General features: G+C 47.9%; 6 protein-coding genes and 1 long non-coding RNA gene across 15 annotated transcripts; 4 read left to right on the top strand and 3 right to left on the bottom strand.

Moving 5' to 3' along the window:
• Window positions 1-29021: 29021 nt before the first annotated feature.
• LOC113883877 lies at window positions 29022-46958 on the top strand. Its single transcript, XR_003508755.1, has 2 exons — window positions 29022-29135; window positions 45858-46958. It is a non-coding gene; the product is annotated as an uncharacterized LOC113883877 (long non-coding RNA).
• Window positions 35788-37666, bottom strand: PVRIG (PVR related immunoglobulin domain containing). The gene is made up of 5 exons (XM_027528011.1): window positions 37327-37666; window positions 36888-37241; window positions 36679-36802; window positions 36520-36580; window positions 35788-36418 (listed from the first exon to the last, which is right to left on the bottom strand). The coding sequence occupies exons 1-5, from the start codon at window positions 37385-37387 to the stop codon at window positions 36086-36088; spliced, it is 933 nt and encodes a 310-aa protein (XP_027383812.1). The 5' UTR covers window positions 37388-37666; the 3' UTR covers window positions 35788-36085.
• Window positions 46959-48802: 1844 nt separating the features above from the next.
• On the bottom strand, window positions 48803-79972 carry STAG3 (stromal antigen 3). Of its 8 annotated transcripts, none has more exons than XM_027527995.1 (36): window positions 79633-79971; window positions 78596-78741; window positions 77989-78163; window positions 76328-76516; window positions 74960-75062; window positions 74466-74579; window positions 71601-71697; window positions 70841-70917; window positions 70357-70561; window positions 69789-69940; window positions 63532-63605; window positions 62486-62609; window positions 61897-61995; window positions 61610-61689; window positions 61180-61287; window positions 60819-60933; window positions 60561-60666; window positions 60275-60378; window positions 59944-60036; window positions 59745-59834; window positions 59288-59488; window positions 59097-59167; window positions 58917-59004; window positions 58378-58458; window positions 58200-58307; window positions 57887-58055; window positions 57642-57778; window positions 56610-56711; window positions 55940-56088; window positions 55567-55695; window positions 55310-55467; window positions 51224-51398; window positions 50872-50973; window positions 50487-50565; window positions 49396-49455; window positions 48803-49185 (listed from the first exon to the last, which is right to left on the bottom strand). In XM_027527995.1, the coding sequence occupies exons 1-36, from the start codon at window positions 79848-79850 to the stop codon at window positions 49177-49179; spliced, it is 4287 nt and encodes a 1428-aa protein (XP_027383796.1). In that variant the 5' UTR covers window positions 79851-79971; the 3' UTR covers window positions 48803-49176. The 8 variants fall into 8 exon arrangements, with proteins under 8 accessions (XP_027383796.1, XP_027383797.1, XP_027383799.1 ...); XM_027527996.1 differs by having other exon boundaries at window positions 57890-58055; XM_027527998.1 differs by having other exon boundaries at window positions 59944-59955.
• GPC2 (glypican 2) lies at window positions 79655-85106 on the top strand. The gene is made up of 9 exons (XM_027528010.1): window positions 79655-79817; window positions 80144-80466; window positions 81241-81321; window positions 82054-82216; window positions 82472-82602; window positions 82836-82988; window positions 83079-83218; window positions 83315-83487; window positions 84233-85106. Exons 2-9 carry the CDS (start codon window positions 80158-80160, stop codon window positions 84478-84480), a joined length of 1398 nt encoding a protein of 465 aa, XP_027383811.1. The 5' UTR covers window positions 79655-79817; window positions 80144-80157; the 3' UTR covers window positions 84481-85106.
• Window positions 85107-85662: 556 nt separating this feature from the next.
• GAL3ST4 (galactose-3-O-sulfotransferase 4) lies at window positions 85663-91386 on the top strand. The gene is made up of 4 exons (XM_027528009.1): window positions 85663-85770; window positions 86948-87260; window positions 87435-87738; window positions 89938-91386. The coding sequence occupies exons 2-4, from the start codon at window positions 87136-87138 to the stop codon at window positions 90958-90960; spliced, it is 1452 nt and encodes a 483-aa protein (XP_027383810.1). The 5' UTR covers window positions 85663-85770; window positions 86948-87135; the 3' UTR covers window positions 90961-91386.
• A 73-nt stretch (window positions 91387-91459) lies between these two features.
• On the top strand, window positions 91460-96012 carry C25H7orf43 (chromosome 25 C7orf43 homolog). The gene is made up of 11 exons (XM_027528004.1): window positions 91460-92220; window positions 92434-92529; window positions 92626-92755; window positions 92921-93007; window positions 93151-93271; window positions 93376-93523; window positions 93670-93752; window positions 93862-94025; window positions 94552-94706; window positions 94918-95111; window positions 95225-96012. The coding sequence occupies exons 1-11, from the start codon at window positions 91810-91812 to the stop codon at window positions 95376-95378; spliced, it is 1743 nt and encodes a 580-aa protein (XP_027383805.1). The 5' UTR covers window positions 91460-91809; the 3' UTR covers window positions 95379-96012.
• Window positions 96013-96226: 214 nt separating this feature from the next.
• On the bottom strand, window positions 96227-99574 carry LAMTOR4 (late endosomal/lysosomal adaptor, MAPK and MTOR activator 4). Of its 2 annotated transcripts, none has more exons than XR_003508754.1 (4): window positions 99280-99457; window positions 98895-98975; window positions 96905-97022; window positions 96227-96556 (listed from the first exon to the last, which is right to left on the bottom strand). XR_003508754.1 is itself a non-coding variant. In XM_027528012.1 (4 exons), the coding sequence occupies exons 1-4, from the start codon at window positions 99467-99469 to the stop codon at window positions 96459-96461; spliced, it is 300 nt and encodes a 99-aa protein (XP_027383813.1). In that variant the 5' UTR covers window positions 99470-99574; the 3' UTR covers window positions 96227-96458. The 2 variants fall into 2 exon arrangements, 1 of the variants encoding a protein (XP_027383813.1); XM_027528012.1 differs by lacking the exon at window positions 99280-99457 and adding an exon at window positions 99467-99574.
• Window positions 99575-104604: the final 5030 nt, after the last annotated feature.

The raw sequence follows: 104604 nt of genomic DNA, 5'->3' as shown, positions 1-104604 counted from the left end.
TCACCACAGGAAGGGACCTCAGTTCTAGAAGTGGGAGTGAGCAGAACGACTTCTTTTCTCCTGTTTAGTTTTTTGCCCAGTCCTAATAGTTTTCTTCCATGCTTCTCCCATGGCCAGCCAAGCAGCCCCTGCCCTCCCTCTATGTCTGCTTTTCTTACCCCTCCTCCCAGGCCTGAGAAGAAAGGTTCTACATTTTCATGGAATCCTCTTATCCAAGTCAGGCCCTGCATCTGTTTTCTCTTTTTCAGCTTTACAACATTCTGTGGTGGATGTATCCTTGTCTCCATCTCACCCAGGGGAAACTGAGGCACAAAATCATATCAGAGTCCTATGGGCTGTGGAAGGTACTTGGGCTGAATTGTAACAGTTGGAAATGTGTGCAGAGGAGGATGGACCTGCTGGCTTCTTGGCAGTGCCTTCAGAGTACCTGTGTGGGGTGATCCCTGGGTCCCATTTTGGCCTCACCCCACTAGCTTGGGACTTGGAATGTCTCTTGCTTGCCTGGCTTTCAGAGGAGGCAGCTGCATCCTACCAGGGGGCTCCACTGCCTACTCTGTTCGACAGCACGGACCTTTTACAAAAGAGGCTCAGGGTAGCTTTGCAGAGCACTGACTGTCAGGTGCCCTTAGGCCCTGTTGCTTCACATCAAGTCTCCCTAGATGAAAGTTGAACATCTTACATCATGTTCGGGCTCTTAGACCCCAGTTGGGCCCCCATGAGTTGAGGATTTGGGATGTGTGGTTTCTGCTTAGTGATGGCGTGTGGTCATCCTCCTTTCCCCTCACAGGAGATCCAGGGCCTGGGATTCTGCCTGGCACTATGGCTCTATTCCCAGAGGAGGAGGAGGAGAAGGGCCTTGTGGGAGGAGAAGGGCCTGGAGCTGTGTGATTTAAACTTGAGCAGGACCTAAATGCAGCCCTTTAGCCCAGCGGGTGGCCCTGAGGGAGAGGCCAGAAGCTGTGTGATCTGCAGCAGGGACAGGGGAGGGCTATGAGCTGTGGACCACAGCGTGAGACCCACTGCCTCAGGTCTTCCTCACTTTCTCCCAAGCTTCTGTCCTCCTTTCCCCATTGACCACATCCATCACTGCCCCACCCCTTCCCCCTCCATGGCACCTCCTGTTTCCCCCCAAGTTAGTGAGTAGGCAAAGCCATCTGTTCTCACTACCTCCATTCATTGTGCTGGAAGGTTCTAGTTCATGCAATAAAGTAAGGAACAAATAAAGTTGTTCTAACCATATTTTTTTAGATTCTCTATTTTTCTGTTTGGCATACATTCATCACAAGGTCAGTTTTGCTAACTGTATTTTATTTTTTGTGTTTTTGATGCTCTTACAGCTGGGGCCTCATGGACCAGGGAATTACTGCTAATTCTTAGAGATACCATAGAGATTCCTGGGAGCTTTTCATTATACAAACTAACCACTCCAAGCTCATACTCTAAACCACCTCCCTTCTCTAACTCTCATACACCAAGCTAGTATTTCCCCTGCCTTAAATCAATTCATGGCCAGGTACCAGGCACCTATAACCCAAAGCCAACCAGAATAATTCCAACTACCTGATCCCAAACTGTTTATCTCTCCTGCATTGCTTTTCCCATAGAAAGCATAATAAAGACTGTGTTTTCTTTATCTTCATTCTTGTTTCTGCCTCTTGAATGACTATGGTACTTCCCCACCTATAATGGGTGGTGTACCTTATAGCATTAACCTCTGTGAATCATCACTCAGTCCTCTCTGTAAATTAAAATCCTGCAGGTACAGTAATTGAGACAACATAGATTGGAAGGGAAGAAGTAAAAACTGTCTTTATTCACAGATGACTTAGTTGTTTATGTAGAAGATTCAGTGGGATCCACAAAAAAGCTACCAGAGCCATTAGTGAATTAAGCAAGGTTGCAGAATACAAGATCAATACAGAAGAATCAAATGCATTTGTATATATTAACAACAAAGAATTAGAAACTGGAATAAGAACAGTGCCATCTATAATATCAGTGGTATAAAATATGTAGGAATAAATATGACAGAAAATGTGCAAGATGTGAACATCAACTATAAAATATTGCTGAAAAAGATGAATAGGTGGATACTTCTTACATGTGAAGACTCAGTACTATTAAGATGTCAGTTCTCCTCCCAATAATAAGTAGATTTAACACAATTTCAATCAAAATCCCAGTAGGTATTTTTTTTTTTGTAGAAATTGACAAGTCATTTCTAAAATTCCTATCGACATTCAAACTACCTAAAAAAGCTACAAAATACCCTTCAATTGAAAAATGTTGGCGGATTTACCCTGACTTTCAGACTTCTTATAAAGCTATTATAATCAAGTCATTTTCACATCAAGGAAGACAAATAAATCCACAGAACAGAACAGAGAGGAAAGAAAGAGACTAGCAATTTATAGTCAATTAATTTTCAACAAAGATGAAACAGCAATTCAGTGAAGAAAAGGTAGTCTTTTAAACAAATGGTACTGGAACAATTTGACTTTTTTTAATATATTTTAAAAACCCTTTAATCCATACCTTGCACTATATAAAAAAATGAACTCAATGGATCATAGGCCTAAATGAGTCCTAAAATTACATAACTCAAGGAAAAACATAGAAAAGCTTCGTGGTCTTGGATTGGGCAAAGATTTCTTAGATTCAACACCAAAAGCATGAAACATAAAAGAAGATATTTAAAAATCGGAGTTCATAAAAATTAACAACTTCTCTTCTTCAAAAGATACTATCAAGGAAATGAAGGACAAGATACAGACAAATACTGCAGGTCACGTAAATGACAATGGACTTGTATCCAGAATGTACGATGAACTCTCAAAATTTAACAGGAAAACAAAATTCCAATTAAAAATATGAGCTAAGGATGTGGTTAGATACTTCATTAAAGAATATATGTAGGTAACAAATAAGCAAATGAGAGGATGTATAACATCATTTGTCACTAGGGAAGTGCAAGTGGAAACCACAGTGAGATATCAACATACATCTATTAAATGGCTAACAGTAATAGACCGACCATAGTAACTGCTGGCAAGGACATGGAGCAACCAGCACATTCATATACAGCTGGTGGGAATGTGAAATGGTATGACTACTTTGGCCATGCCTTAAAAAGTTGAAGAAACATCTACCGTATGACCTAGACATACCCCTCACAGGTACCACAGTGTTGACCGGCAGTGTCAACCCGGTGGGAAATGCCAATTTTCAGGCCGCAGCCTGACCTGCTGAAGTTTGAGAACCACTGCCCCGGGGCAAGGACGCTGGGAACTTGCCTTGTGCGTTACCTCCACTTTTCACAGCAATCCTGTGAGATAAAGGAATCTGATTCCCATCTGACAGGGGAACAGACTGAGGCTCAGAGGGGTCACCTCACAGGCTCTCATTCCCTCCAGGCTGGACTTGGACCACACTCAGGTCTGTCTGCCTTGTGAACTTGGCTCTTACCCAGATTGCCCCTCCCCCACCAAGCACCCCAGTTAACCTCCCTTACTTCCCCTTCCTCCCACAGCCCAGACTAGAGGGGGTCATCATTGTACTCCATTCAGCTGGCCACTTCTCAGGGTCTGGGGAAACAAAGGCAGGAGGGATGTGAGCATGGCCCCTGAGGCGAGGCAGGGCACACGAGGCACAAAAAGATGACGAGGGGTTCTCGTACTCTCTCCCATGGACTGTCCGCAGGCCTCTGCTGACATCAGCACCCTTTAGTTCCTCTTGTTTTCCCTGGGGAAGGGGCCCAGAGAAGGCTTGTCCTGCCCTGGTTGGGTGCAGGCGTGCAGTGAGCCCTCCAGGACCCAGAGTCCAGCTGGGAAGGGAAGACCCACAGCATGAAACAAGCAGAGGGAGACCCAGGCCCCACAAAGTTAACGTTGAAACAGGCAGGAATGGCATCTCCCACTTATGCTGGGAGCCTCATACTCACATTGACTGTGTTTTCTCATTCACTGTGTTCCTGATGCTCTGACATCTGGGGCCTCAGTGACCTTGGAGAGACTGTCCCTGCCAGGGCTGCCAGTTCTTAGAAGAGCAATGGACGTGCCCAGGAGCTCACCTGTCAAATACAAACCAACCAGTCCAGAGCCCGTGCTCCCCACCACCTCCTCCATTTGGCTCTTATGCTCCACGAGGCCCATATTCTTCTGCCTTATTCACTCCAGGGCCAGGTACCAGGTTACCAGTGAGAGCCCCTAATCCCCAGAGCCTGCAGACGTTGTTCAAACCAGCCAATCCTAAATCCCCCTGCTCTCCCTTGCTTGTCTTTCTCAAAGAATCTACAGCAAAGGCTCCTGCCCATGATTCCCCCTTCCTCTCTCTGCTTCCTGACTGATCCTGGTGCTTCCATGCATCGAGTGATGGGCATTTCATTTTTAAGGAGTTGTGAATGTAAACTGCTTCCTTCATAACAGTTATTTGTGTGCTTGTCTTAGCATACCTGATTAAAACAGATCCAGGTTTTATTTTAAAATATAAAAATATTTTATATTAGTATTTTAATAATATCAATGTAAATTCTAAAATTATACAACTGAAGGAAAAAAAACCAGGAGAAAATCTTTGTGACCTTGGGTTAGCCAAAGATTTCTTATATTCAGTGCCAAAAGTATGATCCATAAAAGAAAATATTTGAAAGTTAGAGTTCATCAAAATGAACAACTTCTCTTAACTCTCCCAGCAACCCCAGGAGGTAGGCAGGGTCTATTTTGATCCTCATTTTGTGCGGGAAGAAACTTGGGCCCCAAGTGAGACTATGAGATTCAACCGAAGTCACATTGCATGTGAATGTTGGTGTGGTGTTGGGTCTGAACCCGGAGCCCATGCTCCTGACCACTTCCCCATGCAGTGACAAAGATCAGCAGCCCTCTGGCCGCATTAACAACCAACGCTTCCCTTTTCTGTCTTGTCTTCCTGCTACATACACAGATGCTTGAGGATCTAATGGGACAGTGCCTCAGGGGGCTTTGGGTCCTTGTCACCCAGCACAGGGTGTGGGGTAGTTGGTGCTGACCTAAGGTTTATGGAAAGAAGGAGAGATCTTGAAGGGATGGGTATCGGTGTGATGATCCATGTAGCTGTCCAGGCCGTGTGCAGAGCCCCTGTGTCATCCTGTCCTCACTGGGCCCCTCCAAGGGAGGCGCTGTCACCACCCCCACTTTGCAGATGAGAAACCAGAAGCTCGGAGGAGGGAAGTCCTCTGCCCCACAGTTGGCTCCAGAGCCTGCATCTGCAGTTCCTGCCTCTGCCACATTCACAGGGTTCATCTTTGTGTGACTAGGTTTCCTCACGTCACTAGGATGCGTTTCAGCTCCTGATCCACCTGACAAATGCTGATTGGGCTTCCAGGAGATGAGAACAGAGGGCGAAGAACTGGGGAGTAAAGGCTGACCCCTGACCTGCTGAGCTTCCGGGCTGGGAGAAGTGAAGGACGATCACAAGAGTGGGACCAGGGGATTGTTGTCTGCACTTCCCCTCAGAGCAGTGTGCTGGTGAGTGTTCACCAAACAATTTTCAGAGAAGGTGTCCTGATTGGTAGGCTTTTACAGTTTCCATGTGTAAATACTCCCACAAAGTCAAGTTAACTATTTTGAGCACTGACTGTGTCCCCCCCCCACCCCAAATTCATATGTTGAACCCCTAACCCCTCAGTGTGTATTTGGAGATGAAGGCTCTAACAAAATACTGAAGCTTGAATGAGGTCTTGAGGAGGGGGCCCCAGCCCCATAGGATCAGTGTCCTCATCAGAAGTGAGCCCAGAGCAGCCCCTACACTCAGAGGCCATGTGAACACATGGCAAGAAGGCGGCTGCCTGCACACCAAGGGGAAGAGGCCTCAGAGTGAGACCTGCCTTGTGAGCATTGGAATCTTGGGGTCCCACCCTCCAGAACTGTAGAAATCAATGTCTCGTTTTTAGCCACCCTGTCTGTGGTATTTTGCCCTGGCAGCCTAAGCAGGTAATACAGCCACCAACGGGAAGTCACTGAAGGTGAGTCGGGAAGCAATGTGGGGTGTGTGCCACGTGCAGCCTTCCCACCATGCAGCTACAGTAAGTAGCACAGCAGCCTCGAAAGCACAGAGAGTAGTGGAATACGATGAAGTAAGTAGGCAGGGATGAGCGTCCCTCATTTCTAATATGATTTATTTAATTGTAGGGCTTCCCAGTTGGCGCTAGTGGTAAAGAACCCGCCTGCCAATGCAGGAGACTTAAGAGACACGGGTTTGATCCCTGGGTCGGGAAGATCTCCTGGAGGAGGGCATGGCAACCCACTCCAGTATTCTTGCCTGGAGAATCTCATGGACAGAGGAGCCCGGTGGGCTACAGTCCATGGGGTCACACAGAGTAGGACACGACTGAAGTGACTTAGCTCATGTTCACATTTAAGTTCATATTTTTTTCTTGATTAAGATTTTTAATATGTAAAATATACCTAACATAAAATGTACCATTTTCACCAAGTGGCATTAAGCTATTGTTGTACAGGTACTATTTAATTTTTAATAAGGCTATATTTAACAACTGGCTTGCAACATTCCCCCAAATTTAACAGTCAGCTCCAGCACATCCCTGTCTAGATTGGTGCTGTCTCCCCACCAATCTTCAGGTTGGTTGGCAAATTTAGGATAAAAAGCCATGAAATGTCCTTATTTATGTGCATTTCAAAGAATTCAAATTTATGATGAATTATGATTGACATAAAAATCCTCCTTTTTCTTCCTCTTCCCCCTTTCTTCCTCCGTCTCTCCCACTCTCTCCTTCTTTCTTTATAATATCTTTTTAGTAAACACTCATTCTGAACAGCTGAGTGAGAGTTGCTTAAAAGGACTGAATTGGCAAATGGATCTCAGTCAAGGTCCTGAACCCCAGATACAGTTCATCTCAACCCACAAAATGTCATGTTATAAGAAGTACGTCAAGGCTGTGTATTGTCACCCTGCTTATTTAACTTATATGCAGAGTACATCATGAGAAACACTGGGCTGGAAGAAGCACAAGCTGGAATCAAGATTGCTGGGAGAAATATCAATAACCTCAGATATGCAGATGATACCACCCTTATGGCAAAAAGTGAAGAGGAACTAAAAAGCCTCTTGATGAAAGTGAAAGAGGAGAGTGAAAAAGTTGGCTTAAAGCTCAACATTCAGAAAACGAAGATCATGGCATCTGGTCCCATCACTTCATGGCAAATAGATGGGGAAACAATGGAAACAGTGTCAGACTTTATTTTTCTGGGCTCCAAAATCACTGTAGATGGTGATTGCAGCCATGAAATTAAAAGACGCTTACTCCTTGGAAGGAAAGTTATGACCAACCTAGATAGCATATTCAAAAGCAGAGACATTACTTTGCCAACAAAGGTCCGTCTAGTCAAGGCTATGGTTTTTCCAGTAGTCATGTATGGATGTGAGAGTTGGACTGTGAAGAAAGCTGAGTGCTGAAGAATTGATGCTTTTGAACTGTGGTGTTGGAGAAGACTCTTGAGAGTCCCTTGGACTGCAAGGAGATCCAACCAGTCCATTGTAAAGGAGATGGGTCCTGGGTGCTCTTTGGAAGCAATGATGCTAAAGCTGAAACTCCAGTACTTTGGCCACCTCATGCGAAGAGTTGACTCATTGGAAAAGACTCTGATGCTGGGAGGGATTGGGGGCAGGAGGAGAAGGGGTTGACAGAGGATGAGATGGCTGGATGGCATCACTGACTCGATGGATGTGAGTTTGAGTGAACTCTGGGAGTTAGTGATGGACAGGGAGGCCTGGCGTGCTGCGATTCATGGGGTTGCAAAGAGTCGGACACGACTGAGCAACTGAACTGAACTAAACTGATTGCATGTCACTGGCCCCTCATATTTATCTGTTTTTTGGTTTAAGACAACAGAAATTTGTTCTGTCACAATTCTGGAGGTCAGAATCCACAGTCACAAGGCTAGCAGTGCCATATGCCTCCCAACAGCATATGGGAGGAAGATGCTTCCCAGCCTCTCCCAGCTGCTGGTTCTTCCAGCGTCCTCAGCATTCCTTGGCTTGTAGATGCATCGCTTCAATCTCTACCTCCCACGTCTCTTTTTGAAAGTATTATTATTATTATTTGACTCCTCTGTGTGGGGTGCACAGGCTCTTCCTTGCTGCATGAGGGCTTTTTCTGGTTGCAGCGAGCAGGGGCTGCTCTCTAATTGCAGTGCACAGGCTTCTCATGGCACTGGCTTCTCTGGACTCGAAGGTGCTCGGGTTTCAGTAGTTGCTGCCCTCGGGCTCTAGAGCGCGGGCTAAGTATTTGTGGCACTCAGGCTTAGTTCTCTCACGCCTGGTGGGCTCTTCCCAGACCAGGGATAGAACGCGTGTCCCCTGCACTGGCAGGAGGATTCTTAGCCAATGGACCACCAGGGAAGTCCCCATGTCTACTCCCGAGTGTCACGACTGGGCTTCATTGCATTCCTGGTTCACAAAACTGGATCAATGGCTCTAGCGTGATCCTCTGAAGGGCAAATCGAAATTGTGAGGAAAATAGTTAACACTGAACTGCAGACAACACAGGCGTGTGACAGCTGAGGAGACCAGGGGAGCAGCGAGGGAGTTTGCTTCTGCAGAGACGAGTGAGTGAGGGCAGCAACACCAAGGACCAAGGGAGAGAAAGGCCTCTCCAAAGCCCAGGGATGATGTCCGAATGTTGGGAGAGACCCATGAAGTAGTGCCCCGCCCCACACACAGCTCTCCCTCCTCCCCCTCAGGACTGCAGGTCCTGAGCAGACTTGCTGGACTGGCCGTGGGCCACCACCCTGTCTCTCAGCGTTCGCTGGTGGCTCAGCGGTAAAGAAGCCGCCTGCCTATGCAGGAGATGCAAGTTTGATCCCTGAGTCAGGAAGATCCCCAGGAGAAGGAAATAGCAGCCCACTCCAGTATTCTTGTCTGGGAAATCCCATGGACAGAGGAGCCTGGCAGGCTACTATCCATGGGGTCGCAGAAGAGTCGGACACAACTTAACAACTAAACAATAACACCCTGCCCACCCCTTCTTCTCTAAGCATCCCTTTCTTCAGCTCTCTTTCAACTGCCTTCATCTGAGAGAGCCACCTGGTTCCAGCCAGGACACCCCCACCCCCAACTTCATGACAGAGTCTGAATTCACCGTTGGCCAGTGTGTGGTAGATAGAGAGAGAGGTGCTCACGATTTTTGTCTTATTTATTGCTGAAAACCCCCGCTGCAGGAGACCACAATGTAGACAGGAAAATGCAGGCAGGAAGGAAAGGGCTCTGGAGTCTACTAAAGAATTGGCGGCTGTATTTCTTCATTCTTGGACCTGGAGTGCACGGGGTAAGGTAAACCCACCCTGCTGTGTGACGGACAGCCCAAGATGCGGGTGGCGGAGCACAGCGGGAGCTCTGTCCTGGGTCCTGTAATGTTCCAGTGTGGGGCTCCTGGTCACAGGCTTGCAGGTGTCTCTGCTCCCATCGGTGATTCAGGGAGCCAGGCTCCTTCGGTCTCACCTTCTCTGGTTCCTTCGTGTCCTCTCTGTTCACCTGGCAAATGGGAGACAGAGCTTGGAGGGCTGCTCGAGGGGGTCCGACACCACTTCCTGTGGAGGTTACATACGTCACTTCCTTCCACACTGCATCAGCCAGGGGTCAGTTGCCTGAACTTAATCTGTGTGCAGAGAGGCTGGGAAATGTGTTTACATATGGGAACAGGATTAGGGTGAGGCAGGCGGAGCACTCACCCCAGACTGAGGGTTTCAGGGGATGCCAAAGAACTCAGTAGGTTTTGAGTGTCTTACTGATGCTTGCTTCCATTAAAGCCAGGCCGTCAAATTATAATAAATTCTGGTTTTGGTATAAATAGAATTTTTAAACTTAAAATAGTGTTGTGAGTTTTAATAGACCTTTTCAATTTTTCAATATCTTTGGAACTCTTCAGTATTCTGTTAAAAGTTACCATTAAATATAGATGATGGTCTTCCCTGACTGCTCTGTGGTTAAGACTCCCCGCTTGCACTGCAGGGGGTGCAAGTGTGATCCCTGGTTGGGGAACCAAGATGCCACCTGCCATGTGGTGTGTCCAAGACAATATTTTTTTAAAGCACGTGAAAGCGTGTACCTCGAGGCCCACACTCCTGTGTGTCTGGTAGGAAAGGGAGCTAGACCTTAAGGAACATGTAAGAGTCTCTGCCAAACCCCATACTGTGTTCTCATCCTTTACCTATTTCATCTTTCTCCTTTTTAATTTTTTGGCCTTGACAAACAGCATGTGGGATCTTAGTTCCCTGTCCAGGGATCAAACCCTATGCATTGGAAGCACAAAGTCTTAACCACTGGACTGTCAGGGAAATTCCTCATCTTTCTTGTTTGATCACAAATGCCTTTAACTCAGGCCACTTTCCTCTGCATACACACTCATTGTGTGCAAGATTTTGGTGACATGTTGTCCTTCTTATTGCTTCCTAAGAGGTACGTTATTTCCCTTTTTTTCTTTTTAATCCAAGAGTTATTTAAGAGTGTATCACTTCATTTCCCAGCTTCCCTGGTGGCTCAGCAGTAGAGAATGCTGAGAAGAGAATGTAAGAAGCTCAGTGAACTCCAGACAGGAACAACCCAAAGAAAACCATGTCCAGACACATCATAATCAAACCAGAGAAGACTAAAGATAGAGGGGGAAATCCTGCCAGAGAATCACAAAGCACCACACACAGGGGACAGTGTGTGGCAGGTGAGAAATGCTCACCTGCCAAGGCGGGAGATACAAGAGACATGGGTTTGATCCCTGAGTCGGGAGGATCTCCTGGAGGAGGGCATGGCAACCCACTCCAGTATTCTTGCCTGGAAAATCCCATGGACAAAGGAGCCTGGCGGGCTACAGTCCATGGAGTAGCAAAAGAGTCAGACGTAACTTGGTGACTCAACAACAACTCTTCATTTCCAGTATATGTAGTTAAGAGTTTTTGGTCCCATTAAAAAAAATCAGCCTCGTGTACAGTGTATGGTTCTATGGTGTTGGTGTACTACATTATTAAGTTTTAATACTTGTGGTAAAATATACACAACATAAAATTTTACATTTTAACCCTTTTTTAGTGTACAACTCACTGGCATTCTTACACTCACAATGCTGTACAACCATCACCACTTATGAGTTTTCCATTACGCCCGACAGAAACTTCCTTCTTTTGCATGTAGATATCCAGCTCTCCCAGCACCATTTATCAAAGAAAACTTGTGTAGTACTTTTAGTGGTTGCTCCAGGATGGTAATATGTGTACTTAATTTTTGTGTGTGATAATATGTGTACTTAAGAGAAAACCACCTCTTCTATTCACCTGGATAATTACCATTTCTGTCGCCCGACCTGCAACCCTGAAGCAGTTAAGTTTCCTTGGGGTTTTATTTCTCTTCCCTGTGAAGAACTTCCTTTAGCATCTCTTTTCGAGCAGGTTTGCTGGCCACGAGTCCGCTCAGTTTTTCTCTATTTGAGAACACCTATTTCATCTTCATTACTGAAGGATGTTTTTGCTGGAGGTAGAATCTAGGTTGACAGCGCTTGTCATTCAGCACTTTGAACATGCAGTTCTGCTGTCTTCTGTCCTCCGTGGTTTCTGATGAGAAATCTGCGGGCATTTGAATCACTGTCCCCCGTGTGTGGTGCTTTGTGATTCTCTGGCAAGACTTCCCTCTCTATCTTTAGTCTTCTCTGGTTTGATTATGATGTGTCTGGACATGGTTTTCTTTGGGTTGTTCCTATCTGGAGTTCACTGATCTTCTTACATCTTTAAAATGATCTCTTTCAAACATTTGAGAAGTTTGCAGCCATTGGTTGTTCAAATGGTTTCTTCTGCATTGATCCCTTTCTCCTCTGCTTCCAGAATTCCACATTCCCTCAGACCTTACTTCTTCCTGTTACTTTTATTTTGCCTGGAAATGGCTTTATTTTGCTAGTGTCCTTGAAAACAATTTATCCGGGTACATGATTCTAGGTGGACATTGTTTTTTTCTTAACACCTCAGAGATGACATTGCACTGTCTTTTGGGTTTCACAGGCAGCTGGTTCATTCTGTACATACTGATTTTTCATTTTGCCTGCTATTAACATCTCCTTTGTCTTTAGTATTTTACAGTTAGACTAGAATGTTTCTGGTTGTGGAATTCCTTTTATTTATTTATTATACTTGGAAGTTACTGGCCTTCCTGAAAATTCATTGTCTCATCAAATACTATTTGTTTCCTACTTTCTCTATACTCTCTTTCTGAAGGCGTATTATTGGACACATCAGACTTAAATTTTTTTTACTGGAGTATAGTTGATTTACAATATTGTGTTAGTTTCTCGTATACAGCAAAGTGAATCAGTTATACATAAACATATATCCACTCTTTTTTAGATTCTTTTCCCATATGTAGGCCATTGCAGACTATTGAGTAGAGTTCCCTGCCCTGTCCAGTAGGTAGACACATCACACCTTTTTACTATTTGATGTTCGACTCTTTTCCCTTCATGTTCTCCCTCTCTGTGCATCCAGGCTGCATTCTGACAATGTCTTTGGACCTATCTTAAACCAACCCACTAATTTTTATCTCTGGCTGTAATTAATTTGCTGTTTAACTTATCCATTTACTCTTTTATTTCAATTTTCATATTTTACATTTGCAGAGTTTCTATTTGTGTTTGTCCCCATCCCCCCCAAATCTGCCTGGTCAGTTTTACATTATCTTCTTTCATCATATTTCTAATACTTTTTTATTTCTTTACACCTATTTGATTTACAAACAGTGTCAGATAATACTAATATCAGCAGTCTTTGAAGGCCTAGCTTTACAGTTGTTTTTGCAGGGTTTTTTTTTTCTGCTCATGATCACTTGTTTCGTTGTTTTTGATGGTTTTTACCTTGATATTACATCTTACTTGGAACTTGCTGCTGCTGCTAAGTCGCTTCAGTCGTGACCGACTCTGTGCGACCCCATAGACGGCAGCCCACCAGGCTCTGCTGTCTCTGGGGTTCTCCAGGCAAGAACACTGGAGTGGGTTGCCATTTCCTTCTCTAATGCATGAAAATGAAAAGTGAAAGTGAAGTCGCTCCGTCGTATCCAACTCTTAGCGACCCCAGGGACTGTCGCCCACCAGGCTCCTCCGTCCATGGGATTTTCCAGGCAAGAGTAGTGGAGTGGGGTGCCATTGCCTTCTCCGACTAGACACGTCCAAAACTGGGCATCATTTCCGCTTTGGCCCAGCCACTCCATTCTTTCTGGAGCTATTATTGGTACTTGCCCTCCGCCCTTCCCTAGTAGCACCATGGACACTTTCTGACCAGGGGGGCTCATCTTCCAGTGTCACATCTTTTCGCCTTTTCACACTGTCCATGGGGTTCTTGAGGCAAGAATAATGGAGTGGAACTTAGTTCATGGGAATTCTCTGAGGCCTTGGGGTAAGTGCCTTCGTCCAGAGGTGATCTGTGTTTACATCTGTTGGGTATAGGTGTGCACCCATTTAGGGTCACTTTATTTATTTGTATTAATTTATTTAATGTGTTTATTATTCTTGGTTGTACTGGGTCTCCACTGCTGCACGTGGGCTTTCTTTAGATGCAGTGCGAGGGCTTCTCATTGCAGTGGCTTCACTTGCTACGGAGCACAGGCTCTGGGCTACACAGGCTCAGTTGTTGTGGTGCATGGGCTTCGTTGCTCCACAACATATGGAATCTCCCCAGACCCGGGATCAAACACATGTCCCCTCTATTGGCAGGTGGATTCTTAACCACTGGACCACCAGGGAAGTCCTCCAGAGTCACTTTAAGTGAAAAATTTGGCTTTGTATTTTTCAAGTCTCATAGGTATTGTGGATTCTGGCCTAAACTTTCTAGAGTGTGGGTGAGGATTAGAGATACTCTGGAAGATTTTTTCATTCTTTTCTCTAAAGCTGTTGCTGAAGAATCCATCCCCACTTCCTCCCCTTTCAGGCAGTTCTTTTTCTGCTGCCTCACTGTCTGAGGGTCAGTGATTTAGGGGTCTCAGCTTTATGCAGAGGTCTCGTCTGATCTCCACCCTGCTCTGGCCCGGGCTTTGTCTGTCACCAGGGATTGGGAAATTGGTTAAAGCCCAGGCTTTAAAGATCTTTAGGCCCCTGGGGATTGGATGATTGATGGTATCTTCCAGAATACATTCATTTGCAACTTGCCTTTTACTCTTGCAATATTGTAATTGATAAGAAATATATATTTAGTCATTCAGATGACCAGAACGTATTTCTCATATTTATTTGGTTTTCATTTACAGTTCCCCAAACTCTTTGTTTACAGAGCTCCCCAAACCCTTGGAATTTCCTGAGCCATAAGAGCAATAGGAGAATTTTTTGTTATAAAATTTGGTCTCTTATCCTCAGTTCTTATTGTTTCAGAGCCATAAAGGTGAAATGGGCATCTTGTTATTCACAACAAGCCCCTTTTCACCGTAACTGGGTTTGTGTTGATGAGGTGCCTTTTAGAAAGCACATGAGGATGGGGGCTGGTTGCCAAGGGAACCAATCATGACCACATCCCTTGATTTCTGTGGTGGGCATAGAGGCTGAAGTTTGAATTAATCACCAATAACCAATAACTTATTCAATCATACGTATGTAATGAGGGCCTCCCTGGTGGCTCAGTGGCAGAGACTCTGCCTGCCAATGTACGGGACTCGGTTTCGATCCCTCATCTGGGAAGATCCCATATGCTTCGGAGCAACTAAGCCCGTGAGTCATAACTATGGAAGAACACAAACCTAGACACCACGCTCCCCAACAGAAGCCACTGCAAGGAGAAGCCCACACACCGCAACGGAGAGTAGCCGCTGCTCGCCCCAATTAGAGGACGCCTGCTCGCAGGCTGAAGCCAGCACAGCCATAAAAAATACACATATTTCAGTGTGAATATTTATGGTGATCTACTTATTCATTCTTCATTCTCCTGTTGATGGACACTTAGGTGATTTTCAGTCTTTGGTAAATAATGCTGCAGTAAACATTGTTTACACGTTTCTTTCAGTATATGCAAGCATTTCTCCAGTGTATATACCTAAAAGTGGAATTTCTGGTTCACAGAGTTTGTGCACTTGAACTTTTTGAGATTATATGTCATTGCTCTCCAAACAGTAGCAAGACAGTCTTCCACCACTGTTCACATTGCCTCCAACAGTCCATTAGTCACATTTAAATTTTTAACCAATCTGATGTGTGTGAAAATGGCCATCGACATGTCTTTGATTGCTAGAAAGAAGACCATGTCTCATGTTTTCACCATTTTGGTCTTCTCTTCTGTGAACTGCCTCTTTGTATTGTGTATGTTGGAAACCCAGGGTTATCATTAGTTAGATCCGTTACACCTGCCCTCACTGAGCACGCTCATTTTGTTGCTACAGAAGGTTTGCATGTCCTCCAAGCTTCACGTAGCCTATAGAATAAAGATATTTGCCCAAGTTGGCTTTTTAGTAGCTTGGAGTCAGCTGTGTCCAGTTTGAGCTTGAACCCATTATGATTGTTAAGACCACTGACCCTCTAACTGGGCATGTTCAGTGAGTGACCACTCAGGGAATTTTAGATGACAGAGGCCCAAACCGCACCACCTCCCCCTACCCCAGCATGGTAGCACCATCATTTTCTGCACGTGTGCCCCGCGAAGCAGCCTTGGCTTAGCTATGCCTGCGCAGAAGGACGACTGCCTCACCCCTTTCTCTCCAATCACGTTCCCCATGTTCCCCAGTGCTCAGCTTTATCCCATCAGTCTCCTGAGCCCCTCGCGTTCCCGGAGGCAGATTTGGGGTGTTCTCCGCTCTGCTGGCATGGCTGCCTCGTGAAGATGCTTTTTCTCAGCTCTAAACCTCGGAGTCTCAGTGTTTGGTTTGCTGCCTGTTGGGTGAACAAACCAGGTTCGGTACTGTGTCTACTTTTTTTTTTTAATTTAATTTATTTTTGGCTGTGCTGGGTCTTCGTTGCTGGTCGGGCTTTTCTCTAGCTGTAGCAAGCAGAGTCTATTCTTCGTTGCATTGCTCGGGGCTTCTCCTGGCGGTGGCTTCTCTTGTTGCAGAGCGCAGGCTCTAGGCACGAGGGCTTTCAGCAGCTGTGACACACGGGCTCAGTAGTTGTGGCACACAGGCTTAGTTGCTCCCATGGCCTGTGCCATCTTCGCGGATCAGGGATTGAACCCATTTCTCTTGCATTGGCAGGGCGATTTACCACTGAGCCACTAAGGAAGCCCGTTTTTCTATTTTAAAATAGGTTTGCCAATCATTAGATATTTGGAATTGTCAGTCATATGTGTTACAAATGTCCTCTTTCTGTCCGTTTCACTTATCTGACATTTGAGCTATAGAAATTTAAACCTGATCTCAGGTTCATCCATTTCCTTTTATGTGTCTTTGTAAGAAATCCTGTCCAACTCTTAAGGTCATAAAGACAGTCTCCTGTATTTTGCATTAAAGACCGAAAGTTTGCTTTTCATATTTAAGTTTTTCATCTGGTTAGAACTGGTTTTTGTGTAAGGTGTGAAGTTGTAACTTTTTTTTCCCCAGATGAATAGGTCATCCTTCCCCAGAGAATTGTAATGCCATCTCAAAGTTTCCAAAAGCACAGGGATCTTTTTCCAGGTTCTCTTTTCCCATTGCTCGTGTGTCTGTCTCTATGCAAAGCCACATTTTGTCTTTTTAAAAAATTATTTAAAAAGTTGATTGAAATATAATTGATTTACAATGTTGTGTTAATTTCTTCTGTACAGCACAGTGATTCAGTTGTTGTTTGGTCACTAAGTCACGTCTGACTCTTTGCCACCCCGTGGACTACAGCATGCCAGGCTTCCCTGTCCTTCACCATCTCCTGGAGTTTGTTTAAATTTATGTCCATTGAGTCGGTAATGCCATCCAACCATCTCATCCTCTGTCGCCCCCTTCTTCTCCCGCCCTCAATCTTTCCCCAAATCAGGGTCTTTTCCAGTGAGTCAGTTTTTCCCATCAGGTGGCCAAAGCATTGGAGCGTCAGCTTCAATCCTTCCAATGAATATTCAGTATGTATATTCTTTTTCATATTCGTTTCCATTGTGGTTTATCACAGGATATTGAATATAAGTCTCTGCTATACAACAGACCCTGTTGTTTATCCAGTCTTCATATAATAGTTTGCATGTGTTAATCCAAGAGGGCTTCCCAGGTGGCCCTAGTGGTAAAGAACCCACCTGCCAGTGCAGAAGACATAAGCGATGTGGGTTAAATCCCCGGGTTGGGAAGAGCCCCTGGAGGAGAGCACAGCAACCCACTCCAGTCTTCTTGCCTGGAGAATGCCATGGACAGAGAAGCCTGGCAGGCTATGGCCCACAGGGTCGCAAAGAGTCGGACAGGACTGAAGAGACTCAGCATGCATGCACAATCCCAAACTCCCAATCCTTCCCTCCCCCACCCCTTCAACCCCCCTTGGCAACCACAAGTCTGTTCTCTCTGTCTGCAAGCCTGTTTCTGCTTTGTAAATTTTCATTTGTATCATTTTTTGAGATGCCACGTATTAATGATATCATACAGTATTCATCTGTCTCTGACTTACTTTGTTTTTATTGGTATGTCCTTGACGGCTAGAGAGAAGAACATGTCTCATGTTTTCCCCCATTTTAGTTTTCTGTAAACTGTCTCTTTGTATTTATCTTGTTTATACTGGAAACCCGGAGAAGGCAATGGCACCCCACTCCAGTACTCTTGCCTGGAAAATCCCATGGATGGAGGGGCCTGGTGGGCTGCAGTCCATGGGGTCGCTAGGAGTCGGACACGACTGAGCGACTTCACTTTCACTTTTCATTTTCATGCATTGGAGAAGGAAATGGCAACCCACTCCAGTGTTCTTGCCTGGAGAATCCCAGGGACGGGGGAGCCTGGTGGGCTGCCGTCTATGGGGTCGCACAGAGTCGGACACGACTGAAGCGACTTAGTAGCAACAGCAGCAGCATACTGGAAACCGAGGGTGATCGTTAGTTAGATTCACTACACCTGTAACCTGCCCTCACCGCTCAAGCTCCTTTAATTGTCGATGCAGAAGGCTTGCATGTCTTCCAAGCTTCCCTGTAGCCTAAAGAATAAAGGTGTTTGCGTAAGTTGGTCTTTTAGTAAGCTGGAGTCAGCTGTGTCCATTTCAAGCTTGAGCAGGTTATTAAGACCACTGACCTTCCAGCTGGGCATGTCCAGCAAGTGTTCACTCAGGGACCTTCAGCCACCAGAGGACCCAACCACGCCCCCTGCCCCCGCATGCTAACGCCATCATTTTCTGCAGGTGCCTCCAGTGAAGCAGCCTTGGCTTGACTGCGCCTGCGCAGAAGGACGATCGCCTTACCCATTTCTCTCCAGTCCCCTTCCGTGTGCTCCCCCAGCCTCAGCTTGGTCGCATCAGAATCCTGAGCCGCTCCGCTTCCCTTTCCGGAGGCAGATTTGGGATGTTCTCCCCTCTGCTGGCATGGCTACCTCATGAATACACAAACCTCGGAGTCTCATTCTTCTGCCAGTTACCTGTCCAGCAAACAAACCAGGTTCAGTAACATATTTCCCTATTTCTAAATTGGGTTTGCCGTTCACTAGATATTTGGAATTTTAATTCTTTGTTAATCTTATATGTTACAAATGTCCTCTTCGGTCGGTGGCTTGTTGTTTGACTTTACGTTTTTATTTGGCTGGGCTGCGTCATTGCTGTCACGGGTTTTCTCTAGTTGTGGGGAGCCGAGGCTACTCTCTAGCTGGGGTGGGCTAGAGTCTCATTGTGGTGGCTTCTTTGTTGCAGAGCACAGGCTCTAGGGCAGCGATTGTGGCCCATGGGCCTAGTTGCCCCGAGGCATATGGGATCTTCCCAGACCAGGGATTGAACCCGTGTCTCCTGCATTGGCGGACAGACTCTTAACCACCGGACCAGGAGTAAAGCCCTTCACTTTACTTTTGAACTATAGAAATTTAAATCAGATCTCAGACTCATCCGTCTCTCTTTGTGTGTCTTGTAAGAAATTTTGACCGCTCTTAAGGTCATAAACACAACCTCCTGTACTTTGTGTTAAAGATGAAAGGTTTGCTTTTCATATTTAAGTTTTTCATCCAGTTAACTTGGTTCTTGTGTATGGTGTGAAGTCGGAATTTGACTTTTTCCAGATGGAGAGCTAGTTGTCCTGGCTATTTTCCCCATTGAATTATAGTGCCATCTCTCTAATACATGAAGTTTCCGTTTCTGGGCTCTCTTCTCATTGCTCTGTTTGTACCAAAGCCACACTGTCTTAATTTCAGTAACTTTACGTCATATCAGGACGTGAGACCTGGTATTTGAGACCCTCATCTAATTTTGGTTCTTCAAAATCTCATTTAGTCTAGGTGTTTTGTTCTTCTGTTTGCATTTTAGAATCTGTTGATTTCCATGACAAGACTCATTGGGATTTTTATTGGAACAGTGTGCATTCATGGACTGATTTGAGAAGGATTGACGTATTTATGATATTGTCTCTATCCATGACCACGGTGTAAAATTAAATTTCAGTAGTTTCATACATTTTTCAAAAAGGTCTTACATATCTTTTGATTTATTCATTTTATTCCTATTAGCATTTTTTTAGATAATTGTATTTTATTAATTCAGGTCTGTCGTGTAATTTACATAGAGTAAAATGTATCTTTTTTAGGTGTTGCAATTCATTGAACTTTTAAAAGGTATAAGGTTCTGTAGCCACCATCACAGTCAAGACATGGAGAACCCCACTACCCGAGGTCCTTCCTGCCCCTGTGTAGTCAGTACTCTCCGCCCATTTCTAGCTGTTGGCAATCACTGCTCTGAATTCTGTGTCTGCTTTTGCTTTTTCCAGAATGTCACATAAATGGAGTCATGCAGTATGCAGCCTCTTGAGTTTGGCTTTTTTTCACTTAGCAAAATACTTCTGAGATTTGCCCACATCTTTGCGTATTGGTAGTTGATGTCTTTTTACTTCTGACTTGTATTCACTGGATGTGCCATGACTTACTGACCCACTCACCAGTTGATCAGTTGAGGGACAGTCTTCCCTACATTGTGAATAATTATAAGTAAAGTTGCTATGAATATTGGTGTACAGATTTGCACGAGAACATCTTTTCATTTCCTGGGCTAAATACCTAGCAGTGTGGTTGTTGGGTCGTATGATGACACGTATTTACATTTATAAGAAATTGTCAAAATGGTTTTCAAACTGGTTGTGCCATTTTTCATCCCCATCAGTAAAGTATGAGAATTCTAGTTGCTTTGCATTCTCACCAATTCTTGGTACTATGGTCTTGCCTCATGGTGGTTTTATTCTGCATTTTCCTAATGACTTATAATTTTGAACTTCCTTTTATGTGATTGTCATCTGTATCTCTTCTTCGATAAAATAGCTGTTCAGGTATTTTTCCAGTTTTTAAAACTTGGGATTTTTGTTATTGAGTATTGAAGTCTACATGTGTTACAATTCTTTATCAGATGTGTGTTTTATAAGTATTTTCTCCAGTTTGTAGGTGGTTTTTTAATTTTCTTAATAGCATCTTTTGTAAAGCGGAAGTTATTAATTTTGAAAAAGTTCAGTTTATCAATGTTTTTCTTTTATGGACGGTGGTTTTGGTATTGAATCTAAGGAATCTTTGCCTAATTCAAGGTCACAAAGATTTTCTATTTTTCCCTCTAAAAGTTTAATAGCCTTTTTTTTTTTTTTTTTAACTAGAACCTAAAATTTTATTTCTAGTTTTGATTAAAATCTAAACAAAACTCACTCCCACACACAGTCCCAGGGCTTCTCAAACCCATCAACAGTTCTTTGGCAACATTAGAGAAATGTGACTGTCATGCTAATTGGTATACTTTAAAATAAATCTAATCAAAGTCTAATGAAATAGGAAAATAACCAGAAATGTGTGAGAGAAATTCACTAGGAAATAACCGTCACACATTAAGCCTTGTAAATCTGAAAACCATAAACAAATGATTTTCTCTTATGATACGTGGAAGTTACGTAGCATTTTCTTCCAGTTACAGAAAGGCAACCACCACAAGAAATGTATAGGCCGTAAAAAGTAAGAGAGTATTACACGAGAAGGTACTAAAGTAATTTCAGTGTAAGTTATGAGAACAGATTAATAGTCAGATGTAGACTGCATTTGACTATTAGTATAGTGGGTTGCCATTATACTACACAAAAGTAAAAAGAAAACTGTCAATTTTGATAATTCGGGCAGAAAACTGAATACACGGGAACTAGAGTTACATAGCAACCCACTCCAGTACTCTTGCCTGGAAAATCCCATGGATGGAGGAGCCTGGTAGGCTGCAGTCCATGGCGTCGGACTGCTTCCGAGAGTCTACGGCTGCGGTCAAGGAGGAAGCCGGAGGAAGCCAAGTTTAATAGTCTTAAGTGTTTACATTGTCTATAGTCTGTTTTTACATTGTCTATAATCTATCTTAAATTTTTTTAAATATAAAATGGAAAGTATGGGTCAAGGTTCAGTTTTATTTCTTTGCACCTGGACATCCAGTTGTTATAGCACCACTGGTTAAAAATACTATTCTTAACTTAATTACCTTGGCACCTTTGTTGAAAATCAATTGAATATACAGTCCTTTGGTATCTGTGGGCTTTCCTCATAGCTAAGTTGGTAAAGAATCTGCCTGCAATGCAGGAGACCCTGGTTTGATTCCTGGGTCGGGAAGATCCGCTGGAGAAGGGATAGGCTACCCACTCCAGTGTTCTTGGGCTTCCTTTGTGGCTCAACTGGTAAAGAATCTGCCTGCAATGCGAGAGACCCAGGTTCAATCCCTGGGTTCAATCCCTGGGTTGAGAAGATCCCCTGGAGAAGGGAAAGGCTAACCCACTCCAGTATTCTGGCCTGGAGAATTCCATGGACTGCATAGACCATGGGGTTGCAAGGAGTCAGACACGACTCTGCGTATCTGTGGAGGTGATTGGTTCTGGGACCCACCCTGTGAATACAAAAATCTCAGGATGTTCAAGTCCCTTATATAAAATAGCATAGTATTTGCATATAACCTACACAATCTTCTCATACAGCTTAATCTTAATTATTTTATACTTAAATACAACTGACATACAATTTGTTTCAGGTGTACTACATAATGATTTGACATTTGCATACATTATGAAATAATAACCTCAAGTCTAGTAACCATCTGTCTCCATACAAAAGTTTTACAATATTATTGAAAGTGAAGTTAGCCATTTAGTCACATCCAGTTCTTTGCGACCCTATGGACTGTAGCCTGCTAGACTCCCCTTTCCATGGAATTCTCCAGGCAAGAATACTGGAGTGTGGGTAGCCATTCCCTTCTCCGGGGGATCTTCCTGACCCAGGCATGGAACCTAGGTCTCCTACATTGCAGGCAGATTCTTTACTGTCTGAGTCATCAGAGAAGCATGCCCATGATTTATAGCTGAAAGTATGTGCCTCTTAATCTCCTTCCCCTATTTTGTCCCTGCCCTCAACCTTCTCTTCTCTGGTAACCATCAATATGTTGTTTGTATCAATTTGTCGTTCATTTTCTCTTGTTTTTTAGATTCCATATATAAGTGAGGTCATGTGCTATTAGTTTTTCTCTGATTTATTTCCCTTAGCGTAATTCCCTCTCCATGCATCCATGTTGCTGCAAATGGCAAGATGTCATTTTGTTATGGCTGGGTCATACTCCATTGTTTAAATATACCACATCTTCCTTATTCCTCTATTGATGGACACTTAGGCTGCTTCCACATCTTGGCTACTGTAGTGCTGCAGTGAACATAGGCATGCAAATACTATTTCCAATCAGTGTTTTCATTCAGATAAATATCCAGAAGTGAAATTGCTGTATCATATCCAGTTCTGTTTTTTAGTATTTTGAGGAACCTCCACCCTGTTTTTTATAGAGGTTACACTCTTACATTCTCACCAGCAGTGCACAAAAGTTTCCTTTTCTACATTTTCACCAACACTTCATTTTCATCTTCTTGATGACAGCCATTGTGGCAGATATGCAGTTTTTTTGTCATTTCATTGTGGTTTTGATTTTCATTTCTCTTATTAGTCATATTAAGCAGTTTTCCATGTGTCTGGAGGCCATCTGTAGGTTTTTCTTTGGAAAAATGTCTATTCAGGTCTCCTGCCCACTAAAATTTTTTCAATTGGATTGTTTGATTTTTGATGTTGAGTTGTGTGAGTTCTTTGTATATTTGGATATTAACCCCTTATCAGATGTACCATTTGCAATGATCATTTCCTGATCAGTAGGAGATCTTTATGTTTTGTTGATAGTTTCCTTCTCTGTAAAAAAGCTTTTCAATTCAGGCTGGCCCCATTTGTCTGCTTTTGCTTTTGTTTCCTTTGCCTAAGGAGACAGAGTCAAAAAAAAAAAAATTGCCAAGACTGATGTCAAAGAGTCTACTGACTATATTTTCTACTAGAAGTTTTATGGTTTCAGGTCTTGCATTTAAGTCTCTAATCCACTTTGTGTTTATTTTCATACATGGTGTGAGAAAGTAATCCGGTTTGTTTCCTTAGCATGTTACTTTGCTGCCGAGTTTTCCCAATGCCATTTATTGAAGATTCGACTTTTTCCCCATTGTATAGTCTTGCCTCCTTTTTGATATATTTATTGCCCATATAAAACCCCATGGACAGAGGAGCCTGGTGGGCTACCATCCATGGGGTCACAAAAGAGACCCGACTTAGAGACTAAACAGCAACTGTTCATAGTATTCACGTGTGATTTTTTTTGTGAGTCTCTGTAATACTAGTTGTTATTTCTCCTTTCATTTCTTATTTTGTTTATTAGGTCTCTTTTGTTATATTCGTTTTCTGGTCTCTATTCTGTTCCATTGATCTAGGTATCTGTTTCTATGCCAGTACCATACTGTTTTGGTTACTGCAGCTTTGTAGTATGGTTTAAAATCAGGGCATGTGACACCTTCAACTTTGTTCTTACTCAGGATTGCTTGGGCTATTGGGGTCTTTTGTGTTTCACTGAAGATTTTAGAATTATTTGTTTTGGTTCTGTGAAAAAAGTCATGGGTATTTTGATAGAGATTGCACTGAATCTGTAGATTTAGTCTGGTCATTTTAACAATATTAATTCTTTCATTCCATGAGCACAGTGTATCTTTACATTTGTGTCACCTTAAATGTCTTTTATCAGTGTCTTACAGTTTTCAGAGTACAAGTCTTTTAGCACTCTGGTTAGATTTATTCATAAGTGCTTTATTCTTTTTAATGCAGTTGTAAATAGGATTGTTTTAATGTATTTTTCTCATAGTTCATTTTTAGTTTATAGAAATGCTGCATATTTTGTTCTGTTTTGTATATTGCACTTCACTGAATTCACTTATTTTAGGAAGGTTATTTTTTTGCTATCATCTTTAGGATTTTCTGTATATAGTATCATATCATATGAAAACAGTGACAGAGTTACTATTTCCTTTCCAATCTGGATTTTTGTTTTCTTTACTGACTTCTGCAGCTAGGATTTACAATATACTATGTTGAAAAAAAGTGGTACAAGTGGGCATACTTGTCTTGTTTCTGACTTAGAGGAAGTGCTTTTAGTCTTTCACCATTGAGTATAAAGTTGGCTGTGGGTTTGTCATATATGGCCTTTATTATACAGAAGTAAGTTCCCTCTGTACCAACTCTGTGGAGACTTTTTATTGTAAATTAATGTTGAATTTTGTCAAAAGATTTTCCTGCATCTATTGAGGTTATCATGTTGTTTTTATCTCTCAATTTGTTAATGTGATGTAACACATTGATTTAATGACATTGAATCATCCTTACGTCCCTGGAATCAGGGATTTGGGGGTTTGATTTTGGGGTTTGATGCTTTTAGTGTATTGTGTTTGGTTTGCTAATATTTTGAAGACTTTGCACCTATGTTCATCAGGGATATTGCCCTGGAATTCTCTTCTTTGTGGTTCATTTATCTGGTTTGTGTATCAGCGTGATTCTGGGCTTCCAGAATGATTTCAGAAGCATTTTTCAATATTTTGGGATAGTTTGAGGAAGATAGGTTCCTAAATGTTTGGTAGACTCCACCTATGAAGCCATCTGACTCTGAACTTGTGTTTGTTGGGAGGGTTTCTTTGTTTTTATTACTTAATTTCATTACTGGTAATCTGTTCATGTTTTTTATTTCTTCCTGATTCAGTCTTAGGAGACTATACTTTCTAGGAATTGGTCCGTTTCCTCTAGATAGTCCATTTTATTGATGTAACTTGTTCATGGTAATCTCTTTTATGATCTTTTATATTACGTATTATATCCTTTTTGCTCATTTATTTTCTGCACGATAGTTTGTATCTTTTAATCTCTTGCTTCTGTCTTGCACTACCCCCCCCCCCCCACTTCCTACTGGTAACTAACAACATCTGTGAGTCTGTTTCTGTTTTGTTATATTCATTTATTTTATTTTTTTAGATTCCTCATACAAGTGTTAACACACAGTACTTGTCTTTCTCTGACTTATTTCACTGGACATAATACCCTCTGTTTCTATCCACGTGGTTGCAAATGGCAGAATTTCATTCTTTTTTATTGCTGAGTAATACACTGTGATGTGCATGTGTGGGTGGGCTTCCCAGGTGGCTCAGTGGTGAAGAATCTGCCTGCTAATGTGGGAGATGCAGGTTTGATCCCTGGCTCAGGAAGATTCCTCTGGAGAAGGAAATGACAACCCGCTTCAGTATTCTTGCCTGGGAAACCCCATGGACAGAGGAGCCTGGTGGGCTACCGTCCATGGGGTCACAAAAGAGACCCGACTTCGAGACTAAACAGCAACTGTTCGTACTATTCACGTATGATTTTTTTTTGTGAGTCTCTGTAATACTAGTTGTTATTTCTCCTTTCATTTCTTGTTTTGTTCATTGGGTCCTTTTTCTTGATGAGCCTGTGTAAAGGCTTATCAATTTTGTCTTTCAAAAAAACAGTCTTTTGTTTCATTGATTTTTTTTTTTCTTTTGGTCTCTATTTTATTTCCTCTCTGGTCTTTCTTTCTGCCAAATTTGGGCTATGGTTATTATTATAATTCCTTTGGATGGTAAGTAAGGTGGTTTGAGAGTTTGCTTGTTTCTTGAGGTAGGCCTATATAGCTATAAACTTCCCTCTTAGAATTGCTGTTCTGTATGCCATGGGAGAAGGCAATGGCACCCCACTCCAGTACTCTTGCGTGGAAAATCCCATGGATGGAGGAGCCTGGTGGGCTGCAGTCCATGGGGTCTCGAGGAGTTGGACACGACTGAGTGACTTCACTTTCACTTTCCACTTTCATGCACTGGAGAAGGAAATGGCAACCCACTCAGTGTTCTTGCCTGGAGAATCCCAGGGACGGGGGAGCCTGGTGGGCTGCAGTCCATGGGGTCGCACAAAGTCGGACACGACTGAAGTGACTTAGTAGTAGTAGTAGTAGTAGTAGTAGTAGTAGTAGTAGTAGTAGTATCCCATAGATTATGGAAAGTTGTTCCCTCTTCATTTGTCTGGAGGTATTTTCTGATTTCCCCTTTGATTTCTTCAACCCCCCCTTTTTTTTAGTAGCATGTTGTTTAGTCTCCATGTGTTTGTGATATTCCCATTTTTCTTCCTGTTATTGTTTTCTGGTTTCATACCATTGTGGTTAGAAAAAATGCTGATATAATTTCTTTACTCTTCAATTTGGACACTTTTATGGCCTAGTATGTGATCTGTCTTGGAGAATGTTTCATGTGCACTTAAATGTTGGGTAGTCTATTCTTTTTGGATGTAATGTCCTATAGATAGCTATGAAGTCTAACTGGTATAAGGTGTCATTTAAGACCATTCAGTTCAGTTCAGTCACTCAGTCGTGTCCGAATCTTTGCGACCCCATGAATCACAGCACGCCAGGCCTCCCTGTCCATCACCAACTCCCGGAGTTCACTCAAACTCACGTCCATCGAATTGGTGATGCCATCCAGCCATCTCATCCTCTGTCGTCCCCTTCTCCTTCTGCCCCCAATCCCTCCCAGCATCAGAGTCTTTTCCAATGAGTCAACTCTTTGCATGAAGTGGCCAAAGTACTGGACTTTCAGCTTTAGCATCATTGCTTCCAGAGAACACCCAGTACTGATCTCCTTTAGAATGGACTGGTTGGATCTCCTTGAAGTCTAAGGGACTCTCAAGAGTCTTCTCCAACACCACAGTTCAAAAGCATCAGTTCTTCGGTGCTCAGCCTTCTTCACAGTCTATCTCTCACATCCATACATGACCACTGGAAAAACCATAGCCTTGACTAGACGGACCTTTGTTGGCAAAGTAATGTCTCTGCTTTGGAATATGCTATCTAGGTTGGTCATAACTTTCCTTCCAAGGAGTAAGCGTCTTTTAATTTCATGGCTGCAATCACCATCTGCAGTGATTTTGGAGCCCAGAAAAATAAAGTCTGACACTGTTTCCCCATCTATTTGCCATGAAGTGATGGGACCAGATGCCATGATCTTCATTTTCTGAATGTTGAGCTTTAAGCCAACTTTTTCACTCTCCTCTTCCACTTTCATCAAGAGGCTTTTTAGTTCCTCTTCACTTTCTGCCATAAGAGTGGTTTCATCTACATATCTGAGGTTATTGAAGACCATTATTTCCTTATTATTATTATGTTCGAACAGAATGTCCATTGTGACGTGTTAAAAGTTTCCTACTGTTATTATATTGTCAGTTTCTACTCTTAAGTTTGTTGACATTTGCTGTGTATAACTGGTGCTCTTATATTAGATGAATATATGTTAATGAATGTTATAGTTTCTTGTATTCATCCCTTTATCATTATATAATGCCCTTCTTTGTCTTTTGTTATAGACTTTGTTTTAAAATTTATTGTCTGATGTGAGTATTGCTACTTTTTTGTCATTTCCATTTGCTTGAAATATCTTTTTCCATTACTTCACTCTCAATTTGAATGTTTTCAGCTCTGAAGCAAATCTCTTATAAAGAGCATATAGATGAGTCTTTTAAATCCAATCAGCCCCTCTTTGATTGGAGTATTTAGTTCAATGACATTTAAAGCGATTTTTTTTTTTTTTAGTTCTACCAGTTTACTGCTACCAGCCCATCTCCCTCCACTGTCATGCAAACGTGCTCAGTCATGTAACCCCATGGACTGCAGCCCGCCAGGCTCCTCTGGCCATGGACTCTTCCAGGCAAGAATACTGGAGTGGGTTGCCATTTCCTTTTCCATAAAGTGGTTATTGATCTGTATTACTTACTGCCGTTTGTTCCTTGTTTTCTGGTTGTTTTTGTAGTTCTTCTTTTAGTTTCTTCCCCTTTGGCTGCTTTTCTTTAGTGGCATGGCTGTATTCCTTTCTCTCTAGTTTTTGTGTATGTGTTGTAGATTTTTGACTTGTGGTTACCACGGAGTTCATATATGTTGACCTATAACTAGACTCACTTGTTTTAAACTGGTAGTCATTTAAGTTCACATGAATCCTAAAAGATCTACATTTTAAAAATTCCCGTATGTGGGAGATGTTCAGTGGGGCCCAGCAGCAGGCTCCCCTCTGGTCACCAGACCTGTGTGTTCTGGGATGGCCCCTACGCACACTGCCCGGGCCCTTCCACTGCAGCTGTGCTAGTCGCGCGCATCCCGGCCCAGCGGCTACCAGGCCCACTGGCGGGTGGGGGAGCCGTACACTGTGGTTGGCCTGTCGGCCTGGGGTGGGGCCTGAGACCACCGCTGGCCTGTTGGCGGACAGGGCCTCGGCCCCGGTGCTCGTAGGCTAGAGGGAGGATTCCGACATGGTGCCCGCCAGTGCGGGTGTTACCCTGATGGAGTGAACTCCAGAAAAGGCGGCTGCCAGCATCTCTGTCCTTAGGGGGAGAGGCCTTTGGCCTCTCTAGGAGGCTCGCCAAGATCAGCGCGTGGGACTGACCCAGGCTCCTTTCGAGCTGGGTCAGTTGTTTTCTGGTTGTTCCTTGTTTTCTGGTTGTTTTTGTGGTTCTTCTTTTAGTTTCTTCCCCATTGGCTGATTTTCTTTAGTGGTGCGGTTGTATTCCTTTCTAGTTTTTGTGTGTCTGTTGTAGATTTTTGTGTATCTGCCTCTCTACTGGGACTCTGTGTGAGATTTTGCACTTGCCCTTTAAGAATGGAGTCTGTTTCCTACAGCCTTCATGCTCTCCTGAACGTAAGTCCACTGGTTTTCAAAGCCAGCTGTTCGGGGGGACTCATCTTCCCAGTGTAGGACCTCTGGGACTGGGGAGCCTGATGTGGGGCTTGGACCTCTCACTCCCTGGGGAGGACCTCTAGGATTGTGGTATTCCCTCCATAGGTGGGTTGTAAACCTGGGGTGTGGGTCCTGACTGCACTGCATGTCTGCCCCTCCTAGCCATCTGTGTGGTTCCTTCTTTGTCTTTAGTTGTGGGGAATCTTTTCTGCTCATTTTCAGGTCATTCTCATAGATAGTGGCTCTGTAGGTAATTTTAATTTTGGTGTATTCATGGGTGGAGGTGAGTTCAGGGTCTTCCTTCTCCACCATCTTGGTCACCTCTCTCCTGTATAGTTTATTTTAAAAAATTTTTATTGTGATAATTTCAGATGTATAGCAAAGTGAGTGATTCAATTATATGTGTAAATAAATACCTATATTCTTCTTTTACAGTCTCTTCCATCAGAGATTAGTCTAAGATGTTTCACATAGTTCCCTGTGTTACACAGCAGGTTCTTGTTGATTATCTGTTTTATATATATAATGTGTATCTGTTAACCCCAAACTCCTAATGTATCTTTCTCTACCCTTCCCCTGTGGTAACCATAAGCTTATCTTCTGAGTCTGTTTTATAAATGAGTCCATTTATATCATTTTTTTTGATTCCACATACAAGCAGTATCGTATGATATTTGTCTTTCTCTGTTTGACTTCACATAGTGTGATAATCTCTAGGTCTATCAAGGTTGCTGCAAATGGCATTATTTCATTCTTTTTATGGCTGAGTAATATTCCATTGTATACATGTATGCATCTTTATCCATTCGTCGTTGATGGGCATTTACTTCGGTTGCCTCCGTGTCTTGGCTATTGTGAATAGTGTTGCAGTGAACACGGGTGCACGTGTCTTTAAAAGCGTGGTTTTCTCCAGATGTATGCCCAGGAGTAGGATTGAAGGATCATATGGTAGCTCTATTTTTAGTTTTTTAAGGAAGCTTCATAATGTTCTCGAATTTACACTCCCACCAACAGTGTAGGAGGGTTCTTTTTCTCCACATCCTTTCCAGCATTTATTATTTGTAGACTCTTTGCTGTTCTATACTTTCTTCTCAACCATCTTGGCCACCTCCCTCCTGCACACTTTAAATTACCTCTGGATTACTTATAATACCTTACACAATATAAATGTTATGTAAAGAGTTGCGAACATGTGGCTAATTCAACTTTTGCTTTGTGGAAATTTCTGAAAAATTTTTGCTAAATACCTTTGATCCACAGTTAGTTGAATCTGCAGATGTGGAGGGCTGACTGTAAATATACACGTGCGGGGGTCTATTTAAGACTATTCTGTTCCATTAATCTACATCTATTCTTCCCCCAATACTCCTCACTGGCTTGATTACTTTAGCTTTACATAAGTTTTGAATTCAATAATATGAGTCTCCAACTTCGTTTTTTTCAGAATTGTTTTACTTTTCCAAATAAAGATATAATTGCCATATGATATAGGAATTTTACTTCTATATTTCCAAATACATTTTAAGTTTTAAAATCAGCTGGGCAGTTTCTACAATGCAGCCTGCTGGAGTATCAATTCAGAATGCTTTGACTCTGTAGATACATTGCATGCTATGCTCAGTCACTTCAGTCGTGTCCGACTCTGTGCGACCCCATGGACAGCAGCCCACCAGGCTCCTCTGTCCACGGGACTCTCCAGGCAAGAACACTGGAGTGGGTTGCCATTTCCTGCTCTGGTAGATACATTAGGTAGAAATAATCTTTAAACAATGAGTCTTCTGATCTATAAACATAGTATATCTTACCATTTACTTAGAACTTTTATTTCTTTCCAATATTTTGCATATAATTCTTGTCCCTTCCAAAGATGCTGCCTGGGCTGTTAGGAGGCACTGACATCGCTGCACGTCATTCGAGCTCAGGCATCTCAGCTCTCTCAACTCAAGCGTTTATTGGCCCCTTATCGCCCTTTCCCTGGGATGTGCTGCTGTTAGTCTTCCATCTCAGTGAATGGCATCTCCCCCTACCTAGTTGTTCAAGCTGGAAAACTGGGCTTTACCCATAACACCATCCTGATCCCTTTCCACAGCCGGGAACAACCCTCTGCTTCCAAAAAACATTTTTAATCCATCCACTTCTTTCCATCTACTTTTCACCATCCTTGACTCAGACACTCCATCTCCTGCCTGGATTATGAGGTAGCTTCCTAACTGTTCTCTATTCTCCCTCTCATGCAAGTGTTCTCTACCCAGCACCAGAATGATATTTGTATAATGTAACTCTGATCATCTCACTGTTCTGCTTAAAACCCAGCAAGAGTGACTCCTGCCCTAACAATAAAATCCAGATCCCTTTTTTGGGCTTTGCTTACTGCTCTCTTTTTCGCCTTGTTTCCTGACCTTCCTTGGGCCATGCTAGTGCCAAGCTCTTCTTAACCATGGCGCCTTTGTACATACTTTTTCCTGCCTGGAACGATCTCGCCACAATCTTTGCATAGAGAACTACCACTCATGTTCAGGTTTAATTTTAATTTGGGGGGCAGGTGCTGCACCGTGTGACATGTGGGATTCTAGTTCCCTAACCAAGGATCGGGCTTCCCTGGTGGCTCAGAGGGTAAAGCATCTGCCTGTGATGTGGAAGACCCAGGTTCGATCCCTGGGTCGGGAAGATCCCCTGGAGAAGGGCATGGCAACCCACTCCAGTATTCTTGCCTGGAGAATCCCATGGACAGAGGAGCCTGGTGGGCTATAGTCCATGGGGTCGAAAAGAGTCGGGCACAACTGAGCAACTACACTTACTTACACTTAACCAGGGATCGAACCTGTGCCCTCTTCCTGGGAATTGTGGAGTCCCAACCAGGGACCAGGGAAGTCCCTCAGGTTTTATTTTAAATGTCATCTTGCAAAGGAAAATGACTATGAGATACCACCTTAATGCCTGTCAGAATGACTGTCACCAAAAGGACGGAAAATAGCAAATGTTGGCAAGGATGTGGAGAGAAGGGAACACTTGGGCACTGTTGGTAGGAATGTAAATTGGTGCAACCACTGTGCAAACCAGTATGGAGGATCCTCAAAAAATTAAAGATATAATTGCCATATGCCCTCAATCTTTCCCAGCATCAGGGTCTTTTCAAATGAGTCAGCTCTTCGCATCAGGTGGCCAAAGTATTGGAGTTTCAGCCTCAACATCAGTCCTTCCAATGAACACCCAGGACTGATCTCCTTTAGGATGGACTGGTTGGATATCCTTGCAGTCCAAGGGACTCTCAAAAGTCTTCTCCAACACCACAGTTCAAAGTATCAATTAGTACACCTGGAATTACCATAATATTGTTCCTCAACTGCATTTCAACTTTTCCCTTAAAAATGACTCATGTGGTAAGTTTTGTATATTTTGCTACAAGAAAAAAAATTGGGGAAAAAAGGTCATCCCAGAGGAGCCCTACTCCTCCTCCTCAGAGCACCCTAATCTTTTGTAATGTCTGTTTATTTTATCCAAATAGCTTTCTGACCCATTTCATGGATGCTGAAATGAAGCTGTTGAGGGGTCACTAATGGAAATTCCAGACGTCATGCCCACCCTCAGCAGGGTTTGAGTGGAACCTGAGGTTGGAGGGCCTTCCCACCCCTGGCTTTGCCAGCAGACATAGTGTCCTGTGCTTTCGGGCATCCCCGTGTTGGGGATGGGGCACAGCCTGTGCTTTCTCTCTGGAGAGTCGCTCCCCGGGGGCCTGGGAGAGGCCCAGAGACCAGCAGGGAGGCCAGAGGCTCCCCTGGCTCCGCAACTCTGGCCCCTTCCAGCCCCCGGCTCATCCAGGCCAGCCCTTCTCTCTGGAGGTGCTGGGGCTGGCTAAGCCCTCAGACACCACATCTGATTTCTGCTCCCTAGGTCCCAGACCCTTCCCTTCCTTTGCTAAGGTCAACCCCAGGTGGTGGGCTCCTGGACTGGACTGGGGGTGAGGCCACGACGTTGCCCAGCCCCTACAGCTAACCAGCAAGGGTGTGAGGCTCCCCGGACCCACAGGAAGCCCGAGGTCACACCAGCAGGTGGTGGTGATGCCCAGGGTCCAGTGCTCAGTCTGGGCGGGCAGCAGCACTGGCACTGGCAGCCGAGAGTCGGAAGCCTAGAAAAGCCGTGGGCTCCCCAGAGGGAGGGTGGGAGCTGCGGCCCACCGGGACAGGTGGCAGACCGGGTGGGGAGGAGGGCTCCTGAGCGCTGGGGACTGGGGGTGGTCTCAGGGCGGGGCCGCAGGGCGAGCCCGAGGGTGGGTGGGGGCTGAACTGCAGAAGGGGAGCTTGTGGGTCGCCGAGGGGGGAGCAGGTTGGGGTGCGTCTTCAGGGGCCCCCTGGCCTCGCTGCGGTGGGATGGGAGAGGGAGGAGGAGCAGGTGGCCGGGGGTGGCAGGCAGTCACGGGGAGGAAGGGTCCCCAGGGCTGTCTGAGGGTTGGGCTGGGGTCGCAGGCTCTGGGGCGGGCTCCTGGGCCAGGTGAGGGGGGCGGGGATGCGGGGCTGGTTAGAGAGGATGGGGGTCCCGGATGGGGGCTGGGCCCACAGCTCTGTCGCGCCTTGAGTTCGTTCTTCGCTCCCGCTGGCTGGGCGGGCGGCTTCTGCGGACGGGCCTCCGGACCGCCTCGCGGGGCCGCACAGTCGTGTCGGTGGCGCCACCTGGTGGCCCCCGCACGCCCGGCCGGCGTCTCCGCCGCGGTCTCTTTCTGCCACTCTCCGAGCCCAGCGGCGAGCGTCTCCCCTCCTTCCCACTAAGAACGCCTCTGCCTCCCAGCTGTGGGACCTGGGGCTCTGGCTCCACATCTCTTAAGTGGGCTGTTAAACACCCCGAGTGGCAGGTGTTTTCAAAGTAGTAAATAGGATGCTCCGGGCGGAGTTGCTTAGTGCCTGGGCCTGGTTCACCATCTCCTCATGCCCCTCGGGCCTTACCTCCCTCCCGTGAGGCGCAAAGTGAGCCTCTTGGAGTTGAAGTGAGCCCCCCGGGGTCTCCCAGGCGGGGCGCGGCGCCTGGGATCAGAACCCAAGCCTTATGCCGCCGGATCGGCTGAGGGCATGTCCCTGATGCCCAGGGGAAGTTCTGGGGCTGGCTAAGTCCTGTCGCTTGGCGCCAGTCCTCGCCCCTTTGGGCCTCAGGGACCCCAACTGTTGAACGAAGGCTGGGTTTTGAGGGGACTGTGCGCAGCCACACCTCGGCTCTCAGCCGGGCCCCTCACCACCCCTGGCTCTGACTTGGGGCCGGCTAGGAACAGGCCCGTGGCGGAAGGCCGGCTCAGGCCGCGGGTGGCGGGCTCTCCCGACTCTGATGGGCCGGTGGCCTGGCTGGGGGCCCAGGAGCCCTCAGAGCGGTCCCCTCCTCCCATGAACAGTCTCTTCTAGGCAAGTGAACCTTCCTTCAAGGCCTTCCCTCAGCCCCACTGCCCACCCCTCTGTCCTTGGTCTTGACGTGGTCCCACGGCTGCCCGGCCCCAGGCTATTCCCTTGCTTACATCTCTATCTTGGTTTACCATCAGGGCCCTCCTCAGCACCCCCACCTCTTTCCCATGAGCCCCCAATCCTACATGGACCACTGAGCTGACAAGCCAGTGCTGAGGGCTCCTCAGAGGATGCCAATGACCCTCAACCACCCCCTCGCCCTATCTGGTTCACCCTCTCCCCTGTGTGGTGTAGAGCTGCTGGCTGGTGGGGCTCCCATGGGTTCATTGAACAATGCCTGCAGGAGTAAGTGAGGTTTCTGGAAGATTCTGTGGTTGGGCGTAGTCTCTGAGCAGACCCTCCCTGAGCCAGGCAGAGGAGGCAGTTCCTGGGATAGAGGTGGCACTCCTGGGGTTTCCCACAGGCAGGACCCAGGAAGGGGCCAAGAGCAGCAGGTGCCCCCGCCTGGCTGGGTGCTGTCCGAGCCCGGCTCCAGGCCCATTCTGCGGCCCCCACCCCACCACCCAGAATCCTTCACGGCCCGTGGGTCCTTGCAGTTACAGGGTTCTCACCATGTCTCCTGTGGCAAAGGTGTGAGGAGGCCCGGGCCCAGCTGAGGGTCGCTGGGCCTGTTTACAGGAGGAAAACTGCTCCCGGGGGGTGGGGGGCGATCGTGGGTTCAGGCCGGGTCTGAGCGGCCTCTGCCTGCCCCCACCACCCTTCAAGGTGGCCAGTGGGGAGCAATCCTGGTGCCCAGGTAACAGAGAGGAGCCGGAGGAAGCCGGTGTGGGCAGAGCTGAGGTGGGTCCCCTGCCTCCGAATGTCAGCTCTGGAGGGAGGGCATCAGGGCCCCACCCCCAGGCCATCTCGGGGAGCCCCTGACCTGGGCACTTTTCTGAGGTTGAAGCCCCATAAGCCTTTGCTGCGGTCCCAGGACATAGTGGGATTTGCGGTTGGGCCACCAGACCCCCAACCTGTCTTTGCACCTGGCGTTCCTCAGCCAGACCTGCAGGGCCAGGACATCCCCACCCCCTACCTCCGCCAGGGGTGGGGCAGAGGACAGGTCCCCATGCTGACGCCCCCTCCCCTCCGGTCCTAACCTGGCCCCTCCCAGGGGTTGAAACGCCGCTAAGCTCTTACAAACCTGCCCCCCGCCCCCCACCGCCTGCACCCCCAAAGAAGAAAAGGCCAGGTCAGAGAAACCATTTTTGTTGACAGTTATCGCCCTCACCTGGGGAGCTGAGGACTTGAAAACAGGAAACCACCTGGGATGGGGTTTTGTCGCCTCACACATACACCCGGGTGCCCACGCTTGCACACGTGCTGCCCACATCCGCAGCCCGCGGGGTCTGTGTGGAGACGCTCGCTGGAAGCCTAAGGATAAAACAAGCTGTGCAAAGACTGTGGCCCCCAGAACGCGGACATCCAACAGAGGGGGGGGGGTTCCCAGAGGCCCGGAGAGGAGAAAGGCAGAGTGACCCGGGGTCCCTCTCATCGCACTCCTGAAGGCCCCAAAGCGGCTTTGCGCCCCAGACGGTCCGGGAGCGAGATGTGGTCGGCGCCGGCGTGGAGCGGCCGCTTTTCTGTCTGAGCGTAGAGTCGGTTCTCCACCGAGACGAAGCTGCTGCGTGCGGAGGCCGGCGGGGGCGCCCAGGGGCCGGGGCTCTGGGGTCGGCGCGCGGCGTGGGTGAGGGGCGGCACCCACCCGGGCAGTGGCTGGGGTGGGGGGACCGGGTGCAGGGTTGCCGGGCTGAAGTAGTTGGAGGTCGTGGCGGCGGTGGCGTAGGGAACGTGGAAGGAGGTCAGGGAGGCTTGGCCGGCTGCCTGCAGGGATGATGGGGACGGAGGCCCGAGTGAGGCTCCATCTCCTGGCCCCCCAGCTGCAGTTCCCTCCGTTCCCCTCCGAAACCAGCCCCCATCCTCACACTGGTTCTCCCGTCTGTCTGGGGACTGCCGTGTCTCGGCGGCTGAAGCTTCATGACGGACCTGGGGGAGTGAGGATGGTCAGAGGCAAAGCGTGTGGCCGGCCTGGGATGGGGGGAGATGGGGGCGGTGGACTGGGCTCAGCGGGGGCTGCATCTCACCAGTGCCTCTGCCGACGCAGGAGGTAGAGAAGGTAGATGCAGCCAGAGAGGAGGACCCCCGAGACCCCCAGGATCCCGGCCAGGTCGGCCCGCAGCACGGAGGCTGGACTGGGAGCAGGGAGCTCTGTGCACAGAGAGACATACCAGTCAGGTGGCTGGCGTCCCAAGTCCCTCCCTGTCCCCCCAGCCCCCCTCCTCATCCGCCCCACCTTGGTCTGTGCTGGCGGACAGTTTCCCACAGGCCTCCTGGGAGCCCTCAGGGAAGGACGTGAACTTGCAGCAGAAGGTGGTGTTGGGACTGGAGTCCCTTGCTGCGGTGGGAGCCCTTTCCAAGGTGAGGGAGATGCTGGTACTGGTTTCCCAGCGGGCCCGGCAGGCAGCTGTCCAGTTCTTGGTGCCGAGTGTGGGGTGCAGCACAGCCAGCGTGGTCCCCCCAGCACTGTCGGGGCCCCCATAGCTCACAGTCACCAGGGAGATGGAGCCCGAGCCCAGGAATCCACAGCGGACGGTGAAGGAGGCCTCAGTGGCCTCCCTCTGAACCTGCAGCCACACCTCCGGAGTCCCTGCGGGAGAAGGTGCAGGGACGAGGTCCGGGCCTGGGTCTCCACCCGCACCCAGGGCCTCTGCTCCTCTGCGGCCCCCACTCACCAGTAGTGAGGCAGAGAGTCAGCAGCACCCAGAGCAGGCCCAGGGCCCGGGGCCTGTCCATGGCTCCCCTCTGGCCCGGGCTCCAGGGGGCTGTGGTCGTGGGGACAGCACTTGTATTTCCGGTGTCATCGCAGGAAGTTTTACGTATGAGGATGAGCGGTCCTGGGAGCAGCTGCTGGGTACTCTCAGCAAATCTGCCCCACTTCCTTCTCTGAATCTGGGGTCGAGAAACAACGCCCCCCAAGAAATTTAAAGTGATAGTGACAAGGTTTTCCCTGTTCCCACGCTGCGCTCCAGTGTGAGCGGGACGGTGGCTCAGGTTCCCAGCCCTGCCCTGCCTGTGCGTACCAGCCCTGGGGTGGGGGGCGGCTCTGAGGGGAGATATGCTGCAGGGGGACCTGAGACGATGTCCTTCCCTGGAGAGGGACAGACCCCCTGGTTTGTCTTTAGGAAGAAGGCTGAGACACACACAACCCCCCCAACCTCCCTGAAGGGAATGTGGCAGAACCTGGGGAGAGGAAGCGGAGCCTGCCAGGCACAGCTGGGCTGTGACCTGCCTGCAGAGCTCTGCTCCATCTGCACCTTCCTCCCCACAGCTGAGGGCAACTGGCTTCCAGCTGCTAAGGCCAAAGGCACAGTCATCTAAACTCTTCACTCATCTCAGCCCGTCAGGAAATTCTGAAGGCTTCCCATCCTGGCCACCTGGCCTCTCTTTAACCACCCCACCCCCACCTCTCGGGCTCAAGCTGTCTCTCCCCCTAAGAATCGCTCTAAATCGCTTTCCTGTGTACCTTCGTTTACAGACCACACACTGACCAGAGTGCTGCTGTCAGCAGTGACAAGTGCTCAGGATGCTTTGCGTCCTGTCTTGTCTTCCGCTGAACTTGCATCTGGGCTGAGAGTGGCTTGTTGAGCTTAGGGGATAGAGCAACGGGTCTGTGTGGAGGACTCCTGTCTGGGGTGTGGTGAGAACTCAGAGGGCAGTGCTGCCGAGGCCTGCCCTGGCCACATGCCCCTGATTCAGCATCTCTTCAGACTCCGTGGTGCCAGCCATCAGCCTGTCAGTCTCAAGTGAACCATCCACACCCAAGAGCCAGAATAAGCAGGGCCTCCGGGCCAGTCACTTCACGGCGCCCAGCCCAGGTGGCGTGCATTCTCTTACTCCTCGACCTTCTCTCAGGCTGGGTGCTGGTCTCCAAACCTGACTCAGACCTGCTCTCACCCGCCTTCTCCCCTCCTGTTCCCCTGAGGTGAGGGAGACCTGTGCAGAGCTCGGCCACTCCACGGAGGCCCAGCCCAGCGCGGGTGCCGAGCGCCAGGGCGCACGGGGCCACTGATTTCAGCCTCTCTAGCTGGGAGGACCCTTTTCTTCTCCCCGCTTTGCGAGGCCCAGGTCAGACCCCACCCACTCTAGGAAGCTGTCTCTCCAGAGTGCTTTTCCTTCATGGATAACCTCCCGCCCAGATGGCGGGCCCTGGTGGTGGCTCTTTTATTAACCTCCACACGGTCCAAGTACATAGAGGAGCTCAACACTGGGTGACCGGTGAATGAAAAGCCACGGCACAAAGTTAACTATTCAGCATTTTGGGTTTTTTTCAGTCTTGTAAGTCACGTCGTCCCAGTAAGTTCTCATCGTATGAGATTCAGACGCCAGTGTGGTGTTTGTTGTTGTGTTGGAAGAGCAGAAAACATTACTGTTCTCAGCCGCCCGCTCCCTTTCCCTCTGCATTTTAATCTTCAGTAAGGTTAAGAATGTCCATCTTCTATTGATTCTGGATTTTGTGTGTTGCTTAGGAGGGCCAAAGTATAACTTCATAGCTTTGTTTTTATGCTTAACTCTTATGAGGCTTTACGTTTGATCCATGAAGAATTTTGATTCGGAGCTGGTGTTATTTTACAATTTAGGATGCCAGCCAAGGTCTCCAAACCCCCGTTGAATAGTCACTTGCCATCTTTTGAAATTATTATTGGTAGTTGAGTTATAACATTAGTTTCAGGTATACAGCATAGTGATTTACATTTTTTATAGATTTTACTCCAGAGGGATGGTACGGGGAGGGAGGAGGGTTCAGGATGGGGAACACGTGTATACCTGTGGCGGATTCATGTTGATATATGGCAAAACGATACAATATTGTAAAGTTAAAAAAATAAAATAGTAAAAAAAATAATATTGTGAGCTAAAAAAATAAATAAAGTTACAAAACATTGGCTATATTCCCTGTGCTGTACAAACCTTGGAGCCTTATTTTTTAAATTGAGGTATAGTTTATGTACAATATTATATGTTTCAGGTGACAACATAGTGATTCACAATTTTAAAGGTTCTATTCCATTTATAATTATAAACTATCGGCTATATTCCCTGTATTACACACTAATATCATTCTGGCTTATTTAATTCATAGTAGTTTGTACCCCTTAATCACCCGCCCCTATCTTGCCCCTCTACCATCCCTCTCCCCACTGGTCACCACTAATTTTTTCTCCATGAGTGCTTTTTTGGTATATTCAGTAGTCTGTTGTATTTTTTAAATTCCATTTGTAAGTGATGTACAGTGTTTGACTTTCTCTGACTTATTTCACTAAGCATCAATACCCTCCAGATTCATCTATTGTGTTGCTGTCAACTTCCCCCTTTATGTCGGTTAATATTCAGTTCAGTTCAGTTCAGTCGCTCAGTCGTGTCTGACTCTTTGCAACCCCATGAATCACAGCACGCCAGGCCTCCCCGTCCATCACCAACTCCTGGAGTTCACTCAGACTCATGTCCATCGAGTCAGTGATGCCATCCAGCCATCTCATCCTCTGTCGTCCCCTTCTCCTCTTGCCCCCAATCCCTCCCAGCATCAGAGTCTTTTCCAATGAGTCAACTCTTCGCATGAGGTGGCCAAAGTACTGGAGTTTCAGCTTTAGCATCATTCCTTCCAAAGAAATCCTAGGGCTGATCTCCTTTAGAATGGACTGGTTGGATCTCCTTGCAGTCCAAGAGTCTTCTCCAACACCACAGTTCAAAAGCATCAATTCTTCGGCGCTCAGCCTTCTTCACAGTCCAACTCTCACACCCATACATGACCACTGGCAAAACCATAGCCTTGACTAGACGGACCTTAGTTGGCAAAGTAATGTCTCTGCTTTTGAATATGCTATCTAGGTTGGTCATAACTTTTCTTCCAAGGAGTAAGCGTCTTTTAATTTCATGGCTGCACTCACCATCTGCAGTGATTTTGGAGCCCAAAAAAATAAAGTCTGACACTGTTTCCACTGTTTCCCCATCTATTTGCCATAAAGTGATGGGACCAAATGCCATGATCTTTGTTTTCTGAATGTTGAGCTTTAAGCCCTTTTTCACTCTCCTCTTTCATCAAGAGGCTTAGTTTATGTATTGAGGTGTTCTATGTTGGGTGCATATATATCTTTAATTATTGTTCTTGGAGTGATCCCTTGATCGTTACATAATGTCCTCCTTTGTCTCCTATTCTCTTTGTTGTAAAGTTGGTTTTGTCTGATATTAAGTATTGGTGCCTCAGCTTTCTTTTGATTTCCATTTGCATGGATGCCTTTTTCCATCCCCTCTCTTGGTCTCTGTCTCTTCAGATTAGAAGTGAGTCTCTGGTAGGCAGCACCTATATGAGTCTTGTATCCATTTAGCCACTCTGTGTCTTTTGATTCAAACATTTAGTCTATTGACATTAAAGTAATTACTGATAGGTATGCACTTATTGCTGTTTTATTAACACATTACTGACTGGGGAATTTCTGCAGAAACTAACACCCATGGTGTTAATGTTGACTGGGGGATTTTTGCAGAAACTAACACCTGTGGCATTAATGTGTCTCCAGTCCAAGTGTTGTTTTCTGCTTGTTTTTGTAGTTCTTTTGTTCTTTTTTTGCCTTATTCCCTTGTGAACTGATGACTATCTTTAGTATTTGAATTTCTGTGTGTATGTGTTATAGATTTTTGGTTTGTTGTTACCATGAGGTTTACACATAGCAGTCTATATATATATATGTGATTAACTTGCTGATCTCTTGATTTCAAACACATTTTAATATCTTTTTGTTGTATATCTCTTAACTACTTATTATGAGTATAGATGATTTTTACTACTTTTGTCTTTTAATCTTACTAGTAGCTTTGTATGTGGCTAACTTCCTACTTTTCCTGTATATCTGCCTTTACTAATGAGGTTTTTCCTTTTGTAATATTCATGTTTCTAGTGTTACCTTTTTCTCGCTTGGGTAAATCCCTTTAAGGTTTCTTGGTTTGGTAGTGCTGAACTCTTCCAGCTTTTGCTTGTCTATAAAACTTTTGATCTCTCCATCAAATCTGAACAAAAACCTCGCCGGGTAAAGCATTCTTAGTTGTAGGTTTTCTCTTTTATCACCATTTCACGCATCTCCCTTCTGGCCCGCAAAACTTCTGAAAACTCAGCTGATAGCCTTACGAGAGTTCCCTTGTATGAATCTGGTTCCTTTTCCCTTACTGCTTTCAATATTCTCCAGTTTTGCCATTTTAATTACAGTGTATCCTGGTTGATCCTGTTTGGGACTCTGTGTTTCTTGAACCTGAATGTCTGTTGCTATCCCCAGATTATGGATGTTTTCAGCTCTTATGTCTTCAAATATGTTTCCTGCCCCTTTCTCTCTCTCTCCCCACCTTCTGGGACCTCTGTAACGTGCATGGTAGCGTGCTCAGTGTTCCCCTGGAGGTCTCTTAAAACTGTCCTCATTTTTTATTTTCTGTTCAGCTGTAGCAGTTTCCACTGCTGTCTTCCAGCTCACTGATCCATTCCTCTGTATCATTTAATCTGTTGATTTTTTTCTAGTGTATTTTTCTCTTTATTATTCAGTTCCAGTTTATATTTTCTAACTCTTCCTTAAAACTTCTAACTTCTTACTCTGTTTTTCTATTTTTCTCTGAAGTTCTTTTTTATGACCATTACCTTCAACTTTTTATCGAGTAGATTGACTGTCTCCACTTCACGTAGTTCTGCAACTTTGTCTTTTTCCTTCTTTTGTAACGTTTCTCTGTCACCTCACTCTGCTTAATTTGCTGTTTTTATTTCTATGTAGGGCCAGACTCTTTTTTATGAATGTATTGGAATTCCTGGGCTTCCCTGGTGGCTCAGACAGTAAACAATATGCCTGCACTGCAGGAGACCTGGGTTAGATCCCTAAGTTGGGAGGATCCCTTGGAGAAGGGAATAGCAACCCACTCCAGTATTTTTGCCTGGAGAAGTCCATGGACAGAGGAACCCGGTGGGCTACAGCCCATGGAGTCGCGGAGTTGGACATGACTTGAGTGACCAGCACACTATCTGTTAGATTGGTTACATTTCCTGGTCTTGGAGAAATGGCCTTTTGTAGGAGACGTCCTATGTATCCCAGCAGTGCACTCCCCTCTGGTCACCAGGGATACACGCTCTAGGGGTGGCCCTGTGTGGGTTATGGTGGCAGGCTAATCACTGTGGGCAGTCTGGTGAGCATAGCTGGCCCCTCGTTGGGCTGGCTTCTAGGCCCTGTCTTGTGCAAAGCCTACCAGCTTCTAGTTGGGGCCTGATCACAAGGCTGCTAGCTGACTGCAGAACCCCAGGGGTCCTGGGCCAGTGCTGGTTTACTGGTGAGCGGAGATGGGTCCTAGGGTCTCCGGTTACTGGGCCCTGTGGATCCTGACATTGGTGTCAGCCTGCTTGCTGGGTGGTGCTAAATCCCAAGTTCTCTGGCCAAGGGCCCAAGGTGTCCTAGAACTGGTGAGCAGGGCTCAGGGGGACGCCAGGGCTGTGCCTATCTGCCTGCTGATGGGTGGGCTGGGTCCCACTATGGCAGGCTATGGGGCTGCAATGGTCTGGAGCTAATATCTACCTGTTGGCAGGTGGGGCTAGGGCCTGCCAGCTCGCTACTAGCTGGACCCAGAGCCCAGGGGTATTGGGGCTGGTACTTGCCGACTGATGGGCGGAGTTGCATCCCAGAGTTGGAGTGTGAGGTGAAGTCGGGTCCTGCGCCCTTCAGTGGACAGTGACTGTGGGCTCTGGGGGTCTTAAGGCAGCCTGCCAGGTGCTGGGGGTGGGGTGCCCTGGACCCCCGTCCAGCCCACCAGTGGGCAGACACCAGTTCCAGGACCACAACCCTGCAGCTTGCTATGCCAGGACCCCATGAGCCCTGGCAGTTGCCTGGCCTGAGGCTCCCAGCGCTGGTGCCTGCAGGCTGTCGGGGGTGGGGGCAGTGGTGGGGCCAAGTCCCAAGGCTGATGAACTAGAGGGAGGAGTCCACGTGGAACTTGCCAGCGCCAGTGTCCTTGTGGTAGAACAAGCTCTTCTGCCAGCACTTATGTCCCCAAGGTGGATGCCGGTTGCCACCTGCCTCTCTGGGAGGCTCTCCGAGGTGGCTCTGCCTCAGACTCTTCCGCCCAGAGTCCCCCACCATGTGTCTGTATGTGCCCTTTAAGAGTGGAGTCCATTTCCCACAGCCCTCTGGCTCTCCCTCAAGCAAGCCCCATTAGCCTTCAAGGCCATTCTGCAGGCCCATCTTCCCAATGGCTTTGGCGCCTGATGTGGGCTGCCAATCCCACCCTCCATGGGGAGAACCTCTGCAACTATAATTACTTTTGTATTTGAGGGTTGCTTACTCTGGGTCGACTCTGTCCTAACTCTGCCCCTCTTATCCATTTTGGGGTTCCTTCTTTATATCTTTAGTTGTAGAAGATCTTTTCTGGTAGATTCTGATCTTTCTCATTAATTCTTCTGTAAATAGTGGTAATTTTGGTGTGCCCATGAGAAGAGGTAAACTGAGGGTCTTTCTACTCCATCTTGGCCAAGTCCCCTCAGTCTCTTGGTGTCCTAATTATTAATTCTCACAAAGGGGCCTACTTCTAGATTCTTTCCTAATCTATCCATTGATTTATTTGGTTATTCCAGTGTCAATATCACATGGTCCTAAGTAGAATGCTTTTATGTTCTGATGTATGTGAAGGTGCTCATCCTTTCTCAGAACTTTCTTGGCTATTCCTGAACAGTCTCCAGAATTTTGAGCTCTGGAGACACAAAGGTCATTAAAATCTTTTAAGTACAGTGAGCCATGTATTCACCACTGTTGGCCTTTGCCCTCTGGCCTGGAGGTACAGGTTAGATAACACAGGTCTGGTACTGGCCACCTCCTGCTCTGACACCTCTTGGTGAAAGCCCTGTGGCCACAGCCCTAGTCCTCCTGCAGAGCAAGCAGCACCTATGGTCAGTCTCTGGAAACCTCGAGGGTTTGAACTGGGGCTAGGATTTCCCAGGTCTTCATGATCAGGCAAAGCAGCGGGAAAGCTGCTGGAGTGTGACTGGAGGACCAGGTAAATGGCGCGGGGGCAGCACTCTGCCCACGACAGCCTCCAGACCTCTCAGTGGATCCTCATTTTGAGTTGGTAGAGACAGACTCATTTTTACATCTGTTTTAAATGTGTGTAATAGGCCACTTAAGTTCTTACATCAAAATAATGTAAAAGATTATATCTGAGTGTATACTATGTACTAAATTTGTAACTATGAAACTAACGTATGTGAATTGCTCACCACTACCTGAAGAGCAAATACTTTATCCAGCGTCACAAAGCTAGCAGTACACAGCGAACAGAAGTTGTAGCTCCCAAATTCACTCTACTAACCACTATGCTCAGCAGCTTGTCCCAGTGAAAAATTTAAGTGGAATTATAAAGTTTTCGTCACAAAAGCCACAGCATCTGCCACCTCAGCAGACAACCTGTGCTGAGTTCCTGCCTCAGGCACCCTCGCCATCCTGATGGGGGGGCCAACACACGATCCTGTTTTTCCGCTTCTACCACCCCACTCAGCCCATGACCGGGTCTAATCTACTCAAGTAAATGGACTGTCCTTTGGGTCTCCCCCAGCATTCTGAGCCCTGCCCTCTAGTTTCCTGAGGTTCCTGGGTTCATCTCTGGTGAGTTTGCTGGCTTTCCATTTCTCCCCTCCTGCCTGAGCACTCTTCAGGGCCTATTTCTCAGCAATCCCACTCAACACACAGGGTTTTCAGGGAATCTGTGCTAGAGAGTGAATTGCTTTGTGGCTTCTTCTCAGGATCCTGATGTTCCCTTCCTTTTCCCTGGGAAGGAACTACAGAGAAGGCCTTAAAATGTATTTATGAAAATACCACCCCATTCTCTCACGTCATCCAAGCACAAATTCTTTCATCCTGTAACCCCCAGGGTCAGTGCTGCCTGGAGTTCAAAGGACAAAGTGAAAATTTTAAATGTTTCTTAGCAGAAGGCTTTTCTCAACAAACTGGAAAAACCCTCTTCACTTTAGGAGAGAACACCAACTCCTCCAGGGCTTCCCTGGTGGCTCAGATAGTAAAGAATTTGCCCGCAGTTTAGGAGACCTGGGTTCGATCCCTGGGTTGGGAAGATCCCCTGGAGGGAGGGCATGGCAACCCACTCCAGTATTCTTGCCTGGAGAATCCCATGGACAGAGGAGCCTGTACAGTGGGGTCGCAAAGAGCCAGACATGACTAATACTTTACTTTTTTTTCAGCAACTCACCTTCTGACAGAGTTCATGGTTGCAAGGGAAGAAAAAGTCTTACTGAAAAATATTTAAAATGATTTAAGCAGTGATTCAGCAGCCAGGACAGGCACAGCAACGCCAGTCCCCTGCAAACATTCCTATCAACACGGGAAGGTTCAGCCGTGCAGAGGCCTCCACCTCTCCTGCCGGGACTGGCCTCAGCTGTGGTTCCATCCTGACCTGGGCCTGACTGACCGGAGCTGCTGCTTAGGAAGCCCCAGCCCTGCCTCTGCCAGCTCGGGGCTTACTGGCACAGAACCCTCCAGAGCTGCAGCTGTCAAGGGCGGTACCTGCAACTCAGGTGGTACAAAATACCCACTGGTGTCATGCAGGAAAAATGAAGATTTCTAAAGATAACTAATAAAAAGTTAAGTTCACTGTATTTTCAAGTGACCCTGGTGCCCTCACTTGGTTACACATGCCATGGTTCACGGCTAACAAGGTCAGTGTCATAAGGTCAGAGAAGTAAACTCAGCTTGCGTGACCAACTGCAACTTAACGTGCTGCAGGATGTAGTGGGTTTTTTGTCCCAAACAGTGTGTTTCTCCCTCTAAGAATGCTGTTATTTCAACTTGGAAATCACTTTCTCACCTGTTGACAAGTCTTCCAAATGAAGAATCTCAGTGCGTTCTGACTCATCAAATGCAGCCGAAGAAGCACTTGTTCCATTCGGATTTAAATGTTTGAAAGATAATCTTTTCAGTTAAGAAGTTCAGTTTATTTTGATAGTTTTAAACACACTTTTAACTAGAACTTCAGAAAATAAGCGGATTTTAAAAATGTTTCTCAAAATAGGGGCGGAGATAAGATGGTGAAGGACATGAGCTGACTTCCTCTCATAAAAACGCCAAAATCACAGTGAACTGCTGAACAACCACTGGCAAATGCCGGGACCTGCCGAGGAAAGATGCCCTGCGTCCAAAGGCCAAGTGACCGCAGGAGCCGGCAGGAGCGGCACAAGCACAACAATGTTCTCTCATGTTTCTCACTTTGCTCTCAGTATAATGTTTCTTTTAGAGCAAAAAAGGGGTTTTTGTACTGTTAACCAATAAAATATTTTAAAACATTCCCTCATAAATTCATCCATTACGTGTGAATGCATAGAAGAGATGGTAAATTTTCATTTAATATGTAAGTAATTTTTAAACTGACAAATATGCCCAAAGCATCTTATGACTAAGGTTCTGTTTCAGTTACTGATGCTACATAATGAACCCCCAAAGTGGTGTAAACACCATCGTTCAGTTATGCTCTTGGATTCTGTGGGTCAGGAACTCTGGAAAAGGTACTGGGAAGATGGCTCGTCTCTGTTCCCCGATGGCTGGGACCTTAACTAGAAGACTCAAAAGCTGAGCATTAGAATCACCTGATTCACATCTGAACCACGCCTGGCAGTTGGTGCTCAGTACAGGCCAGGACCTCGGCTAGGGCTGCTGGAGGGACACCTCCATGTGACCTCGCCACATGGCTGCTGGGGCACCAAGAGTGAGTGTCTCAAGAAACAGGATGTGGAAGCTGCCAGTTTCTTCAAGGTCTGGGCTCAGAAATTGGCCCAGCATCACCCCACCGTATCGTGTTTACCTAGCACTCACAGAACCCGTGTTCAAAGGCAAAGGACTTAGACCCAAAGTCTCAATATATGAGGAGTGGCAAAGACTTTGGGGATCATGGTGTAAAACACGCATAGATTCTAAGGTTGGGACTCAACCTCCTCCACTGGTCTGTCGGCTGCATAAAGATCTCCACATTTCCAGAGCTTCCGACTTTCTTTTGATCTCATGAAGTACCAGCTTAATGGGTATTTAAGTAACTTGGGATTCTTTCTCCTCCTAGACCCCTAGTGACCTCTGTCTTCACCTTGGTCTTCCCACTCTGCTCCCAGACCCACAGAAAAGGCTCCTCTCTGGAACTGCTCCACTGATTACAGGTGAAGGTGCCCGGGGCACTGGCACTCTGCCTCTCTAAAATGGGACCCACAAACCCAACTTCTAGCTTTTATCTGGAGGGAGGGAGGAGGAGGAAGAAATGAGTTTGGTTGAGTGACCTCATCACAGGAAACCATGCATCCTTCTGCAGAAACCACTAGACCGGCTGGGCAGCCTGGGACACCACACAGCGAGAACTTGAGATTACAGCAGATGCCCAGGACAGGGAAGAACTGAAGTTGTATCTAAAAGGAGAGGCTGAAGAGTTCCTTAAACCACACAAGGAAGCAGTCACAGCAGAAAGGTGACAACAGTTTCAGGTATTTGATTACTTGTTAGAGGGAACAGAGAACAGTGTTTCAAGAAGCAAAATGAGAACAAGTCAGTTTCAAGAAGTCCAGTAGCCAGAGGCTATTCTATGGAGTCTGGGTGTGAGATGACGGCAGCACTGACAGGAAAGAGATCAGAGAAATTTTGGAGAATGACTTGCCAGGGCTTGGTGAGGAACTAGCTGGGGAATGAAAGGACGAGGAGAGGGCGGTGGTGAAGGTTTGGGGTTGGACATTCAGAATATCTTCTGAGTTTCTTCCCAACTCTCAGATACTGAGATTCTGTAATGAAGTTCAAGTTACAACAGCTGTCTCTGGGATGAGAGCGTGAAATTATCCCTAGAAAGCAGCACATGGGTGAAGCCTGCCAAGACACGGGAACTGGCCTGGTCTCAGTGGAGGCACGTGGTCCGCCCTTCGGGACGCTTCCCCTACCTTCCCTCTTCGACCTAAACTCGTTCCACCAGACAAACTATTCGGGGGCAGCCAGTATCCCATTGACTAAGCAACACATCCCCGAGAGCCAGTGCACAAAGCACCTGCCGGGGGTGGGGGCAATGCCAGCACCTGTACATGGGACCACAGGGCTGGGCAGAGCTGCTTAAGGCTCCAGCAAAGAACCTGACCTCCCATCAGTTTAACAGTCTCAAGCCACATCCTGCAACTGACTCATACGTGTTTATTGAGCTAAATCAATAGGGCACAAAAGCAGCTCAGAAACTTTCCTACAATACAGAAAAAATTATGGGCTCCTTATTTTCAACACAGGTGTGCGGTGCCCCTCTCCACAACTGAGGTGATGCCCCCCCCAACTCCAAACAGCAGAAAATAGGCACTCTGCTCAAACAGAGGGATGGAGCCCCAAGGACAGGGGCTTCTGACTGCCCCAGCCTAGCATCGTCAGAGAAGGCCAGGGAGCAAGGCACAGCCCAGCTCTTCCCCCTCAGAGACCAGGGGTGGGGAAGCAACGATTCCTTTCATTCCATCTTCTGCTGGGTCATGTCGTGGAGATGGGGAAGGACCTAGGGTTACATCAGAAATCCTGTAATGAGAAAGATTAAAGTAAAATACAGAGACCTAACAATGGACCAGGGGTCAAAGAGATGACTGCAGTGTCCTCCAGGTGACACTCTCCTCCTCTTCCCGTACCGCCCCTCCCCCAGGACACGCTAAAGCCCCAGGTGACTGAGACGGCAGCCCGGGGCTGAGGCCTCTTAACCTGCCTTCTGCAGTCTGTTCTGGGGACACTCACCTCAGTGTTCAGCTCTGTAGAATCTAAAAGGTCCAGCCTGTGCTCACTGGAGGAGGAGGACTAGAGAGAACGGGGTCAAATGTCAGAACAGTCCTCCCCACTCCCATCACCTGCAGACAACAGAGGGCCCCTTCCCTCTCACGTGGCAAATTTGAGGCCGAGTGGGTCCCTGAAGCAGCCAGGAAGGGCAGAGGAGCAAAGTGAGAGTCATCAGGGCAGTGCCCCCTCTCCTGGCCTGCCGACGGAGACCTCCATTTGCTCAGCGCTGGAACCAGAGGTCGGGTCTTCCTGGGGGAACTTTAGCACTAAACACCTAACAGAGGTCCTGCTGTCTAGGCTCTGGGTGAACATTTTGTCTGGTTTTGCCTTCAAGCACAAGACCCCCCAAGCCCCACCCCGCTCCGCTGTGCCCGTTTCTCCTCAAAGAGCAGAGGAGGGAGCGAACAGCCGCAGAAACACAATACTCTTCTGTTTATACGGTTCCTTTTCTCTGTATCTTGCGTAAAAGGTCCATTTTAAAGATGAGGCCGAGAGGGGTTATGGAGTTAACTTGATAAAGTAGGGGAACCTAGGACTCCTATGAGACATCTCATTTGAATTCAATGTGTTTCCTACTGAACTGGCAGCATTTCCTCCTGTGGAAGCAGGCAGGCAAGGGCAGAGGAGTGAGTGGAGGAGGGGCTCGGGCAGCCCTCTCAGGAGAGGAGGTCAATTGAGCCTGCGCTGGGACAGGAGAGACTTGCTGCCAGGCTCTAAGCACTGGGTAACTGCCCATCTCTCTCTAGCTTGAGGGCTCTCTTTAGTTCTGGGGCAATTAACAAACAAAATACTTACATGGGGATTGGGAATGGGAGTGTGGTTCCAGTCCTTTTTGGTACTTTACTTTTTTAAGAGGATAGGGGAGAAAAATTTTAAGTCCAAGCAAAGTGAATAGAAACTTACAAACCGTTACTCTTTTATGACTCTTTGAAAATGTCTGGGGCAGCTTCCAGGGACAAGGCATCATCAAGACAAAGGAGAATCACTCTAGGTTCTTTCCCTTGCATCTGCTTCCAGTTCTAAAGGGAGAAGGGACTGTTGGGTCCACTCACCTTGCCTGAACCTTGCCAATCTTCACTCAAGTCGTCGTGAATTTCTAATTCTTCCTCATCCTCTTCCATCAAGCTGAGCCTGGAAGCAGTGGCCAAGAGTAGAGGTTTTCAAGGACCCAAGAGTTTCTTGGCACCCCAGGGGAATGGGGAAGCGGGGGCAGGGCAGTAAGCAGACCAGGGGTCCAGATTCGCACCCCTGCTCCCATCAGAGCAGCTCTACTTCCATCCGTTTTATACACTAGGGCTCCACATTACACTGGAAGGAAGTGCTGTGTGGTTAAAAACAGTCTAGAAAGCACCAGCACAGCAGCACTGATCAGGGAGAATCCCCTCATAATGGGGGACAGACTTGAAGTGAAGACAGAAGATGATAAGAAAAGCTCACCGGGTCAGCTGCTTGCCCAGACCAGGATCTGAAGGGTTGAGCGGAGTCTGGAAATGCTGTGGACTCAAGGACCTTGACCTTGGGTTGCCTAAAAGGTACAGGCTGTTGGGAATGAAGTTGGATCAGTGACAAGGGATAAAAATGTAGGGTAAAAAGAGGAGGTAAAGTGGCCAGCATTAAAGCCAGCAGAAAGTTCAGAATGGAGGGAAAAAGAGAAAATGAAAAGCTGAAAAAAGGGGAAAGGACCTGAGAAGAACCAAGAATGAGGGGATCCTGTGGCAGGGAACAACACAACAGAAATGGGGAGACACCAGACTGGGAAATCAGAGCCAGGTTTCCCCGGGGGACGCACCCTTGGGGAAATGCCAGTTCTGAGCTGCCGCCTTCTTCCATCTCCTCTGATGCCCCAAGGGGCTGCCCACTCTTCACAGCTGTGGAGGTGAGCATAGGTGTGGCTGGGATGCTGTTCGGCTGTAGGCTTTCCTCCTGGGATGCAGAGATGTCTTCTCTGTGCTGCCTGGAGGGCCCTGCAAAGCAGCAGAGGCACATGCTTACTGGCGACCAGGTACCACCAGACACTTCAGTTTTTCAAGATCTGCTCAGTCAGGATTTGGTAACAAAAAGTTAAATAAGAAGGCAATAAAAAAAAAAGGCAGTGGAAAATCTAGATGGTCTCATTACGACATGACTAAAACTGAGCACAGCCCTACGTACTAAAAAGTAGGGTTTATAGAATTGTATCAAGGGCTTGTCCAGGAGAAATTCATACATAGCTTAGAAAACAAGATGGAAAGAGACATACGTTCCACAGATAAACGTAATATACAAATGTGAGAGAAGGCTGGAGTCGCTGAGACTGAGAGGTCTCAGTTAATCAATGGAGAAATCTGAGATTCCATTCATTCAAGGTTTCTGTAGTGAGAAAAAGTTTAGAATGGCCTGAAATGAGGCAGGAAGCATGAGAGTTAAGGAGAAACAGGAAAGTGAAAGACTGGGTTTTCTAAAAGCCAGAAAAAAAATGAAATGACCGTAATGTCAGCATAGTTCTAATACGAAGGGTAAGAGGAAAACCTGGGGCTCAAAATATTAAGGACTGTCTATAAGAGATTGAGGAAGACAAAGGAGAAAGAAGCCAAAATGTTAAAAAAAAAAAACCCAGGTAAAGCTATTTTAAAACATAAGTCAAATTGATATTAGTATTTATCAACTGGAAACACTCATACACCCATTGTCTCCCTCCCCACAGCCTTGTTTGCACTCTGAAACCAGTAACTGGAGAGTGAGCTGCTTCTGGTGTAAGCATTAGAACATTCCCTAAACAGGGAAGAGCCACACCTGTGAGCTTGTCTTCCCAGAGAATAAACCTGAGCCCCCAGGTGACTCCTAATCTTCCAGCCTATTTAACTGGTGTCATGTCCAAGGATTCAGCCCTAGGACCTCTCCCCATCTCCATCCTCAGTGGCTTTCTTAGCCCTTCAGGTTCATGACTTTAAGTACCAACTCGAACATCTATCTCAAGCTTCTCCCTCCCCCCACCCTACACTCCAGACTCCTGTCTCCAGCATCTCCACCTGTAACATACCAAAGTCCCGGTCTCACTTCTTACAGACTTCCCCATCTCAGCTGCTATCAACTCCAGTCTTCCAAGTGTCAGGCCAAAACCCATGGAGTCATCCGCAACTCCTCTCTCTCTCATATTTTACTTTCTCTCTTATTATGAGGCCCTATTAGTGACAGCTTGGAAGTATGTCCAGAGTCTGGTCACTTCTCACATCTGCCTCTCCCCACTTCACCCGCTCCCGCCTGTCTGGGCCCCTATAGCAGCCTCCTCAGCAGTTCTTTGCCTTCAAGCCCTGCCTCTCCGTCAGCCAGTTCTACACACAGCACCCAGGAACCCCTTAAAATGTGAGGCGGATCCTGTCACTCCTCTGCTCAAATCCCTCAGTGTTTACCCATTTCACTCTGAGTAGAAGCCAGAGTTTTTATTCTGACTTATGCTTGGGACCCCGACAACCTCTTTGGTCCTGTATCCTACACAATCTCCACTCAGCAATACTGGCCTTCTTAGCTATTCCTTGAACAAGCCAGAGACACCCTGCCATGGCCTCTGGACCACTCGCACCCGCCTGTCTGCTGTTCCCTTAGCTGCCCCTTTTTTAAGGTTTTGGCTGTGTTGTATGTGGGATCTTAGTTCTTCGACCAGGGATTGAACCCACAGCCCCTGCATTGAAAGCACAGAGCCTTAACCACTGGACCTCCAGGTTAAGTCCTCATCTGCTATTCTGATATACACCAGGCACCCCCTCTTTCTCCAGTTTTTGCCCTGCATTCATACTCTCTATGGCTTTCCCTGATCACTTTTTGTAAGACTTTCCCCACCCTCTTCCACAGCACATCGCTATCTGACACTATTCCAAAGAAAGCTCACTCCTGCATTCCAAGCACAACTGAAGGCAAGGAGCTCAGTAAGTATGATGAACAATGGAACCAATTTTTTCAGTTTTATCCTAACTTTACAAACCCTCTGTTTTAGGCAAACCAATCTATGTATTCATGTGCTTTGGCAAACACTGACCTGTTTTGCTTGTGCTGTTCTGCTTGTCCGTGGTACTTATTCTTCTTCTGTTCAGCTTATATAAATCTTACCCATTTCTCAAGATCTAGCTTAAATACCATCTTCTTGATAAAGCCTTCATAAGATCAACGGAACATAAAAGGATACCTTTCTTCTCTGAATTCTGTAGCAGTCATCTGTCCAACCCCGGGGAAGTTATCACTTACTGGTGACTTCACAGCTCAGATTTTCTATAAATGTATTTTCTTTCTTTTCTATTAGATGGTAAGCTGCTTGAGAATCTATCATGGCCTCTAAAACACCTAATACAGTATCTTGCATATGGTAGGTCCTTAACAAGTATTACTTTACTGGTTAAAAGCAGAGTTTCCTGGTGGTATGAAAGATAACTTTAGGTGGCATACAGAAGACCTTAAAAATAATTCACACCACACACAAAAATTAACTCAAAATGGATCATAGACCTAAATGTATTAGCTAAAATTAGAGAACTCTCAGAAGAAAACACAGGAATAGATTTTTGTGACTTTAGATGAGGAAAGTTTAAGATATGACATCAAAAGCACAAACAACAAAAAAACAGGTAAGGTGAATTTCATCAAAATTAAGAACTTTTGTATTTCAAGGACACCATCAAGAAAATGAAAAGACAACAAAAAATGGGAGGAAATTTTTTCTGTATATCTGGTAAGAGACAACTCAACAATAAAAAGACAACCCTATTTTTAAATGAGCAAAGAATTTGAATAGATATTTCTCTAAAGAAGATATACAAATAGCAAATAAGCATGTGCAAAGATGCTCAACAGTATTAGTACTTAAAGAAATACAAATTTAAGCTATAATAGATGAGATACCAATTTAGTCACTAAGAGATGGATAAAATAAAAGATAGACAATAACAAGTTTGAACGTGTAGAGAAACTGGGGCCCTTGTCAACTGCCGTAGGAACTGCACAACAATGCAGGCACTTTGGAAACTAGTTTGGTAGTTCCTCATAAAGTTACACATAGTCACCATACAATACAGCAATTTCATTCCTACATGTATCTAAAGAGAAGTGAAATCCTACATCCATGTGAAAACTTACACATGAATGTTCACAGGAGCATCAGGTGTTAACAGTCAGAAAGTTGAAACAATCTAAATGTCAAGTAACTGATGAATGGATAAAATGACATATCCATACAAATGGATTATTCAGCCATGAAAAGTTATGAGGTACTGACAGATGCTAAGAATGGATGAGCCCTAAAAACATGCTCATTAAAAGAAGACACAGGCCACAGACTATGATTCCAGTTACATAAAATGTCTAAAATAAGCAAATCCGGAGACAAGAAATAGGTCAGTCTACTACCTAGACCTGGGGGATGCGGTGTGACTACTAGTATTTTAAAATGTACACCAGAAAACTAACTTACACCTCAAGTTTGTGATTTCTGGGGTATTATCACAAAACGAGACTATATTTTTTAAAAATCACTTTAAAGAAAAAACATATGTAAATGTGACAGGTATGATCTGAAGACTATAAAAATCATGAAGACCGTATAAAATTTTTAAAAATTGCAAAATAATATGTCAACAAGAGGCATCATAAATGTACAGATTCTTTAGTTCAATCTTTGGTTTTATCATTAGTTTCTATTTAATTTTTCATAGAAGTTGGCTATTTTTACTTGGCTAGATAAACCTTGGAAGAAAATGAGTAGCCTTAATGATAGTAGGGGCTACATGAATATTTATTTGACCAAATGCAAGACTCTGAAAGGGGCAAAGGCCACATGCTGCTTCCCTAAGCAGTGGCTATCAAGGCAGTAGCGCTGAGCACCCCGATACCCACACTCATTGCACTTTACCTTCAACTCGCCTCTTCTTGGAGCGGGGGTAGCCCTGAGGGCTGACCTCGGCCGTGTTCTCTCCGGGGCTGAGGGAGTGGCAGTAGGTGGTGACTGGACCCCAGGGACGACCAGGTGCCTGGGAGACACGCTGCAGACACTTTTCCAGGTAGGACAGTCTGAGAGAGAGGCGGGATGGAGCCTGTCTGAAGTGGTCACAGCCCTCACCAGACCCTTCCTCTCTCACCCACGTCTTTATCCACCCACCCCTAACTTACAGCAGCTGCTTGTCCTGATGGAAGAGTCGGGGGGAGAACTCCGCGAGGAGCTCCAGGAATGCCAGATTTGGGGGCTGACTGGAGGAGCCAGCTGGAGGAAGCTCAGACAAGGAGAACTTGATGCCTTCCCTTGGTTGAGCAGAATCATTTTAGGAAGACAGGCCCCTCCCAACTATCTCCCAGGGCTGAGGCATCCTGTCCCAGTGCTTCTTCCTCCCCCTGGACCCAGCCTGTCGCCCAGGGATACCCGCTCACCCACGTGACCGCTACTCCTGGACCTGATGACCCTCCCTCTGAGACCTCACTCCCAGCTGGTCCTGTACACAGAGTCTGGAAGAGGCAAGTACCTTGCCTTCTACCAATACTTCCTTACTTGTGTAGCATGACCACAAGGTCACGGTTCTGTAGCTGCTGGGGTCCAAAGCTCAAGGCAAATCTCCTGGCCAGGTCCCTCATCTCGATGAAAGCTGGAAGCTCATTCAGGCCCTGGGGCCCTTGTTCCTGCAGCAGTTCTGTGTATAACTGTCCAGGAGACATGGCACACAGGAAAGGGAGGAACAAGATAGAACAAGCAAGTACAGCATTCCTTTCTCTGTCCTTTAGAAATTCTAAAGGGCTTGGGAAACCATCTGCTGTTTTTACTTTCTTTCCTCTGAGGACACTGACCCTATTCCTGACTGCCTTGCACCAGAGAAGGCTTCACTGTGCTCTGTAAAAATAAATTAAAATGCCTGTAGTAACTGAAGAATCTGAGAGACGACAGCCAGAAGAAAATTAGGAATTCCCTGTCACTTTATTGTGGTGCTCCCATGTGCTAATTAATTCACACAGGAGATCTATGGGATTGGGGTAGAAACTGCCCTGACGGTTAAAATAAATTACTTTTTATGGATCTACTAGTTACGAAGGAGACTGTCATGTGAAATAAAAGTCAAAATAAGTTAGAAACGTCCTGCTCTGAAAGAGCTCACGTTCTGAACAGCTGGGGGTGGGCTGCAGTGGGGGACACAGAAGGCCTGAGGCCCCCCAGGCAGAAGGGGTACCTGCTTGAGGCTCAGCAGCAGGATTCGGGAACAGTGGCTTCGGTCAATCTGCCTTGCTCTTGTTAATGTTTCCTTGATAATATCACCATAGTCATTGTAGAACTGATGGGAAGGAAGTAGACAAAATGATGTTGACCACAGAAAGGGACTGTTTCTGTTTTGATTTTTTCTTCACTTTTTTTTCTTTTCTGGGTGAGCTGGTATCCCTGGGCGACAGGCTGGGTCCAGCAGGAGGAAGAAGCACTGGGACAGGATGCCTCAGCCCTGGGAGATAGTTGGGAGGGGCCTGTCTTCCTAAAATGATTCTGCTCAACCAAGGGAAGGCATCAAGATTTTTTCTTTCCTTTTCCTTCCAAAAGGACCTGAGGTAGGGAATATGAATCTACGCATGAAACAACTCATACTAGACCACATCTCCGGCCAGCAGAGACAAAGCCCCAGAGAAATCACGGTTTAGGCAAATAACGAAGGGAAGAAACCCTGCCTGGAGTCCATTTCTCAGAGAAGAGTAGGAACCTGCCAGAACACACTGCCACTGCACTGAAACCTTCGCTGTTTGTCTCCCCCAGAACAGAAGCTCCAAGGAGCAGGAACAGTTGACTGTTGTTCACTGAGGAGCCCTTCGTGCCTGGGATACTAGGTACTCAATAAATAGAAATCAACACGATGGGGGTTGAGGAGACCAAGGTAGGTATCTAGGTACCTTGGAAGGACTGAACCCTCTTCTGTTCTTTTTATTCCCCTTCTTACATTACCCCATTCCACAGACTAGGCTCACAGAAAGAAAAAAAAAAAAAAAAAATTCTGGACAGGAAGATTAAGGCATTTTCCCTCCAATGAATTTCTTCCTAACAGCTTTTCCTCCACAATTGTTTTCTAAGGCTCTTTTCTTTGTCCCTTTATTCCGAACCACAGGCCTTCCCCTGACTTTTCCTTTAAGCTTGGTACTATCATTTCCCCCACCCTTTCTGTAGCGCTACAGGGTCTGAGGTCATGAGTCAGAGCTATACTCAGCCTGGCGCCCCGCTGTACCTTGCTGTAGTGCTTGAAAACATCCGAGGCCGCGTCCATCTCCAGCACCCCATAGAGCAACAGCTTGCAGAACCCAGCCAGGAGGCGGCGCCGCTGGTGCAGCTGCTCAATCTGTAAGTGATCCTCCTGGGAATGACCTGGCTCCCCCCAAGCACAGAGTGGAAGTGTCAGAATCACAATTCAGGCCCCCTGCCCTCCAAGCCCAAAGCAGGCCTGAGCCCCAAACCCTTCCCGAGCCCTGGTACCACCGCTCAGCTCCCCAGGCTGGATGAAGACATGGTCCATGAGGAAGCTGGCCAGCTCAGACTGCAGAGTGGCTTCAGGAATAAAGACAAGGGGCCTGAGGAACTCTCGTCCCCCTATAATCATCTGAGGGCTGAAGATGAGAAGCAGATCACTTAACAAGACAAAAGCCTGTTGGGGGAAAAAAGAGAATGCTTAAAAAGGACAGAAAAGTGACCATGACAGAAATTATATTGCTAAGTTCCCCTCAGAATGGGTTTCCCCAGACCATGGGAGCCGGGCTACAGACGATGTGCGTCCTTGACGAACGCTCACCTGCTCCTGGATCTCAGAATCCACATCTGAGAGGCAGCTCTGGCAGAGTTCGCAGAAGGCTACCATCCTGCCCTTCAAATCCAACAGCTGCTTCTGTGGAGACAACGACTTCAGGGGAAGGAATGAAGGAAGACACTGGTACTCCATTCCTGTTCCCCCTCCTCAGGCCCATATTCACCTGGGAAGCATCTGATCCAGAAATGTGGGTTAGTGTCCAAAGAATGGAAAAATAGACAAGAGTCAAGGCTGGCAGGGTCACCTGTAAGAACCACATGTTAAAAAGCAAAGATCAGTAGAGTAACGGGCAGGCGGGGAGACACAGACAGGCAGATACACATGAAGGAAAGAAGAAAAAAGCAGACCAGAAGAGAGAGAATGAGATGAGGAGACACCTACTTCCTTTTCTGGTGAGGAAAAAAGTGATTCTCGACAGTCTTCAGAGAATTCTGCCCTGAGCAGGAATGCCATCTCTTCCTGATTTAAAGTCTCCTATAATCCCTCAATATTATCCTTGACTCCCCAGAAGCCAGAGAGAATGACTGTTTTCAGGTGCTGGGAAAGTACATTCACTTCCGAGAGTGGGACAGAAGGAACGACACGCACGCTGGAGCTCTCATCCACTCCACACCCCTGGGACTGGAACCACCTGCAAGGCGGCCACCTGGGACACGGGGCCCCTAAGATTCCTGCTTCCACGTTTCCAACTTGTCTACTTGCCTGGTGAGGAACTTCTCCTGTGTCCACAGCCTTTCGGAGGAGTTGGTAGCAGGGCTCATAAAGCTCCCAGCGGGTTAGGTCGTGGGCACTTTGTGGGGGGTGGGGGGCGGAAGAGGGAAATGTTACACTGGAACGGACACCGGCAGGAATAGAAGAGGGAGCAGGCAGGGAGTTGCTCACTTGTAGAAGGCAGAGAGGCGCTTCAGAGTGGCTGCCAGACTGTACACCTCATCTTCATCTAGGAAGGACGACTGAGGAAAAAAGGAAGTCCATGTGGCATTTCCCCGAGAACTCGCGGATCCACACCCCCGTATCTCATGGCCTCTCCCACACAGGTCTGGGGAGTCCTGTCACATAGCCCTACTTCCAACCTGAAGCAGTTCTTCAAGCTCCTGCTGGAAGCGGTCGGTCAGGAGATCCACCAACTGGCTGCGGGCAAAGTCCACGCGGGTGAAAAATGTGAACTCAGGATTACACAGCAGATAGAGGGCGTGAGCGCCTGCCTCAAGCACCGCAGGCTCCGCATGCTTCACCACCACCTCCTGGAGCTGCTGCAGGAGCAGCTCCAGGTGCTGAGAAAGAAAGGTGGGAGAAGACAGTGTCGTGGGGGAGCTGGGGAAGAGAACTCCTCCTGAGGGGACTAGACACGGGGAGAAAGAAACAGCATTGACAACATTAAACTTCAAGGATAAGATGCCTAGGAGAAGGAAGGCTTATTGGTTTTTCTAGAATCCATGTCCTTAAGAAAAAGCAGGTACTGGCAGTAGAATCTTTGGCTCTGGGACAAAAGCAGCAAGCAAGAGGGAATGTGTCGTCCTCTCCCCTCACTTTCTCCAAGCGCCTGGTACAGTAGATGTTGAGGTCGAAGTAGTTGAGAAGCCGCAGCAGGGGAGCCACCTTCTCTGCATCAGCTGAGAACTGCGGTGATTCAGAGGGAAGCCTACTTACAACCTGCCACACTGCTAATTTGGAGGCCACTTCCTTCCACCCGCTCTTTCCCAGAGGCTGAGCGATGAGGCACCTCTACCTTGGCCAGGAGCTGGGGGAGCAGGGGGATGAGGTGCTCAGTCAGCTTCACCTTGTCATCGGCTTGGATCTTACGTTCTTTTGGGGTTAAGCCCTGAAATTAATCATTTGGGGATGGGGGAAAGGTGTATGTATGTGTATTCCTCTGCCTGATACTCTTATCTTCCTAGGAAGATAAGCAGCTGCCTTCAGATTTCTTTTGCTAGAAATGGAATTCTTCGAGAGGCTGAGGAAGGAGCACCCTAACCTAAGACTTGAGGGTAAGGACAGACAGTACCTGCCTGGATTTAACATTGCCAACAACCCTCACCCCCGCACCCCTCACGCTGTACCTTCTTCCCTGTGACCCGTCCCACAGGTGGGTGGCCCTCTGAAGCTTGCCGGACACTGGATACAAGAATTTCTATCAGCGTACTCTCTTGTACATCGCCCAGGTCTGGGTTGGCAGGCGGATGGAAAACACAGATTCATAGATTATCCACACCTGATCCCTAAGAACCCCCTCCATCACCCCCATCACCCATTACCTATGCCTTCTACAAGTCAGGAGAGAAATCTCTCCTGGTTTCCTACAAGGAGGGGAGAGGGCCCCTTCCCTGGCTACCAGCTGGCACATACTCTGGTCCTTCTCCAGCAGCAGGCTTGTCAGACTCTCCCAGTCCTTCAGCAGAGGCCCTGCACAGTCCCACAGGCTGTCAACTAAGTACGCGGCGTGGTCATGGAGCTGTGGGAGGAGGCAGGTGTTAAGTCACCGAAGCCGTATGTTAACACGCTAGAAGTGGCTCCCGATGAATCATTTCTCCACCGCGTGTAGAGCCAGCTCCCATCCTTCTCTACCTGCACATCTTAGCACAACAGCTCCTTTCCATACGTCACCTCACTCTCCACGAAAAAGGACAGCAGAAGGTAGAAGAAAGTCCTCTGGGGGCGTGGACTTCGGCGACGCTCTCTCCCGCCCACTGCTCTTGTCTCACACTCAGGGTAGAAGAGCCTGGTCGAAGGGGCAGAGGGAAAGGGCACAGCACAGGAGAAAGGAAGGAGTACAAGTTACCTTGGAGGGAGAGGATTAAAGGAGAAAGAGACAGAGCTAAGGAAAGTCTCCAGGGATTGAGGTGGGAAGGAGACACCAAGGGAGACTAATGGGTTGGGGAGGGGAGCTTAGAACAGCAGCAGAGGATGGAGAGAAACCAAGAGAAGACGGCGTTATAAAGAAACAAACAAAAGGAGCCCCACTCACTTCCAGTACAGAAACTCCCCTGCAGCAGAGGCCAGGGCTCTGTTAGAGGCGTACACGACAGGGTAGATGCTCTCGCAATCTGCATCCGTCAGCACCCCGTCCATGCTCCTGCCGGGAGAAAAGCAGAACGAGCAGGTGGATGTGGATGTCGTCCTCTGGCACAACCAAGGTTAGAAACATGGCAAAGCCAACAAGGATTAACTCACAAAGAACTTGCAAATAGAAGATTGGGAGACAGAGGGATATGGAGTTAGAGAAGATGGGAAATTTCCCCCCGGAGCTCTTGCAACTTGGGAATGATCTCGGTCTTTCAACCTGTACAGACAAGAGTCAACCTACAATGCGTGAAGGGAGAGAGACTCTGGAAGGGCCTGTCTGATACTGAAAAGATAACCCTGAGATCCCTGTCTCTCCACTGCCCAGGACTCACTTGAGTATAACTATCAGCAACCTAACGGCCTCCACTGCCACATCATACTCTCGGTCCATGACCATGGAAACCATCCGGTCCTGTAAGAAGGAGAACATCACTTAGTACCTCCTTGCATCCATCCCCAAACACCAACCTCTTAGAATCTGAGAGATTCCTAAAGAGGGGGTGTAGAAGCAGATACTGGGATAGCCACAGATACATAAAAGCAATACAAGTGGGAAAATGAGGTGCGGAAATGGGAACCACAGACAGGGCCAAGCACAGGAGCACGGTCCTGATTCTACCTTAAAGCGGCTGGTAAAGAGCTCCAGGCGCGAAGTCAAGTCTTGGTTGCCATACAGCCCTTTCAGAGCCTTCAAGCACTTCAGACGCACATCTCGATGCTACTGAGGAGAATGGAAATATGAATGACTCCTCCTCTACTTACCCCTACTGGATCTCCATACTTCCCTCTCAGGTTGCTCATCCTGGGCCTGGGTATCCTCTATATTGAAGACTCTGAGATGTCTCAAAAAGAATGAATGACTGTCTTCTCACTTAAAATCCCAAATTCTCCTTTTCAACAGAATTAAGCAATCCTGCTAAGAGGATCTTCTGGCTACCACCCCAGCACTTGTATCACCACCCTATCAGTAACTGTCTTGCCTTTTCATAGGCAAAGTCTTTCTTCCCTCAACTCTGTTTTAAGGCATTTACTCCCCTAAATATATCCTTCTCTCCCCTAACTTCTCTTACCCTCCCCAGGACTAGGGGAGTTTTGAGGTTCAGTGCCTTGATGAGTTCATCACTGATCACTAGTGAAACACCTAAGTGGCAAGACCAGGAAAAGCTGAAGCACCCTGGGGCAGGGAAGAGGACTGAGTCAACTCTCACCTTATCATGCAGGGTCCAGCCAATGTATTTTAAGTAGCTGTCAGTGAGGAAAGAGGTGCTGTAGCTCTGCATCCAAGACCCAATCTCCTCGATGCAGATAGCACGGATCTCAGGAAGGACATCCCTAGGCACAGAGAGAAAGCTGACCCTTTTCACCTTCTCTCCAAACTGACTTTCTATCCTAGCAGATATGTTTGTCACAGAAGAGTCTATTTTCTTGACTAAACATCAAGTACTAGCCCTTTCACTTCCTCGTCCCAATGTAAATAAAATACATTAAAAAGTGAACAGTTCCCTTCCGTAACCAATCGTTAAAACTTATCCTCTATGCCCCTTTTAAAAACTGATTTTGGAATCTTAACTATTGACCAAACTGTGTGTGGTGAACTGAGATACAGCTGATGTACAACATAAGTTTCAGGTGTACAACAGTGATTCATAATTCTTAAAGATTATGTTTTATTTATCGTAAGACGATCGGTTATATTCCCTATGTTATACAACATATCCACGTGTATGTGTTGATTCCACTTCAAGAAAAGATTAAATCAGCTGAAGGGTTCTGAAAAGGCAGAGGCTGAAATCTAGGTAAGAGTGAGACACAAACATGGACACTCTTTAACTTAATTCTACCAGCTATTTACCCAGTATAAAACTCCCCTGCCTTTAGCACAGTGAAAGGCAGGGTGAAGTGGGCTGGGGAAAGGCCGGAAGAACTGTAAACCCTCAGAAAGGCCCTGCTTTTGGCTCTCTCCTCTTGTCCTCTCAAGGCTCAAGCCCCATGAAGATGGGGGAGGGGAGGTCTTGGGCAAAGTTGGAGCAGAATAATACTCATCAATGCCTGATGCTCTTATCTTCCCTCCCAGAAGAGTTTATGCAATCCTTTGTAGGCAGGAATAAATTAAACCCAATTTGGAACATTTGTTAAAGAGTTTTTTCTGAGCTGTGGGACTACAGATAACAGGGTTAGGAGGGGACCTTGTTATTTCTATAGACTCCGTAACTGAGGACCCAGCTGCTTCAATGAAAGGAGCCCAGTAACTCACCTGTACCGATGTACAAAGACACCCCTGAAAAGGGCATTCATCATCCCTTCAATCTCCTCTTGATGCTCTTGAAGCTGGAGGATGGGGAGGAACAGGTCAATCTCTCATGTCCCCCAGCAGTATAAGGCCACAAAAATATTAGAAAAATATGACATTCACCTGTTTCCTATTAATTACAGGGCACAGTCTGAACCTCCTGTATCCTATGTTCCCTTTTAAACCTTTTTTTATTTTCAGGTCATGTGGCTTTATTTCCCACATGTTCACAATACTTCTATCTCCCCAAATCACTTTTTTCTCCATGTGAAAAATACACATCTATAAATAAGGTATGAAAGCTACAAGCCACTCTCCCTCTTTCCTTTGAGGGTATGGATTAGATACCTTAGAAAAGAATACCACCTACTCATCCACATGTGATACTGGATAGCCTGGTGAAGTTAGGCAGTCAGTAAGATACCTCTAAAATACAAAGCTGATGAGAAAGCTGGAGTTGGCAAATGAAAGTAATTAAGCTAATCAGTCTAAAGCAGAGAAAAAGAAAATGAAGCCAATAAGTTATCAGAATAGAAAAAGGTTAAACCTTCTAATTCTAAAAGAAGCTGTATAGTCAACTAATACTTCTGAGATTTGTTTTGAAAAAATATCCCTTCTGTGTCTTGTTATTTTGACCATCTTTGGCTATTCAGAGGTCCTAGCTGGTAGTTATACAAGTTTTTTACGAACATCAACTGGGGAAATTTTTTAAATAAATGCAATTTGTTTGATAAAAGAAATTGAACAAAAAAAGAGAAGGAAGAAATTAGATTCAGTTCAGTCGCTCAGTCGTGTCTGACTCTTTGCAACCCCATGAACTGCAGGATGCCAGGCCTCCCTGTCCATCACCAACTCCCGGAGTTCACTCAAACTCACATCCATCGAGTCGGTGATGCCATCCAGCCATCTCATCCTCTGACAGAATGTGGTCCACTGGAGAAGGTAATGGCAAACCACTTCAGTATTCTTGCCTTGAGAACCCCATGAACAGTATGAAAAGGCAAAATGATAGGATACTGAAAGAGGAACTCCCCAGGTCAGTAGGTGCCCAGTATGCTACTGGAGATCAGTGGAGAAATAACTCCAGAAACAATGAAGGGATGGAGCCAAAGCAAAAACAATACCCAGCTATGGATGTGACTGGTGATAGAAGCAAGGTCCAATGCTGTAAAGAGCAATACTGCATAGGAACCTGGAATGTTAGGTCCATGAATCAAGGCAAATTGGAAGTGATCAAACAGGAGATGGCAAGCGTGAATGTCGACATTCTAGGAATCAGCGATCTAAAATGGACTGGAATGGGTGAATTTAACTCAGATGACCATTATATGTACTACTATGGGCAGGAATCCCTTAGAAATGGAGTGGCCATCATGGTCAACAAGAGTCCAAAATGCAGTACTTGGATGCAGTCTCAAAAATGACAGAATGATCTCTGTTCATTTCCAAGGCAAACCATTCAATATTACAGTAATCCAAGTCTATGCCCCAACCAGTAACGCTGAAGCAGCTGAAGCTGAATAGTTCTATGAAGACCTACAAACCTTTTAGAACTAACACCCAAAAAAGATGTCCTTTTCATTATAGGGGACTGGAATGCAAAAGTAGAAAGTCAAGAAACACCTGGAGTAACAGGCAAATTTGGCCTTGGAATACGGAATGAAGCAGGGCAAAGACAAGAGTTTTGCCAAGAGAACACACTGGTCATAGCAAACACCCTCTTCCAACAACACAAGAGAAGACTACATGGACATCACCAGATGGTCAACACCGAAATCAGATTGATTATATTCTTTGCAGCCTAAGATGGAGAAGCTCTATATAGTCAGCAAAAACAAGACCGGGAGCTGACTATGGCTCAGATCATGAACTCCTTACTGCCAAATTCAGACTTAAATTGAAAAAAGTAGGGAAAACCACTAGACCATTCAGGTATGACCTAAATAAAATCCCTTATGATTATACAGTGGAAGTGAGAAATAGATTTAAGGGACTAGATCTGATAGAGTGCCTGATGAACTATGGACAGAGGTTTGTAATACTGTACAGGAGACAGGGATCAAGACCATTTCCATGGAAAAGAAATGCAAAAAAGCAAAATGGCTGTCTGGGGAGGCCTTACAAATAGCTGTGAAAAGAAGAGAACCAAAAAGCAAAGGAGAAAAGGAAAGATATAAGCATCTGAATGCAGAGTTCCAAAGAATAGCAAGAAGAAATAAGAAAGCTTTCCTCAGCGATCAATGCAAAGAAATAGAGGAAAACAACAAAATGGGAAAGACTAGAGATCTCTTCTGGAGAAGGCAATGGCACCCCACTCTAGTACTCTTGCCTGGAAAATCCATGGACGGAGGAGCCTGGTAGGCTGCAGTCCATGGGGTCGCGAAGAGTCAGACACAACTGAGCGACTTCACTTTCACTTTTCACTTTCATGCATTGGAGAAGAAAATGGCAACCCACTCCAGTGTTCTTGCCTGGAGAATCCCAGGGACGGGGGAGCCTGGTGGGCTGCCGTCTATGGGGTCGCACAGAGTCGGACATGACTGAAGCGACTTAGCAGCAGCAGCAGCAGCAGCATCAGAGATCTCTTCAAGAAAATCAGAGATACCAAGGGGACATTTCATGCAAAGATGGGCTCGATAAAGGACAAAAATGGTATGGACCTAACAGAAGCAGAAGATATTAAGAGGTGGCAAGAATACACAAAAGAACTGTACAAAAAAGATCTTCACAACCAAGATAATCACGATGGTATGATCACTCACCTAGAGCCAGACATCCTGGAATATGAAGTCAAGTGGGCCTTAGAAAGCATCACTACGAAGAAAGCTAGTGGAGGTGATGGAATTCCAGTTGAGCTATTTCAAATCCTCAAAGATGATGCTGTGAAAGTGCTGCACTCAATATGCCAGCAAATTTGGAAAACTCAGCAGTGGCCACAGGACTGGAAAAGGTCAGTTTTCATTCCAATCCCAAAGAAAGGCAATGCCAAAGAATGCTCAAACTACCACACAATTGCACTCATCTCACACGCTAGTAAAGTAATGCTCAAAATTCTCCAAGCCAGGCTTCAGCAATACATGAACTGTGAACTTCCAGATGTTCAAGCTGGTTTTAGAAAAGGCAGAGGAACCAGAGATCAAATTGCCAACATCTGCTGGATCATGGAAAAAGCAAGAGAGTTCCAGAAAAACATCTATAAGTGACTATGCCAAAGCAATTAGAATAGTGATTCTCAGTTTGGGGTTCCCACAGGACTTTAGCAAAGTCTGAAGACAGTTTTGTTTATTACGACCTGGGTACTACCGCCACCTAGTGGATACAGGCCAGGGATGCTGTGGGTTTGATCCCTGGGATGGGACGATCCCCTGGGGGAGGAAATGGCAACCCACTCCAGTATTCTTGCCTGAAAAATCCCATGGACAGAGAAGTCTGGGAGGCTACAATCCATGGTGTTACAAGGAGTTGGACACAATTGAGCACATCTGCTGAAACAATGCCAGGACAGCCTCCTAAATGGCATTGTTGAGAAACGCTAGACTAGATGTTATCTGTTACCCTAACAGGTAACAGGGAAGCAGAATTGCAAGGCGACATTCTTGAAGACAACTGACCCAACTCAATAAATCAATATCCTGAGGGGAAAGTGGAGGCCGGGGCAGAGGTTCTGTACAAGATTAAGAGAGACTTAAGAAACACAAAAGACCAAATGAAATGCACAATCCTTAACTAAGCCACAGTCTGGCTGGAATTAACCAGATATAAAAGACATGGAAACAGTGAGAGATTTTATTTTCTTGGGCTCCAAAATCACTGCAGATGGTGACTGCAGCCATGAAATTAAAAGATGCTTGCTCCTTGGAAGACTAGCTATGACCAACCTATACAGCATATTAAAAAGCAGAGACATTACTTTGCCAACAAAGGTCCATCTAGTCAAAGCTATAGTTTTTCCAGTAGTCATGTATGGATATGAGAGTTGGATTATAATGAAAGCTGAGCACCAAAGAATTGATGCTTTTTAACTGTGGTGTTGGAGAAGACTATTGAGAGTCCCTTGAACTGCAAGAAGATCCAACCAGTCCATCCTAAAGGAGATCAGTCCCGAGTGTTCATTGGAAGGACTGATGCTGAAGCTGAAACTCCAATACTGTGGCCACCTGATACAAAGAACTGACTCACTGGAAAAGACCCTGATGCTGGGAAAGACTGAAGAAAGGAGAAGGGGACAACAGAGGATGAGATGGTTGGATGGCATCACTGACTTGATGGTCATGAGTTTGAGCAAACTCTGAGAGTTGGTGATGGAGAAGTCTGGAGTGCTGCAGTCCATAGGGCTGCAAAGAGTTGGACATGACCGAGCAACTGAACTGAAAAGGCATTTTGGGGACAAATGGAAATTTTTAAATAGGAGTTGGGATTAGAAAATATTAGGGAATCACTGTTAATGTTTTTGGATAGGAAAACAGTATAATACAGGAACATGTTTTTTTAGAGGACATATTCAAATCTTTAGGTTAAAATATCCCCAGGTGGCACTAGTGGTAAAGAATCTGCCTGCCAATTCAGGAGGTGCAAGAGATGCGGTTCGATCTCTGGGTTGGGAAGATGCCCTGACGTTAAGAAATGGAAGCCGGCTCCAGTATTCTTGCCTGGAAAATTCCATGGACAGAGGAGCCTGGAGGGCTACAGTCCATGGGGTCGCAAAGAATCGGACATGACTGAGCACACACATACACATCCACAATTTAGTAAAAATACCAGGGAAAAAAAAGTAGATGAAGTATAGTGAAATATACGACTGAGTGATTGAACGAAATAATAGTTGTTAAATCTAGATAGTTCATATGTTGTGTTCATTCTACCAATATATCTTTTTGAACATTTGAATATTTTCAAAATTAAAGAAAAAGGAAAAGAGAGGAAAGGAAGAAAGGTGGGTCTATCAATACCAAATTTTACGTTAAGTCAAAAAGGGAGACTGATAAAAGGCCATTGGCTATAGGGATTAAGAAGTTACTGGTTTGGAGAGAGAAATTGGAAAGGAAAAAATGGGTATAGAAGCTAGGTAGCAAAAAGGATTCAGCTGGATATTAAGGAAGGAAGGAAATACTAAAAGGATAGAAATGGAGTAACTGATAGAGAAGGATTAAGGATAGATTCAAACGCTTATATACAGTTATAACTGGAAAGAGGAAACCATTGGGGAGGGAGAAATTAAAGACAGAAAAGTAAAACTACAACTGATGAAGCAAGAGCCAGAGAAGTCCCAATAAAACAATCACACGAGTGTATATAAGATTTGAGACAGATTTAATACATATACTATTTAAGATCACACTGACAGTGAAAACAGCAAAAGAGAATCCGGGAAGTAGAACATTCCCTCCTCTAATGATTTAGCATGGAAGAGATCTTTGATGAGAGCTGGAAAACAGTCAGTTGGCACAGTTAGACATGGTGAGTCCTGCCAACCTCATGGTTGGGGAGGTCTCAGATACTCTGGAGAAGTAAGGGGAAAATCAGTGTTAAGTTTCATGACATACACAGCTGTTTGAAGGTTTACACAGTGTAAGAGATTTTGTTGGGGGTTATGTCCTCTGGTGGTGGTCTTCAGGTTTAAAAGGAATCAAAGCAAGTACCTACTACGTGCCTGGGTAGGCAATTTACTCGTCTCATTTAGTCATCACAAAAACAATTACCTCCTTTTGAAAGGAAAGGACGCTGAAGCTTAGAGGTTACATAAGGCCATGGAGCTAGTAGCTAACTGGAACAGAATTTAAATCCAGGAGTGAACGACAGGCCTGTGTCCTTTCCATTCCTTGAAAACTTGGCCTCCTCCACCAGCAGTTGGCCTCCCAGCACTCCTGCATACCATACACTTGAGATGAAAGTCAATGCTTAATTCCTTGCACAAGATGCAGGCCCAACACTTAAATACTTGTGATAATGAACGCAGACAATAGAAACTGAGCAAAAGTGGAACTACAGAGAACTTTTAAAATTTACTCTAACTAGAAATGCTCTCTTGAGCCCAAATCCCAGAAACAAGCTGAACATACAATGACCTCTAACAGGATGGGTCTATTAAACTACTGCCAAACTCCATCATCACAGTCTGAAAGCTTGCCTGGGAGAGAGAAGCTTGGGGGCTGATAAGGCGGTGTGATAAGCAGCTGTGATGGAAGCGCGGGAGCAGAGCAGGAGGCAGGGAAACAGCTCACCTCTCTGCGTTTCTCCAGCAGGCTCTCGAGGCGCTCAGGCGCTCTCTGTCCCGGGCCCTTGTTCCGTTCAGCCTCGTACTGACGCTGATTGTTGTCCTTGTGCAGACTCAGCTGGAGGGCAACTCTTACCAGGGAGGTCATCAGCTTCATGGCTTGAGTCAGTAAAAACAAGGTAAGAAAATCATTAAGTCAGAGGAGGGATGGTATGTTCAAAAAAGAAGGAAAAAGGAGCAGTGAAAAAGAAAAGCTAGAGCAGGGTGACCCTAAAATCCTAAGACTCACTGTTCTGGAGTGGGCTTTTTCTCTCCCTCTTTTGGGCTGCTTTTAATCCTTAGCCTGTTCTCAGTGAGCTCTGAGAAACATGTTAAAGCTGGAAACTGTCACTGTGATCCACCCCTTTTAACAATCCCACTAGTGAGAAACTGGATGAAGGTTCAGGACAAAATAAGCATGACCCTGAAGTAAACAGCTAGAATGCAGGCAGGAAAGATGACCCAGGACTAGAGAACAGAGGGAAGTTCTACCAACCCCCATGAGAACACTTACAGAGTTAACAGTGACTGCTTACCAGCCAGGGTGCTGGTGTGACGGAAGGCACGGACCTGGGAGTCTGAGAGGCCAGTGAGCAGGGAGATGAGGTTGTCCATGGGGAAGCCATCGTAGAGGAGGCCGTACTGGCACTGGTAGACCAATGTCCTCACAAATTCACAGAAGCTTCCCTGGAACTTCTTCCAGGATGGGCCTGAAGCTGTCAGAGGATAGTCTCCTGAATCCTAAAGAAGAGTTCATGAAAAAGATGGGAGAGTTACTACCAGATCCATGGAGTCACAGAGACTGGATGTCAAAACCCAACCATATAGTAAAAAAATATATATCTTATTCTCAACTCTGTAGGCATATTCGGATAATGTGTATAGGTCCCTTTTGCTCCCAAGAGATTAAATCCCTCCTTCCAAAAGCTATCCTATTTCCCAGAATCGAAAAGAAGAGGGTAATGGGCCTTGTATTTTGCAATAACGGTGGCTAGAGAATCCTGGATAGTCTTCCTCCACCTCATTAAACTGTTCGGTTAGGTGCCGGATGATCTCTGAGTTAGACATCTTCTTGAACATCTCAGGGGTCACAGTGCCTGAGGAATGGAGATGAGATACTTAGAAGGGAAATAACAGATACCATGACCATTTACATAAACATTTGAAGATGATCTTAAAAATATACTGAAAAGAGCTCAGGTGGGGAATCAGAAGACCAGAATCCTAGTCATAAATGTGCTACCATCTAACTGGAATATCTGATATAAGGCAACCTGTCTAGAAAACCCCAGGGAATCAAACAGCAGAAAACTACAGTTAAAAAGAAATATTCCAAACAAAAAGAAAGCAAGAAAACTATGCCAGGTTCTTATAATACAACCTGCAGTCTTATAAGACTATCTGCCCCAGTAAATTAGGTCATGGCCTTTGGGGACCTGGGGCCACAGTTTCAGTAGAGAAATATGAGATGAAATGGCTTAGAAATAAGGGATAAGAAAAGATTATTTAGAGGAAAGAAAGGTCTGATGGTCCAAATCTGTAAACATCATCACTTTAGTATGTTTATTTTTCTCCAAAGGATTCTGTCTCCAAACCAATACATTCCATTACTGGATCACTTCCCTATTTACCAATCAACAGTGTAGTTGATACTAGTTAAATAAAGGAAACTTTTCTTACACTTTACCCTCTCTTTTTAGGAATGCCTAATCCTACTCATATTCACAAAGAAAAAGTTTTATGAGAAAGGCTGGGGGTTAGAAAAGGGTAGTTTCCTCACCTTTACATCCACAAGACCGGATGAAAAAGTTAACGAGCTCCAGGAACGCTGCATCCTGGTCTTGCTTGTAGCTATCCAGCCACTCATCGACCAAAGACTAGGAAAACAGTGTGGGTAATTTCTATTTCTGGCAATATGATAGACTAGAAATTCTGTATAAGCTTCCTAACTGAAACATCTAAACTTCTGATTAAAATATTAAAAACATCTTTTAAAATGATGTACTACTAAACGAGAATGAAAGGTAGAATTCCATAAAACCAAAAATGGAAGTGAAGGTAGCAATTCTGGGAGATAAGCAAGCTGACTTTTGCTGAGGGTCTACTAAACCCCGGGAACCCTAACTTTCTGTCCAGATGGATGCATAGAATGTAGAGCACAGGAGACAAAGGCTAAAGGGCTTCCAAAGAGAGTAGTCCAAAAGGAGGCTCCTGCAAAGAGGCATACCTTCATGAAAGCAAGAATGAGAAATAGATTTACAGGTCTGAAGGGAAGCAAGACAACTAGCTTGTTATGACCTTAGTGTGGGGTAGAAGAAAAAAAGAATTGTTCCTTCAGAATTCATAACCATAAGCCAGTCCTCACATCTGGATTTGCAGTCCAGATCCACCTTACCAATAAAATCAAAATAATTTCAATCAGAATTTAATTAAAAGTGATTCTTCAGACTTCCCTGGTGGTCTAGTGGTTAAGAATCCACCTGCCAATGCAGGGGACACGGATTCAGTCCCTAGTCTGGGAATATTCCACATGCCATGGGGCGAATAAACCTATGCATGCCACAACTACAGAAACCTGCACTCCACGGCCCGTGCTCTGCAACCAGAGAAGGCACCACAATGAAAAGCCTGCGCACTGCAACTAGAGAGCAGCCTCTGCTTGCCACCACTAGAGAAAGCCTGCACCCAGCAACAAAGACCCCAACAAAGAAACAAGCACTAAAACTAACAACTAGCCGACAGACAGACAGAATTACACTCACAGGCTTCAAACACGGAAGTTACCACAGATTATAAAATTATTATTTCCATGATTAAATAAAATAGAAGCTTGAAAATACAAGAAAGAACAATTAACTTTGGAAAGGGGTCAAACAAAATGTGTAGAAGTGCATGATATAATAAATAAAATTTGAAATTTCAATGAATGGATTAAAAACAGATTGGATACAGCACAACATGAGTGAAGTAGAAAATTAAGTCAAAGACTTAATATAGCCCAGAGAGACAAATAAAAATAAGGAAAAAAGTTATTAAGACATGGAAAAGAGCAAGAATTTCTAATGATGTCTAATTGAATTCCAGAAGGAGATTAACAGAATGAGAAAGAGGCAACATTGAAAAAGAATTCTGCATAGTTGTCAAAAGACACCAGTCCTCAGAGCCTGGAACCTAACTGACCTCAAGCATGAAAAGAAAAGTTTATACCTCTGAACATCTGATAATACATAAGAACACAAAAGCAAAACAGTCTTGAAAACTGTTAAAGTAAAAAAAATTACTTACAAAGGACATGCATTTAACATTTACAAACAAAAGCATTTACAAGTTAGATGTGCACAAAAACAGTCCCAGCTGTATATGGTTATTAAATTAAATCAAACATTAAAAATGTAGTTCCTCAGTCACACCAGCCACATATCAAAAATCCATATGTGGCTGGTGGAATACTGTACCAGACAACAGTGATACAGACATCTCCAGCATTAGAGAGTGTTGCATTAGACAGCACTTAGACTGATTGCTGATGTTCAATAGCAATACAGGAAGTTAGAAGGCAGTGGAATAATCTTTTTAATGTGCCGAAAGAAAAGTCATCTTAGAATTTGATACCCAGCAACCTTTTGAGAACAAGGGTAAAAGACATTTATACAAGCAAACAATGAGTTTGTTAATAAACTCTATCTAAAAGAAATTTTAAAACATAAAACTTTGGACAGCAAGAGAATGATTCTGTGTGGAAGATTTCTGATTTGAAAGGAAATGATGCAACTATTAGAGTTTGCATACTGCAATGAAGATTGAAGATCCTGAGAGCCGCAACTAAGACCCAGCACAGTCAAATAAATATTTTTTAAAAGAAGAAATGATGAACAAAAAATGATTAAAATGTAGATAAGTATAAACAAACATTATTTAAAACAATGATGTCTACTTGGAAGAGAAGGACAGGACAGAACTAAAACACTGTACAACAAACAGCATGTAAGGGGACTTCCCTGGCAGTCCAGTCATTAGGATTCTGCACTTCCACTGTATGGGGCACGGGTTCAGTCCCTGGTCAGGGAACTAAGATCCCGAAAGTCATTTGGCACTGCCAAAAAAAAAAAAAAACCCAAACAGTATGTAAACTGTAAGGTCTAACTGGAATTAAAATGTGCTTAGGTTCTTGTATGAGATAAAACATTCAAAAGGAAAAAAGAGAAGAGGAAAGAGAAACAGAAAAGGCAAGATAAAGCGAAACCACTTAAGATGGTAGAAATAAATTGAAAAATATCAGTACTGACAATAAATATGAATCAATCTCTCTTATTAAAGGAGACACAGGCAGAGTGGATAGGTATAATTGTCAAAGTGGAGCTAAAAGTGACAGGGGTGAACACGTCGCCACCCGAATCCAAGCTGCTTCTCTAAATTATCCAATGCCTTTCCTTGCCCCTCCCATCAATCAATAAAGGCAAGACCTACCCTCATCTGTGATAGTATTAGGAAAGGAACATTCCCCCTCATGCAAGATCTCCCTTACATCACTCTACGGATTCACCCTGTGGCCTAATCTGCCTCTCTTGATACCAGTTATGTTCACTAAATCAAGTTTGTACCATCTGTTCTTATCACTCCACCAGCGTGAGATACTCTGTTTTACCTGCATGTCACTTTTGGCACCTTTCACAGCATCAAAGAGATCACTGGCTGGTGGCTCTGACTCTTTCTGACCATTAGCACGTACTGTTTGGGACCTCTTCTTTGGAAGTTTTGCCTAGTTAGTAATAAGAAATCATGAATGTTTTTAAAAAGTAAAAGTGACATTAACACTTACTCTCATCAAAATCACAGTTAGGCTTAAGCTGCTAATTCCACAGCAGAGTTTGAGTTACTGTCTCAGCTTAGAAATCAAGGATTTTTATATTATAAACTTTATTATTTCTAGCCTTATCTCCTTTTAAAAGTTCCTTAACCCCATTCCTGTTCCTCTATACCCTAATACTGTATTCTCTGCTCTTCAAAATCTGCCTTCTTTCTACTTCTGTCCCTTAATACTCTTTAAGCCCTGTCCTTTCATCAAGCATGTCACCTGAGCCTCTTCTAGGTTTTCTTTAGCTGCTTTCCAGACCAGGTTCAAAAACAAAACTGACTCACTGGGGTTGGTTTGAGTGGACGTTTTGCTGCTCTCTTCTTCCCATTTCGTCTCAAGCTGTCTTCGAAATCACTGCCTTCACCAGCTGACAAAGATTCACTATCCCTATGAAGGAGTGTGGTTCTGCTTAGATACAACACCCTAGTCCCTATATATAAAAGGATAAATGAATTATAATTTCTCTAACTATACACCCCTCTCCATGAGAAAAATATATTCAGATTTTAAGGAGAGATGAGCTGACTGTTGCCAGGAAGTAGAGACAATGTCTTAAAGGAAAACTTTCACTTAAAGAAAGCATTGGAAATGAAGAATGAGGCACTGAGGGAGATGAAGCACAACTCTTTCCTGCTGCTGCTGCTAAGTCGCTTCAGTCGTGTCCTACTCTGTGTGACCCTATGGACAGCAGCCCACCAGGCTCCTCTGCCCACAGGATTCTCTAGGCAAGAACACTGGAGTGGGTTGCCATTTCCTTCTCCAAACTCTTTCCTAATATCCACATTAAAAAAAAAGATATTCACGTAGGCAGTCAGGGGGATAACTGCTGTGCAGAGAAAAATTAGCATGGGTCAGGAAATCGTGTTTGATTAATACTAATACACAAACAGGAGATTAATATGTGCCTGGTGTTAAATTTCAGCCCTTAAAACAAATTCACCTCTTACTGATTAAAATGTACAAAATATATATAACCTGGTCCTAAACAGCACAATGATTTACAAGAGACTAATAAAATTACCAGGAGATATATAACTGAAATATAAACTTTAAAAATAGTGAATCATTATGCTGTATATCTGAAACTTATATAATATCATGCATCAACTATACCTCAATAAAAAAAATTACCAGGGGATAAATTAGACCTTGTATGAGACTTTTTTTTTCCTGGAAAGATTAAAAAAACAATTTTTTTAACCCAGGATGTACTCTTATAACTGTCACAGAATAAGCTCATAAATGCTAACAGGTGATGACTTGTTTCTATAACCCTAAATGAAGGAATTACAGGACACCAACTAAAAAGGATATACTAGTTTTCTGGCACCAAATAAAGAACTCATTTCCCTTTCCCCCATGTCTGGGCCCTTACCAGAGGCTGTCCCTGTTGAACATACAAACGTGTTCAAGAAAAGTTTAGACAAGATGGATGATGGATTTATAACAGGATGGATTATTCTCGAGGCTTCCAACACCTAGGGCAGCAGAAAGGCACCCAGCAGAGCTAGCGGCAGGCGTGGGTCACAGTTCTGAACCAGCACAGCATCTCCTAGCGTTTCCCAGTCACACATGTGTTGCCAGTTTGCTCGTTTGGAAAATGAAAATGGGAAAAACCTGAGGACGACGCATTTCTCACCAACTCCACTCACCCCTCTGAAGTCTGCTTCGAGTCCCCGTCATCGCAGGGCATAGCGACAGACACAGAAGAACTAGAAGCAGCAGACACGCTCCTCCGTCCACCCGCTACCGCTCTGCGCAGCGGCGAGGACGTGCTGCTCGGGGAGGAGGAGCTGTGGTACCGGGAGGACGACGACCGAAGGGTGGGCATGGTGGTCCAGCTTCGGGAAAAAGGGAAAAGGGAGGAAGGCGTCCTGACCCACCACGTCTCCATTCCCAGCTCCAACGATCCCCCTTCTTTACATGGGAATGGCTCTGGAACTCAGGGAGTGGGGGTAGGGGGCGCAAAATTAGAGGGATAATACACTGTAGATCAACTATACGTCAATTAAAAAAAAAACAAACAGAAAAGCACAGCTTTATAGATAAACCATAAAGGAAAAGAATAAAAAAATTTTTTTAATGTGTATGTTTTGGACTTTCCCGCCGGGTCCAGTGGTTAAAACTTCACCTGCCGATGGGGGTGGGGGGTGGGCGGGCAGCGGTTCTATCCCTGGTCAGGGACCTAAGATACCACATGCCTCCCAGCCAAAAAACCAAAACATAAAACAGAAGCAATACTGTTACCAATAAACACTTTAAAAATGGGGCTTCCCTGGTAGCTCAGTGATAAAGAATCCGCCAGCCAGTGCAGGTGGCATGGGTTCCATCCCTGGTCCAGGAAGACCCCACATGCTGTTGGGCAGCTAAGCCCATGCGCCACAATTAAGGAACCTGTGCTCTAGATCCCAGGAGCCGCAACTACTAAAGCCCATTTGGCCTAGGGCCTGTGCTCCCCAACAAAAGAAGCCACCGCAATGAGAAGCCTTGGTACCGCAACTAAAAAGTAGCGCCTACTCGCGACAACTAGAGAAAAGCCTTGGCAGAAACGAAGGCCCAGCCAAAAATATATAACGAATTATTTTTTAAAGACTTCAAAAATAATCCACAGCAAAAATAAAATGCATGTCTGTGTATAACTGAGTCACTTTGCTGTACAGCAGAGATTGGCACAAGTTTTTTTTTAAAATACGTCAATTAAAAAAAAAAAAAAAAAAAAAAGCCTAAAAAACAACCGAGAGGGTCCTGACCCAAGGCATCAGGAAGTTAAAGACGCCACCGTCCCAACGCCATCCTTGGGTTTGAAGGTGCTCCCCAAGCGTCGACCAAGGCACACACCAGGGTAGTTTAACACACCCTTCTCTCTCTCCACGATTCAGAGGAGAGAATCATGTGAAACGGAACCAGCTCCCACGGGGAAAACAAAAGACAAGAAAAATAAGAAAATAACCCCCCATCCCCCTACAAAGGCACATAAACTTCCATTCCTGCAACGTTACAACCTGCCCCCCGACAAGGACCAGACTGGGACGCGCTTAACGATTTGGGGCTGGAGGCGCCATCAAAACCGGGCCGGAAACGCTGAAGGAGTCACGGAAAGCTCTCGTTCTCCACTTCTCCAGAAGACAGGCTCTGTAGCCCAGCCTGGGCTAGTTTATTTGGGTTACAGAGCCGTCTAACCGCTCGAGTGATTATCTGTCTTCCGGGGCTGGGATTCCTGGCCTCTGTGGAAGAAGCCATGGGGGAGGGAGGGTCTTCTCTCAGGACTGGAGAGCGGGGGACGGGGAACGCCTGGGTGAAAGGGGAGCCTCACTGTGACAGCCCGGGACAGCGACTTCTGGCCGAGCAGCGTTGAGGAAAAGTCACCGTCTCGGGTCCCTTTAGTTCTCTGTGGTCACGCCCCCGTCCCTTTGGGTGGCAGACGAATCCAGAAAAACGCGGGAAGGCGCGAAGCCTGTCGTGCGCAGGCGCGAGCCCAACGGCTCGTCCTAGGGTTGCAAGTTGCCGCGAGACTTGAGCGTGTGCCAGCTCGTGCTCACCACGTTCTAGCCACGCCACTCCAGCAGCCTCGTGCGGCCACGAGCTCTCTAGATTGCAGCCGTATCACGTGGGCTCCCGCGCGCTGGCCACCTGCTTTAACTCGGCTCCTCCTGGCTCCGCCCCAGCCCGGCCCCCAAATTCCCCCTCTATTGGCTGGGCTTCACACTGCCCTAGTAGTAACTCCTTTAATCTGGCTTCTCAACTACCATAGGCTGGATTCCACCTAGGCCCCGCCTTTAGATGTAGATAGCCACGCCTCAGAGGAAGACCACACCCCTCCCCTAACCTCCTAGTCCTGCCGAGTCCCGCCCCGCGGCCGAGCTTCCCCAGTACATTGGCTTCATTTCTCCTTGACCCCGCCCCTAAACTCGGCTCCTTACCATTATTGGCGGGGCCCCGCCCCGGGCCCCGCCTCCTGTCCGGCTCCCCGCTCCCATTGTCTCGGCAGATGCCGCCTTGGTCCAGCGATCGTGGTCCCGGTTCACTTTTCGGAGGTCGCGCTCTTTCTCTGGCCGGCGGGACAGTCCTGTGGCAGAGAACCGGCTTTTTGAGTTCGGGCGGCTCTTCTTTCCTCCTTACGACCCACTTTGCGGTCCCAAGGTGGCAGCAGCAGCTATGTACGCGCTGCGCTCTCTTCTGCTTCTGCTGTTGCCCCTCTGTCCCGGTCCTGGTCCTGGACCCGGTATCGAGGCAAAGGTCACCCGGAGTTGCACTGAGACCCGGCAGATTCTGGGGGCCCGGGGATATAGCTTAAGCGTACTCCCTCCCGCCCTGATCTCAGGTGAGGAGAAAGAGGGAGACTAGAGAATTGGGGGCGAGGGAGGGGGCGGGGGCCGGTCCTCCCCATCTCACAATAACTCTCTTCCCTTTCAGAGTGGCCGTTATAATAATCTTTTCCTCTCACGGTAATAATGTCTATTCTCCTCCGGAACTTCTTTATCAGGATCACAATAACACTCCCCTTCACATAACAGCTCTCTTACTCCACCCTCACCCCAGGAATCCCTTTCTAATAATTAGCAACCCCTCTGTGTTTTTTTCTTCACAGCCTAATTTGTTTCCCTCGCTATTTCCATGAGTCCCTTGTATGATAATACTTGCTTTCTTACCAGATAACCCCACCCCTCCAAACCCCATTCTTCCCATTGAAACCATCTGTATGTCCTTTGAGGCCTGGAGTGTGTGATGTTAGGCAGGCTACCTGAGGACCCTCTGATCACTAAATTGACCCACTCCTATTTGATCCCATGCCTAAAGGCAGTGAACTTGGGATGGGTGAGGGGACAATAAGGAGGGGGTAGGACCAGGTAGGAATGAGGTGGCAGACAATAGAAAAGAAACCAGACGGCTGGAAGAGAAAGGATGGCCCCCAGAGATGGGCAGGAGAAGGAAGGAATTTCATGACATCACTTTCCACCTTTCCTTCGTGTCTCCTCTGTCCAGGTGAACACCTCCGGATTTGTCCTCAGGAGTACACTTGCTGTTCCAGTGAGATAGAGCAGAGGCTGACCTGGGAAACTGAGGCCACCTTCCGAGGCCTGGTGGAGGAGAATGGTTCCTTCTTGGTTCACACACTGGCTGCCCGACACAGAAAATTTGATGGTGAGGACCTGGCACCCCCAAACCTGGCTTCATACCTTCTCTCTGAGCTCATGACCCCCACAAGCATCCTGTACCTACTCCTGACTCATCCCAAAGGCACTCCAGCCCTGGTTTAGCCCCCACATCCCCACCCTATGCTCTCACAGGGTCCTGCCCCACCCCCCCACCCCCAGTCTGCCCAGACTGCTAAGGGTTGCTTAATTTCTAACTCACTTGTCTTTTCTTTTTTCTCCCCATGCCCATTTCTTCTTGCCTCGGCCTTTTTACTTTTCCATCCTTCTCTGGCTTCATCCCACCTCACACCTCTTTTTCTGCACTTGCCACAGAGGTTTTTCGGGAGATGCTCTCCTCAGCCGAGCACTCCCTGTCCATGCTCTTCCACCGCTCCTTCGGCCGCCTGTATACCCAGCACACCCCCTTGTTCAGTGGTCTGTTCTCTCGGCTACGGGACTACTATGAGAGGTCCGGTGAGGGGTTAGATGATGCCTTGGTGGATTTCTGGGCTCAGCTCCTGGAGAAAATGTTCCCCCTGCTGCACCCACAGTACATCTTCTCCCCCGACTACCTGTTCTGCCTCACACGCCTGGCCTCTTCTGCTGATGACTCTCTGAAGCCTTTTGGGGACTCACCCCGCCGCCTCCGCCTGCAGGTGAGGGGCCCCAAGGCCTGAGCTTCAGCCACCTTTGACCTAGTGACCTCTGAACTGTGTACCACTCACCTCCAACTCAGTGACCCCCTTTTCATGCCCCAGTCGCCCCAGTCACCTCTGCCTGACCCAGCTCTCCTTGTTTCCTTTGACTGGAGCCCTGCCCCCAATTCTGTGTCCTAGTCTCATCCTAGTGGCTCACCCACTCATCTGCTTTTGCTCCCTGCCCCCCCTTTCTGACAACTCATCCCTATTCCCAATATCTTGACTTCCTCTGGTTCAGCTGTGTAGTGTGAGTGTGAGTTGTGACTGTACTGAACGCTGGTTCAACACTATTAAAGGATTTTCACTTATAGTATCTCATTTAATTGTCATAACTCTATGAAGTAGATGTTCACATTCCTATTTTACAGATGAGAAGACTGAACCTTGAAGAGGTTAAGGTCTCACAGCCAGTAAGGGGTGAGCTAGGCTTCACACCCAGGTCTCCTGGCTTCAGGTTCAGCATTTGTTCCAATATAAGTCCCTCTATCTCCAAGTCCTGTAAAATGTAACCCTTCCACTTCTTCCCAAGCCCAGTTCCCCTTGGTCCTGCCAGACTCTGAATTCGTTGATCTTCTTGAACCTGCCTCCCGGAACCACCTGACATTCCTAATCACCCCAAGATAACCTGCAAACCTTATCCCCACTGCTCATCCCTTTGGTGCAGTCTCTTGGCCCCAGTGTTGACTGACCTTCAACAATCTGGTGGTTTTTCTCCCCTTTCCCTTCCTCCAGATAACCCGGGCCCTGGTGGCGGCCCGGGCCTTTGTCCAGGGCCTGGAGACTGGAAGAAATGTGGTCAGCGAAACACTTAAGGTTAGAAGGGCCTTGAGTATGGGTGGGGCCCAGGGAGGGAGAGGAAGTGGGAAAGGCCCCGTGAAGAAGAGTCAGGTGTCAGCTGGCAGGAGAGGCCTGGCCTTCCCTTATCAGCCATGAAGCCCTGGCATCCTGGGTAAATCAGGAAGACTGGAGTCTTTCTTGTGTCATGACCCATGACTCTTCCCACCTCTGACCCTCTTCTGCCCTCTGATGACTCTTACCCTCTGCCAGCCTCTCAGGACCTGCTCATCTCCATAGCCTCTCTGAGATTGGCCCATTGGCCCCCCTGGTTTTCTCCAGGGCCCCTCCATGGCTCCCTCCTAGAGGCCAGATTCCTGGCTTGGGCTTCAAGGCCCTCTCGACTGCCCATTCTTTCCTTGGCCTCCCAGCCTTACTTCCTGTATCCTCATTCTCCTCTCAGCCATGATGGGCTCACTCTTGTCCTTGAACCTATTCTCAGGCCCCTCACTGCCCCTCTGGTCCATTTCTCCCAAGAAGCAGGATGTGCAGCCCGGCCCCTAGGAGCCTCCCTCCTCAGATCTGGCGCAGTCCTGGGGTCACTCCTGCTGCTGCGTGGGGTCATCAACCCTAGAGATTCACATCCAGCTTCACACTTAGAGCCTAGGAAAGGTGGGATGGGGTATTGGATTTCTCTCTGTGCCCAGCACCAGGCTTGGCTGAGGGCAGCCAAGTGTTTGTGGATGACACAGCCCTGCTCTCTGCTCCCAGATGCCGCTGTCCGAAGGCTGCAAGCGGGCTGTGATGCGTCTGACAGGCTGCCCCCTTTGCCGGGGGGTGCCCTCGCTGCCACCCTGCCGGGGCTTCTGCCTCAACGTGGCCTATGGCTGTATCGGCAGCCAAGGACTGGATCCTGACTGGGGGCCCTATCTGGGTGAGGGGATTCAGGACAGCCTGAGATGGCTGTCTGTGTGGGGTGGGCAGGGTGGACTGGGGAGGGAGTGTTCAGCAGTGCTGAGTGCAGAGGATGAGGGGGGCTCTTCTCATGTCAGTCCTCCCCCCAATCTAAGATCCGCAGCTCCCCTCCAAGGCCTGGGTCAGGATCTGTGGGAACATCCCACTTCAGTGAGTATCTATCTCCCTGTACAGCCCCTCATTTAACCCTTTCTCCGTCTTACCCTCTTTCAAGATGGTCTCCTGTTCCTAGCCGACAAGATCCAAGGCCCCTTTTCTTTTGAGCTGGCAGCCCAGTCCATCGGGGTGAAGATCTCAGAAGGCTTGATGCATTTGCAGGAGAACAGTGTAGGGGTGTCAGCCCAGGTACAGGGGCCACAGGAAGGGTGAGAGTGTCAGATTGGGAGTTGGCGGGAGGGAGGGAGTTGACAGGAGGGAGAAGCATAGAGGGGAGGCCCTGGGGTGGGAGGACAGTGTGGGGTGTTAGGGAGACACTGTAGGGTCTCTGGATAAACTGGGGTATCAAGGACGTTTGGCGTGTTGGGGTGTGGGTTTTACCGCGGGATGACTGTGTGTGGGGTCTCTTCCCGGTGCCGAAGGTATTCCAGGAATGCGGGAGCCCCCAGCCAGCGCGGGCTCGCGCCCGCCGTGCCCCAGCCCCAAGGGAGGAGGTGGGTCGCTTCTGGTCCGCGGCGGCGGCGGCGGAGGAGGAGCGGCCGACGACGGCTGCAGGCGCTAGCCTGCCCCGGCTGGTGAGTGGCGGGCGGCCGCGGCAGGGGCGCAAGCGCGGGGGACAGGGGCGCGCGCTCCATCTCTGCCCGGCCGGCTCTCTTTACGTCCAGGTGTGGGAGCTCCGCGAGCGTCTGGGCCGGGTGAGGGGCATCTGGGCCGGGCTGCCCCAGACTGTGTGCGGGGACCCCCGCGTGGCGGCGGACCTCTCGCAGGAGGCGGCGCCTTGCTGGACCGGAGCTGGACCGGGCCGGTGAGAGCCGGGCGGTGGGCTGCGGGGGCGCGGGCGGGCGAGGCTGACTCCTGGGGCGGGGTGGGGCGGGAGCCTCCGGGGCTGCTCTGCTCGCAGGTACTTGTCGCCCGTGGTCGGCTTCCAGGCCGGGAAGCTCGACAACCCAGAGCTGGATGCAGAAGCCTCAAGCCCCGACCTCCAGACGCGGAGGCGGCGGCTGCAGCTCCGGGCCACCACAACCAGGATGAAAGCGGCTGCCCTGGGACGCGACCTGGAGCTGGAGGACTGGGGTGAGACCCGCGGACGCCGCGAGGACCTCGCTCCGCCCCGCTTTCCGCGATTGGACTCAGGCCAACCCTCAGCCCCGCCCCCTGCGTCTGTTGTCCCTCCCCTCGTGTCTCAGTTACCATTCATTCGTTCACTCACGCAGTTCACACGCCTGTATTGAGCGCTTACCTCAAAGGTAGGGAGTGGAAGACCAAGGAGAAGATCTCTACCCTTGATTTCACGGTCCCTTGGGGGAGACACCAAACTATTCTTACAGAGCGATGGGAAGCTCCCGAGGGTGGGCTGTGGGAAGAGTCTGGGGGCAGGGAAGTGGGGTGCGGGTGCCACGGGGCTGGCTCCCCAAAGTAGAATTTGCCAGAGATGCAAGGCACTGACATACATTTTTTCCCCTCACTCCCACCGTCTCTCTTTGTCTCTCCTCCCCCACTCCTCTTTCCGTCTGCTCGCTGCTTCTGTTGTCTGTTTTCTCTGTCTTTTCCTGTTTATCCTCTCTCCCCATCTGTCGCTCTTTTTTGTCTCTGTCTCGTCTCTTCCTGTGTCTCGTTGCCTTATTTCCATGTCTGTCTGATCTCTCTCTTCGCCTTCCTGTCACTCACTTTCTCCCTCCTCTCATCCTGCCTGCCCCTGCCCCAACCTTTCACTGTTTTTGTCTCGAGTTCTTTTCCTCCTTGCCTGTGGCTGTTTCTTGCACCTTCTCACGCTACTTCCCTTCACCATCCCTGTTTCCGATCCTCCCCCTCCTTCCAGAGGACGCTAGCGGCTCTGGAGAGGGACAACACTATGCAGATGACTGGATGGCTGGCGCAGCAGCTGTGGCCCCCCCAGCGCGAGCTCCTCGCCCTCCTCGAAGGGAAGGTGCTGGGGGCAAAGGAGGAGGTGTCATTATCCGCCACAGCCAGGACCGGAGCAGGACTGGAGGGACGTCTGTTGGTTTTCACACACAACCCCTCCTCATTCTCTTCCTCTTAGCCCTAGCCCTGCTTGGACCTCGATAACAGGGGAGGGGTGCCCTGGCATCGGAAGGGTTCATGGCCCTTCCCCTCTCCCCCATCAGCTGGGTGGGGAGAGGAGTCGAAGGCGGCCGCAGAGAGGGTAGAGAGGGACGTTTTGGGTGAATGGCTGGGGCCCCAAATCCAGGAGATTTCCATTGGTGGGTTGGGGGGTGGGTGTTCACAATATTTATTTTTTCATTTGGTATCTGGGGAGGAAGGGCTGGGGGGGGGGTATTTATTTAGGAAGGAGATATGGTCTCTCCAACCCAGCCTCTATGGTTAGGTTGTTGGTGAGCCCCAACAGGGAGAAAGGGAGGAGTTTCAGAGTTGCAGTTGGTGGGGTGGGGTTTGAAAGAAGTTGAGAGTGGGGTGGGTGGGGCACCCGGTCTCAGAAACTCAGAAATAGACAAAGCTGGGCGCTTATGGGGTGCAGGGCAGGGGACTAGGATGTCAGGATCTATGGGGCTGGATTCTGTTGAGTTTTTCAGTATCACTTTCTTAAACTAAAATATCAAAAAAACCCACATTTCATGGTCTCTGCCATCCACATCCTTCACAAGTATCCCCATTTCATGTTTCAGTGTTCAACTCAGTGTTTATTCTGTAAAATAAATGGCTAATTTGTTGGACCCGGTGTGTGACTTTCTGTACCTTTAGCCCCAGAGTCTCTGTGACCAGCAGTTCATTTTCTGCCTCCTTGAAACCTGTCCCCTGGGATTGAATTTGGGCAAGCTGTCCACCCTCTGGGTCTGAATACCTATCTGCAAAATGGGGAGAATTCTGGAGACTAGCAAAACTCTTTTGGACCCAAGGCATCATTAATATCACCATACTACTGCTCTCTGCCTTCAGGGTGGGTGGGCCCCCTCGGCCCCCACCTCCTTCTTCTCTGTGAAGGTTCCTCTGGCTACTTTGTCATATCCTCGATAATGTCTGCTTTCAACTCTGTTACCATCTTTTCTTTTTTCTTTCAGTCGCCTGAATGAGTCTTCTGTTCTGCAGAAAGCTGAAAGAAAAAGTACAATAGCGAAAGGAGGGTAGAAGTGTCTTCTAAGGGCAGGCTGGGTGCCCTGAAAGAGAAGGAAAGATGCGGGGAAGGAGAGACCCAGAGACGCCGAATTCGGTCAAAGCCGAATCAGCTGCACAGACTGGCGGGACAAAGGGAGGGAGGGGGAGGAGCCTGGGCGCTGAGAAAGTTTATGGGGAAAGTTGAGCTGAGCGAGGAACCGGGCGGTGGCTGGGGCAGGCGGGAGGGCCAGACCCCGATTTCCCAGCTGCTCCTCAGGTGGCCTGGTGAGTCGGCAAGCGAAGCTGAGGCCTAGATCAGTGGAAGGACCCTAGAATTGATGGGAGGAGTCATGAGGGGTTTCACAGAGAACCCCAGAGGGAGCCAACCCAGGGCTGGCAACAGACTGAGCAATCCCCAAAGCTGGAGGGGTCCGAGGGCTGGAATTGGAGGTAATGGGAGGAGACAGAGATGGATGGAAGGAAGACAAGAAATTTAAGCATGGGCGGGGGCGCCGTGCGGGTCAGGACCCTGGGGCTGGGTTGGGGGAGGAAACCAGGGGGTGATGCCAGAGGGGGCAGGTCTCTGGGTAGCAAGTGTGCGTTCTCTGCCTGGGGTCGCTTTGGGCTCATCCTGGAAGGGGGCTGTCAGGGCTTGTTTGAAAGACGGACTGTGGCCAGTGGCTGTGGGTTGGAATGAAGGGGCAGGTCCGGACTCCCAATTGATTGGGAAGCTGGGGCCTGAGAAGGAATTCCAAAGCTCAGCGTCCACTTTTCTTGTCTTGTTATCTTTGTGTCACAGAGTTTCTCTCCCCAGCCCCACCCTCTCAATCCCCTCTGAGTGCACTGCTGGGATTGGAAAGTGGGAACGGGGGTGTGTTTTGGCGGAGGGGGTTATGGCTGAGATCTGGGCTTCGTAAGCAACCCTACACCCCCCAGGCCGCTCTCACACACTGGGGTCTGCCCGCGCGCGCCACCGTGCGAGGGAAAGGATGCCTGAGCTTAAATGAGCTGGTCTACTCTTACTCCTTACAAAATCGCTCCTGCGGTCTCACTTCCCTGGGTTTCTAAGCCGTGTGCCCCGTCAGGCCCTCCTTAAGGCTTCCCCTCTCAGCCTCGGGGGTGGGAGGGGGGGCGCCACATCCAGACTTGTCACAGGCAGAGGGGCAGAGGAGGTGGCCCGGGGCCTGGAGATGTCCATCTCCCTGGTAAGAGTGGACTGGTCTGATCTTCCTCCCTTTCACTTCCAAATCCCTGGGGCTTGAGGCAAAACTGTCCTTGGAGGTTGGAGGGAGCTGCAGCTGACAGCAGAGCCGCAGTCATGGGGCACCTGGAAGCTCTGGGTGTAGAGAGGGCTCCCCTCCCACCCCCCTGCCTGCAATGAGGTCGTGGCTGCCCGGCAGCACGAGCAAAGGCTCTTACCCGCTCCTTAGATTCCCCTCCTTCCCCCTCATTTCCCTTCTAGACGCTGACGGAGGCAAAAATCTGCTAACTCAGGGGGCAGACTCAACCAGGGCTGCGAGCAGGCCTGGGGAATGAACCCCCGAACTCGAACGAGCGCCTTCCGCGGCTGCACGGCGGTCTCCAGCTGTCTCTGCCTCTGTGCCTGGCCCTTGCCCTGTCCCTCTCTAGTGTCACCCTCCCCTGTGCCACATGGGCGTTCTGTCTCCCACCAGGACCATGCGCCTCTGGGGGCCCCGGAGCCTAGGGGTGGCTCTGGGAGTCTTCATGACCATTGGATTTGCCCTCCAGCTCTTGGGGGGTCCCTTCCAGAGGAGGTGAGTTCCCATCTTGTCCCAACGGCCCCCAGATGCCCCACGTGCTCTTGTCTGTCCCACCTGGGGCTGTGACTCTTGGGGACTCAGAGGACACTCCATGCCTTTCTGGCTCCACGAGACACCCATCCACCTGCTGGTGAGGGACAGGACACTTCCCCTCCCGTCTCTCCCCAGGCTACCCGGGCTGCAGCTCCGACATTCCTGGGCCTCATCCCTGGGACCAGCTGCTCCATCCTGTCCACCTCGGCAGCACCTTGTGTTCCTGAAGACACATAAATCCGGGAGCAGCTCTGTGCTGAGTCTGCTTCACCGCTATGGGGACCGACACGGGCTGCGCTTTGCCCTCCCTGCCCGCTACCAGTTTGGCTACCCAAGACTTTTCCAGGCCTCTCGGGTCAAAGGCTACCGGCCTCAGAGTGGAGGCACCCAGCCCCCTTTCCACATTCTCTGTCATCACATGAGGTTCAACCTGAAAGAGGTGAGGAGTGTGAGGGGGTGGGAGGGACTGGGGAGAAATGGGCTCGGGCCTGTAGCCAAGACCACCAGGAGAGGAGACCCCAGGCATCTCCTTACCCAAAAGTTGGGCTGGGGGGGCCCACAAAGGTGGGAGTCCTGTTCTCTTCTCTTCAGCTGTCCCTGCCTCAGAATTTTCTAGCACCTGAAGTTCTGCCTTCTCCCATCTAGAATTTACTAGAGTCTCTTTCCTTGATCCATTTAGCCTGCTGGCATCAGTGCTCTGCCAACTCTCCCTCCAGGTGCCGCTGGCCTTTCCTGGCCTCTCCCACTGACACCACCAGGGTCCCTGAACAGACACTGCCTTCGGACCCATCTTCCTCTCACTCCCTTCACCAAGTCTGCCAGATTCTGAGGATCAGCTATATGCCAAGCTCTAGCCCAGTCCCAGTCTCCCTTCCCTGCCCCTAGCCTCAGTTCTAAATAGGGAGATGAGTGCACGCACTCACGTGTCATCCGTGCACACACACACAGGAACCTGAGAGCTCTTGGAGGAGGAAAATCAGTGGGCAAATGAAAACACCCAGGGAAAGAGAGAACTTTCACTGAACACGTCGAGTGCTGGGTAGTCATCTTATCATCACCCTGCCAGGAAGGCATGTGTCCCCACTACACAGATGAGTAGATGCACTCTCAGAAAGGCTAAGGGACTGGCCTCTGTTAACAGAAAGCTGCAGACTAGCATTTGAACCCAGGCCCAGCTGCTCCAAAGTGCCTTCTGCTGCACGTGTGTGTGCATATGTGTATTTGTTTTTTGGAACTGCGGTGAGAATATTCATCAAAAGAGGTGGGGTTTTTCTCAAGAGGTGGGTTTTATAGTGAAGGATGGACGTCACTTTGTAGTAAGGGAAATATCGGGTGTTCTCAGAGCAAAACATCTCAGAGACACAGTGGCGGTGGGGTGTGTGTGTATGTGTGTGTGTATAAGTGATAGTACTTCAGCGGTGGCTGCAAAGACAGTCCTGTTGGAGCTGGAGCTGAAGAAAGCAGCAGCAGCATGAACTGATCTAACGGGCAGTGAGGGGCACTGTTGAGAGTAAAGCGAGGAGAGGAATCACTGAGGCAGGTGTCTCTGGAGTTTAGGATGACTATCACCACCATTCACTGCCTACCTCCCGTGTTCCATGCACTTCCACATTCTTCAGAGTGAGTATTAACCCAGATTTATTGATGGAGGAATAAAGGCTCTGAGAAGTACAATAACCTGCCCAAAGTTACACCAGTTGGTAAATGGCTGAATTGGAATTTTATTCCAGGTCCCTCTGATGCCATGGACTGTTCTCTGCCCTCTTCCCCTATGCCTTCAAAGACACACAGTTCACAGGCTTGTCCTTCAGGCACGCCCACATCCATCGAACAGATTGGAGGACTTGTCAGGGAGTCACGGTCAATGACCACAGTCACATTCAGACGCAGAAATCCTGCAGGGAGTCCCAGAGCTGGACTCTGGTGTGGAACTGCCTGCCGGACCACACTAGGGTGTGGCTCAGCCCAATGCCCACCTTCCTTCTTGCCAAGAAGTGGGATCTTATGTCCCAAGACTCAGAACAGCTCCTTACTGAGTGGCCATGGTGCCCCAGTGCCCATTTCAGGGATGTCTCTTGCTTTCCAAGATGCCAAGGAGCCTCCCAAGTGCCCTGACTTTCAGCCATTCTGGGCTTGGCCTGCCCACATGACGCCTGTATCTGAGATAGAATTATGGTTGCTATCTACTTGCTGCCAGTGATCCTCCTGAGGAGGCCTGAAGCCAGTTCCCTTCTTGGAGCTGTGACCAAGAATCCCAGAGTAGACATGTTATAGGTTTTTGTTGGACAAGTGAACACAAGGTTTGATTCCTAGAGTGTTACCAAAGCAGACAGAAAGCCCTGAGGAAATGTTCTCTAGGAGCTCCCCATATTCTGGGTTCCTTCCTATCCTTATCTCATGTAACCTCCATAATCGTCTGGGAAGGAAGGTATGATGGTCCCCATTTTGCAGATATGTAAATGGAGTTTCGGAGATGTCAAGTACCTTACCAAGCTCTGTGCAGCTAATGAAGGAAGCTGGGGGTTCCCAGCAGAGCCGCCAGAAGGAGGCAGGAAGAGGCTGGGGGGCCGGTGTGCACTGGTTGCTCTTAGTCTCTTCCTTCCTGGTTCACTCCATGCCCGCTTCCTCTCCTCCCCAGGTACTTCAGGTCATGCCTTCTGACAGCTTCTTCTTTTCCATTGTCCGAGACCCAGCGGCTCTGGCCCGTTCTGCCTTCTCCTACTATAAATCCACATCATCGGCCTTCCGCAAAGCACCATCCTTGGCTGCCTTCTTGGCCAATCCTCGAGCCTTCTACCGACCCGGGGCCCGGGGGGACCACTATGCACGCAACTTGCTATGGTTTGACTTTGGCCTCCCCTTCCCCCCAGAGCTGAGGACCAAGAGAGGGAATCCGCATGTCTCCAGAGACCCCAACCCTCCCCAGTTACCTTCTGGCGCTGGCCCTCCAGCCCACACCCTGGATCCCAATGCTCTCTTCCATCCTGTTCCCACTGTTGCTGATGGTCACAGCCAGATGTCCAGCCCTGCCTCTTTAGATTTGGGGTCTTCATCCTTCATCCAGTGGAATCTGGCCTGGCTGGACTCTGTCTTTGACCTGGTCTTGGTGGCCGAGTACTTTGACGAGTCACTGGTCCTGCTGGCAGATGCGCTGTGCTGGGGTCTAGATGATGTGGTAGGCTTTATGCACAACGCCCAGGCTGGAGGTGGGCAGGACAGAAGCACCATTGACGATGGTGGACTGACCACTGAGGAAAGGCAGCTGACTGCCCGGGCACGAGCCTGGAACAACCTGGACTGGGCTCTCTATGTTCATTTCAACCGAAGTCTATGGGCCCGGATAAAGCAATATGGCCAGAGCCGGCTGGACAGTGCTGTGGCGGAGCTCCGGGCTCGCCGAGAAGCCCTGGCTAAACACTGTCTGGTGGGGGGTGAGGCTTTAGACCCCAAGTACATCACTGACCGGCGATTCCGCCCTTTCCAGTTTGGGTCAGGTAAGGTTTTGGGTTATGTGCTCCGAAGTGGGCTGAGCCTCCAAGACCAGGAGGAGTGTGAGCGCCTGGCTACCCCCGAGCTGCAGTACAAGGATAAGCTAGATGCCAAGCAGTTCCCCCCAACAGTCTCTCTGCCCCTCAAGACTTCAAGGCGACCCTCCCCCTAGGCATCAAACCACTGTCTTAGGCTGAAGAGCAGCTAAGCCATAGGGCGCCAGTGATGAGTGTGAGGCAGCCAGATGCCCTTTTGGCTTCCCTCAGAAAGCATGTCAGCTCCCCAGAGGACCAGTGGAACTTTTATAAGAATGTTGGTCCTACATCCTCCAGCCCGTGCCAAGGAATCCCAGACCGAGCAGCAGGCTCCCTCCCATTTTTGCCCCTTCCCCTTTCCCACCCCCGACCCCACCCCCATCCCTGAAGGTCCAAGCTGCACTTTCGAAGGCCTTCTGGAGGAGCAAACCATGGAGTACGACAGAGAAAGTCTGGGACACAAGGGATCGGAATACGTCCATCTCTCTATGAAACACTTGTTATTGAGCTATGCTCATTTCACTACGAATGAAATGTTCAGTGAATAAATAATTTGAAACTTCGACCTTCTCTAGAGCGGCAAGGGAAAGGGATGGAGCATCTTCCTGGGAGAAACGGGGTTGGCGGGGGGGGGGGGGTCCTTTTCGTAGTCCAAGAAGTCTAGCCTTCTGCAGCAGCCTAATCCCGGCCGCACCCGCCCCTCTCCTCCAAAGTCCAGTCACCTACAAATTCCGGCGCCTCCGAGGCCACGCCCCTCCCCTTCCGCTTCCGGTTTCTCACCAGTCATTCGGTCCTGCACCCCCGGTTCCGGCCCCGTGGGGTCTCGGTTCCGGGTTCGTTGTCCCGGTTCCCGGCCCCAGCTGGTCTGTCGGGCCGGCCCGGCCGCGCGCAGCACCAGTCGGAACTCGGGGCTCCCGGAACCACCCTAGCGGCCCCTTTACCCTCCGCCGGCCCCGGCCCACCTCGCCCCCCGGCCCGCGCCGCCCATGGAGTCCCAGTGCGATTACTCGATGTACTTCCCGGCCGTGCCGCTGCCGCCGCGCGCGGAGCTGGCGGGGGACCCGGGCCGGTACCGGGCGCTGCCCCGGCGCAACCACCTCTACCTAGGGGAGACGGTTCGCTTCCTGCTGGTGCTGCGCTGCCGGGGCGGTGCGGGGTCCGGCGCCGGGGGCGGCCCAGGCTTGGGCTCCCGAGGGGCCTGGGCGGAACTGGCGACCGCCCTGGCCGCCCTGGCCTCGGTCAGCGCCGGAGGCGGGGCGCCCGCGGGCGGTGGCTCGGGCGACCAGGATCCCGAACCCCCGGGGGGCGGGGACCCTGGCGGTGGGGGGTTGTTTCGAGGCTGCAGCCCCCTCCTCACCCACGGCCCGGGCCCTGCTACCTCAGGGGGAGCGACCACGGTGAGGAGCCCGGAGCGCCACGACACAGGGCGGAGGGGCGGTTTGCTGGGCTCCCAAGACCGGAGGGGAGAGGGACGCTTGCGGGAAGCTGGAGGTCTATGACGGATGAGGAGAGGGGAGGGCGAGAACCACGTACCGTAGATCTTAAAGGGGACGCGGGCGCGGCGGGTGGCCTTGACTCTCCTGACCTCTTCAACCCCTCTGGCAACCCAGCTGCCTGTGGAGGAACCAATTGTGTCCACAGATGAGGTCATCTTCCCACTCACCGTTTCACTGGATAGACTGCCCCCAGGGACACCTAAGGCCAAGGTAAGGTTGGCACGGAGTGGAGCTCTGTCTTAATTGAGACGCCCTTTCTGAGGCTGTTTCTCCTCTTGACTGTGGTCCCGTGTCCCCTGTGCTCAGATTGTAGTGACCGTGTGGAAGCGGGAGGTTGAGGCACCAGAGGTCAGAGATCAAGGCTACCTGCGCTTGCTGCAGACCCGATCTCCTGGGGAGACCTTCAGGGGCGAGCAGAGCGCTTTCAAGGCCCAAGGTGGGGAGGAGAATGCAGACAGGAAATCCTAGTGTCTGGATTTTGTGGGGACAGCGGAGGGGTGACACCAGCAAGTGCCCGATCCGGGGAAAGGAAGACTGGACCTGAGGGTTGGAGGTGAGGTGCGCCCAGCCGGTCATCTCCAGCCTCCGCCCTCTCCTGCAGTGAGCACCCTGCTGACTCTGCTGCCCCCTCCAGTTCTGAAGTGCCGCCAGTTCACTGTGGCTGGAAAACACTTGACCGTGCTCAAGGGTGAGCAGACTGGAGGCTCTGGTCTTGGGTGGCAATGTGGCCCTGGACAATACGGTGGGGATAGATCCATTTTGGTGGCGGGGGAGGATTGGTGTGGTCTGAGGAGTTCAGATTCTCTGAGCTGAGCTGGTTACCTCCCACAGTGCTGAACAGCTCCTCCCAGGAGGAAATTTCTGTCTGGGATATCCGCATTCTCCCAAACTTCAATGCCAGTTATCTACCTGTCATGCCCGACGGCTCTGTGCTGCTGGTGGACAACGTCTGGTGAGGTCCTGGGAGGGGCGGGGCTGCAGAGTGTTGGGCATTGCTGCAGGGCCCAGAGCTCTGGCAGGGAAAGGTCCAGCTCTAATCCCTTTCTTCTCAACTAGTCACCAATCTGGTGAAGTCTCCATGGGCTCCTTCTGCCGGCTCCCTGGTACCTCTGGCTGCTTCCCCTGCCCACTTAGTGCCCTGGAGGAACATAACTTCCTGTTTCAGCTCAGAGCGGGTGAGCAGCCCCCTCCAGGGGCCAAGGAGGTGAGTACAATGGACTGGTGTGTTTAAGGACAAAGGCTGAGAAAATGCAATGGGAAGAGAGAGGCCAGGGAGTTGACTAACAGGAGAGGAAACCTCTCCTTCAGGTCATTACACACAGGTACTGTTTCTGCTTGTCCCTCTGACAGGGCCTAGAGGTTCCCCTGATTGCTGTGGTTCAGTGGTCTACGCCGAAGTTGCCCTTCACCCAGAGCATCTATACCCACTACCGGTGAGTTTGTGGGACACACCTCAATGCCCCCCCCCCTGCTGGACACCATCCTGTTCATCTCTGTTTCGAAACACACACATCCTGCTTCCCTGTCTCTCACTGCTTCTAGCCTGCCCAGCATCCGCCTGGACCGCCCGTGCTTTGTGATGACTGCTTCTTGTGAGTCCCCTGTTCGGACCTATGAGCGTTTCACTGTTACCTATACGCTGCTCAACAATCTCCAAGACTTCCTTGCTGTAAGGCTCGTGTGGACCCCGGAGCATGCCCAGGCTGGTAGGTAGCTGCCAGGCTTGTCCTCAAGGAGGGGAGGGGAAAGGAAGATGTCATGGAGGCAGGTGACTTGTGCCAGGCTGCTTCAGCTGTGTACCTGGATGGTCTCCACGGTGTCATAATGCAGAGTTTAGAGAGGCCATGGGCAGAGTGATTTTAAGGGCACTGACACTTGAGCTGGGTTCCCCGTTTGACTTGTACATCTCCCATTTCTTAGCTGTGTGACCTTTAGTAGGTTACTTAACCTCTCTGAGCCTCAGATTTCTCATTTCTAAAATGGAGGAAATACTACTTCATGGGGCTGTTACAGTAATTTAGTAAGTTAATATGTGTGAAGTGGTTAGAATAGATCTCAGTACATGATAACTATTAGCCACTGTTGTTTATAAAGTTCAGCAAAAAATAGCACATACTTAGTTTACTCCACAGAGTGGCTCTGAGCATCAAGCAAGACTGTGCTGATGAAAGCCCTCTGCAGACTGAGAAAGGCCACACAGATGTGTTTCCCGGCCCTGTTTCTGCCCCTCAGGAAAGCAGCTGTGTGAGGAGGAGCGCCGGGCCATGCAGGCAGCCCTGGACTCCATCGTCTGCCACACACCCCTCAACAACCTCGGCTTCTCCCGGAAGGGCAGCGCGCTCACCTTCAGCGTGGCCTTCCAGGCTCTGCGGACCGGGCTCTTCGAGGTGGGCTGGGTGAGGCCTAGCGTCGGGTGGGAGGAGTCAGAGCTGCTGGCTTCTATGGCTGAAGCATAAATGGGTGGGTGCTACGAAGCCGGGGGGAGGGAAGGTGGGCTTTAGATCCAACTTAGGCCTGTCCAGTGGGGAAGATGACCTGAAAGGGGGTCGGGGGCCTGGCAGCTGAGCTGGCCGGCTGATCTGTGTCTCCCCACCCCAGCTGAGCCAGCACATGAAGCTGAAGCTGCAGTTCACTGCCAGCGTGTCCCACCCGCCGCCCGAGGCCCGGCCCCTCTCTCGCAAGAGCAGCCCCAGCAGCCCTGCCGTCCGGGACTTGGTGGAGAGGCACCAGGCCAGCCTGGGCCGCTCGCAGTCCTTCTCCCACCAACAGCCCTCCCGCAGCCACCTCATGAGGTATGGAACCGCGTGGGGAAGAGCCCGCAGGCTTGGTAGAGGCCGGGATCGGGAAGGGAGCAGCACGGGACCCTGGGGTCCGGCCAGAGCCCACAGCCTCTACCTTCCTCCAGGTCGGGCAGTGTGATGGAGCGCCGGGCCATCACTCCCCCCGTGGCCTCCCCTGTTGGCCGCCCCCTCTACCTGCCTCCGGACAAGGCTGTGCTCTCTCTGGACAAGATCGCCAAACGCGAGTGCAAGGTCCTGGTGGTGGAGCCGGTCAAGTAGACCATCCGGCCGCCTCCCTCTCACACTCCCGGAAATGGACAGCCCCCAGTGTGGGTGCTCCCTTCCAGGCTGTGCCTCCCCGGGGAGCCTCCCACCAAGGGTGAGGGGGCCCCCGCAGGGCCGCCTGTCTGTGTTTACTGATGAGGGACGAGGAAGAAGCTGTGAAATGGCCGGGGATGGCTGCAGCGTGAAGCCGACAGTATTTCCCGGACTTCCTGGGGGGGCTGGCCCCACCCCTTGGCCAGGGCAGGGGCTCCAGGAGCTCCCTTGCCCCCCGCCTTGCACCCTGGTTCTAAGTTTACAAAGTGTTTTCCTTGTTCCTCTTATGTTGTCTTCCCCGCCTCTGACATTCCCTCCCTCCCTCCCACCCGCAGGGCTGAGATCAGAGGGTGGTGACGGTAAAGGGACCCGACAATGACACGACCCTCCTGTCTCAGGTCAGGGGAGAGAGCTAGGTGGCCTCCCCTCGTCCTCATGTTTACGTTTGCAGCCTGAAGCACTTTAAGTTGTGTGGGATTTTTGGTTTGGGTTTTGTTTTTTTTTTCGGTCTGTCTGTCCCTGTAACTTATTCTCCGACTACTGCTTCCAACTGAAATAAGACTATTAAATGCCTGTTCAGGAGGGAGAAAAAGACTGTTACTTGGGTGTTGGTGGCAGCAGCAGAGACCTAAGGGCTCAGAAAGATTCCCTCCAACCTGTACACCAAATAGCTCCCTTCCATCCTGTTTTTTTTTCTTCTGATTCCCAGTTTTATCTGTCCACCCCACTCCTCTGGTATGAGGGCCCGGAAGCTGAAAGACACATGGGGTATGACTCTCCTCCCCCAATACACACAACACATCCCCGGGCCCAGGAACATCATACTCATGTTTATTAGGGAGGCTGAGAAGAAGGGAGGTCCCCTCACCTTCACTCTCCTTAACAGAGTACAAAGTCCCCGAGCCTCTGCCCTTCCAGGTCGGGGTGGGGAAGCGGGTGAGCAGACAGCTTTAGTTCTAGTGGCACCAAGAGAGAGGCCGCGGAGGTTCCCGTCTTTCTCATCACAGAGGTTCCTCCTCTGCCCCTCGCCCTCGGGCAGGCTCACACGTCAATGGGCTCCCGGCCTCGGTTCTGCCTCTTCACCACAAACACCCTCTGTCCCGACACGGTCACAAGCAGTGTGTGTTCTCCAAAGACCACTGGAGGGGAGACGCACCTTCCCCCAGCCCAGAAGAGGGAAGGGAGCAGAGAGTTAGTGGGTTGTGGGGGCCTCCGTGGGGGTTGCACACAAACCGGCTAGGATCCAAAGCCAAAGGAATTCAACAGTTCAAAGCTCAGAGATTAGAAGATGGGAGGTCTCCATTAAATCCCCTCCCTCCTCTTGCTTTTCTCATAGTTCTGATACAGGGGTAAATACCAAGGGGAAGACAGGGATTCCAGAAGAGATGGTGGGCAGCTGGTAGGGGACAGGTGTCTTTCCCTGAAAAGAGTGGCCCTGGGGAGCAGCACCCCCGCTCCCTTCCCCACCACCAGAGGCCGGGGCTCACCCGACAGACGCTTGAAGGGTACGCTCATGCCTTGGTGCAGCCGGAAACCGCAGGCCGTGCTGACGAGCTCAGAGATGGCGCTGGCAGCCTGCTCGTCATTCTCCAGATCCCCAGATGACTGCACACAGAGGGAGGGGGGCAGGAATCAGGGAACAGACTGGGAGGCAATTCCAAGAACACTTTGGTGGTAGCATGTATAACCTCTCTGTCTCCACTTTCCGATACCCCAACATCACCCCTAGTTTTGGAAAAACCTAAAACTTTCCTATGACATTGTTGCCCCTCTTGATGCCATCTTGTTCCAAAATACTGGGCTTCCCGAGGAAGCAGGAACTTTCATCCATTTCTTTACTGACCCTGTTTCCCTAATCCCTGAATCTTGGTTTCTCTCCCTGTCTCCACTTATTTGAAAAAAAACCACATTCTCACAGATCAGTGCCCACCCACCACAGCTAGTCCCAGGCTCCATCTTTTCCCATTCCCCATTTGTCACCCTGTCTGCAGAACCTGAAACATAAACATCCCTTTTGTCTCTGAACCCCTTCGGACTACCTAGCCCTTGAGTAATGACGTCACAGTGGCCTGGGCTTCCTCTTTTCTGGTAATGATCTCAACTTCTTACCTCCTCAGTGTGGCCCTCCTGCTGGATTCTATACGTTTCCTCATCTGTAAATTGGGGACATCAGTACCTATCTTACGTGCTTGTGAGTGTCACAAGAGTACTGGGGCAAGATGCTCACACTAGCTCCTGGCATTATCTATCTAACTGCTATTCAGTTCAGTTCAGTCGCTCAGTTGTGTCTGACTCTTTGCAACCCCATGGACCGCAGCATGCCAGGCCTCCCTGTCCATCACCAACTCCTGGAGTTTACCCTATTTTTCTATATCAAACTCAGTATTTAAAGCTGCACTATCAAAATCCCCCTTACCTCTTCCCCTCCCCAATCAACTTCCTTTCTTAAGTCCTTGCTGGTTAGGGGACCATCATTCTAGACTTGAGTTCAAAGTCTTACAGGATGGAAAAGTATCCCCTTTATTACTGAACTCAAGTCATTACAAAGACAAATTGATTCTTCCTTTAAAAACCCCTTCTCTCCTTGCTCCTCCTCATTGCAACCAGAGGTTTCATACTTACATTTTGGCAATAGCATCCCTGCTTTTGAATCCCACCCCTTCTGGCTTACCTTTAGCTTTACCTAACAGAACAATGCCACTCAATCACTTCATCAGCTTGTTTCTGTTCAAAAATCCTTCAAGATTAATCCAAATGTGTTAACTCCCAAGAGAGCCAAATGTGTTAACCTAGCCTTGAAAGTCCTTCACAATCGGACCTTTCCTCACCATATCCTCTTCTTCCCCCAAATGTTTCCAAATCTTTTCAACATAACTCCATCACCAATTCAGACAGGCTGGTGTTACACTCCTGCAAAATGTCCACCTCCCAACCCTGAATATTCTTTTTTTCCTGTCATCTATCCATCTTTGAAGCCCAGATGAATTCTTACCTCGTCCAAGGAAGGTTCCTTGCCAAAACACAAGTTATAATATGAAGGGCTGAATCCTTCACTTTCTGGACTCCTTCAGCTGGGTTAACCACACGCACTACTTTAAACTTTTAGCCTTAAGCCTTGTCTCTCTAGCTAAATTGAAAACTTCCAGAGCTGACACTGTATTGTACTACAGAACAAAATACCAAACCTCTTCAATACATACCAAATAAAGACATACTCAAGAGTACCTTGAGTATTGTCAGTTATCAACAAATCTGTAACTTGCCTGCCTTTGGTAAAGTCGGTAAACCTCTTTTACCTCAGGACAGTTACAAGACTAAGAGTCCAGAGATTGATTAATTGATTTAATTCCTACATGCCAGGCGTGATACCAGGTAAAGACCAAGAATAGAAACCAATCGGGCCAAACAGGGCAACATTAGAAGGCATCCTAGGGTCGTGTGTACTTGGAGCACGCCCCTCCCGCTTCCAGAACGCACCGCCAGCACCGCGCCTTCACTCAGCACCAGGTAGCCAAGCTGGTCGGGGATTCGCTCCAGCCCCTGGGTCAGTGCCGAAGTCTGGTGGGTAAAGATGCAATTAGTGAGCAGCGGGCCGAAAGGATGGCCCTTGGGCAACCCGAGTGTCTCTCTTGACAGTGCCCCCTGCCCCCGCTCCAGGCCTCTTTACCCAGCCAGGGCCTTTCCAGACCTTCTTCCCTCTACACGGCCTCAACACTGATGCTCCTGAGCCTCCGTCAGTCCTCTCCTTCACCCGGGCTCCACCAGCTTTCCACACGTCACCTTTGCTACCCCACGGGACCCCTCCCCAAACCCACCTGTGGCCTGCGCCTCCCCCTCAGACTAGTCCCCAGCTTCTACACACCCTCCCAGCGACTTCTCCTTAGCCTTCTACGTCGCCACCCCTCCCTTCTCCATTTCCTTCCAGTCCCGGGGAGAACAGGAGGTGAGGCCGGAGGGCACGCTCAGGACCCGGCAACCAAAGAGATTGGGGGACAGGGGTAAGGAACCCCCGGCGCGGCGCGTAATTCCGCGCATGCGTCCTCACTCACCATCGCAGCTCTAGGTGCTAGGGGCGCCTGCAGCCAGACCTTGCTTCCGGCTCCAGGCCGCGGTCACGTGCTTCCCCCGGCGGTCTCCTCCTCCAGCCCTGCCCAGCCCGACTTTAGTCCCGCCCCCAGGATGCCGATTGGAGAGTGGCTACGTCATCAGACTTACTCTGCCAGTGCGGAGCGCCGCTTCCGAGACGCTCGCGCATTGGCCGCACATCCTCCTGAACATTAATCTCCCTTCCCCTTAGCCCCAGAGCACGAAGGTAGGGGGCGTGTTGGCGGTGGGCGGGTCTGGAGGCGGGGCCGGAGGGAGGCCGGGCTGAGAGTTTGCGCCTGTGCACACGGGGACGGCGGGGGGGCAGATTCCAACAAAGCTAGGCGGCTCACTAGTGGAATCCTGACAAAGCCAAAAGACGTAGATAAAGAGCTATTCAGATGCTACTCTTGTGCCTACTTCAGGCAGCTCTCTGACAGGAATTTGTTCCAAAGCGATTTTTCGTCCCGGGATTCTGTAAGAAACTGTGTGATAGAGCATTATCCTTCCCTAGCCAAGGGAGCTGCAATACTGAATATTCTCTGCCAGGAATAATTAGAAAATGACCTTGGGGTAACTTTTTAAATATATGAGTGTCATTTAGAAATTTTGTTTTAATTTAAGTAGTTTTTAGACCTGCTGCAATATTAATGTGAGGCAAAATGATGATAAACAGTAATAAAAAAGCTTGATGAGGATTTGGAGACATTGGAGCCCTCATACATTGCTGGTAGGGATGTAAAATAGTGCAGTTGCAGTGGGAAACAGATTGGTGCTTCCTCTGAAAGTTAAATAGAGTTACTATATTTATAAATGAAAATTAAATGGGACCTAAAAATTCCACTCCTAAATACATACCTAAGAGAACTGAAAACTGTATGTTTACACAAAAACTTGTACACGGATGTTTATGGCAGCATCACTCATAATTGCCCCCAAATGGAAAGCAACCCAAATATTCATAAACTGAAGACCAGATAAAGCAATGTGGCATATCCATACAGTGGAATATTATCCAGTTGTAAAAAGGAATGAGGTACTGATCTATGCTATCACACGGATAAACTTTGAAAACATCATGCTAAGTGATGGAACTCAGACCATCCAGGCCACATATCATCTGGGTGTATCTGTAAGATGTCTACACTGGGCAAATTCATAGAGACAGAAAGCAGATTAGTGGTTGCGGGGGGCTGAGCAGAGGGGGAAATGGGGAGTGACCGCTAATAGGTGTGTTGGATGATGAAAATGTCTTGGAATTACAGAGTTATGATGGTTTCACAACCTTGTGGATGTAATGAAAACTACTGAATTGTACAGTTTAAAAGGGTGAATTTTACAGTATGTGAATCATATCAATAAAATAAAACTGCTGTTGCTTGAGGAGAAAACCAGTTAGAGAAGATGGATGCCTTTTTAAAAATCAGGTACGATTATAATATAAAATTTAAATTGGAGGGGGATGTAGAGAGAGAAAATTCTGTGGAGATGCTTGGTCTGCAAAACCTTCTGTGGCCTTGTGGAATCTTTTTTTTTTTTTTTAGCACACACTGGTTCCAAGCATTTTCATCTATACACTGGCCAAATCCTCATTAACCGTCTTTGTAATAATATCCCCAGATACTATATAGATGAGGAAGTGGAAACTTGAGAGAGATTGAGCCTTGCTCACGGCACACAGCTGGCAAGTGACAGAGCCAGATTCCAGTCTAAGTCTGCTGTTGCTGAGGCTGAGGCTTTTTCCACTGCTCCACTGGCCAACTTTTTTTTTTTGAAGTTACACTTGATTTTACCTCAGAAATTGCCAGTTCTCATTGTTCTTGACACAGAGGAACCTTTCACAGGACAATGCTCAGCAGCCATCGCTAGAATTGTTTCATTTACACAAACAGCTTGAAACATGCTACTTATGAAGGAAGCAAAGTCTTTCATTCATCTGGTGTTTATTGAGTGCCTTCTATGTACCACACACACACTGTTCTTGAAACTGGAGATACAGCATTGAATACAAATGAAACATATTTTTTTATTGTTTTCAAGGAGCCCTGGGGCAGAGGGTGAGCCAGATAATAAATTAATAAATAAGAAAATAAGTATATTGAGCAGTGAGAAATGCTATGCAGAGCAGAGTTCTGCATAAAGCAGAGTTCCATTTACAGGACTTAGAGCTAGAGAATTCTCTAAAACAGACCTTATTAAAATTTCTGTCTTTCCTTAGGCTCCCCACAGCTTAGTCACTTTTCCTCAGTTGCCTCTTTTTCCTCTACCTGCTATAAAAAGCACGTAGATTTGTCCATTTCATTGGATCTTCATTTCCTTGTGAGGGCTCCCATTAAGTAAATTTGTATGCTTTTCTCCTGCTAATCTGTCTTCTGTCAAGTTAATTCTTAGGCCCAGCTGAAAACCCTAAGAGGGTAGAGGTAAAAAAAAAAAAAATGCCTCCCCTACACTGTGAAGGTGCTTCTAAGGTAGGAAAAATATTCAGTTTTGAATAAAGCACATTAGCTTCCATGATGTGGATGGCCTTCATCCAATCGACGGAAGGTCTTAAGAGAAAAGGCTGAGGTTTCCGGAGAAGAAGGAATTCTCATCAAGAATTTAATTACATAGAAATGTTAGGGGAAGCACACTGATTGAAACTGCCCACCCTGGCCAGGCACCATAGTAACTATTTGCATGAGTACAGAAACGCTCCTGAGTTCCAGGCTGTTGCCCAGCAGATTTCAGACTCAAAACTGCAACATCAGCCCTTCCCTGAATTTCCAGTCTGCTGGCCTAGCCTACAGATTCAAGACTTACCAGTCCCCACATATTGTGAGCTAATTCCTCAAAATAAATATGCTCTCTCCCACCAACCCCATCCCCTTATTCTCTTGAGAACGCTGACTAACACAGTGGTTAACTCATGGCTGGTTCCTGTGGGTTTGGCATCTTTGCTGCCTCCCTTTGCATTCTTTTTCTTTTTGATTCTGATTTTTGGGGGTCGTTGTTTGCTTTGAAACTAGACCTCCTTGCCTGTCACACACAACCTCCTTTTCTCTTATTTTCCTAGAACCAATTATTACCCTATCAAACAGCCATCAACAGACTCCCCATTTCCAACTCTGCCCTTCTTGGTTCTCTTCACCCTGATGACACCAGTTCAACCAGCACTTTTCAAGGACTACAGGATAAGCATCATGTGCTTTGGGAATAAAATGGTGAAAACACACAGCCCTGAGCCGTGAGTGCTCAGCTTGTAAGTGAACAAGGCAGGCATGGAGTCACGTGAAGTGTAGTAAGAGTAACACTTGAGAGATGAGCCCCTTCAATCCCCTGGGACAAGCCGTGTGCACTGGGAGGGGTTGAGTTAAGGGTGAATAAAAGGATGCGTGGTTTCCAGTCAGGAGGCTCTGCTAGGCTGAGGGGTGGCGGGGGCGGGGGGGCGGGGGGTATTGGGATCTTTTGGCAATGGACTCAGACAGGAAGGAGCAGGCCAGCTCTGCCTCTGGGATGGATGAAAACATGTTATTTTACATGTCTGGATTTGTTCCCTCCTTTTCAAAAGAAGGAAGGGCAAAGAGCAGAGTTAGAGATCCAGAGGCCAAAATAAAAACGTCTCTAAAAACTAGAAGGAAGTCTTGGGAGAAAAGCTGGGACAATGTAGGAAAAAATCATTAATTCGCAACTTAACATAGATTCTGGGGATCTAGAGGTGAATGCTGAAATGGAAAGTGTTGAATTCTCCAAGCCCTAATTAAAGGAATGGCATTATTTAAAGTCAAGAAAATGGTGCCCCAAGTTATACACACCTTTCTAAGTCCTGGAAACATGTTTATCCTTGGCAATTAATAAATTGCAATTTGGCATATAGGAAAGAAGTTTTGTAGGTAGCAGTGTGCTAGGTTTTGAGGTAGACACTGGAATTTCAAAGGTGGACTAGGTCCTCATCTTCAAGGAACTCACTGTCAAGAAGCCCAGTGAGCACTCACTGGATATTCTTTTTTTATATGTATTTACATTTTTGAAAAATTAAGTCGTGGATATTACAAATGCTATGTGCCGTCCCTTTGGGCTCTGCCAGTGCCGCCTGGTGTGAGTGGAGCACCAGTTCTCGTGGCCTTGTTGCCTCCAGATGAAGGTGCAAGTTCAGGTCCACACTTTGCCCTACTGATGTCAGGTGGGGGCGTGCAGTGCCAGCCAGTGTTTCTTCATGCCATTTTTTCCTGCTGTTTTGTTGCCATGTGGGAACAGACACTTAGATCCCTCCTGGAGTCAATTTCATTTTGAATAGCTTGTATGTTACTTTGCATTGTTTACACCCTACAGAGAACCCATTAGCTAGCTTGCAAATGGAAATATTCTTTAAGAATACTCAGTGGATGGAATACATAGCAGAAGGGATACCACTTGAGAGTGAATTAGTAAGGTGAAGAATTACTCCAGAACTCACTACTGTTCTTTAGAACTCTCTTTACTCTGTTACAGTTAATAATTCTTTATATTAACTTTCCCTGTTCAGATTAACATGTGATTTCTTTTTCTCCTGATTGAACACTAGTAATTCCTAATAAATCACCTTTTGACATTTCTATTTTTCTCAGTAATACAAATAGCCCTGGAATTTCAGTGGCTGTTTGACACAAGTAAAGTTTATTTTCAACTCACCTGAAGTCCCGCCAGCGTCTGGGAGCAGGCTTTTACACTGCTGTCCTCCAAGCTGCCACATCGGAACCCAGGCCCCTTTCATCCTACAACTCCACTGTCCCCTTGGGCCTCCCCAGCGGTCACTACTGGGTCCTCTGCACTCAGCACACTGGTGAGCTGAGAGAGACAGAGACAGAGAACAAAGGATTGCATGAGATGTTTTGAAGCCAGGCATGAAAATGGTGTGCATCTTCCCTGCCCAAGTTCCAATGACCACAACCTACTCGTGGTCCAAACAGGGAATTTGGGAAGCATTGTCTTCAGGAAAAGAAGATGCAACTAGCTAGCTCCTCCTTCCCATCTTTCTAATGTATTTACAATAATTTTGTGTTGTTATTGTTCAGTTGCTAAGTTGTATCTGACTCTTTGCAACCTGCGTGGACTGCAGCATGCCAGGCTCCTCTGACCTCTATTATCT

The sequence above is a fragment of the Bos indicus x Bos taurus genome, chromosome 25 (genome assembly GCF_003369695.1).
Source record: "Bos indicus x Bos taurus breed Angus x Brahman F1 hybrid chromosome 25, Bos_hybrid_MaternalHap_v2.0, whole genome shotgun sequence".
In the NCBI taxonomy this organism is placed as follows: domain Eukaryota; kingdom Metazoa; phylum Chordata; class Mammalia; order Artiodactyla; family Bovidae; genus Bos; species Bos indicus x Bos taurus.
This window is presented reverse-complemented; position numbering and strand designations above follow the sequence as displayed.

Coding starts and splice junctions, on each gene's coding strand:
- PVRIG (XM_027528011.1), bottom strand. CDS start 37,387: ATGGACAGGCCCCGGGCCCTGGGCCTGCTCTGGGTGCTGCTGACTCTC. Junction 36,803..36,887: donor GTCCGCCAGCACAGACCAAG/GTGGGGCGGATG, acceptor CTCTGTGCACAG/AGCTCCCTGCTCCCAGTCCA. Junction 36,419..36,519: donor AGACAGACGGGAGAACCAGT/GTGAGGATGGGG, acceptor TCATCCCTGCAG/GCAGCCGGCCAAGCCTCCCT.
- GAL3ST4 (XM_027528009.1), top strand. CDS start 87,136: ATGGGCGTTCTGTCTCCCACCAGGACCATGCGCCTCTGGGGGCCCCGG. Junction 87,261..87,434: donor GGGGGTCCCTTCCAGAGGAG/GTGAGTTCCCAT, acceptor GTCTCTCCCCAG/GCTACCCGGGCTGCAGCTCC. Junction 87,739..89,937: donor TGAGGTTCAACCTGAAAGAG/GTGAGGAGTGTG, acceptor TCTCCTCCCCAG/GTACTTCAGGTCATGCCTTC.
- LAMTOR4 (XM_027528012.1), bottom strand. Junction 97,023..98,894: donor GTGAAGGCGCGGTGCTGGCG/GTGCGTTCTGGA, acceptor CTCTGTGTGCAG/TCATCTGGGGATCTGGAGAA. Junction 96,557..96,904: donor ACCCTTCAAGCGTCTGTCGG/GTGAGCCCCGGC, acceptor TCTCCCCTCCAG/TGGTCTTTGGAGAACACACA.
- C25H7orf43 (XM_027528004.1), top strand. CDS start 91,810: ATGGAGTCCCAGTGCGATTACTCGATGTACTTCCCGGCCGTGCCGCTG. Junction 92,756..92,920: donor GAGCGCTTTCAAGGCCCAAG/GTGGGGAGGAGA, acceptor CCTCTCCTGCAG/TGAGCACCCTGCTGACTCTG. Junction 95,112..95,224: donor TCCCGCAGCCACCTCATGAG/GTATGGAACCGC, acceptor ACCTTCCTCCAG/GTCGGGCAGTGTGATGGAGC.
- STAG3 (XM_027527995.1), bottom strand. CDS start 79,850: ATGAAGCCAGGTTTGGGGGTGCCAGGTCCTCACCATCAAATTTTCTGT. Junction 74,580..74,959: donor GTCCACTCAAACCAACCCCA/GTGAGTCAGTTT, acceptor ATTACTAACTAG/GCAAAACTTCCAAAGAAGAG. Junction 57,779..57,886: donor GCCTGGGGAGCTGAGCGGTG/GTACCAGGGCTC, acceptor GGGGGGAGCCAG/GTCATTCCCAGGAGGATCAC.
- GPC2 (XM_027528010.1), top strand. CDS start 80,158: ATGCTCTCCTCAGCCGAGCACTCCCTGTCCATGCTCTTCCACCGCTCC. Junction 82,989..83,078: donor GCGCTAGCCTGCCCCGGCTG/GTGAGTGGCGGG, acceptor CTTTACGTCCAG/GTGTGGGAGCTCCGCGAGCG. Junction 83,488..84,232: donor CCTGGAGCTGGAGGACTGGG/GTGAGACCCGCG, acceptor CCCTCCTTCCAG/AGGACGCTAGCGGCTCTGGA.